At 45.6% G+C, this 103765-nt stretch overlaps 1 protein-coding gene across 1 annotated transcript; it reads left to right on the top strand.

Moving 5' to 3' along the window:
- Window positions 1–2804: 2804 nt before the first annotated feature.
- Window positions 2805–103146, top strand: DCPS (decapping enzyme, scavenger). Its single transcript, XM_060250441.1, has 6 exons — window positions 2805–3096; window positions 10441–10609; window positions 66767–66912; window positions 76638–76751; window positions 90783–90893; window positions 102706–103146. Exons 1-6 carry the CDS (start codon window positions 2923–2925, stop codon window positions 102970–102972), a joined length of 981 nt encoding a protein of 326 aa, XP_060106424.1. The 5' UTR covers window positions 2805–2922; the 3' UTR covers window positions 102973–103146.
- The last annotated feature ends 619 nt before the right edge of the window (window positions 103147–103765 follow it).

The raw sequence follows: 103765 nt of genomic DNA, 5'->3' as shown, positions 1-103765 counted from the left end.
TGTAACCAGATTGTTCCTCCCTCCCTACTCTAAGTAAGGAGCATCAGGCATGGCACATCGCAGTGCATGTCTATATCTTCTAGTGGTGACTGGACCCTAAGCCACCAGGACCAGGTCATATACCCTATGTTTTTACCCTTGTGTTACCCCTCTATTAATTTCATATCTGTTTTCTTAGGCCTGTATGTATGTTGTATGATTTTATACCCTTGTATGTTTGCCCTTATTCCTTAAATAAAACACCCCATTATTATTAGACCATCTTGTCTCGTTACTTGGAGGTTAACTCTCAAAGCAGACACCTTCCGTATAATAGGTTCTCAAGATCTCACTAAAAGGCTGATTGCCCACCACGCTAAATTCCTCAGAACCCTATTTTTAGGGCAATTGGCTTAACACTCTCCCCACAGGAGATGTTAACTGTTAACATTTCAAAATACAATAAATGCAAATAAAAATGTTAAATAGAACAATAAAACCAAAATAAAACAATACAATAAACTGCTATTAGAATTAAAATGACTAGCCATTTCCCCAATTTGCAACATTACCCAAAGACTGCATGAAACAAACCAGCTTTGCCAGCTCTGTAGAATGATGGAAGACCCAGCAGGGCACAAACTTCCCCAGGAAGCGGATTCCAGAGAGAAGGGGCGAGCACTTAAAATGTCTGTGCCTTGGTGGTTGACAAGCAAGCTATTAATGGGCCAGGTACCTATAGAAGACCCTTTGATCTTGACTGAAGGAGGTGAGGGGGAGTCATACTGGGCGGGATGGTCCCAAACTGTTTAGTTCAGCATCCTTAAGGGCTGTTTTGCAGCTCTTCCTCACTTGTCCAGTTTATGTTCCTGTGTCACAGTGACAGCAGCAAAGCATGAAATTAAGACCCCAGCTTGTTAATGTTTCTGAATCAAAGGCTGGTGCCGTGTTTAGGACAGAAGCAGCATTTTCTTTTCTTTTTTGCATCTGGTTTCTGTAGGGTGGGCTTCATAGCTGGAAATAAAAGTCAGGCTTCATCGTTCCTGCAGCCTGTGTGTAGTGGAACCATATAACACTAAATGCCAAAGAGGTAGTATATTGCCCTCCAAAAGATATACATTATATATCAGGATTCCATATCCATGCATAAGAAGTATTCCCTTAAAGCCAAATGTCCTCAATCACAGAGAGTATCCAAAAACATCCAATTAGCAGTGGTCCATATTGCAAATTCCAAAGATGATACTCCACAGGACTTTCACTCATTATCAGAAGGCTCATTAATTGGTGGAAGAGTGAGAAAGATTATCTGTCCTCTGTGTTGAATGACGCAAGTGTTTGGCTTTGGAAGTCCAGTTTGTGCCTGATGTACAGCGATGCTTCTCCACTGAGAAAGCTTGACTAGAAAACATTGAAGCACCGCCAAGATCTTGTTTGGAACTCTGGAGTATCATCTTTGGAATTTGCAATATGGACTGTTGTTAAATGCATGTTCTTGGACACTTTGTGATTCAGGACTTTGGGCTTTAAGGGAATACTTATGTACGGATATGGAATTCTGATATATTATGTATATGCTTCGGCGTGCATTAGTGTTCTATGGTTTGACTATACGCAGTGTTTTGTTCTGATTTGGCTCTGTTTACTTGATCCAGTGTGACAGGATTGATGGTTGAATTGTGTTAAAATGTGTCTGGCCTCCCTTTGTGGGCTTTGGTCCTACATATGTTTCTTCTGCTATGACTTGGGTGGCCAAGGCTAGCCCATTCTTGTCAGATCTTAGAAGCTAAGCAAGGTAACGCCTGGTTAATACTTGGATGGGAGACCACCAAGGAAATACAGTGTTGCATTGCTAAACCCACCTCTGTTCATCTCTTGCCTTGGAAACCCTATAGGGTCACCCTAAGTCAGCTGCGACTTGATGGCCCTTTACAAACGTGCTGTTTCTTTTCTAGTTGCCTCTTTTTATGCTTATACTAGACTACCTCATAATATGCTTCTGTTTAGGAATATCAATGCAATCTTCCAACAGGCTTAGAAGGCTATAACTCAATTTAGGATTGCACTGTATATGAGTCTTCAGTCTTTTTTTCAAATCTGCCATATGAAGATTAATAATAAATGCCAATCTTGTTCTTACTCCTACCATTTCTTTCCCTCCCCTTTTCATAATTTGGGTTGCCAAGGTTGTATTAGCTTTGCTTCAGTTGCAAGGACTGGAAACAGCAGTTGAAATTAGTCCACAATCGAATACTTGACAAAACTTTGAAGGCTACTTTGAAGCTACCAACTTTGGCCTGCAACAGTTACTCACAAACAATTGTAGTTTGGACTGTAAATATTCCTCTTCAGCTAGAGTTACCAACCTCAAGGTGGATCCTGGAATTATCTTGGAACTGAGATTGATCTCCAGACTACAGATCAGTTCCCCTGAAACAAACGGCAGCTTTGAATGGTGGGCTTTATGGTTTCACAGTGTTGCCAATTGCAATTTTGCCTTTCCCAAATTCTGCCAAATCTCCAGGAATTCTCCAAGTTGTAGTTGGTAACCCTACTTGCTGCAGGTTGAATGGCAGACTTCAGCCCACTATACCTGATCCCCTCATCTGAAGAAGTGTGTTTTTAGCACACGAACGCTTACGTCCTGAATAAAACTCAGTTGGTCTTAAAGGTGCCACTTGACTCCTGCTTTGTTCAACTGCTCCAGACCGACACAGCTGCCCACTTGGATCTAGCATTGCCTGTTTAGCGTTTGTATCAAGATCGCATTCCCGGGGAAAATAACTGCGCATGTGTAAAAGCCATAGCTAGGCTCGCCTTAGTAGCCTCCTACCAGCAGAGGGCGTCATTCGGCAACCTTAAGCCGGTGCGTGCCGAGGCGACAGTTTGAGGGTGACGACGCATGCGCGCGATTTCCCGCTTTCCCACCCCCTCCACAACGCCATGGCGGAATCCCCTACGCTGAAAAGGAAACGGGAGGAGAAGGAGGGTGAGAATGGGACGGTTGAGTCCCAAAAGGAAGGTACTACCGCCGCTGGGTTCCCTTTGGCGGACCTCTCTGTGCGGAAGGTGCTCAGGGAGTCTGCGCGGGACAAGACCATCTTCCTACACGGCCAGGTACCAGCGGTTTAGTATAAGCGCTTTGGGAGCCGGCACGGATCAGTCCGCTTCGAGGGGCGGGGTAGCAGACGCATCAGCATTTGGCCCCGCCTGTTTTGGTGACGTCAGCATAAAGGAGGGGAAAGGAGAGGCGAAGGCTTCATGAGGCGTGTGTGTAAGAATGGCAACATTTTGTGTTTTGGCAATTCGGTGCCCCGCCGTAACGCAAACATTTTTTAAAAAGGAGCTAGTGTCAGATTGTTTAAAACAACGTCTGTGTCCAGTGGTACCTTCAAGACCTTCTGGGTATAAACTTTCATGTGAGAATGCACACATACCCAAAATAAAACTTTGTTGGTCTTATGTCTTGTGAGCCGCCCTGAGCCTGCTTCGGCGGGGAGGGCGGGGTATAAATAAAAATTTATTATTATTATTAAACAGGGGTGGCTGAACTGTGGCTTGGGAGCCACATGTGGTGCTTTCACACATCTTGTGGGGACAGGGTAAAAGCCGGAACAGCCCGGAACGGGCATAAAGCAACGTAGACTGTCACAAAAAACACTGGGATGCATCACAGACACTCGAGAACAATATTCTAGAACAGAAAAAGCGGAAATCACGCATCCTTATTACCCCATTCCGGGCCAAAATGCCCCTGGAACGGGCATCAAACAACCTGGGCTGCCACAAAAAACACTTGGATGCATCACAGACACTCGAGAACTATATTCTAGAATGGAAAAAGCGGAAATCACACATCCTTATTACCCCGTTCTGGGACAAAAGGCCTCCGGAACACTGCAGAACAGGCTGGAACGGGCATCAAACAATCTGGGCTGCCACAAAAAACACTGGCATGCATCACAGACACTGGAAAACAATATTCTAGGATGGAAAAAGTGGAACTCACATGTCCTTATTACCCCGTTCCGGGCCAAAATGCCTCCAGAACACCCCGGAACTGGCTGGAACGGGCATCAAACAACCTGGGCTGCCACAAACAACACTAGCTTCCATCATAGACACTCAAGAACTATATTCTAGAACGGATAAAGCAGAACTCACACGTTCTTATTACCCCGTTCTTATTACCTGCCTCATGGTCCAATAAGCGGTTCTTGTGCCAGCTGCTCCAAAACAAGGTGCCCTCAGGACACTCAAAGAGGCAGGCACTGGGGACTGGCTGTACCCCAAAACAATATCTGGACCACCCCAAGTGACACATTCCCTCCCTCGGGACACTGTCCCCTGCAAGAAGACATGCAGTGCTGCCTGGTCCAAACAATGGTTCCGGTGCCAGAAGCTTCCATTGCAAGTGCCACCTAGAAGCCTGTGTTCCAAAGGAGATTTGAATAAGAAACTGTTTTGACTGCTTGTCCTCTGCACCCGAAAAAGCAATATGGACCACCACATCCCATACACCCCCTTGTTCAGGGGATTATACCCTTCGAGAGGACATGTTCTGCCTCATGGTCCAGAGAGCTCAGGCCAGCTTCTAAAAAGTATGGCACTACACGCTTTGTTTTGGGGGACCACCATAAAGGCCTGTCTTTCAAAGTACATTAGATAAAGGAACCTCTCCCAGTGATGTGCCAGCTTGCAGACCCCCTTAGGGTCAAAGTCATTTTGGTTCTGAATAGGTATTAACGGTCTTCCAAGCTTCAATTCATGGTAACAAACTGAAATTTCTAAATTTGAATTCATTCTCAAGTTCACTGTGATGGACCCATCAGGGCTCAATGGATTCTTTACCTCATCTTTGATGCTAATGTACCACACCCAAGTCCCAAATATCATTCTAGTTTGCCATTATTTTGACGGCAAAATAGTGAAATTAACAAATTGAAAGAGCAAACTAGAATGATGTTTGGGACTTGGGTGTGGTACATTAGCACTTTGAAGACAGGCGTTTACAGTGGTCTTTGCAGTAGTTTCTTATTCAAATCTCCTTTGGAATAGAGGCTTCTAGGCAGAAGCTTGTGGTGCAGGACTGGGCGTGTTTGGACCGGTATGACTGCATGTCTTCTTGCAGGGGATAGTGTCCCGAGCAAGGGAATGTGTCACTTGGGGTGGTCCAGATATTGTTTTGGGGTACAACCTGGCCCCAGTATCTGCCTCTTTGAGTGTCCTGGGGGCATCTTGTTTTGGATAAGCTGACACAAGACCGCTCTTTGGACCATGAAGCAGCACATGTCCTCTCAAAGGGCAGAGATCCCTTAACGTGGGGGTGTATGGAATACAGTGGTCCATATTTCCTTTTGGGGTGCAGAGGGCAAACAGTTAAAATAGTTACTTATTCAAATCTCCTTTGGAATAGAGGCCTCTAGGTGGCCCTCCAAATGGAAGCTTGTGGCGCAGGAACCAGTGTTTGGACCAGCAACCACTGCATGTCTTCTTGCAGGGGACAGTGTCACTTGGGGCGGTCCAAATATTGTTTTGGGGTCAGCCAGTCCTCAGTGTCTGCCTCTTTGAGTGTCCTGAGGGCACCTTGTTTTGGAGCAGCTGGCACAAGAACCGCTTATTGGACCATGAGGCAGCACTTGTCTTCTCGAAGGGCAAAGTCCCCTGAACAAGTGAGCGTTTGATATATGGGGGTCCAGACCTTATTTTGTGGTTCAAAGCTTTCAAACTCTTCATTGTTTTTGGTTGAATTCACAAATAAGGAACTCACACATCCTTAAATAAGGAACTCACACGTTGTTTGATGCCCATTCCGGCCTGTTCCGGAGGCATTTTGGCCCAGAACGGAGTAGTAAGGACATGTGAGTTCTGCTTTTTCTGTTCTAGAATATTATTCTCGAGTGTCTGTGATTCATTCCAGTGTTTTTTGTGGCAGCCCAGGTTGCTTGATGCTTGTTCCAGGGTGTTCTGGAGGCCTTTTGTGAGTTCCACTTTTTCTGTTCTAGAATATTGTTCTCAAGTGTCTGTGATGTATCCAAGTGTTTTTTGTGGCAGCCCAGGTTGCTTGATGTCCATTCTGGCCTGTTCCGGGGTGTTCCAGAGGCATTTTGGCCAGGAACGGGGTCATAAGGACGTATGAGTTCCGCTTTTTCCATTCTAGAATATAGTTCTTGAGTGTCTATGATGGAAGCTAGTGTTGTTTGTGGCAGCCCAGGTTGTTTGATGCCCGTTCCAGCCAGTTCCAGGGTGTTCTGGAGGCATTTTGACCCGGAACGCGGTAATAAGGACATGTGAGTTCCACTTTTTCCATTCTAGAATATTGTTTTCCAGTGTCTGTGATACATGCCAGTGTTTTTTGTGGCAGCCCAAGTTGTTTGATGCCCGTTCTGGCCTGTTCCAGGGTGTTCTGGAGGCATTTTGGCCCGGAAGGGGGTTATAAGGACGTGTGAGTTCCGCTTTTTCCATTCTAGAATATTGTTCTCGAGTGTCTGTGATGCATGCCAGTGTTTTTTATGGCAGCCCAGGTTCTTTGATGCCCGTTCCGGCCTGTTCCGGAGGCATTTTGACACAGAACGGGGTAATAAGGACATGTGAGTTTCACTTTTTTTGTTATAGAATATTATTCTCGAGTGTCTGTGATGCATGCCAGTGTTTTTGTGGCAGCCCAGGTTGCTTGATGCCCGTTCCGGGGTGTTCCGGAGGCCTTTTGGCCCGGAACGGGGTAATAAGAACGTGTGAGTTCTGCTTTTTCTGTTCTAGAATATTGTTCTCAAGTGTCCATGATGCATCCAAGTGTTTTTTTGTAGCAGGCCAGGTTGCTTGAAAAAAAAAAGCGGAACTCACACATCCTTATTACCCCGTTCCGGGCCAAAATGCTTCCAGAACAGCCCGGAACGGGGTAATATGGATGTGCGAGTTCCACCTTTTCTATTCTAGAATATAGTTCTCGAGTGTCTGTGATGCATGCCAGTGTTTTTTGTGGCAGCCCAGGTTCTTTGATGCCCGTTCCGGCCTGTTCCGTGGTGTTCTGGAGGCATTCTGGCCCGGAACGGGGTAATAAGGATGTGTGAGTTCCGCTTTTTCTGTTCTAGAATATTGTTCTGGAGTGTCTGTGATGCATGCCAGTGTTTTTTGTGACAGTCTATGTTGTTTTATGCCTGTTCCAGGCTGTTCCAGCCCGTTGGGCTTTTACCCTGCCCCCATATTGTGTGGCTTTCCCCCACCACCCCATTAGAATACTTGGGAAAGGCATTTTTAATCACTTCTCCAAGCCAACCAGCCGGTAACTTGGAGAATGCATTTAAAGTTAAAGTTTCTTTCTCTCCCCCTCCCGCTCTATTTTCTTTCCATCCATCCATTATCTGATGTTCATGTCATGCAACTCTCAGACGTCTGACATGTGGCACTTACATTAAGTGAGTTTGGCCACCCCTAGTCTTAAAGGTGCCACTGGACTCAGATTTTCTTCTGCTGCTTCAGACCAATACAGAAGAAAACAACTGCAACTGTGTATATAAACAATAAAGAATTTAGAAACCAATATAGAAAAAGTCTCGTATTTGTTTTCCATAGCTACTCCATACACAAATAACAAATAAAAGACTTTTCTATATTGGCTTATAAATTCTTTATTGTTTATATACACCGTTGCTGTTGTTTTCTTTTGTAATATACTGTGTTGCTACTTTGCTTGTTGCTGCTTCAGATCAATACTTACCCACCTGAGTCAAGATTTTAGTTTTGTAGGGGATTTTCCTGTTGATGTTTTGCTTGCTTCCTGGCCGCATTACGTTCTTCATGCACAGCTATTCGGACCCACACCAAAATGGTATGTTTGGCTAGGCATTGGGATTTGGTGCTTCATCAGATCCTTGATCTGAGGTAGAGGCTTATCATGTGTCAGGCAGGTAGCCTTCTAGTCAAGTGTTGTAAGGATCATAACCAGCAAGAATATTGGCTATTCCAATCTGAGTGGAAAGTTTCTTGCTAGCCCTCAAATGAGGCTCAGATGTGGTTTTTTGCTTCCTGTCAGAGAGAAAAGCCCACTCATTAGGTAGCCATCCCAAGGCAAGCCAGGTGGAAGGTTTCCTGCCATTTTCAAACCTCTTTTTCTCTTGCTGTGGCAGATTTTGAGGTTCAGCATTGGAGATGTGAGCAGATGAGCTGCAAGACTCAGCAGCTGGGAATAACTGAAAGATGTCGAGAGTGCGCTTCTGGTGCCGAACGGGAGAGGAAACGCAGCAAAGGGCACAAGTTGCAGTTGTTCCCTCTGACAAAGCACCGTCTGCCCATCTCGAGGCTTAGATTATTTTTCTTATTAGCATATCTATTGCTTTTAGCCTGGAGATCAGTTTTTCATGTTTAGTGTTTAAAGTGGAATTGAATTGCAAACTAGCAGTTAACTCAAATGCTGTAAATAAGATGGATGGACTTGTCACTCAGGGGCCATAAAAATAGGAAATTTGCAAGTACTCTTTTAATTCAACATTTACAGCTGTACAGTGATCAGAAAGAAGGTTCTCCCCAAGTGCGAGGATACAGTTCGGTCAGCTCTTTTACTGCCCCCTGTAAATCCACCTCTGAGATAACCGAGCCCCATGATGAAGTGTCGGGAAATGGAAAGGCAACCCTGTAATTTCAAAGTAGCAGGTAAATTCCAGATGGGAAGGTTTTTGAGAAGACTTGAAGGTGAATAAAACTCTAGGTCGCATGTGGGGTTTGTGCATGAAGATAAAATTGTTATGGGGCAGGCGGATAGTAAACTGGAATAACAGGGTGCTTGAATCACCAAGGTTAGATGTGATGGGTTTATTTATTGAACCGTACCAGAGCTTGGTTCTGTACTGAACTGGGTGACACTTTAGGCTGTCAGTTCTGTATGGAGCTGAATCTGGTGGTGGGAATTGCTGTCAAGTTGTAGCCAGCTTATGGTGGGTCCTCAGAGGGTTTTCAAGGCTAGAGATGAATATGGGTGGTTTGCCATTGCCTGCCTCTGCAGAGCAGCCCTAGACTTCCTTAGTGGTCTCCCATCCAAGTACAGACCTGTACTTAGTACTGACCAGCAGCTGATGCTGCTTAGCTTCTGGAATCTGATGAGATTGAGCCAACCTAGGCCATCCATCAGGACTCATGTCTGTGTTCATAAACCATGCCTTCTTCCTTTCTGGGACTGGCACATGCAAAATAGCTGTGCACGAAAGCTCGCCTAACCATAAGACCCATCTGTCATTCTACTGTGTCCCTCCTTCTCTGAAGGTCTTCTAATGCAGTGGTTTTCCGTCCATCTCAGGTTTCTCAGTTGGGTTAGAGACTTGCTGGATTGGCAGTCGCTATAGAACTGCTATCTTTTTGGAGGGACCTGCTGCTATTGTAGAAACTTAGAGAGCTACAGTGCTGTGCTTCCAGCCTCTCTTTGCATTCATTGAGGAGCAGTACAGTTGTGAAGTCACTCAGTGGTGAAAAAGATTTCTCCATAGACTGACTTTTGGCTTATTGCTCACCAGAGTATAACACCTGATGCTCATCTTTTCTGTGGCTTCTTGGTCAGCTGACTGTGATCCTGGCCTTGATGTTCATGGCTCATAATTCTCACTCCACCTCTTCCTGTCATGTGGCTTTGTAGTCATATGGCTTCCTGTCGCTTGCTTGTGTTCACTGGGTCCTGGATCCAGAAGAGTTGAAGGCTTCTGTGTGAATGGCACAGTGATGGAAGTAGTGTTCAATGGTAAGGGATTGGTGTGGGAAATTGAATTTTCCAACACAGGATCACACCTCATGGATTGCAGCAAGGTCTGCCTTAAATCTTCATCAAACTGTTTTCTGTTTCAGGTGTTGCCAGGCGAGACCACCAAGGGTAGGCTTTGGAGTCTCTAGTACCCCCAAGCACACAGATGTTGCCTTTCCCCAGATTGCTGAGTTGCAGAACTACAGGGTGACCTAGAAGCCACAGTGATGCCTCTGTCCTGTATGATACAATGCAGAGGTTTACCGTGTGGACATGCTGTACTCATATGTTACTGCAACTCCACCTACTTGGGCTCCGGGCATAACGTGAGCACACAATGCTTTTCAGTTTCTAGGTCCTGCCCCTACTGTGTACCTTGACATTATCTTGTGTCAGTAGAACATGGTCTAGCATAGGTTTTGCCACTGTCTGGGTTCCACCTACTGATAACAGGTCTTGCACATTCCGAACAAGGAAGAGATGCCCAGCAAGGGGCTTTTAAAAAGGGGGATGAGACACATATATAGCGAGAGCATCTATCAACAATGGTTAGCTATGAATACCTTATCTCATTGTTTTCCTTACTTCAGTGTGCCGTTGTGTTGGGGCTAGAGAAGGGATACCCTCCTTGTGAGCTTACGGAGCCATTTGGCTGCTTGTTGTAGGATACAGAATATCAGCATAGGCAGGTCTTGGTTCAATCCAGCAAGATAATCCTTACATTCTTATTTCTCTAGGTGAATAGTGCTTCTGGGGATGGGACTGATGCCGTGGTGATTTTGGAAAAGACTCCCTTCCAGAAAGAGAGCATTTCCGAGCTCCTTAAGAAACACACAGAGCTACAGCTTCAAATGTCCAATGACATCTACAGCACCTACCACCTGTACCTTCCGCCAGAGCTCAATGGTAGGTGGTCAACATGGGAAATCAAACACTTCCATCACTGGCTTGTTTGGATCGCAGCGAGGTCTCCCCAGATTTGTGTGGATGCATTTCAGCTGTTGCCCCTCCTATTAAGGATTTGTCAGGGAAGAGCACCCTGAGCCTACCTGGTGACTTTTAAAAAACTCATTGTAGTTTGTGTTTTTCTGTATTTCTGGTGGCTTGGTAGCAGCCAAGGTATCCCATGTTCATTACTGGTTTAGAGCTGTGATTACGGGTATGAGTTGGGTAGTCCTTGGTTCAGATTTTTAAAATTATTATTATTTTTAGCTTGTTAGATAGCCTTAGGCAAGCTATTCTCTCTGTACTTCAGCCTTTCCCTGTTGGCAGCTTGAAAGGACTTTTTAGTTTTTACTGCCTTCCTTTGTTTTAGTCTACCTTCCGGACTCTGGCAGAAAGGTGAGGTTTAAAAATGGAAAGAGGTCATATGAAGACAGTGACATGAATCTGCTTTCCAGGGTTGCTGTAAGGATTATTCAAGCAAGTATGAATGCTGTGCTTTGAACATTTGGGGGAAAACGATATTAAAATGCTAAGCTTTGCCTTCAATATATACATTAAAGCAGTAGGTGATTCATTTTCTCAGGCCATTGTATTTCTTTTCTCCAGTCCTATTGTGATTGTTCAGTGGTCCGTTCCTACTTGAAATAACTTGGCAAAATTGCTTAATCTTCCTACAAGGTAAAATAGGAATGGACCCTCTAGGATCCTTCAGGGAAAATCGAGCTGTAAAGCAAGAGGCTAAGGAAGCACCTTGTAACATTTGGCATTGGGGTGTTTCAGCACAGTTGCAAATCGAGAAGATCTTTGTCAGCTCCCCAGAAGTGTGTACAGTGCCAGCCAGGGTCCTAGTTGATGCAGTGGATTAGAGTTGCATCAGACGCACAAAGAGAGGGTTTGGCTGTGGAGGGGCAGCAAACCTGTTCCTTGTGGTTTCATCCCTTACTCATTTGATCAGAGCATGCAATTCCCATTAATAGACTGCCATTGATAACTCAGTGCCAGGGCCCTCCCACATGAGCGTGCTTTCTGTTTCTGGCTACATCAGAACCATTGCTACTGCAGATAATACTTAGGTCCAGCCTGGTTCTTGTCCTTCTCCCCAAAAACCACCGTTAAAGAAACAGGTTCAGTTCACACATACCAGCAAATGGTTAGTTCACTGTCTGTGCCTGGGCCTTATGCTCCTGCACTTTCTGCTTTTTGCCCAGGTTGCAGGTGATGGGAAACTGTGGTGCAAAGGGAGAAGGATGCACGAAAACCTACAGCACAGTTCCAGTCTTCCAAACCATGGGTTGGACCCAGATTACGCTTTCCAGTGGCAGAATGGAACTTTCCTGGCTAGTCTAAAAACCCATTCCTTGACACGTTAAGTTTTCTATATATGAAGAAGTTTTCTTTTAACAGAATGAACATTTTAGACCATGAAGTTTCCTCCTTACCTGTATGTTCTCCTGCTACCATCTTGGGATGGTATATCCAACATACATACATTGATAATGATAACTATAAAAGTATTTGCCAATTGCCAGAATTTTTAAATTTTATTTTATTGGACATGTAAGTGGCTTTTGAAAATACATAGCATACTCATTTTTCGCTGTATGTTCTTCTGCAGTTTGTTCTGCTGTAATCCCTTTGTTGTCAGTTTCTTCTAATTCTCTGACATAGGTCTTATCCAGAGTGTAGCTATTTGAGCTTTTCTGCTGGATCAGTTGGGCATCATTGCAGACAGCAGCACCACACAGGCACCTTTTCGTGTGCTGGAATGGAATCGCTCTGTGCAAAATGCAGTCCTTGGTCTGGTCCTATGCCTGTTCACTGGCAATGATGAGCGCATTCCAGTCTGCATGCACCGTGACCGCCACAAGGTGGAGCCCTTAGACTAGGAATCCAGGAAATGTTTCAACTGGTTACTTAAGCATGTTAAAAAGTAAATTAGGTGGACAAGAACATCACTATCCAATGTATTTCTCTTTTAGCTGTGTTGACACACTCAAACAGGGACTTTGGTTGCTTATCCCATTACATATATTAAACCTATCTCCCATTGTTATTGACGGACTATCTCACATTTTGACGTACTACCGTTTTGTTGCTTTCGCATGCTCATGCTACTCAGATCAAAGGTTTGCTCAGTTTGTTGATTTTACTATTCCGTCATTGTGCCATTTTACATTCTAAACCACTGCCTACCAGTTAATTTTACTTCACTGTTATTGGTTCTTAAATCTGTACCATGTTGCATTCTGGGCCACGGCCTACCAGCTACGTATGGCTCTGCTCAGCTATGTATGGCTTTGCTCACTGTGCTGGATTCCTCGTCTGATGAAGTGTGCTTAAGAGCACATGAAAGCTTACGTTCTAAATAAAAATTGGTTGGTCTTAGAGGTGCAGCTTGACTCCTGCTTTGTTCAACTGCTTCAGACCAACACGGCTGCCCGCTTGGATTAAGCAAGAGAGTTATGGTTTTGTTGATGTGACACAAAACTATTGCATCGGCCTGACTTGAAGTAGGTTACGTTGTACCTCAGACCTCTTATTTACAAGGCTTAATCAAAGGCATAAACCAGCAGCCTCCTTAGTGAGCTGCCTGCCACTCTTGCACACCTGCTTACAGGATTGAGTGATTATGCCCAATTCTGGGCCCATTTGCTCTAAAGAATGCCTTGCAGAGTTCAGTGGGATTATGTTTGCTGAATGTAGAGGCAGCATAAATTACAGGGAGAGAAATCAAGCAGACAGTCTAAACCTGCTAAAAGGTGTATCTCTCTGGTTTGCTGAGGCTGAACTATCTAAAATCTTCCATTTGGACTAATACGTTGGGCACAGGAACTGCCCAGATGGTGCAGAGCACTTTATTCATGGCTTTACACATCTATTTTCCAGTGTCAGGGTTCATGCTGAATAAGCGAAGTGAGTGTCTCTGAGCATATACAAAGTGATGTTCCCTCATCACAGTGTGTTAGCCAGCTTTGAGGCTTCTGCAGTTAGCAGGAAGGGATTTTGTTGCTAGGGATGTAACTTTAACATGCCTAGCCACCACTGGGAACAGGACTCTGCTTGGCTAGATGAAACCCAGGTCTGATCCAGTGGTTCAGTTCTTAACTGAAATCTGGGGCCATCACAGCATGATAGAATTGGGAAGCACAAAGTGAAGTTTTGAAAACTTCCAGCATGCCCTCCAAATTGCTTCTGCTGTCTCTTTGCTTAGAAACAGGAATGTTGCTCATAATGTATTTCTGTATCTTTTAATTCAGTGATTAACATTTCATCTTTTTAAATATGTGCATGTATGTGTACACCTGGAAGTCATGGTGACCTCTGGTGACTGACCCCTACTGGGGGCCTGGAAGGTGTTTGAGAAGTGGCTGAATAAGGTGTGTCCCCACTTCCTGACTCCAGGTATTTGAAGGAGGTCTCCCATCCAAGTGCTTGCCAGAGTCGACCCAGCTTAGCTTTCAAGATTTCTTTTAAAAAGGTAAAGGTAGTCCACTGTGCAAGCACTGGGCCGTTACCAACCCATGGGGTGACATCACATCATGACATTTTCTTGGCAGACTTTTTATGAGGTGGTTTGCCGTTGCCTACCACAGTCATCTACTCTTTACCCCCAGCAAGCCAGATACCCATTTTACCAACCTCAGAAGGATGGAAGGCTGAGTCAACCTTGAGTCAGCTACCTGAACCCAGCTTCAGCTGGGGTTGAACTCAGGTCATGAGCAGAGCTGGGGACTGCAATACTGCAGCTTACTGCTCTGCGCCACGGGGCTTACTTAAAATGATATGAGACCCAGAGTGAAATTTTAAGAGAGATTTTGGTGCAGGCTGTTTTGGCCATGCTCAAGGACCCTGATAATATTTGTTAAGACTTAACCCAGTTGCAAATGTTGTTTGCCAGTTCTTTCTGCATTTCCTCCAAGGTTTAGCCCTCTGACATCGTCATCATGAGCAGTCAGCTGTTTGGTATAGTCACTTTTAGAAATATTCTTTATAAAGAGAGAGCAAGGATGAAATCCTCTGTTACTTGTTGAACTGCTTTCTTGATAAGATATTGGCCCTGACTTGGATGGCCCAGACTAGCCTGATCTCATCAGATCTTGGAAGCTAAGCATAAAAACATAAAATAAGCCATGTTGGATCAGGCCAGTGGCCCATCCACTCCAACAGTCCGTGTCACACACTGGCCAAAAAAACTAGGTGCCATCAGGAGGTCGATCAGTGGAGCCAGGACACTAGAAGTCTTCACACTGTTGCCCCTCTCAAGCACCAAGAATACAGAGCATCACTGCCCCAGAGAATTCCAACAATATGCTGTGGCTAATAGCCACTGATGGACCTCTGCTCCATATGTTTATCCAAACAGGTTTGCCTCTGGTTAAGCGCTTGGATGGGAGACCGTCAAGGAAGCCCCGGGTTGCTATGCAGAGGCAGGCAATGGCAAAAAACCATCTCTGAACATCTCTTGCCTTGGAAACCTTATGGGCTTGCGCTAAATCAGCTGCCTCCAATCAGTTGATGGCACATTCCACCATCACCACTGGACATCTGAAGCTTTTTCTCCTGAAAACAGGGTCAGAGCAGCCGGAAAGTAAACCCATGCTTGCCTAGGAGGGGAACATTACCACAAAGTGCCTTTGCTGTGGTCTCCGGGCATCAACACTTCTTACCAACACAAGCAGCAAACACTTTAATAATAGGCAGTCCATTGTGCAATCATTCAGTTTGTTATGACTTGTGGTATAAATAGAGAAGCAGCTTGCTGAATTAATGGGGGAGGTTTCTTTCTTTTTCCCCCAAGCAGGCTTAAGTTCTGGCATTTCTTATGGGAGGAGCTCTAGGTCAGTGAGAATGTACTGAGCATACCTAAAACACCGGTTCAGTTTCCAGTAAATCCAATTAAAGGACCTCACGTTGCCAGACTGGGAAGGAGTTACATCTTGTTCGTCATGACTTGTCCCCAAGCTGCAAAAGAACCACACAGGGCTAGGGTTGCAGCTCAGAGCATCTGCTTTGCATGCAGAGAGTCCCAGGCTCCAGCCGCAGCATTTCCAGTTTAAAGGATTAGGTAGGAACAGAACAGGTGATGTGCAAAAGAGCTGCTGCCAGTCAAAGGCCAAGGCAGCTTAGTAGGTGTTCTCATGAATTCTCTATGCATTGCAGCACATTAGGAAGATTTTTAAGAAGCTGGAGTAGCAGAGGAGAGTCAGCATTTCTGGGCACTGTCAAGTGCCTCCCTCCTAGGGCAACATTCAGCTTATTCCATTATGTTGAGCTGCGCCAGACTGATTTTTTTGTAGGCTTATGCTGGCCTAAGCCAGAACAACTTCGGTCCTGTCTGAGCCAGAAATAGTTTGGCTCCCCAAGTTTTAAATTGGTTCGGAAGGTGGTCACGGCCAAGCCGTTGACCCCTTCTCTCCCCCTCTCCCACAACAACAGAGACATAAAACCTCTTACATCCTTGGGTGGCATTTAAGAATTACAAGTCCTAACAACCTCTCTCCCCTTCTGCCTCACCACTTCTCTGCCAGTGTTCCTTAAAGGCATGTCAGGAATACTTTATTGTCTAGTGTTAAGTTCCTTCCCAGGCTTGTCTCCTGTAAACTTACATAAGCTAATACATCTAGACTAAGCCATTATAAGATTATTTTTAAAATCGTGCTTTAATTGCTAGTTGCTTCAGTGTGTGTCTGTGTGTGTGTGTTGTTTTGTGGAGACCTGTGTCACATGCCAGTGGAGCTGTTGCTAGATCAAACTTGTTCTGTAAACTTGAGAAAGTTCTTTCTTTTTGTTAGGAGGAATAGCAGTTCATCTCCTCTCCATTTAGATGCCCCTTTTTGTTCTATGAGTCAGTATGATCGAAGGCATATAGAAGCTGCAGGGGACTGAATTCGAGTCCCTCCTCTGCTCTGAGCTCAGTTGAATGGCCACTGGGTATCCCACAGAAGTATTTTTTATTCTTTAAATTTCATTATATTTACTGTATATCCCGCCCTCCCCTATCGAGCTCAGGGCAGCTAACAACAGTTACAATACATAGTGTTAAAATAAAAGACAATAAAATCATTAAAAATTCATTGTACACATATACCGTATTTTTCACTCCATAAGATGCACTTCCCCCCCCCATAAAAGTGGGGGGGGGGAGTGTGTGTGTCTTATGGAGCGAATACCACAAAAAAGAGTGCACGTTGGGGACCTTAATGATGCCGTGGGGAAGCCTGCAGCCAGATCAGAAAGCAAGGACTACATGGAAGGAGAGTGGGTCCAGGCAGGAAACTTACAATTCCATGGTAGCAGCATGGAGAAGCGGGTCCTGGCCAAGAAGGAGGAGATCGTACAGAGGAGGAGGGAAGGCTGCAAGCGAGGAGTGAGTGCTGTTGCTGGCTGTGTTATTGCCACGCTGATTGGAGAAGGGTTTGTAGTAGGTGGCGTTTCCTAGTAGACAGCGGGGACAGCAGTGCGCATGCGCATTACTCTCCATTCAGCGGCTGGGCTTGTCTGAGGTACTATGAATGCTGGCTGCAGGGGGCACAATTCATTAAAAAAAATAAACTATCACTCATTAAATCTTGATTTATGATGTTCCACTTTGAGCATTAAATATATGATAAAACACCTGCCATATTAAACTTTAGTGGTCAGTATTACCGTAATTATGATGTACAAAGTCAGGTCACTGGAATCAATTATTAATTTATACTGCACACATGATGCACAAAGTCCATTTTTGTGTTTGTTTTTAGGTCTTAAATATGTTATAAATTTTAATATGGCTGATTGTCCTCATTGATTTAAGACAATGCTCAGTGCAGGTTATTGGTCAGTGATAATGCACAGGCCAGCGGTAAGTGACAATGCAAATGGTCAGCGCTCAGTGGTAACACAAATAGTCAGCGCTCAATGGTAATGCTAATGTTCAGCGTTTAGTGACAACGCATATGAACATATGAAGCTGCCTTATACTGAATCAGACCCTTGGTCCATCAAAGTCAGTATTGTCTTCTCAGACTGGCAGCGGCTCTCCAGGGTCTCAAGCTGAGGTTTTCCACACCTATTTGCCTGGACCCTTTTTTGGAGATGTCAGGGATTGTTAGTTCTCAATGGTAAACATTGAAGAAATGATACTGAGAGTTCCTTCATTTCTTGCAGAAAAATACTACAGTACCTCATTCTACCCGTGCAAGGATGATAAAGCAGAAAAGGCTAGCATATAAAATTCCTTTTAAACTAGAGGTAGTAAAATATGCTAAGGAGCATAGAAACAGAGCAGTGGAGAGACATTTTGGGCCTCCTCCAACTGAAAAAATGATTAGAGAGTGGAGGAAACAGGAGGATCAGCTGCAAAAAGCAGATAAAAGTAAGCACACTATCTTCTTCGTGGTCTCTGTGCTTCACACTCATGGGATAGTGCGCCTGCGCCGATCCCCGAATCGGTACCTAAAAAAGCCCGGGATTTTTTCGCGCTCGGCGCCAATGGGCATGCGCAGGCGTCCCAATGCGCATGCCCACCAGCACCAGCACGGGGATCCCGCCAGTTCCTTTCTGACCGCCGCGCTAGAGAGGTTCCCTTTCTGCTTCTCCAGTCGGTGAGAGTATTTTTTTCTCTCGTTCTAGCCCGTTGGCCTTTGTAAATAGTTAGTTAGTTAGTTATTAGTATAGTTAGTAAAAAAAAAAAAAAGCGTTTCGTTGTCCGGCGGACTACCCCTTGGGGTATTCCGCTTTCGCTTTCCGCCGCCTTTCTCTCAGGCGTTTCTGAGCAGAAAGAAATTGTTTTTTCGTGCGACTGCCTATGGAAAGTCGCTGGGGGTTTTTCAAGCGCTGCCGTGCTTGCGGGAAGAAGATTGCCCCTCCGGACGGCCATTCTCTGTGCCTCTTGTGCTTGGGAGAGTCGCACAGAGTAGAGTCGTGCCCGCATTGCCTTCGGTTCTCGAAACAGACCAGGAAGAACCGTGCGGCTCGATTATCGGCGGCGTTAACCGAATCGGCGCTTCGACCTCATCGACCGATGGAGGGATCGGCACCGAAATCGACTGACACCCCGGCACAGGAGCTCGCATCGGCCGATGCCGCTCCGATCCCGACTTTAGAACTGCCAAAAGAGCGTGGCTCCACAAAACGTTCCCGCGAGGGCTCGGTGGATACGCCCGCTAAGAAACGCCGTGAGGACTCGGGGACCCGAGCTCTGAAAAAGGCGAAATCGAAGGAGAAGCGTAAGCGACCCCGCACTCCTTCCCCGTCGGGTGGCGCATCGACATCGGCAAACCCGCCGAAAACGATTCGGGTTTCCCCGCGCCGAAGCCCAGCAGCCCAACAACGCCTGTCGGCGTCAGAGCAGGAGCCGGAGATTGACCTCACCCAACGGTCTTCGTCTTCGGGCTCACGTCGTCGGTCGATCAGCGATTCGGCGTCGGAAGTGGATGCTTCGGCACCGGTCATAGACCCGCCATTCAAGCCCCGACCCAGGCGGGATCCACACTATACCCCGCACCGCTTCCCGATACCACCATGGGAGCAGCGTCGGTGGCAGCCTCCCTACTCCCGGTATGAATCCTGCCGTTGGTACCCGGAGGACTACCAAGACTGGGAGCAAGCTTCGGAGTTCTCTTCGGTGTCGAGGGTCTCGCATCGTTCCCGGAAGGCGTCGGCGTCGGTTCCCCCGGATCGACAGCTAGTTCCGGTCGAAGCCCCTCGTAGGCTACAGCCGCTTCAACCTCCACCGAGAGAGTCGACCCCGATCCTGTCAGAGCATTCCACTCATCAGGATTCTTCATCGGAGTCGGACGGTGAAGTCCACGACTTAGACCCTTCACCGGTCTCCCAGACGGCTGAGGATCTTCCGATTTCACCTTCGGAGGATCTGAAGTCTTATGGGGACCTTGTGAAACGCATCACTGCCACCCTTCGATTACCCGTGACCCAGCCTGAACCCGTAGTGGACGACAACGTGTTCGACATAATGCAGAAGAACATGTCCACTGCGGTCGCTCTACCAGTTACCAAGGTGATCCTTCAAGTGGTCAAGGAACCTTGGAGCAAACCATCTTCGACGCCGGTGTCATCCAAACGGCTGGACCACATGTACAGGGTCCAGGAGACGGGGGCTGAATTCTTATTCACCCATCCACGCCCTAACTCGGTGGTAGTCTCCTCCTCCTCGAAGGCCAGGAAGGTTCACTCCGCTCCACCGGACAAAGAAGGGAGGAAGATCGATGGAATGGGCCGCAAGGTCTACTCAGCTGGGGCACTCGGTATAAAAATATCTAACTATGCAGCCTGCATGGCTAGGTATCAGTATGCCGTGCTGGAACAACTTGCCCCGTTCCTCTCTTCTCTAAGTGAGGACAAAAAGGCCGCTGCAACCAAGCTGCAGAAAGAAGGTCTCGCTGTGGCCAGACAACAACTGGCTGCAGCGAAACACATGGTGGAAGCTTCAGCCAAACAGATCACCTCTGCAGTCTGCATTAGGCGTCACTTCTGGCTTCGGTCTACGGCACTCCACCAAGATACCTGCCTTTTGAGGGTGATCGAGGACCTGCCTTTTGAGGGTGACGGGCTCTTCAACACCACAACTGACACGGCGCTGCAAGAGTTCGACAAGAGCGTCAAGACCTCCAAGAACTTGGGCGTCCAATCCACCCCCAAAACTTCTAGGTCCAAGCAGTGGCCTAAGCCCTGGACCAAGAAGCCCTATCAAAGGTTCTCCCCTGATCAATGGCGTCCCCGGCCTGCACAGCCTGAACGACCCTCCTTCTCTGGTAACGGCAGGAACCGTTACGGGGCCCAGCCCTCCAGCAAGTCTAAGGGGGCTCGTCCTCAGAAGCAGGGGGGTTGACTTCCTGCAAGCACGCGTCATCGTTCCCACTGTTGGCTCTTCCATCCGCCTACGCCCTTTCCTGCCTGCCTGGGAGTTGATCTCCACAGACAGGTGGGCACTGTCCATCGTAAAAGAGGGCTACAAAATAGAGTTTGTTCAGACCCCAAACCAGTCCGTGGTAGTTACCACTCCCCCTTCCCCACCTCTGCTGGCGGAGGTGAACAACCTCCTACAGAAACAAGCCATAGAGGTGGTTCCGCCGGAGGCCAGGACAGGAGGCTTCTACTCCCGTTACTTCCTGGTCCCCAAACGGGACGGGGGTTTGAGGCCTATCATGGACCTTCGGAGTCTGAACAAATTCATTCTGTACCAGAAGTTCAGAATGGCTACCCTGCAAACTATCCTGCCCCTCGTCAATCAGGGAGACTGGATGGCGACCCTGGACCTCAAAGATGCCTACTTTCATGTCAGCATCCACCCTGCGTTCAGGCGTTTCCTAAGGTTTGCAGTGGGTGCTCGGCACTTCCAGTTCAGGGCCCTGCCGTTTGGACTGTCTACCGCTCCTTGGGTGTTCACGAAGCTGATGAGTGTGGTGGCTGCCCGCCTTCATCTTCAGGGAGTTGTTGTCTTCCCATACATCGACGACTGGCTTCTTGTGGCAAAGTCGAAGGAGAGTTTGACAACGCACATTGCCATCACTCTGCGTCTTCTCGGCACCCTGGGATTGCAGGTCAACCTGGAGAAGTCCCATCTGACTCCATCAAGGACAGTTCAATTCATAGGGGCTCTGCTGGACACAGATCAACACCGAGCATTCCTTCCTTCGCAGAGAGCAAAGGACATCATCAATCTGGTACAGCTTCTCCAAAGGCGGCAGTGGGGCACGGCTCAGCAGCTCCAGCGGATGCTGGGGCTGATGGCTGCGACGACAAGCGTGCTACGTTTCGCAAGACTGCGAATGAGGGGACTGCAACTGTGGTTCTTACGCCATTTTCGTCCGCTCAGAGATTCGCCCCGAAAGAGGTTTTCCATCCCACCCGGGACTATCCAATCTCTGCAATGGTGGGGATTGGAGAGCAACATCTGTCAAGGGGCTCCCTTTCATCTACCAACCCCCACTGTGACTATTGCCACCGACGCTTCCATGTGGGGGTGGGGAGCTCACCTGGAAGACCTATGTGTGGGGGGCCAGTGGCCTCCGAAACTGAGTCGGTGCCATATAAATTACTTGGAACTGCTGGCGGTTCACTTCGCCCCTCGCTCCTTTCGCCCTCTGTTAGCAGGGAAGACTGTGGCACTTCTTACGGACAACACCACTGCCCTGTGTTATATAAACAGACAGGGGGGGACAGTGTCCCGCAGACTGTGCTCGCTGGCGATGGACCTCTGGATGGAGTGCCTCCAGTGGGACATTTTTCTGAAGGCAACACACCTGCCGGGGGTCCTCAACATTCAGGCGGACTCTCTCAGCAGGGGTGGAGCTCTCCCACACGAATGGGAACTGCAATGGCGGTTCCTGGAGCCGGTGTTCCAGCGTTGGGGGTACCCACAGCTAGATGTCTTCGCCACAGCGGAGAACAAAAAGTGCCCCTTGTTCTGTGCCAGGGGAGGTGCGGATCCAGCCTCGCTGGGAGACGGACTCCTTCTTCAGTGGGGGGGCTGGTTCCTTTACATGTTCCCGCCCTTGCCTCTTCTGACAAGGGTAGTCCACAAGTTAGTTCAGGAGAAGCCACGTTGCATCCTGGTGACTCCTTGGTGGCCCCGTCAGAGTTGGTTCTCGATCCTGCTCCAGCAGTCGAGGGGGGTATTTTATCAGTTCCCGACAGATCCGGACCTGTTGTCGGCCCAGGGCGGGCACGTACTCCACCACAACGTGCCCCACCTGAAGCTGACGGCGTGGTTCATCGATCAGTAGGGTTTTCCACCAGGGTCCAGCAAGTCCTCCAAAGCAGCAGGAAGCCTTCCACTCGTGCCTCTTACAAGAGGAAGTGGAAGAAGTTCAGTAACTTTGTGGCTGACTCCCCTACGTCGCCTGACTCAGTTAGGCTTTCGGCAATTTTTGAGTTTCTTTTAGCCTTGGTGGATGAGGGGCTGGTATTCTGCTCCATCAAGGTTTATTTGGCGGCTATCTCTGCTTTCCATGTTTCAGTAGAGGGCTACTCTGTTTTTGCTCACCCTCACTCTAAGAGGTTCATGAAGGGACTGTTCCGCCTTCATCCCCCTTCTAGATCCCCTCCACAGTTGTGGGATTTGACTCTGGTTCTGGACAGGTCGACTCGTCGTCCTTTTGAGCCCATGGCAACGTGTTCCTTACAACTTTTGTCCTGGAAGACTGCATTTTTGGTTGCCATCACCTCAGCACGTCGTGCGGGGGAGCTCACGGCGATGCGCTGTGATTACCCCTACCTTGCCTTCAGGGAAGCGGGGGTCTCCCTAGCTCCAGACATTACTTTTCTTCCCAAGGTGGTTTCCCAATTTCATCTTAACTTAGAAGTTTGGTTACCCACGTTTTACCCTATGTCACGGCTGGGGCCGGGTCAGGCAAAGTCCAGAGGCAGTCCGAGGTCTGTAGCCAGTAAGCAGGAGGGTCCGAGGCGCCAAATCCGAATCACTGTAGAAGTATCGCAGGTCTGAGGTCCAGAAGCCGAGGTCAGGGAGTCCAGAAGTCCAAAGCCAAAGTCAGGGAGTCAGGAACCAAAGTCAAGCCGGAGTGGATGCTAGAATGTCAGGGAGATGACTAGTTGCTTCCACAAAGCTTCCTCCCAAAGCCCACAGCTATATAGCCCTCTGCTGGCTGTTGCCCGTTTGGGCTAATTGCTGGCTCAGGGAGGCAGCCAGGATCCTGTTACCACTCAAGCATCCTTGCTCTTAGAAGGGCCAGGATCCTCTCAGAACTCAGGGCTCAGGGAGCGTCTTGCTTGTGAGCGTGCCGCCCTCCTCCGATCCCTGAGGTCCTGCCGGAGGCGGTCACGCACACGAGCCACCCGAGAGGGCGAGGCAGGGGGGCTGGGATCTTCTCCAGCAGGAGGCAGGGGCACTGGTGCAGGTGGCAGGGGCACAGTTTCCTCATCAGACTCAACTTCCTCTGAAGGGTCCCCAGCACCCATGACACTATCCCCCCCCCCAGGGCCCCCCTCCGTCGAGGGACCTGGAAGGTCGGGGTGGTCGTTGTGGAACTGGTGCACCAAGTCCGGGGCATGAAGATTGTCCTCGGGCTCCCAAGACCGGTCTTCTGGGCCGTATCCCTCCCAGTCCACCAGGTACTGGAGGCCTCCACGATGGTACCGGGAGTCCAGGATCTGGCGCACCTCATATTCTTCCTCGTCATCCACCAACACTGGTGGTGGCGGCGGTGGGGAAGGAGTCCGAGCTGGGTCAGGGGGTGCAGCCGGAACAAGGAGGGAGCGATGAAACACGGGGTGAATGCGGAGGTGGGGTGGCAACTGGAGCCTGAAGGCGACGGGGTTTATTTGTTCAACGACGGGGTAGGGTCCAATGAACCGTGCATCCAGCTTGTGAGACCGACCAGGCCGGCGCAGGTAGCGAGTTGAGAGCCACACCTGATCCCCCGGCTGCACTGGAGGGCCTTCTTGCCTCTTTCGGTCCGCAGCCCGTTTATATGCCTCCTTGGCTTGCTGTAGCTGCTCTCGGAGCAAGTCTTGGCTGGCACGGAGTTCTTGCAGGTAGGCATCGACGGCGGGGACATTCGTGGGTGGTAGGATCGCTGGGAAGAACCGAGGGTGGTACCCGTAGGTTGCAGCAAACGGGGTCATTTGGGTGGATGAATGGACCGCGTTGTTGTATGCAAACTCCGCTAGGGGCAATAGAGTGGTCCAGTCATCCTGCTGGTAACAGGTGTAACAGCGGAGATATTGCTCTAGCGTGGCATTGGTGTGCTCTGTCTGGCCATCTGTCTGTGGGTGGTAGGCCGAGGACAGGTGCACTCGAGTACCCAGGCTGGAATGGAGGGCTTGCCAGAACCGAGAGGAGAACTGAGGGCCCCGATCGGAGATCAGATGGGCTGGGAGTCCATGCAGACGAAAGATGTGTTGCAGGTAAAGCTGGGCCGTCTCCTGAGCTGTGGGGAGTTTCGGGCACGGAACAAAGTGGGCCATCTTGGTAAATAGGTCGACGACCACCCAGATACAAGTCTGACCCTTGGAGCGTGGAAGTTCCGTGATGAAGTCCATCGAGATGGTATCCCAGGGTCCTGAAGATGTGGGCAAGGGCTGCAGCAACCCTGAGGGTTTGGCTGGGATGTCTTTGGCCCGTCGGCAGACGTCACAGGAGCTGACATAGCGGGCAACATCAGCGCGAACTCATGGCCACCAGAATTCCCTTGTCAGCAAGTGGGTGGTCTTATGCTGTCCAAAGTGCCCGGCGGGTAACGAGTCGTGGGTCAGGCGTAGCACTTCTGCCCGCAAGGGCCCGGGCGGCACATAGAGGCGTTCGCGGTGTAGCAAGAGGCCGCCTCGAGTCGTGAACTCCCCTGTTGGGTCATCTTGGAGAGCCTGGAGGTGTTGCTGGACCCAGGGATCATTGGCCTGGCTAGCCCAAATGTCCTCCACGAGTGCTGGTGAAGTGGAGGTGGCTGCAAATACTGAGGGCGGCAGGATTGGAGCAGCGGGCGCGGTCTCAGTTGAGGCAGGGGCGTATTCCGGTTTCCGGGAGAGCGCGTCTGCTTTCCGGTTCTGGGTATGGGGGATGTAGGAGATCCGGAAGTCGAAGCGAGAGAAGAATAGGGACCACCGGATCTGGCGCTGGTTGAGACTGCGGGTGGTCTGGAGGTGTTCCAAGTTCCGGTGATCGGTGAGCACTTGAACAGGGTGGCGAGCCCCTTCGAGGTAATGTCGCCAAACCTCAAACGCCGCCTTGATCGCGAGCAACTCCCTCTCCCAGATGGTATAGTTCCTCTCTGCAGCAGTGAGCTGCCGCGAGTAATAGGCGCAGGGCTGTAGTGGCTGGGACGGCTCCTCGCGCTGGGACAGCACTGCTCCCAGGGCCACGTTGGAGGCATCAGCTTCCACCGTAAAGGGAAGCTGGGGGTCGGGGTATCTCAGGAGTGGCCCGGTGGCAAAGCGAGTCTTCAGGGTGGAGAAGGCGTTATCGGCCTCTGGGGACCAGTGGAAGGGTTCTTTGGGGCGGAGTAGTTGAGTCAGGGGTGTGGTCAGGGATGCGTAGGCCGGGATGAATTGCCGATAGTAGTTGGCAAAACCGAGGAACCGCTGCAGGTCTTTGCGATTCTGAGGAGCCTGCCAGGTCAGGACCGCTTCTACTTTTTTCGGGTCCATGAGGATCCCCTGCGGTGACACGATGTGCCCAAGGAACTCGACGGAGCGCAGGTCGAAGTCGCACTTCTCCAGCTTGGCGTAGAGACCATGGGCTCGTAGGCGCTGCAGGACCTGGCGGACGTGCTCGGCGTGCTGGGCAGGATTGCGGGAGTAAATTAGGATGTCATCCAGGTATATGATCGCGAAGCGGTCGAGCAGGTCCCGGAATATGTCATTCATGAACCTCTGGAAGACAGCGGGGGCATTGGTCAGTCCGAAGGGCATTACCAGGTGCTCGTACTGCCCGTATCGGGTCCCAAACGTGGTCTTCCATTCGTCTCCGGGCCGTATGCGCACCAAATTGTACGCTCCACGGAGGTCCAGCTTGGTGTAGATTTGGGCCCCCTTTAGGCGATCCAAGAGTTCAGGGATCAGTGGTAGAGGGTACCGGTTGCGGATGGTGATCTTGTTCAGGGCCCGGTAGTCATTGCACAGCCGGAGCTCCCCACTTTTCTTCTTCACGAAGAGCACTGGAGCAGATAGGGGAGAGGTTGAGGGTCGGATGAATCCGCGTTTCAGGTTCTTGTCCAGGAAGTCTCGCAGAGCTGCCAACTCCGGCTCCGACATTGGGTACAGACGCCCCACCGGGAGTGGTGCCCCAGGTACCAAATCAATGGCACAGTCGTAGGGCCGGTGAGGGGGAAGCTGATCAGCTCCTGTCTCTTCGAAGACATCAGCAAAGTCCACATACTTCTGAGGGAGCTGAGGACCACCACTCGGGATGCCAGCTGCTAGAGTGGTGGGAGGAGTCAGATGGGGGCATGGGTCTCGGAAGCGTAGTTCCTGCTGGGCCCAGTCCACGATGGGGTTGTGCAGCTTCAGCCAGGAAAGGCCTAGAATCAGCGGGAAGCGAGGCATGCGGGCGACATCAAACCGCAGCTGTTCTTGGTGCTGCTTCACAAAGGCGGCATCTATAAAACAGTGGGCCGCTCCCGAGTCCAGCATGGCATACACGAACAGCCAGCGTTCGTCAGGCAGACGGAGTTTGACTGGTAGCAGGAATGGCCCTGGGGTATCAGCCCGCTGTTCGGAGGACCCAGCTAGTCGCCCCAGGCTGGGGGGTCCACTTACACCTGGGGCTGCCCTTTTGGCGGCGGTGGCAGCGAAGGTCCAGGTATCTGATGCTTAGCAGGGCAGCCAGAGGCATAGTGGCCTGCCGTGCCGCAGTAGAGGCACAGATTCTGCGTGCGGCGTCTGGTCTTTTCCTCTGGGGTCAGGCGGGGTCGAGCAGCTCCAAGCTGCATAGGCTCATCCTTGGTGCTGGTACTAGCTGGGGACGGGCGAGGAGCCAGGTAGCACGGCGCAGGGAGCTGGCGCCCTCTGGTCTTGGCTTGGCGGCGACTTTCCAGGCGGCCATCGATGCGGAGGCAGAGGGTGATAAGTTCTTGGAGCGTGGGTGGCTGCTCCACCCTGGCCAGTTCATCCAGGACCTCCTCTGCCAACCCCTCAGTAAACTGGTCCATCTGGGCAGCCTCATTCCACGCCAAGTCCTGGGTCAGGAGCTTGAATTCAGTGGCATATTGAGCCACCGAGGAGTTGCCTTGTTTCAGTGCCCTGATCTTCCGGTTGGCTGTGGCTGCTTGGACTGGGTTTGAGAAAGCAGCAGACAGGTGGGCCTCAAACCCCTGGTAATCAGTCAGTAGGGGAGAGGACGCGACCAGTAAGGGTGTGGCCCATTTGGCCGCCTGCCCCTTTAACAGACTGATGACGAAACACACCTTGGTTTTGTCATTGAGGAAGTCCCGTGCTCTCAGTTCAAAGTACAGCCTACACTGTGCTAGGAAGGCAGGAAATTCTTCCACGGCACCCCCAAATCTGTCAGGTGGGGGAACTGGGCACTTGGCTGGAGCACTGGCCGCAGGTTGTTGCTGCAAGTGCACTACTGCCTGTGTTAGCTGCTGTACCTGGGCTTGGAGCGCAGCCAGTAGCTCTGTGGTTTCACTTGCTTCAGCATCCATCCTGTGGAGTGGGTGTTTGTCGGTGGAAGCAATCTGTCACGGCTGGGGCCGGGTCAGGCAAAGTCCAGAGGCAGTCCGAGGTCTGTAGCCAGTAAGCAGGAGGGTCCGAGGCGCCAAATCCGAATCACTGTAGAAGTATCGCAGGTCTGAGGTCCAGAAGCCGAGGTCAGGGAGTCCAGAAGTCCAAAGCCAAAGTCAGGGAGTCAGGAACCAAAGTCAAGCCGGAGTGGATGCTAGAATGTCAGGGAGATGACTAGTTGCTTCCACAAAGCTTCCTCCCAAAGCCCACAGCTATATAGCCCTCTGCTGGCTGTTGCCCGTTTGGGCTAATTGCTGGCTCAGGGAGGCAGCCAGGATCCTGTTACCACTCAAGCATCCTTGCTCTTAGAAGGGCCAGGATCCTCTCAGAACTCAGGGCTCAGGGAGCGTCTTGCTTGTGAGCGTGCCGCCCTCCTCCGATCCCTGAGGTCCTGCCGGAGGCGGTCACGCACACGAGCCACCCGAGAGGGCGAGGCAGGGGGGCTGGGATCTTCTCCAGCAGGAGGCAGGGGCACTGGTGCAGGTGGCAGGGGCACAGTTTCCTCATCAGACTCAACTTCCTCTGAAGGGTCCCCAGCACCCATGACACCCTAGCCCTTCCTCGGATGAGGAGCGCAGGCTGCATGCCTTAGACGTTAAGCGTGCCCTCTTGTTTTATTTGAATCGTTCACGGGGTTTTCGTGAGGACAACCAACTTTTTGTCTCCTACTCTGCCCCCAAGTTAGGGTCCAAGATTTCGTCTCAAAGGCTTTCCAAGTGGCTCACTGAGACAATTAAACTTTGTTATTTGTTGGCGAAGAAGCCTTTACCTGGACTTGTTCGTGGACACTCCACAAGGGCGATGGCCACGTCGGTGGCATTCCTGAAAGGTGTGTCCCTTTCCGATGTCTGCAAGGCGGCTACCTGGTCTTCTCCGCATGCCTTCATGAAGCACTACGCGCTGGACGTGCATGCTCAGCAGAGGACTCGGTTGGGAGCTGCGGTGCTGCAAGCTGTTTCTTCAGGTTGACCGTCTTCCCACCTCCAGGTATGCTTTGCTTGCTAGTCTCCCATGAGTGTGAAGCACAGAGACCACGAAGAAGATAGACAGGTTGCTTACCTGTAACTGTAGATCTTCGAGTGGTCATCTGTGCATTCACACTACCCGCCCTCCTTCCCCGCTGCTGACGGTCTCCCTCCAGTAAGAGGCTTTCGGCGGTCAGGAAGGAACTGGCGGGATCCCCGCGCTGGCGCTGGTGGGCATGCGCATTGGGACGCCTGCGCATGCCCATTGGCGCCAAGCGTGAAAAAATCCCGGGCTTTTTCAGGTACCGATTCGGGGATCGGCGCAGGCGCACTATCCCATGAGTGTGAATGCACAGATGACCACTCGAAGATCTACAGTTACAGGTAAGCAACCTGTCTTTCTGTGGGCATGCTGCAAAGTGGCCACAGTTGGAGGTGGACATGAAAGAATGGATCATACATCACCGGAATAATGGCTTCTCTGCCTCGACAAAAATGATCATATTTGAAGCGAAACGCATTTCTATAGAGAAAGGCATTCAGGATTTTACAGGATCGCCATCATGGTGCTACAGATTTATGAGGCGATGTGGTCTTGCTATGCAGACCAAAACTAGAATTGCGCAAAAAATGCCAAAAGAATATGAATCTAAAATTCTGTCCTTTCATAAATTTGTTATTGATGCTAGGAAGAAAAATGGCTTTGAAATTGGCCAGATTGGGAATATGGATGAAGTCCTGCTAACCTTTGATGTGCCATCTAATAGGACTGTAGATCTGAAGGGTGCCAAAACCATCACTGTGAAAACTTCAGGGCATGAGAAGACCCATTACACAGCTGTGTTGTCCTGCTGTGCCGATGGCACCAAATTGCCACCCATGTTGATTTTCAAAAGGAAAACATTTCCAAAAGAAGTGATTCCGCGAGGAGTTGTTGTACATGTACATGAGAAAGGATAAATGGATGAAAATGGAATGAGAATATGGGTTGAAAAGGTGTGGTCCAAACGTCCTGGAGGACTTCTGAAAAAACCTGCCTTATTAGTGCTTGACCAGTTTGGAGCACATATTAGCGAACCAACAAAAAAGTGCTTCAAAGAAGTGAAGACTCATCTAGCTGTAATTCCCGGAGGTCTTACCAGCCAGTTGCAACCTCTTGATGTTTCCATCAACAAGCCATTTAAGGTCTTAATAAGAGAAGAGTGGAACAAATGGATGGCTGCTGGTAATCATGATCTGACGTGGACGAATGAAGAGGCCCACCATCACTCAAGTTTGTGAATGGGTGAAAACATCATGGGACTCAGTAAAGGAGATCGTTGTGCAGTCATTCAAAAAATGTGGCATTAGCAGTGCCTTAGATGGAAGTGAAGACGGTATCTTATATGAAGACAGCGAAGAAAGTGAATTGTGAGCAAATGAGCTTCATAAATTCTGACTCTAGCGATGATGAGTTCTTGGGGTTTCCAGAAAACTAGAGTACTCAAACCTTTAAGTCTCTCCATTTGTTAATGACAGTGATAATGGTTCTTAATGCCACTGTTGACTGCTGTTCACTTTACATGGTTCAAATGTTATTCTGTTATAGTTTATTAAATATTTTATTACACTATTTGGTTCAGAATATTTTTTTCCTGTTTTCCTTCTCTAAAAACTAGTTGCGTCTTATGGAGCGAAAAATACAGTAATATATTTGCAGGTTCAGTCCTAAAATCCAAGATGGCATCAATATTATTAATTCGTATTTGGCGCTGCATATGATAATGTTAAATGTTTTTTAACACTCTATATTTATACTGGGATAGTGGTCCTCCGAGCTCCACCTCACCTCACTTGCTTTGTGAATTAGAATGTATCTGTGTGTGTTTTTTTTTTAAAAATGGTTGTTAGCTGCACTGTAATATGAATGTAGGATGATATGAATGTAGGAGATTGAGGAAGAATCGTACTGCTACAGCACCAACCCCAAATCAGACTTTTCCCTGCAGCCACTGTGGCCAGACCTGCCTGTCCCGCATTGGTCTTGTCAGCCATTAGCGAGCCTGCAGCAGACGTGGACTACTGCACCTTTCTTAAATCTTCGTTCGCGAAGTCAAGCCGAGAGAATATGAATGTGGACATCTTAGACAAAACCACCATCTAACTATACACAAGTGAATCTACAGAGAAGAGTCACTGTATTAATATCTACCTGTACAAAGCTTCTGCCAGATTGGGCTTTGCTGCTTCTCAGAAAATGTGTAGAAATGTTAAAAGGCCCCAGTCACTGACACTTTTGCATGCTCATCCAGTCAAAAAAGGTTAAAACGCTTGGGGCTCTTTAGCTTGGAGAAATGTCGGCTGCAGGGTGACATGATAGAGGTTTACAAGATTATTCATGGGATAGAGAAGGTAGAAAAAGAAGTTCTTTTCTCCCTTTCTCACAATACGAGAACTTGTGGACATTCAATGAAATTGCTGAGCAGTCATGCTAGAACTGATAAAAGGAAGTACTTCTTCACCCAAAGGGTGATTAACAGATGGAATTCACTGCTACAGGAGGTGGTGGTGGCTACAAGCATAGACAGCTTCAAGAGGGGATTGGATAAGCATATGGAATAGAGGTCCATCAGTGGCTACTAGCCACAGCGTATTGTTGGAACTCTCTGTCTGGGGCAGTGATGCTCTGTATTCTTGGTGCTTGTGGGGGGGCACAGTGGGAGGGCTTCTAGCCCCACTAGTGGACCTCTTGATGGCACTTGGTTTTTTTGGCCACTATGTGACACAGAATATTAGACTGGATGTGTCATTGGCCTGATCCAACATGGCTTCTCATGTTCTTAAATAGGAGCGGGGGTTTTTTGGTGCAGTTTCGCAGAACTGGACAACATAAGAATATTGCAATCTCTGGGTTTTACATATCCAGTCTTGGCAGGGCATGAGTTGGTTTAAAAAATGTGTCGTTTCCCCCTTCCCCCATGGCTGTTTGATATTTTCAGTCCTCAACCCCATGGGATTGCACTGAGGGAAAGCAATCCTAACAGCTCTCCTGGAATTAAAAGCCACTTGTCCTTTCTATTCACAGCGAGCAAGTAGACTTCTATGCTAGTGAGTCGCTTATAATATTGCTAAATTCATCCTGTAACTGTCATATAAAGTATGGTCCAGTAAGCTGATGACACCTTCACTGGGGTAAGGAGCTGGGGAGGGAGGTTGGTATTTAGCATGTATCCACAAGGCTGTTCTAACGGCATTTCCATTTATCCAAATATTTGATGATCGCGACGCTTTAGATTTCTCCCAGGCCTCTTGAACAGATGAGGTTGTTTTGCATATAGAGCTTTGTGCGCATATATTACTGCATGCACAGCAGTGAAACAGGGAACTGGCAGCTGCCTGCTGTGCCACCAGCGTCAGACCAGCAAGCTGCAGTTTGCGAAGGAGCCGTGGGTGAGCTCTTTGCTTTTTTGTCTGCCAGCCATCCTTGGTGTCTCATTCCAGAGCTGTTGTTTTGACACAGCTTCAGGCTCCAGGAAGCCTCTCTTCAAAAAAAGGAAAATGGAATATGGATAACTTATGGGATGGCCCGTTATCCCTTTCACTCTTGACGCCCAGAGCTGCTCGTTAAAATTTCAAGGAGGAAAATGTGCAGGCTGAGTAAGTAATGAACTCATCCAGGCTGAGACTCTTCCAAGCCTTCAGCCATTTTTAACTGTCCAGGGCTCATTCCAGTGATGACATTCCATTTTTTAAAAAAAGAAAGTGTCCTTTTCTGGTCCTCGAGGTGGTGGCTGCTCAGCTCCCTTTAGACTAGGGGCGGCCAACCTTGCTTAACGAAAGAGCCACACAGAATCATCATCAGATGTTTGAGAGCCACAAGACAAGGAGGGAGGGAGGGGGGAAGGAAGGGAGGGACGGGGGGAAGGAGGGAGGGGGGAGGAAGAGGTGGAAAGAAAGCAGCTTTAATTTTAAATGCCTTCTCCAAGTCAGCTGATGGAGTGATGGGGGCTTCAAGAGTCACACAGTTTGTGTGAAAGAACCACAGTTTGGCCACCCCTGCTTTAGACCCTCTAAGGCTGTAGCACATATTTCTCCTTGTCTGGGCTCTTGCAGCAATCTTTCTTGATACCTCCTCCCCAAGATTTATTGCAGATGGATGCTGGCTTCAGCAGTCAATGAAGTTAAATCACTTGACTCTTTCTCTCTCCGCAGGATAAAAGAGTAATGGGGGGTAGAGCTTTTTGACACTTGGAAATGTACACAAAGGCATGTTGGGTTTTCCTTTGCCCGGATCTAATTACCTGCAGACCACCGAACAGGAAATGTTCCAAACATCAGTTTGTTTTTCTGATCCAGCAGGGCTCTTTTTATATTCTGACTAGCTGGCATTAGAATTAAGCATGCACGGAAGAACAGAAAACAAAAACGTACCCCCTTTTGCCATACTTGAATCTGCTGAGGGATGTTTGAAGGTGTTTTAAGCTAAAAGGTGTTTGAAGTGTTTTAAGAAATTACTTAAGAGAGGTCCACCAAAGTTACCTTGTCATTCAAGTAAATAAACATCTCTACCCACACCTGCTTATATTAAAGGGGGCCTAAAGGATAAGAATGGCAGTTTTTTAATAAAAGCTTTTCTTGGTTTCCTGGAGTCATGACTTAGGTGAATGGTTGCCTATCAGGCTACGTTAAACTATCACCAAACTCAAACAGCTCACCAAACCATGTAATGTAGTGGTACTTTTTGTGCAACCCCCCCCCCCCCCTGGTTCACAGCCCAAAACTTCTCCCCTGTCATTTTGCACTACCTGTTCCTTACTTATACCCCTAGGAATTTCCCAACCCATCCATTGATGATGCCACTCCTTGTTTTCAGCCTTGCGACAACCTAGCCCCATGACCATATTTCAGAAGAAGCATTTCAGACTTGGGGTTGCCAACTCCAGCTTGGGAAATTCCTAGAGATTTGGGGGCGATGCCCATGGAAGGTGGAATGGGGGAGATTGAGAGAACTCAGCATGAATGTGACATTATACCGCTTCTCTCATATTTTAAACCATTGGCAAATTATTGTAAATATGCCGAGGAACAAGTGATGGAAGTTTTTATTGGCTGACAATTATGAATCCGTCTCACGCAAGGTTGCTAGGTATTGTTATCTGGTAATTAAAAAGCGTAGATTGTACTGTAAGTTGAGTTATTAGTGAAGGATTAGTTTGGTCCGGAATTTTAGGAATTATGGCTGTAACTGTCTATTGCCATGTTCTTATACTGTATTATCTTATATTATTTTGTATGCTGGTCTTATGGCTGTTTTTAATAAACTTTGCTTTGTGACATTATACAGTTTGCCCTCTGAAAGCTCTCCAAGGCAACTGATCTCTGTCGTTTGGAGAACAGTTGTAATTCTGGGACAACTCCAGGCTGCACCAGGAGGTTGGCAATCCTAGTTTGGTGAAGTTTAGCTGCCATAAACCCCCCTACCTCCTTATTCTCTTCCACACTTGCACAGACTACCAAGAGTGATGGAGAGCAAAATATGTCGGCGTTCATGATTTATACCACTCAATATGGAAATTCTCAGCAAGACTGGCGTGTGGATGAGAAGCCTGTCAGTAGGAGTTATAGAGATGGCGCCCTTACTCTGTAGGCAGTCATTGCCTTTGCTTCGTGGAGCCAGCTTACCAACTTAGTAGGTACTCTTTTTCCTCTTGAAATCCAAAAAAGAAAAGAAAAGCAAGCACAAATATTTCTGCCAGGGCTTTGCATCAGCAAGGACTTTGTAAAAGCTGGGCACCTTGCTGTTAAATCAATTACCCCAAAGAGATAAATGTATGACAACAGGGAAGAGTTCACGCGCTCGGTTTCTTGCCTCCGGTAGCTGACTTCAGACATTAGCTGAATAGCAAACATGCCTTTAAAAAAAAAAAAACCCAGCAGCTTATTGTTATCTGTTAGGACTGTGGCTACATCTTGTCTTTCTCTTATAGACAGAACAGCATAAGTGAGGCCGGATTACTTCAGGGAGAGGCGTGTAGGCTTCTTTGCACAGAGGCATTTTCCAAAAGGGAATCGCACTCTTTGTGCTGAGCGTTTGCACATTTATTTTTAGTAGTGGTTGCATTTGCATCCTGCCTCTCTTTCCTCATTGCAGATTATGCAGGTTTTCCAGGAGGTCTTCTGTCCAAGCATGAACAGGACCTGGGCCTGCTTTGCTGCAGAGAGGTTGCTGTGTTGTGTGTTTTCCAGCTTGAACGCTATGTCTAGATAGTGAAGACATGCCTTGCACTGAATCAGACCATCAGTCCATCAAAGTCACTATTGTCCACTGAATTCCCAGGGTCTCAGGCAGAGGGTTTTCATATTACCTACTACTGGATCCTTTACCTGGAGATGCTGGGGATACAACTAGGAATCTTCTGCTCTGCCATGGAGCCACGTCCCTCCCTGGAGAAGGCCACGAAGCCAGACAGATAAAGGGGACTGACTAGCACAACATATATAGTACCAGCAATGTCTGGCCCTAAAGAGGAGGAGCCAGGAGCCCTCCAAGTCAGACACCAATTTGCTGCTCTGTGTACTACAAGTGCAGTTGGCCAAAGGAGGCAAGCTCAGGCCGTTCAAGTCAGGGTATTTAAAAGCAGTGAAATCAGTCCACCCCACAGATGTGACTGAGGATTTGGTGTACATGGGGGACTCGCCAGATGTGTAGTAAAATGTAAATTAAAGGACTGAATATGCTACAGTGGGCACAGAACATAGAGCAGATGAGAATAAGTTAAAAGAGAAAAACCACAGTTTAAAAACAACAACAGAGGGAGATGGGGAACTTAACCTGCTCAGTCTTAGGTAGTCCTGGAGAGGGACATGTGTGCGATGGTGGGCTCTAAATTGTGCTCTCCCTCCACCCATCCCCACCCCAAAATAATCCTAAGTCCCCAACTGGCAGTTTAATTTCCCCCCAAAAACATTTTAAAAAATTAAAACCCACCACCTCCCGAGGTGGAACCGCTTTCACTGTCAGGAAGTTCTTCCTAATATTTAGCCAGAAAGTTTTGATTATTTTCAACCCGTTGGTTCTGGTCCATCCCTTCACGTGATCTGGACACTAAAGTTCTGTTGATACAGCCCAGAATTTCATTTGCCTTTTTAGCCACCGCATTGTACTGCTAACTCAAGTTCAGTGTATGGTCCATTAAGACCCCTAGATCTTTTTTGCACATACTACTGCTGAGACAAGTCTTCCCCATCCTATAATTATGCATTGGATTTTTCCTACCCAAATGAACATTACATTTATCCCTGTTAAAATTCATTTGATTAGTTTTAGCCCAGTTTTCCAGCCTGGCAAGATCATCGTGTTTTCTGTCTCTTACTGTATTTGCAACCCCTCCCAATTTAGTGTCATCTGCATATTTAATAAAGCATTCTCTCTATTTCTTCATCCAAATCATTTATAAAGATGTTAAAACAGGTCCCAGGACAAATCCTTGAGGCGCTCCACTTGTCACTCCTCTCCAAGTGGATGAGGAACCACTCACAAGAACTCTTTGGGTGTAATTTGGCAACCAGTTACCGATCCACCTAACAGTAATAGGATCTAAACCACATTTTACCAACTTGTCAACAAGAATAGTATGTGGAACCCTATCAAAAGCCTTGCTGAAATCAAGATAAACTGTCTACAGCAGGGGTGACCAACGGTAGCTCTCCAGATATTTTTTTGCCTACAATTCCCATCAGCCCCAGCCAGCATGGCCAATGGCTGGGGCTGATGGGAGTTGTAGGCAAAAAACATCTGGAGAGCTACTGTTGGCCATCCCTGTTCTACTTCATTCCCCTGATCCAGCAAAAAAAAGAGATCAGATTAGTCTGGCTTGTTACTGAGAAACCCATGCTGGTTCTTAGTAATCACAGCCATCTTTTTTAAATGTTCAAGGACTGACTGACTGTCACTGATGATTTGTTCTAAAACTTTTCCAGGTATAGACGTCAAACTGACAAGCCAGTAGTTACCCAGATCTTCCTTTTTCCCCTTCTTGAAGATGTGGACGGTATTTGCCCACCCCCATTTTTCCAGCACCTCACTTGTTCTCCAAAAATTCTCAAAAATTCTCAGAAATTATGTTGCAGAAATTTACTTTCTTTATACACTGCCTTTCTCCCCATGGGGACCCAAATCAGTTTATGAGCCATCAGTAAAAAGTAGTTATGCATCATTTGGTTTATAATTAAACCAGAAATGCGTGAGGGGGGGAAAAGGTTAATTTCTGTACATCAGGCCGTTTTTTTAGAGATTTAATTGCCTCTGATAATATATATAAAAAAATCTGGAGATCTATTGGATGTGAGCAGTTTTCTACCAAGCTGAGTTGCTAACAAAATAACAGAATTCCCACATAGATTTTCTGTCTCCCGATGACCACAGCGGTGTGCCGACTTGCATGTTTGAAGCCAGCCAGCACGAATGAAAGCCCACGAGCTTTCCTAGTTCCCAGTGTTGTTTCAGACGAGCTGCTTTTCTGCTGGGCCTACTGTAAACCATCCAGCATCAAGTTATTGGGTATCACACATGCGTGTCTGAATCAGACCAAGGAGCTGCTGCCACACAATCCTGTCCATCCAGACAAATGGTTCTTTGAAGAAGATCTTGAATATTATTCAACTCGCAAGCCGTTCAACACCACAGACTGTAGACAAGAGAGAGATTCCCCAGCCAATTCTGGAAGCCTCTCCAGTGCAGTGGAGCAGCTTCCAAGGATGCTTCCTGACTCATATAAAAGCTTCTGGGTCAGATGTTCTCAGCGGGTCGCAGCTTCACTTTTATGGCTGGCTGTAGGTGCCAGTTGCCTGGCTTAATTCCACCTCACTCTGTCCCTGACTTAACAGGAACCGGTTCCCAGACCTATAAAATATGGCTTAAGTAATTCAGCAAAAAATAAATAAATAAATAAAAAATCACTGCTTAAACTTTTACAAGGGTGTGCTGTTTTAATTATGGCTATTGATTTTTGGCCGGCATCAGCCGCTGCAGTCTTTACGGGGCTCAACTATCGCAATCCATATGTATGGATTCGTGGAGGCGAATGTCAAATATTCTCTTAGCCCATTGAGAAAATTGGTATGAATTGATTTTCTAGGAGCTGCCGCATGGCAGCAGTTGCTGTCCTAAACAGGCTTCCTGCCACACCACGATGCGGGTAGAGAAATATTTTACTTGATGGGTAGTTCAGGGTAGCTTGAAATGCTGACTGGACGCCTGCTGTAGGCCGGCCGTTTGCTTTGCTGACTAAGAGACGGGCGAAGTTTGCCGCCAGCAATAGAATTATTAAAAAAGAAAACCTGATGCCACACAAACCATCAGTAAATGTCGACTCCATTAAGCAACGTTGTTCTTAATAATATTTGAGTTACGCTGGTCCATTTATTCTAACATCTGGTTTCTTTTAGGCCAGTTTCCAGGATCCATCACGCTGACTTGTTATGACAGAGGAGGGGTTTTTTTTGTGTGCAAAGAATAGATGCTTTCCAGCAAGAAGCCATTTAATCCAGTTTAGCCGTAGAGCGGGACTGCACATCCAGGAAGACGCTGGGTGGTTAATGCTCTCTTTTTAAAATAAATAAATAAATAATAAGGCGCAGGCTTATGTTCGAATCCCATTAGAAAAAGTTTATGTAACCAGCTGTACACCGTTGCATGCAGTTGTTATATACCACTGTGTACTTAAAGGGTGTTGACTTAGAGAGAGTCTTAAATATTCTTACGCAAGGCACAAGGGACCATACATGATTCCAAACTCGCTTCCATCTGAGCCACACCAACTGCAGGTTTTTTTTTAAAGGACAGTAGAAAGATGAAGGGAGTTATAGGTTGTTCCAGAATCCTTCCTACCACTGTTGTTTATTTTGTACAGTACAGACACCAAGTTGTAAGGCAAAGACCAGCACAGAGAGTGGGGGCAATTTAACCTTTCCCCTGTTTTCCTGCTGACCTCCCAGACTACTTTCTGCAGCTGGGAAAACGTATAAAGTACTTGGTAACTGTGATGGTGTTTTTGGATACACCCATGATGCAACAGAATTGCCTGACCATGGGGAATGCTTCCACTTGAGCCTCTGCACGAGGCAGTGCTCTGAGACTATCACCTTCCAACCAAGAAGCATACTCAGAATGTTAATTTATACAGAATCACAATGGGCAGACTTCTGCCAGTGCAAATATTTCTAAAAGCGACACTGGAGAAATGTGCCTCCAATTTCAATTTGGACATGAGTGCTTGTTGGTGACTAGAAATGTGGGAAATTTCAGCCATAGGGTCCTTAGAGAATACAGTTTCTTTCCCCCAGAAGTTTCAGCAGAATTTGAGAATTTTGCACTGGATGCCAAAGCAGTGTTTGGAGCTGTAGATGATTAAGCACTGAGAGCCAATGACCATCGCCAGCTGGAAGGGGCAGCCATGCAGTAAGGCCAGCTCTTTTGCAATTCACACAGCCCCCTTGGCCAGTGGGGTAGAAACGGCTACATCAGCTCATGATTCATTTTTCTTTTGTCAAATGCCTAATTAGCCAATTCTCCCCAACGTTCTCCTATCTCAGGCTTTTTGTCCTGACTGTTACTGTCCCCCCCTACAGTTACCTCTCCAGTCCCTGTGCAGTATATCATCTACGCTGTGCCAGAAGGGCTTGTGATGCCTGCATCCCTCTACTTAGCTGTCTTATTGGTGCATTTCTTCCGGCCTTGGAATGCATTGGGGGAGGGACCAAGGGTCAGTGGCAGTCCAGCTGCTTGGCATGTAGAAGATCCCTGGGCCAGTCCCTGGTGTTTCTGGTTAAAAGGATCTGGGATGTGAAAGACCTTGATTGGGGACCTTGGAGAGGAGCTGAAAAGATGGTGCTGACCCGGATGGATCAGTGGTCTGATTTAGCTTCTTGTATCCATCCCTTCATTCCTACTGGATCAGTAGCCCAGCTATCACTACTGAAGCTTCAGTTGGCTCCTGTGTGATGCTAGCATTTTTCACTGTAATCTCACAGCTGGTTTTGTTCCTGGGCAGATCCATCTTTGGAACTGTCTGAAACTTCAGATGAGAAGCCTCTGCTCTTGCCTTTCCTCTTGGAAGATGGTGGATGTGTTTATGCATCAAAGGTGTGGGGTCATTGCAGATTGTCTCTTCCTCCTCCTGATGATGATGGTTAGAGCACCTGGGGCAGGAGAGATGTTTGGATCACACAGAACTGAAAATGAATCCATTGTTGCCTATTGAACTGGCCATCAGTGCTTAAATAATGTCAAAATATCTATGCCCTGCTAATCAGTTTCTTATCACTCCTTGTATTTTGTGACCCGTATGAACTATAGGAAACCACGCAAAATATTTCTTTTCTTGGGTCTCTCATTCTGCTTTTGCTTGTCGCACTGACTATGGAATCACAACATAGTGGCTGTTCTGTTCTTCAGACCATTCCAAGTATTTGAAATCACTGTGACCTTTTCGAGCTTGTTGTGCTACAGAAACCACTGTTCTCCTGCAGGGACTTGTGTAGCCTTCGTCCAGCTGAGGCTCTTTCTTTGGCAGTAAAATCTCCTTGGATTTATGTACATCTCATGGACTTTTTTGCCATGTAAGCATAAGTAATCAGGTGCGGTGTTGTAGCCTGAACAAATGATCTTGATTCTTGCCAACATTAGCTTGCGTGGTACTTACTTTGGGAAATCTAATCAAGAAATCAATTGTGTGATCAATTACAATTATCTTGACTAAGTATAGTTTTTGACTATGTTTCTTCTTAGCTAGGTGAATAGAGGGTCAGGTACAAGCCTTAATGTACATACACATGAATCAGTTTAAACGAATAGTGGTTATTATTTATTGTTTATATTCCACTTTTCTGACTGATTGGGGACCCAAAGGAGCCCTTCATAATTTTTTCCCCTTAATCCTCATGACACCTGCCTTGTGAGGTTGTTGTGATGGGCCCAGTGTCAATTGGCAGGCGTCTATGGTTGAACAAACCTGATCATCCCTGGTCCTAGTCCTGTAGTCTACCATTACATCATACCAGCCCTTTTTATACTGTTAGGAGCCCAACAAGCCCTCTCAACATTTTTTTTAAAAGCCAAAAAGTTTGTCATTGGTTTTCATGCATTCTGCTGCCTGATAATTCTTTCCTTATCAGTTTCTGCAAAGAACTCTGTGTACAGCATGCATTGTAGATAAGTCATCTAAGCAAGTAGTCATGGGCACATCTTATGGCAGTGAATGCCACAAGTTCTCTGTTCTGAAGGAATACCTCCTTTTGTCTGTTTTCTGACTGCCTATCACTTTCATGCAGGGACACCCCCTCTCCTAATTCTACTAGTATGATTTATTTATTATTTCTTTGATACAGGCAGTAGAACATCTCTTCATCTGTTCTTGCATTGTTTACAATTTTATACACCTCCCTCATGTGCCTTAAGAGCTCCAGACTCTTTAGCCTTTCTTTATAAGGAGAGATCTGCAGACCCTCTATATAGTGTTTTGACAATTGTTATTACACTTTGATATTGCCTCTCATGGATTGCTGCCTTGATGTGGTGAGAAGGCTTGTGCGGTTCAGTGAGGTTGTGGGCTATGTCATGCAGGGCCACCCAAGATGGACAGGCCACAGCTGAGAACCCAGACAAAATGTGATCCACTGGAGAAGGAAATGGCAACCCACTCCAGTATCCTTGCCAAGAAAACCCCATGGACAGTAACAGAAGGCTAAAAGATATGGCGCTGAAATATGAGCCCCTCAGGTTAGAAGGTGCTAAATATGCTACTGGGGGGCAAGTCCAAGAAAGAGTGAAGCAGCTGGGCCAAAGCTGAAAGGATGCTCAGCTGTGGATGTGTCTGATGGTGAAAGAACAGTCCGATGCTGCAAAGAACAATACTGCATTGGAATGTGGAATGTAAGATCTGTGAATCAAGGTAAGATCCTGATGCTGGGAAAGACAGAAGGCAAAAGAAGAAGGGGACGGCAAAAGATGAGATGGCTGGTCAGTGTTACTGATGTAACAAACACAAATTTGAACAGACTTCGAAGGATGGTGGAAGACAGGAGGGCCTGGTGTGACTTTGTCCATGGGGTCGCAAAGAGTCGGACTTGACTGCGACTGAAAAACAAAAATTGCCATTGAGCTGAGTCAACCATTTGGTGTAGAGAACGGCCGATGGATATTTTTAAGAGGTAATAAGCACATATATGGCAATGTTTTAAAGCAAGGTGTCAACATACTGGGACACTGCTGAATAGTCCTGTTGGTGGTTAGAAAAGTCTACTCTAGTGGATTTCTGTAATTAGTCTATGTCTGTGGGTTAGGTTTGGCTGAGAGTGAAAATTCTGCTTGAGCATACTGCCTGAGTCATGTACGTTAACGTTAGTCTTGGGGTGTTCTTGTGGCTGATGATGATAAGTCTGAGAAAAGCCATAATCAAACAAGCTAGTTTGTCTTCCTTGGTGCATGGTGTTCCAGCACAGCTCTTTGATCTCTGGTTTGAGGTTGTTCCCCCAAAACACCATGATCCAAAATACGTAGCGAAGTACGTGAGGTTGCAGCCTCTGCTGAGATGAGCTGCCCAGCAATGGCAGACTTCATGGTGCCACTCTTCCTTATGGTTTGTTGTCAATTAAACAGTTGAAACAGTGAGTCATATAGATGGTTGTTTGCCATAGCTGCTGCTTTGGCTGGTCTAGTAGACAACTCATTTTGCTCCCTCAGTACTTTGAATCTTCTGCCTCCAAGGCTAGAGACAGACAATAATTTTTCAGAGAGTTAAAGGTAATGTGATAAATAACATTTCCCACTTCTTCCTTCAGTTAGCAGTAATCAAAGCGGTTTTGCAGGATTTTGAAGTGCTACAAAAACCTGCAAATAGAGGGTGACACTAGGCCAGGAGTTCCCATACCTTGTTGAACCTATGCATAGTTTTGGAATGATGATGACAGATAGCAGAAGCCACAACAAAATGGCTGCCATAGAGGTGGGCAGGATCCAGTCACAAATATCCAGAAGTTTCTCAAGTATTAGGAGAGTCCAACCCAAGAATCCTCCTTTGATGGACATTGCTGTCTCCAAATGGGTGCTCTCTACAACTATAACAGTGGTGCACCTGGGCTTTTCTCCTGTACCTCATAATCCAGTGAAGTGGAAGAACACCAAAACTGGATCAGTGCTTTGGGCAAGAAACAAGTGGATGCCAGAAAAACATCTGTGGGCACCACACTGAAGATCATAGTGCTAGACTTTAAGGATCACAGAGGGCTGCCACCAAAAATGGTAGCCTGGTGTTCAGTTGCAACACTTTATCCAACAAAATAAGGTGTAATACAGCTGCATCATGCCCTTGGTTGTTAGCTAGGGCAAAGAAGCTTGCAGCGTGATAATGTCATATAATGTGATATGTTTCATTAGATGAGTACTCAGCTTGCTGGGGGGAAAGTGTAAAAGACTGGGGAAGGCAATGGCAAACCACCCCGTAAAAAGTCTGCTGTGAAAACGTGAAAGCAACATCACCCCAGAGTCGGAAACGACTGGCACTTGCACAGGGGACCTTTCCTTTCCCTCATTAGATGTTATGGGATCCCAGAGAACTAGACACAGGGTTTCATTTTCTGTATCTTCCATAACATCTAATTCTGCCTAGAGACAATAGTTGAGTGGATATGCACACCACATCCAATAGTATCCCTGTCATCTCTCTTTTTTTAAAGAAAGAAACCCAACTACTTTGCCTTGGTCAAGGTCTGTTTTATCAGAAGGAATAAAATTATATATTCTTTCATTTCCTTTTTCTCAGCAGCGCAACTGGAAATTGAGATGAGCCAGATTCTGCAGCACCTAAGCCAAACCAGAGTTTGCAACAAGAGCTCTCCTTAATGTTTGCCAGATCTCAGCTCTGGAACTTGTTTTGAGAACCAGGGGGTCAGCCCTTGAATCATATAATGTAATTTTTTAAAATGTAGATCCTGTACACCTGTAGCTCTGCAAATTGGAGTACGTGGCATTCAACTTGAATCCCAGTACTTAGCTTTTCTTTTCTTTTTTTTTACTTTTGACAAATTAATCCCCTGATCCTCAGCAATATGTTATGCAGTCCTCGACTTGCATATCATTTCTGATTAGAACTTTCCCCCCAAAAGCTCAGGTCTAAAAAAGCAGGGATTTGGAATGGCACAGATGAGCTTCCGTGCTGGATCAGATCAGGGTCTGTATAGTCCAGTAGTCAGTTCCCAGCAACAACTGTTACGTAGCTATGGAAGTTTTCCTACCCAGCATGAGCCTCCCACCCCTTGCAAAAGACTTTTAACAGAAAGAGCTACCTCATTAAAATTAGCTTCCCCGCCCCTCCCAGCTGCCCCCTTGAGATGATACAGCTTGTAGCTAGTGCTGCAATGTGCTTTCTGGGAACAACAAGAAAACTGACAAAGTTCCCATACCAAGATGGCTCCAATAATTGAGAGAAATCAAGGTTTGTGATAACCCAATGCCCTGGTTCCCCAAACATCCAGTTGCAAACCTAAATAAAATAAATGAGTTATGAAACTGTCTGTAGGGCTGTATTTCTCTTGCTGAGAACACGAGAAGCAACTTTAGAGAGCTAGTCCAGTAAAACTTTTTATTCAAGTTTTTTTTCTTTAATGGCACTTTGAGAGCCAAGGTACTGCCAATATGCTGTCTTTGCCTGATGACAGCCCCGTTCACTTTCCTCACTCTGAGGCAAGATTTTTCCTCCATTTTTCTTTCCCTTCTGTGACTGAGCCACCCTGGTTCTGTTTTCTTCTTTCCTGAAGAATTGTCTGCCCTGTCACAGTATAATATTTTGGATGTTTGCTCAGCCCAGGAGCCTAAGGGAAGGAATGAGGAAACCCCCCCCCTTTAACTTACGGTATATGACTTAAATGGCATAAGAACATAAGAGAAGCCATGTTGGATCAGGCCAATGGCCCATCCAGTCCAACACTCTGTGTCACACAGTGGCCAACATATACACACACACACACACACACACACACACACTGTGGCTAATAGTCACTGATGGACCTCTGCTCCGTATTTTTATCTAACTCTAGTTGATGCTAACCAATCAGAGGAGTTTTTATATTTCAAATTAACAAACTATTTAATTCAACCTAGAAGGGAAAGGTCAAGTGAAATCAAGGGTTGAAATTTCTGAGGTACCTCAATATAGATAATTCTGAGGTGAAATCAGTAGATGCACAGACTTTAGTTCTTTTGTTTCTGGCTAATGAGAGTGACTTGAATCTTCATATTGAGAAGCTTTTGTTCCAGTGTTTTCCAAACTTTCCAGCACCCTTTCTTTGAGTATTCTCCTCTTTTGGTTTCCAGAAGGCTGTGCACTCTTCCCAGTACCCAAACTCCTTCTCTTGAATCACACCAGTATTCATCCTGAGTTTTTAACTGGCTCTTAAGGTCTCTAAAGACAGTTCTCTAAGCACACAAGACCAAGGATCTCTTCATTCTTCAGAACTAATTCCTTGTTTAGACTGAGTAGGGAAATTCCTTCTCTCTCTAGAAGACCTATCCCCTTTTCATGGCCCAAATGGGAGTTTCTCCTGCTTCCTAAACTTCCTTGCCAACTGCCTCTCCTGGGTTCTCCTGTCTTTGTTAAACTGCTCTCAGTCAGGGCTAAATCCTGAAACTGTCAGTCTTCTGAAACTGAATCCTGAAACTGTCAGAATTAACCCTTCATAGTCCTTTACCTGTTTACACAGCATTTCTAAGTTGTTAAAAGTGCAGTCCATCACACCTGGTCTTACAAGGAAAATCTCAATCAACTTCAATGCCATATGGTAAACTCCTTCAATAATTTAGTTTCCTTGTTTTATCAGTACATTCTGTTTTCATGTTGGTGTGAATACTGCTCTCCTTCACCCTCCCGTTGACAGCAGCTTGCAAACAGGGCATGAAAGCTTTACCCGCATCTGATATTCAAAGCGATAATGCTTCAGAGCCACTGAGCTATCATCTCCTCTAATAGAAAATGTAATGGTTGAGTGCCTGTCAGCAGGGCAGTGAAACAGATCCACCCACAGATGAGGTTGGTTTTTTTGCACCATTGGGGGAGATACTTCAGGGTGTTTTTTTTTAAGTTAGTTTTTAAATTTTTAAATTTAAGAAGAGAGACACAGATGCACACACACCCCTCCTGTAACTTAAGGAGGACTAAAAATGCTCATTGTCCTTGGTATTGTTTCATCAATTAAAGGGGGAAGCATCCAAAGGGAGATGAGATCAGAACAGTGCCATACTTAAGATCTTATTGTATCTTAGAGGAAGAGATTTGGGTTGAAGGGAGGATTTCTCAGTTGTTTACTTCCTCCCTTTTCATAATTCCATACCAGCCTTTAGTAGCCCTCCTTAGATTGATCTGTCATGATTTTGTCAGATTTTTTAAAACGTCTCATGGTACATCCTTTTAGCAAACCGAGTTGAACCAGTATAAATACTGCTTTTGACTGGGGTGGTGGGCTCAAAGGATGGTCAAAGGCAAGGTTTCTGAGAGGAAGGGGGAGCTCTCTGATTCCTGATTAACACTGGCAGTAAAGAAGATTGATTCTTATCAATGTGTGGATGTAAGGGCAACTGGGAAGAAGTTATACACAAAATCACAGTGTGCCACTCTGCCGCTTGCGTAAAAATGAGCAGAGGTCCCTCTGATAACTGAGGGCCCTTAGAATTGCCAGTGCTGGCATCCCTTTGCCATGGCCTTTCTTGCCTTTGTAGATGATTGCTTCCATTGTGATTGCAGCAGCTTCTGCTCTTGCCGGGTCCTGGCCTCTGCATGCTATTTTAAAACTGAGAGCGGAAGCCTGGTTCTGTCTTCTAGACTGACTTCATCCAAAGGAATCCTTAGCCAGTGGGTAGGAAACTCTGATCCAAAGCACACACGTACGGTGGGAACTGGACAAAAATGTCTATGCGATTTGGTTTTCTGTGTATGTGTGTGTGTTTTATTCTACCAAGATTTCCCTACAAATTCTATTGAGCTGAATGAAAAGCACAGTTTTGCCAGCCTCTGTAGTACTGGGTGGGGGAATTCTGGTTTTGAAACAAATAGGTATTTAGGCTAACAGGGCTGTAGATGCATGTATTTGCATCTGACTGCCATGCAGAACATTCTTCAAGTTGAGTTGTTATTCCTCAAACCCTCCATTTTATATTTATCAGTAGCATTTCAATCTTGGTTTTGTCGATTAAGGAGAAAAGAGGGGAGGGGGGGAACCCCTCATACAGGGCCTTAGGGCAGGAGTGACTGGGGCTGCCAATCAGTGGTACCCAGAGACCAGATGAATGGGGACCTATGAGCTGGGGGTCAGGTAAGGAGGAGGGATTGAGGAAAACCTCACACAGAGCCTGGGGCAGGGATCTCCACCATGGCACCTTTCCTGGCACCCACCAAGTATTTTCAGGAAGTGGGTGGGGTTAGATGGGGCGTTAGTCCAGCAGAATTTCTGAGTGGCAATTTGAGATCTTGATTGGCTGAACGGTTTGTTTTTTTAAGACATTGCTTTTGGTAGTAAAGAGCCCCGTGGCGCAGAGTGTTAAAGCTGCAGTACTGCAGTCCTAAGCTCTGCTCATCACGACCTGAGTTCGATCCCCAGCGGTAGCTGGGTTTTCAGGTAGCTGGCTCAAGGTTGACTCAGCCTTCCATCCTTCTGAGGTCGATAAAATGAGTACCCAGCTTGCTGGGGGGAAAGTGTAGATGGCTGGGGAAGACAATGGCAAACCACCCCGTAAAAGGTCTGCTGTGAAAATGTTATGAAAGCAACGTCACCCCAGAGTCGGAAACGACTGGTGCTTGCACAGGGGACCTTTCCTTTCCTTTTTCTTTTGGTAGCAGCTGCCTCCCCAGCACAAGAATCTTCACTGAAGGTAAGTTGCTTGTATGCCAGAAAATATTTTAAAACAATATGTTCATTTTTAAAAGGCATCCTGTTAAGTAGAACTTCTGCATGAAATGGTGAAGTGTTACTGTTGGAGTTTTGCATAACCTACAGCGTTGCCAGTTGAGGCCAACAAGCAGGCGGGAGAGTTACCAGGAAACTCTGGGAGAGGGAACTCCAAATCAAATTTCGGGTGAGCTGCTGTCACATTTAAAGGGACCATCTTCTTTTTAAATGCTATCCCTCTATTGAAAATAATGGAGGATGGGGCAACTTCTTTTGGCGCTCATAGAATTGGACCTCCTGGCCAATATTTTTGAAACTTGGGGAGTTTTTTGAGGAAAGGCACCAGCAGCTATTCTGATAATTTAGTTCCTCTGCCTCAAAAAAAAGCCCCTCCCCCAAAGCCCCAGATATCTACAGATCAATTCTCCATTATACCTTATGCGAACCGGTCTCCATAAGGTATTATGGAGCACCCAGCAGCTGTCCCCCCACCCCTGCTCTCTGATAGCCCTGAAGCAGATGGAAGGGGTCCAAAACAAGGGATCCTCTGCCCCAACTTGGGATTGGCAATGCTATCTTCCTGATGTTTTGTGTTTGGCTCCACCTACTGTGGCAGCCATTTTGTGTTTGGTTCCATCTTTTGAGGCAACCATTTTGTGGTTCTGCCCACCACTCTGTATCATAATTCCAAAGGTGCCCACAGACTCAAATACTTTGGGGACTCTAGCCTAGGAAAAGGAGAAGCAATTTATTGGGAAAGGATTGAGAATTGATGAAGATTGAGGGAGGGAATCCAGTACCTTTGGAATGGAACAATTTATATCCAGTGTCATTTAAAGTATGTGAATGCATATTCACCAATAAATGCATGTATGGATCCATTTGGAGCAAAGACAGACAATTTTATTTAGCAACCGTCTTTTCTTGCTGAGGCACAAAGCAGATTACAATATAAATACTAAACAATCGGACTGTCTACCCCATCCAGTGAGCAGTGTGGTAAAATTAGGATTACAGAATTAGCAACAATGCAAATAGATTATCTAAAGTAACATATATCATAAACAATGCAAAAAGTGGATTAAAAAGGTAGTACAGCTCTCATCCCTTTATAAAAATGCTCTCTCAAACATTTCCTATTTTGCACTTCCTGCATCCTGGCCTCCTCAGGCAATTTGTGCCACAAAGCGGGGGCCACCACAGAGAATGCATGTGTATGCACAGTTGCCAGTCTTACCCGTTTGCAGGTTGCCTCTTTGGAAGGCTTTGCTGAGATGCAGGATGCTGTTGAGGTGGGGGCATGTCAGGAGAGATAATCCTGCAGGTGTGTGTGTCAAAGGCTTTGTAGGTGATAATCAGAACCTCAAACTGAACCAGGTAACTGATGAATAACCAGTGGAGAGTAACTACAGAATGAGTACGGTATGCATGATAGGCCAAGGTTGTAAAATCCCTACACATTTGGTGTTTTAGTTTGGTTTCAGTTGTATTTAAGGTATTTGGCTTTCATTTTCTAAACCACAGTTCTTACAGGCTTCACGGTGGAGCTGTCAGCGAAAGGAAATATCCCACTGAGAACACCATTCTAGCAGCAAGGCCCTTTAGACCTGATTCCATTTTGGGTCTGAATGCACAGTAGCTGTCTTGTTTTAAATAGGAATAAGAAACCTAAAAGGTTAATATGCAATTAAAGGGCCGAACATTAAAAACAAAGTGTAAAAAAAATCAGCATACATGTATTTATTGTTGAAAGCTAAAACCATTTAAGAACAAGAACATTCAAGCCATTCAAGCACAAGAGGCCTCAAGAATATCTCTAAGCCTTTGCCGCTTCATTAAATTTCCTTGTGGTCCAGCATTGTTCTATTATTTTATTCTGTTCTGTATTATGAGCCAATATGTGTACTTACTTTTCTGACCTCTGAAGAAGACCGATTTAGGTCAAAACGCGTCAGGTCAAGTTGAGTGGGTTCCCATTGAGGTTTTATGATTTTGCATAGGATAGAAGCTTATGATGGGCCCTTAAATGGTTTTCGCTTTCAACAATAAATACATGTATGTTGATTTATGATTTTTTTTACACTTTGTTTTTAATGTTCGCCCTTTAATTGCATATTAACCTTTTAGGTTTCTTACTCCAGTTTTTGGATTAAGTTTCTTTCGCTTCTTTGTTTTTCTTTGTTTTAAATAGGGTCATCTCCTTGCATTCTGAGTACCAGATTGCAAGCTTTGTAGTGGGAGACGAGTGACTTCTCTCACCTGTCTCTTCTCCAATCCTGTGAAAATGGAAGGCCCTCAAGGAATACAAAAACAAAATACATTAAGTACAAAAACTTGTCTGAAAAATAGAGGTGTATTGTAAACTATAAAATAAAAATACTACCTGAACCCACAATTGGAAAAGCATACAGTTGCAAACTGTATTCGATATACAGTTAACAAGTGTATGCACACAGAAAAATGAACAGTATAAATGTAGAAATTTAAGAAACATTAAAAAGGAATTAACACATAGGATAAACTGTGGCTTGCCAAGCCATATTCTCTTTTGAGTAGATCTTCATCCAATCATTTCTGCGTTGTCTTGTTTCTATTTTAAACAGCCACCAGTATCATTTACCACTATATGCCTGTCACATTTTTTTTTTCATCTTGTGGGTTCAGGTGGTGTTTTCCTTTTGTAGTTTACAATACATCTTCTCCAGTCCTGTCATCTGACCCTCCACCTGTTCTGCAGCACACCTGCTTTGGCGCAGCAGGTGTGTATGGTGGTGAGTACAGGAGGGAAGGAAGGAGCTGGGTTGTCCTGGATGCCTTGCCCCATTTCAGCATCGAGGACATTCAAGGAAATTTCATGGTCTCCATCCAGCATTCAAGTTCCACATTGGCAACTCTGTTTTTAACATGGCTTTGAGTTAACATTACTAAACTTTCTATCTGTATCTAGTGGTGAAGGAAGATGCTTATGAGTTTTCAGTATGCATGCAAATGAGTTTCATTTAAATTCCCTGATCACTTTCCCAGAATGATTTAAATCATCCTTTGCTTTTTTGTGGTATATCATTCCTCACCACCCTACATGTACCGCATTTAAATTTTGTAGCATTCGGCTCCCCAGTAATGCAAATGTCATTCCCCAAGGCTGCCGGAGTCATAGTCTTTTGTGGATAATAATGCATCTCCAGCTTAAGAGAGCTTAAAAATTGATCTCCGGATGTTGTCTCTTTGTTGTTTTAATATTTTAGTTGGCTTACTCTTCCTGGGTCAGCATAATCCAACTTCAAGGTTTTAGTGTCTACTTTTCCTTTCCATGGAAAGTATATGCCAACTATTTTAATCCAAAGTTAAACAGACACTGGTTTTATACTGCCTACTGTAAACTCACTACAAACACTTTATGCGTGTTCTGGAAACATTCATCCGCATGCTGTAACTGAGTCCCCAGAGTTCTCTTTCACTCCATTAATCATGGAGAGCTTTTATAGACGGCCTTCCTCTTTGTTCAAGAAATCATCTCTTTGACACCACATTTACCACAAGTGGTTATGAACAGGGCTACGTGTGTTCTGTGATCGCACTGCACAAGTGCACCACGCAGCATCCAGAGAATCTTGAGCTTTCATTTTAAAAAATAAAGGAACTCTGAAGGTAGATTTGAAAGTGTGTTGACAATAGGTGAATATGGACAACCAGCTTACCATGTTGGGGAAATTTGCTTGCTTTTATGAGTGTTGCCCATGGCTGGTTTTGTAATATTCCATATTTGTAATGTTTCTTCTGCTCTGCCCTTACTTATTTAAACCTGATGCTTGGTGGTATGAAAGCACTTGTTTTTGTGAATGTGCATGTGGCTAGAATGGGGGCCCTGTGGCACAGTGGTAAGCTGCAGTACTGCAGTCCAAGTTCTGCTCACGATCTGAGTTCAATCCCTGCGGAACTGGGTTCAGGTAGTCAGCTCAAGGTTCGCTCAGCCTTCCAAGGTCTGTAAAATGAGTGTTCAGCTTGCTGGAGATAAAGTATAGATGATTGGAGAAGGCACCCAGTAAAAGGTCTGCCAAGAAAACCTCCTGATGTGACATCACCCCATGGGCCGGTCATGATCCAGTACCTTTACCTTTAAAGCCCTATATGGCTGAGGATCTGTCTACTTGAGGGACCGTCTTTCCCCGTATGAACCCCAGAAAGCGCTGAGGTCAGCTGGAAAGAACCAGCTGAATATCCCTGGGCCAAGGGAGGCCAGATTGAAGTCCACCCAGGATCGGGCCTTCTCCATAGCGGCTCCCCTACTGTGGAACCAACTCCCGGAGGAGGTACGGGCCCTGCGATGTTTAGACCAATTCCGCAGGGCCTGCAAGTCCCACCTCTTTAAAATAGCCTTCACTTAATACCAAGCCAAGAAAGTCCTGCTGGATATGTTTTAGTCACTGGATTTTATGGAAGATCTTAACTATAGCACCACAATCTTAATGTAATTTTTTAATGATTTTAAGGATGATTTTATAACTGAAATTGTAATTATTGTATATGGTTTTATTGTACACTGTATTTACGTGTTGTGAGCCGCCCTGAGCCTGCTTGCGGGGAGGGCGGGATACAAATAAAAAGTAGTAGTATTATTATTATACTTGCACAGGGGACTACCTTTACCTTTTTTAGAATCCTAGCAAACTGGGCTGCTAGCCTGCTACCCTTGCAAAGCATCTACTCATGCTCACAAAGCCAGGCTGTGGTTCTCTGGTATGCTAACATGGCTTGTGGGAGCCATGGTGCCCACCAATGTGTTACTGACACCTACTTGCTGTTCTCCAAAACATCTTTCTCGAAAGCAAAGACCAATTTTGGCTTTCATCAGTCTGAGGGACCTCCTACTCTCTTATGAAACTACCCGGCTGCTATGGTCATCTTTCAGAGGGCCTGCTTCAGGTGTCCCCTCTTTCTGAGATTAGGAGGTGACAACACAGGACAGGGCCGTCTCAGTTCTGGCACTAAAACTCTAGAACTCTCTCCTGAGGGAGACTTTATCTGTCCTCTTCTGTTGCTGTCTTCTGCAGATGAGTGAAGACTTTATGTTTTGCATGGTATTCCCATAGTGATCCCTCCTTCCTCTCCAGTGTTTTTAACTGTTTATTATTTTTTGTGCTCATTTTAAGGTTTTGTTTTAACTTGTTTTAATTATGTATTTGCATATTGGTTTTAATGGCTATTGAGATATTTTAATTTGGATGTTTTAATTTGTTAACTGCCTTGGTGGCAGGAAGGCAGGGGAAAAATCTTGTAAGTGAATAAAATAAATAAACTTCAATGCAGCAAGAGGAGGTGCTTCAGAAAACATCATCTTGAGCACCTATTTGGAAATATCTGCTGTCATCATAGGAGGACACTTAACTTGAAACATACTAACATTTTGCAGCTGCCTTCCACGGCAGCCATTTTATAGTTGATCATGTCTCTCATAGCAGCCATTTATGGTGGCACCCTTGCTTCTCATTATTCTGAAAGGACTCAAGAAGGCTGGAGACCCTAGCGCTAACTTAACATGCATGGGTAGCAACTCAGTTTAAGAAAAGACACCATATACATGCAAAGTCTCATGGGTAAGTTGTTTTTCTTTAGAAACATCGTATTTAAAATCCGGCCTCATTCAATCACTGTATAGTAAAGATGGTCTTCTTACCCCATGTAGGTGTACATGCTGGTACAGGTGAACAGTATCCTAATACTCTGCCAATGGTCTAACTCCATGTGTTGCTGCTGTGTTTTAGTCATTGCTTTGTGACTTGTTATTTATAGATGTAGATAGTTGAATGAGAGGTTGAAATAAGTCCCTTATCTGTTGTGTGTCATTTAAACAATCCACCACACATTCACCGCCACTACATGTTTCTTTATTCAGTGTCACTTGAAACATTACAATCCATATGTTGTCGAAGGCTTTCATGGCCAGAGTTCATTCGTTGTAGGTTTTCTGGGCTGTATGGTTCTGGTCTTGGCATAGTAGTACCTGATATTTTGCCAGCTAGTCACAGCTGCTGGCGAAACATCAGGTACTACTGTGCCAAGACCACGGCCATACAGCCCAGAAAATCTACAACGAATTAAAATCCATGTTAGCATGTGTGTACATCACACCTACCTCGTTCATCACCCCCAGTAGACAAACAATCACATATTCAGTTACTTGAAAGGACTTTTTAAAAATCCTTAAGAAAATTATTTTATTATTTAATTTCTCATGGCTCAGTTAGTTCCTTCCAAAACTGTGTTGGGAAGGTCCGTTGGACAATTCATACAACAGTCCCAGGTCCTGAAGAGATGTTTCAGTCCCTAATGGAAAACATTGGCAAATCAGGAAGGAACAAAATTATTGCACTATCAGGAGGGTTTGCTGTGTTGGCTGGTGCCTCTTCCCTCTCTCCTCAAATGCAGCTGCTTCTTGATCTGAAGTCTTTCTGGACCCAATACAAAACACGCTGCCTAAGCATGGAACTTGATCACCAGAGATTAATGGTGTGCATGCTGGTACAGGTGAACAGTATCCTAATAGTCAGCTGATTGTTGTCTTTTTGGATGACAAATTGTGCTTGAACTACACAATATGTTTAGATACAAGTATAGATAAGCAACATATAAACACAGGATCCTAGACCCAGTGATAATTGGCTCGCAGGTTTTACATATATTTCATATGCCAAAGTCTGGTGCTGTAGTAGATGGCGAATAGAGAGAGATGGTGTTGGTGGGAAATGCTGTCAAGTTTTCATAGGGTTTTCAAGACCAGAGATGTTCAGAGGTGCTTTGCCATTGCCTGTCTCTGCAGTATGACCCTGGACTTCTTTAACGGTCTCGCATCCAAATACTAACCAGGGACGACCCTGCTTAACTTCCGAGGTATGACCAGGCTAGCCTGGACCACCCAGGTCGGGCTCAGAGAGAGGGTGAAGGGCTCAGAATTCTTCCTGACTCTTCTCTGTGTAGAGCTGCAATTTGCTTTCTGGAGTTTTTCTGTGTGCAGTTGCCTTCTGCATCCAAAGTGCTTAACCCCAAACAATTTAGCCTGAACAGTTCATTTTGCTTCAAAATGTAATGCCCAGAATTTTGTGCATTGCTGTGTAGACTGCAGAAAGCTTGAGGCCTTGTAAAGATGCTCAGATGGACTCTGTGAATGGACTTGTGACCCAGAGACCCAGATTCCTGTTTCTTCTTAGTCATGGAGCTTACTAGGTAGTCTTGGCAGGGTCACAGCCTTCACCTAATCTGCTGCAACATAGTGGTTTAGAGCCTGAGCTACAAATTGAGAAGTCTCACTCCAGTTCAAGGGTGGCCAAATTTGCTTAACGTAAGAGCCACATAGAATAAATGTCAGATGTTCGAGAGCCACAAGACATGAATGTAAGATGTTTGAGAGCCGCAAGACATGAATGAAGGAAAGAAAGAAAGAAGGAAGGCAGAAAGGCAGGCAAATAGGTGGGGAATGGAGAGGTGGAAAGAAAGCAGCTTTAAGCTTGAATGCATTTTTCAACCTGCCTGACTTGGCTTGGAGAAGTGATTTAAAGAGACAAATGCCTTCTCTAAGCCAGCGGACAGGGTGGTGGGGGCTTTGAGAGCCACACAATATATGTGAAAGAGCAGATGTGGCTCCCGAGTTGTAGTTTGGCCACCCCTGCTCCAGTTCAACACTCACCTCTGCTGCACAATTACTAGGGGGCTATAACCAAACCATTATCTCTCAGCCTCACCACTGCCACCTTTCTGCAACACTGAGCTAATGATACCAATCTACTTTACAGGACTGCTGTACAGATTACAGCAAGATAATGTATGCAAAGCACTTTGAACTCACAAAAGTGTCACAAAATATATTATTGTTAGTCTCTCTGAGAATGAATCGGGATGGAGCCTGTATTCTTTGGAGGAAGGGCAGGGTACAGATACAATAAATAAAAGAATTATGGGCTAGATCTGCCCCACAGAGTCGCTTCTGAACATACTTTCCCCCAAGAATGACCAACATTCCCACTTTTCCTTGTACTAAAGATCTATTCCTTTCCTATCTCATGAAGAACTGCCTTATACCAAATCAAGATCAGTGGCCCTTATAGCTTTTTACTGTTTACAGTCCCTTGCAAAGGCTCTCCAGTGTCTCAGGAGAAGAATGGTTTTGCACATCAGCTTCTTTCTGAGAGCCAGTGTGGTGTAGTGGTTAAGAGCAGTGGACTCTAAACTGGGAGAACTGGGTCTGATTCCCCACTCCTCTACATGCACCTGCTGAGTGACCTTGGGTCAATCACAGTTCTAGAAAGAGCTGCTCTCTCAAGAGCAGTTCTTGAAAGAGCTCTCTCAGCCCCACCTACCTCATAGGGTGTCTGTTGTGGAGAGAGGAAGGGAATGGAGATTGGAAACAGCTCCGAGACTCCGAGTGAAGGACGGTGTAAAAATCCAATCTCTTTTTCTCCTACAGTCCTTTTAACGAGCAACTGGATGTGTAACCTTCTGCATGCAAAGCAAGTGCTCTTCTGCTGAACCACATCCTCTCCACAAAGTAATATTAATAATCCTGGTGTGGGTCTTCTTTCTTTCTGCTGAAAGCGATGAAGAATAAGCAGCACTTCTGATCTACAACCGTAGCGCCTCTGTTCAGCCAGGACATTTGTTTCTCCTTTTGCAGTCCTTCCTGTTCATTCTGGGGTAAAAACAATGAGAGAGAAAGAGTGGCTCCATTCGGGCATCGTGCTAAACCATAGTTAAGAAAACTTAATATGATGGGCAACCCAGTCCAGACATAAGTGGCGGCTGGCCATGGCATAACTGCCACGCCGCTAGTAGACTTCCTGAGGATTTCGGCATGCTGGAGCATGGGGAGCGGAGAGGTGTAGCTTGCCGTGAAGGAGACAGTCGCCATGGGAATGCCACTGGCATAGGCACGCAAGGGAGGCGAAGGCAGCCGGAGGGGAGGGCCAGCCCACCCACCCCCCATTGGCTAGTCCTGGCGCATGCGCAGCGGCTCATGACAGTCAGGGATGGGGAGAGGCGGCCCCGGAGAGGCTGATAGTCATCCCCATCCCGCCCCCAAACAGAGAATGGAGCCAAGGATGGGCAGACCGTCAAAGGCAAAGGAGAGACGTCCCACCAACACAGGGAGGGAACAGGAGTGAGGCTGGGCACGAGAAGCCTGGCTTGGTGGTGAGGCGGGGGTGCGTGCGGGACAGGCCTGCACAGGACCATGGAGAGGCCATCAATCCCCTCACACCCTCCCACTGTCAGAAACTCTGCCAATGGCAGGCAGACGGGCAGAGGCACGCGCAGACAAGCAGGAAGTACCAAGTGCAGGAGTTTGCTGTCATAGACAGTGGCTGGAATGTGTGTCTGGGAATGAGCAGCCCACCAGCAGGCGCCCACCCACCCAGAGACCCCCTGTGTTGCCCTTACGCCCCCTGCCAAGTGCACGGAACACCTCCCCCGGGGCCCGCAGAACTCAGAGTGCGAGTTCAACAGCTTCAGAACTCAGAGTCCACTTCAGCAGCCCCCCCTTTGTGCTCTGCGTACAACAGCCCTATGGAGTTGGGTAGGCCGCCAGCCTGGGCAGGCTGAGGGGTGGCACTCCCCCTCCCCTATCCAGCCATGCGGGGGCAGCATGGCAGCTCAGCCCACTCCCTCCCCAAGAACCAAGTCTGCCCATCCTCCCAGGCATTCCCTTGAAGAGGCCACTGACAGAGGGGGGGGGGGGGGCTGACCAGAGAACATGCAGCAGATGTGAAGCAGGAGAGACAACAGAGGGCACAGCTCAGACTTTATTTTTCCAGACCAGGGTGCAACAGTTTCCCTGGTGCATGCTGGACAATCTCGTCGTGGGCGGGGCTCCATTCAGAGCGGTGGCCAGAAACAGCTGCAGGAGTGGCGGGGGTGGGGGTGGAGCAACACACGCGGAAGCCTCTGTGTTGGAGTCCCACCTGCAAAAACAGAGATCAAGAGCACACGTAGGGGCGCCAGCTGGAGCAGCAGGGTGTGTTTCAGCCGGGCGCTCTCTTAAAGGGACAGTCTCTGATGCACCTCCCCACATCAGGGCAGCTGCCAAACACACCTCCGTGCCTTGCCCTGTCAGGGGTTGGGAACACAGCAGAGGGCAGACCAAGGGAAGGGCGCAGGCAGCAGCACCGGGGAGCGGGGCCAGCAAATGCCCCCTGCCGGAGCCCACTACCTGGTTCAAGTGCAAGAGGTGCTCGCACACCACCCAGTCTAGAGTGAGGGGTGGGGGAGGACAATGGGGGTGCACAGTTGAACTTACCCAGCCATGGTAGACAGTCCTCGCATACAGAGCCTCCGGGAGCTGGGAACCTGTGGAGACCTGGAAACAAGAGCAGTTAGCCCCAGGGGAGACACCTCACTCTCCCCCTAGCAAGTCAAAGATACTGTTAAAGCAACCACGCAGTGAAAACCAATGTGCCTGCCTGCCTGCCTCTCGCTCTAAGTCCGTATGTCAGGGAGCTCACTGGCAGATTTCCTCGCTATGGGCATCTGTCCCTAACAACTGAGTTGCGGGAGGTCAGAGCGGAAGTATTTCTAGGAGGGGGGCTCGCCAGCCCGGGGCGCAAGGGGACTGGTGAGGCAATCACACCGCTCCCTAAGAGGTTTGCGAGTTCCCACAGCGGCGGCAGCCTTTGTTTTCGGTTTCAATGAGTGCCTCTGGGGCACGCCGCCATTTTTGCAGACGTAACTTTGCGCCTCTTGGGGGTGGCGTGTCATGGCCCAAACTACTCAGGGAGCCGCCTAAGCCTGGCCGCGCCCCCAACTCCACCCCCTCCTGCTCCTGAGTGCTGCGCTCCGCCTCACCTCCGCCAACGCACGGGCACAGCCCTCAGGTGTCGCTGCTCTCGGGCAGAGCAGCGCTGGGGCGGCCCCAGGTGCACGTAACTCCCCTCCACTGTGGTGGTGCTGGCCGTACGTGGGCGCAGCTGGTACTTGCGCCTGCGTAGCAGATCGTCTGCTCCCAAAGGACTTTCGGCCCCCCTCCCCTTTAGGATTGTGCTGTTAGTATTCAGTTTGAATTGGGGTGAGAATTCTAAATCATGGTTTTGAAGTGGGTTTTGCAAAGCACAGTTTCTGCTTACCTTGAGTGGGCACGGCATATGAGTTAACTCACCATGGCTCTGGCCACTGCTCTACTTTGTGGCCACCTTACGTAGATACAAGAGTTCTGTGTGGATGGAAGTGGAAAACAGGCAAGCAAATCCAAACCATTTGGTTTGCACGTACAGCTCAAATCTCAAGCCAGTGTAGAGGGGTTCTAAATAAGGGGTAGCCCCAGGGCTTTTTCTCTGGGGGAACGCAGTGGAACAGAGTTCCAGAACCTCTGTGGAAACAAAATTCTTTTAAAAAAAAAAAGTGTAAAAGTTCCTGAGGGGCCCCGTGTGTTTCTCCTTTGTTTCCCTCTTGAGAGTTCTGGCTGCTCTTTTTCCAGAAAAAAAAGCCCTGGGTAGCCCAAACCATGACTTGATGTTACTTCTGAATGAAGCCACTGCATCTGATTGCTCACAATTCTTCAGAATTTACTGACGTTTTGCAGTGGTGATTACTTTTGCCAGTTCCATCATTGGCGCAGCGTAAGCGATAGCCTTATTCCTTTTTGGCAGCCAGCTGCATGCCAAGAAATGGCCAGCCTGCCATCTTTGCATGGTTTTTGTTCCTCTCAGCTGCCTTCCATCTGGGGTGTGTCTTTTGATGGATTCACTTTTAATCCCAGCCTGATGAAGTGCAGCTGTGGCAGTTAAGATGCTTTGTGATTTATAAAGGGTTGATTTGGGTAAGCGTGGTGCTTTGGTAGCTTGGAACATTAGCTGTGTTTCATTAAGCACAAGGCAACCTTATGAAGTCCATTAAATCACTCAGCATGCTTCTTAACAATGCCAAAGTTCAAACAGACTGAAGGGGAAGTGGCAGGGTGCTACAGCATTACAAGTAATTACATATCACAAAGCCCCAGTAGATGTGTATGTGTTGAGGTATGTAGGATCCTGTGTTCATCACCGGGTTGTTTTTTTAAAAAACATAGACCCAAGAGGCTAGTCCTCATTGTTAGGGGACAAAGCTTGAAACTGTATAAGCAGAATTTACATATTTTAAAAGTTAGAAAGATTCCTTTTCCTTGCTGTTCCATATTGTTGCCATTCTAGTGGTTTTCTGCATCTTTCCCCTTCCGTCACTGCCAAAAATAAAACTCAACTTTGTTCTTCTTTAATTAACTTCTTAACAATGCCAAAGTTCAAACAGACTGAAGGGGAAGTGGCAGGGTGCTACAGCATTACAAGTAATTACATATCACAAAGCCCCAGTAGATGTGTATGTGTTGAGGTATGTAGGATCCTGTGTTCATCACCGGGTTGTTTTTTTAAAAAACATAGACCCAAGAGGCTAGTCCTCATTGTTAGGGGACAAAGCTTGAAACTGTATAAGCAGAATTTACATATTTTAAAAGTTAGAAAGATTCCTTTTCCTTGCTGTTCCATATTGTTGCCATTCTAGTGGTTTTCTGCATCTTTCCCCTTCCGTCACTGCCAAAAATAAAACTCAACTTTGTTCTTCTTTAATTAACTTAAAATACTACTCTATACTTTGTCAGTTCTTCTGACCCCCACAGTGCCTTATTATTATTATTTAGTTTATTAAAAGCATTCCTATCCTGCCCTTTCATCCTACCATAACATGTTTTAAACAGTATAAATATAAAATAGTATGCCATGCGATAAAAAACAACAATACGTAACAAGAGGCAGCCAGCTAAAATCCATTTAAGAATAAAAGAAAAGTCAAACATGTCCAATCAAAGCAATACGTGTGCCAGTAAAAACAGGTTAACTATTATAATTAGCCAGCAACAGATTAGTGTGTTTGTCTGCGTCTGAGGAGACCTGGGCTTGAATCCCTGCTCAGCCAGGAAGCAGGCTTCCTTGGGCCAGTCGCATTCTCTTGATTTAGACTACCACACAGGTTGCTTGTGAAGATAAAACGGAGGAGGAGAAAATGCTGCCCTACACTCCTACATGGCGGAAAAGCAGTATTTAAAAAATCTTAACAGATTATTAGTGACAGTGCAAAGAAGAGTAGTTGGTTGCTATATCTCGCTCTCCACTACCCAGAGTCTCCGAGTGGCTTGCAGTTGCCTTCCCTTCCTCTCCCCACAACAGACACCCTGTGAGGTAGGGCCAGTTGAGTGTAGTGGTTAAGTGAGCAGACGCTTATCTGGGAGAAACAGGTTTGATTCCTCAGTCCTCCAAATGCCACCGCTGGAGGGACCTTGGGTCAGTCATAACTCTCTCAGAGCTGTTCTGCTCAAGAGCAGTTCTCTGAGAGCTCTCTCAGCCCCAACTTCCTCACAAGGTGTCTGTTGTGGGGAGGGGAAGGGAGAGGAGATGGTAAGCAGCTCTGAGACTCCAAGTGAAGAGTGGGGTATAAATCCAGTCTCCTTCTGCTCCTTTTTCTTCTTCAGGCTGAGACAGCTCTAAGAGACTGTGACTGTCCCAAGGTCACCTAGCTGGCTTTATGTGGAGGACTGAGGAATCTAACCCAGTCCTCCAGATTAGAATCCACTGCTCTTAACCCCTGCACCACAGTGGCTCTTGAAGGATCTTGATGTTCTCTGCCCCAGTTTTATTTTTCTTGTTACCAGTGTAGAGTACAAGAAAAGGAAAGGAAGAAAAAGAACAGATTCTCTTCCACTTTACAAAAGCTTCCCTGCCTTATTGCCTCTAGCGATCTAGAATTGCCCCTGGGCAACCATGCCTGTTTGCAAGCTTCCCTTATTTGCTCACCGTTTTTGTTGCATTTTCCAGCAAGCCACAAATAGCAACTTCCAATAAGTTACACAAGATACCTGTGGCCTGGATGCATTCTGGCCAGGATTTCTTTAAAATTGGTCCCCTATTACCACCACTTTGTCTCCTCCATGTATTCTTATAATGTTAATCCACACGAGTGAAAAAATCCAGACCCACCACAGCTAATTCCTCTTGAGGAAGCACTGTGATAAGCAAGATGCTCTAGAATAGCGTAGCCAATTAGACTGAGTGTGTCTAGGAATCCCCATTTCTTGCACAGAATTCTCTCATCAGCTGCCAGTACCAGCTGTTGCATACCTGCACACGGGTCATGTGTAGGGGGAAGCTTATAAAAGGAATGTTCAAGGTGTCCTATCTATTGCTGTCATGGCCTTTTTTTGTAGAAAAAGCCCAGCAGGAACTCATTTTCATATTAGGCTACACACTCTGACATCACCATTGTTTAGCTAATTTGCATATCAGGCCACGCCCTCTGATGCCAAGCCAGCTGGAACTGTGTTCCTGCAAAAAAAAAAAAAGCCCTGATTGCTGTGTTTCTAGATAGTAGGCTTTGCCTATTATGTTCTTCAGTGGGGGAGTAAGGGGACTTTTCTTCTACCGAAGACCAGACCTGTGGAGTTTTGAGAGGGGAGGGGCTTCAACGAAGTAGAATGCCACAGAGTCCACCCTTTAGAACAGCCCCGTAGCTAGGGGCCATGGGGGGGAGGGGGCTTTTAAATCATGCAGGAGGCTGGTGACTGCTTCTGCCACCCCTCCTGTGTGATTTGGACACCACCAATCAGCTGATTTGTGGACCCTTTGAATGGCATGGGAGGGGCAGTGGCTGCTCCTGGGTACCCCTCCCATGCAATTAAAATCATGCAGGAGGGAGAGGGGCAGTCTGGGGGTGAGGGGCCCTGCAAAACTGTGGACCCCTGGTTAGCTACGGGTCTGCTTTAGAACAACCATTTCCTCTAGGAACTGATCTCCAAACTGTATCACCAGTTAGGCTTAGCAACCCCAAGTAGAACAGTGAGGAATAAAGAAGGAACAGAATTTTAGGTGCCTGAGATATGTGCCTGTAAGGAGAATAGGATTCATCAGTGAGAGGTGCAGAAGGATATAAAGATAACTGTCTGTTTGCCCCTCCCATCCCACATCGATCTCCTTTATATTTCCAGAGGTTCTCCCGCCACCTGCAATAGCTTGGGATTTGCCCTTTTTCTTTAAGGACAAAGGAAGAAAAATGATGGTTCTGTCTTTTAAAAGCACACACCAGATTCTATCTTAGGAAAATAATGGTTGTGTTCTTTGCCGTGCAGTTGGATGCTCTGCAGACTCTCGGCATTGGGACTGAGCAAAAAGCCAAATGTCATTCAGAGTCTGGTGCTCGAATTGGTTGGTTTCAGGGGGTCGAGGTGCAAGGCTGCCTCTTGTCAAATGGGAGGGGGTGGAAACGGGTCCTGCTGTCTTGTGCAAGTAGCAGCTTCCCACTTCTAACGGTTTTCTGCCCAAAATATTCCCTCGAATATCGTTAAGTTCATTAGCACCCCGGTCACCGTGCAAGTTCATTGTCGAGGAGAGGTGAAACAAACAGATTCTGCCTTGGAATGGAAGCAGGTCAGGGGTTGCTGTCTACGCAGTGTTGCTGTAGCCCAAGAACAGCAACCAAAGGGATGTTCTAGCCTGTGCTGCCATGATTATGCCTCATTAATGTAATAAACAGGATGTGTCAGGAAACTGACCAGCAGTTGGTAACCCAACCAGCTGGGAGCTGGAGGCTGGCAATTGGCTCAGACCAATGAGGCGGAAGCATAGAGAGAAAATGAGATAAATGAAGAGCCAAGGTTTTTATAACGCTTGAGTGGGAAAAGGAAACCAGCCAATGCTTTTGAAGTTGCTTTGTTTTTGTTATATTTTGTTAATGCCATCTCAGACATAGGACTGCGATGCCCCCAGAATCTCAAGCCCTGGGGTTTATGGGGCAGGGCTTGGTGATGTCATGGGGCGGGGCCTGGGGACATCACATTGGATGGCCATGTGAATAGTAGCGCTTGCACCCACCACTAGGAATTGAACCATATGGTTTTTGTGAGTGTGTATTGTTGCAGTTATGTGGCTTCAAAGAAATGGACTGTTCACCCCACACTTTTAAATGACATGGAGGTTAACTGCATGTTAAACGTGAGACGTCGTTGAGCTGTCAGTGTCAGATTATCGCCCTCGATTTCCAGTTTGTGTTTCATAAATTATCACAAACAGGCAAGCTTAGAAGTCTTAAGAGATGCTGTTAAGTGTGTGACTATTTTGAGATTTCAGTCTGCTACCTTGAGATTTAAATCAGCTATCCTGAGGAGGATTCCAAAAGTCTGATCCTCTATATCCAGTTGTGAGGACTGGCAACACACCATGGAAATGGATCAGGCAATTATCAGAATTGTATCATAGTGACCCTGACATGGATGGTCCAGGCTAGCCTGATCTCATCAGATCTTGGAAGCTAAGCAGGGTCAGCCCTCATTAGCATTTGGATGGGAGACCACCAAAGGGATTCCAGGGTCCCTACGCAGAGGCAGCCAACAGCAGACCACTTCTGAACATCTCTTGCCTTGGAAACTCTATGGAGTCGCCATAAGTTAGCTGTGACTTGACGGCACTTCCCACCATCATCATGGCCCAGGAAGGCCATGTTCTTGTGGTTCAGAGCTGATCCAACCACTACTTTAGGTAGCCTGTCACAGTACAATTTTTTTTTAAATTGATCACGTTATTTAATCTTGTTTTTCTCCCAAGGTTTGTTTATCAGTACATGGTGGTATATGCACATTGACAATTATCAATTTTTTTTGCTGGTCCTTTCACACAAGGCCCCCCCTCCCCAATCTGTCTTCCCAGCTAACCTCTCGAGTAGGCAAGGCTGTGAGAGGCAACAGTGTCCAAGGGGTACCCACTGAACTTTATGGCTGACTGGGAATTTAAACATGAGTCTCCTCTAGTCCTAATCCAGTGCCCTAACCACTACTCCACACCAGTTCTGAATTATGAAAAAACAGCCAACAGCACAATTCTGCAAAGGAAGATTGAAGAAACAGTGGCATGTAGCCCACCTCAGAAGCACTCCTTCAATTTAAATGGCTCTTCTGTTGGAGGAAGTACCTTGTAAAGACATCAGCTTTGCTGCATCAGTGTTCTTTAAAAAAACGTTGACACCCTTTCCCTTTGCCTTCTGAGGGATTCTTCCTTTAATTTCTTTTCTGTTTTTCTCCTTTTTCCTTGCTAAACAACAACATTTTATTTATATCCCGCCCTCACTGCTAAAGCAGGCTCACGGCAGCTAACAGCATCAAATACAGTAAATTATACAATAAATATTTAAAAACAGTAATTAATTTAAACATTTTAATTTAAAATTTCTAAAATTAACATTCTGGTGCTATTCCATCATGATGGTGAAAGTCATTTAGTCGAGTCCCTCTGTCATTTTAATTGATGAAGGCCATCCCAAAAAGGATGGTCTTGCAAGCCCTGCGAAACTGTTCAAAGTCCTGCAGGGCCCGCATGGTCAAAGCTTTCATGTATTTACTAGATGTTGTTAATAAGTGGCACTGAATTTGTTTTTGTACTTGACCCTGAACCTAAGGTTAATGGGAGGAAATCCAACTAACAAGCTGTTGGCCAACCATTGGTAAAGAGACACAGTGACAGACCCAAGATATTGTACCTTGCATGTGAGAAAGCAAAGAATTTTGGGAATCATGTCAAAGCATATTAAGAGGTTGCTGTAGACAGACGCACATAGGCCAACAAGGGCATGAGCAGAAGCTGAAGGTGTTGTGTAGCACTGCCAAAACTGCATCTCCTTCCCTAAGGGCCAGGCTGATGCACATCTGAGGTCTCACAACGGCCCAGCTGTGGAGGCCACTCTCAGGTCATGAAGAATGCTCTTATTGTATGCTGCTGGCTTTGCAATGTGACAGCAATCAGTCTTAAAAGGAGCACATGGCCAGCTTCCTCCTGTTGCTGCCTTCTTTGTCGTTATAGACACCTGGCTTCTTGAGCGGTGAGCTTGGATTTCCACTGGAAAACACTGACCACATGAATAGAGTTCAGCACACACACACCACCACCAACAACAACAACTGGAACTTTTGGAACCCCAAGTCAGCCACCTGCTTGATGCATCCCATCCCCATGTACTCTGAAACCATTAGGGGTTTGAGTTGGTTTTTCTTTGGGCCAGTTGTTCTCTCTGTGGACAACTGTTGTTTGTATGAATTTTATACAATTCATGTTTGCAAACTTCAACCTTGGAGTTGGTTCTGTCCATTCAGATTTCTCATGGTGTTGTACTCCACTGTCACTCAAAGAAAAAGCAACACAAAACAAATTTTCACCAGGTTGTCCCTTCCCTCCTAATCCTTCACTGAGAACTTCTGGACAAAATATTGTTTAGCAATTTGTATTCTCGACAACCTAACATAAAGAGAGCTTCTCTCTGAGTATTTTGGACTTTATGCTCTTGAATTTACCTTTGTGGCAAGCATGAATTAATTCTGTCAGCCCGTACGCTTGCAACATCCATCTCCGTGTGCTTACCCTCAGCTTAAAAACATATCTTTAAAAACCACGTGCAAACTTCCATGTGCATTTTTGGCTATACATTACCAATGTCCTTAACTAATGTGGTGCAGTACATTCTTAAACATGACACGTTAATGACAATGCACACCTTAACAAACAGCTAGTTGTTCCCAGCCCTTGAAAGGAAGATCATACCCGTCTGTCACAGTGGGAGAAGGGATCAAACCGGATTTGGGTGGCAGAGGGTAAGCAAAGAAGTCTTTATAGAAGTTATTTTTATACAGGGAGCGAAAGCATTTGGGGGAGTTCCGGCTTTTATGAGACTAGCTGTTTCTGTTCATGCATGGGCTTCTACGCCCATAGCTTCATCAGTAAACCAGTTGCAACAAAGATTCTTTGTTGTGGCTGATCTGATTGTAGTTCTCTCCTTTGACCAGGGCTGGATGGTGGTGCATAGGCTCAGGTTCTCAGTTTCAGGATCCTTGGGGGTGGGCTGGGATTGAGTACTGGTAGGAAGTGGGTTTTGGTGGCAACCACACTGTCCACTTCTCAGAAAAAGCAGTCCTTAGCAAATCCCTTAGGGACGGCTCTTGAAATGAACGAAGGCCGCAGAAGGAATCACTTAGACTGCAATGATAATGATACTGTGTAAACATATTTTCACATTCCAGAGATAAAGACAACCGTGGTGTACCCAGCAACGGAGAAACATCTTCAGAAATACCTGCGCCGAGAAGTGTATCTTATCCAGGAGACTGGGGCTGATTACGAGAACATTACGCTGCCTTTTATTGAATCACAGAGCTTCAGCATTCAGGTATGGGATGCAATTCACCAGTACAATCTATGCCTTTACAGGGACTAATTGCAGAAGACAGGCTTCTATGACTCAGGCTCTTAGAAGGATAATTATGAGCACTTATATGATTTGGAAATTCACTTGGCCTTTTTGTTGGATGTAATTGCATCAGGCTTTTGGTGGTATTCAGCATTCATTCGGTTTATTTATTTATGATTATGCCAGAAGCCATGCTGCTATCATCTCTATGACCATCCTGGAGGTGCCAGCAGCAGCAACTCTGGCTTGGGAAATTCCTGGAGATCTGGAAACAGTGCCTAGGGAGGTTGGAGTTTGATGAGGGGAGGGAGAAGGTTCGTCAGGGATGCTTGCTGGCACCTTTCTTGCTTAATTTGTATTTAAAAATGGCCTAGCATCAATTTTTCATGATTATTGCCGCCCACCAAATTACCTGAGATCGGTGTATCTATTTTGTTTTATGCTGATGATGCCGTGATTTTGTCTTGAACCAGGGCTGAACTAAAAAGGGCCTTTGCAGTCTTTCTACAGTTATTGTTGTTGAGAAACCCTTTTGATTAACTACCCAAAATCTAAGGTCCTGGTTTTCACCAAGACCAGAAAATGGAACCTATTTCAATGGTCTGTCAGTGATTCCAATACTGAGGAAGTCAAAGCTTTCTCCTATTTGGGGATTCTGTTCTCAACCAATTGTCCCCCCCACACTCTGGAAACCCTAGCTCTTTTGCTTAGTGATAAGGATCCTAAGATCACTCTAGCAATTGCAAAATTTGTCTCAGTCCTTCTAGCCCTTGCAGCAAAAAAACCCACATGAGCACCCCAGTGTTCCCTGACAATCCAGATAAGCCACGCCCCTCAGGGGGCATCTAGAAGACCTCTGTGTACTGCATGCAGGAGGTGAGCTCCTTTCTCAGCTGCCCAGGATTGAGAGTAAGAGCAACAGGGGTAGCCATGTTAGTCTGTCTGTAGCAGCAGAAAAGAGCCAGAGTCCAGCAGCACCTTAAAGACTAACAAAATTTAGAATCTCGGAGTCTCAGAGTGGCTTACAATCTCCTTTACCTTCCTCCGTCACAACAGACACCCTGTGAGGTAGGTGGGACTGAGAGTGCTCTCCCAGAAGCTGCCCTTTCAAGGACAGCTCTGCGATAACTATGGCTGACCCAAGGCCATTTCAGCAGCTGCAGGTAGAGGAGTGGGGAATCAAACCTGGTTCTTCCAGATAAGAGTCCGCAAAGTTAACCACTACACCAAATTGGCTCTCCAGTTTGGGGCTGAGGTAGGTAGGTGGGGCTGAGAGAGCTCTCCCAGAAGCTGCCCTTTCAAGGACAACTCCTGAAAGCTATGGCTGACCCAAGGCCATTCCAGCAGCTGCAAGTGGAGGAGTGGGGAATCAAACCTGGTTCTTCCAGATAAGAGTCTGCACACTTAACCATTACACCAGACTAGGGGCTAAGGGGGAAGGGAGTGGTCAAAGTCAGGAATGGGAGAAGCCAGAACTAAGGGGGCCAAGCTGGGGGAAATGGTTTTGGATGCTCAGCATGTTTTTTGTTTGTTTGTTTGTTCAGTCACAGCTGCTGGGAGAAAGCAGGGGGAGGCCAGTTAGGCTCAGGGCTGCAGCACGGTGGGTGTTTTAATTTTCCTTCCTCGGTCCTGTGCTTTTTCTTAACCTCTGACAGCTTCTGGGAAATGCTTTCTGCCCTTTGGAAGGTAGGTAGGTAGGTAGGTAATTTTATTTATATCCCGCCCTCCCCGCCGGAGCAGGCTCAGGGCGGCTAACAACATCATTCAGTTTCCCTTATACAAAAGACAAGGTTACATTAACATTAAACATTAAAAATTCTGATAGGTTTAAAATCACTTAATTAAGTTAATAAAAGTGCTAATGCTAGTTGTGCTTTTATAATGGCGGTAGTCATTAGCAATTTCTTTCTTCGTCAGCGAAAGCCAGTCGGAAGGAGACATGTAAGCAGCAAGCAGGTAATCTGTCTCCAGCAGGGAGTTGTTGGAAACCAGAACAACAGTCTGGTGGGGGGAAAGTTAAGCCCTCCCACCCCTAGAGCAGCCTGATGCAAATTGTACCCCCTCTAGCCATGGCTTAGCAGGAGAAATGAAACCGGAGATCTTCTGCTATCTCACCTCCTTCGGCCTGTTAGGTGTCATTTCAGTGAAGATGAGGACTAAGTCGGACAAAGTTGATGTTGGGTGGCGTAGGAAGAGGGGAGGGTTCAAGGCAGGAGAAAGAATTGTGCAAGGAAATGGGGATCATTTTAGAGCAGGGAACTGAACTTGGATCTAGGCTCAGATCACATGCTGGTTGCGTGTGGCCTCAGGCAGTGATGTAGACAGCCAGCGTGGCATGGAGGTTAGAGCGTCGGACCAGGATCTTTTGTATCCCCATCCTGCCATGGAAGCCTGGGTGACCTTGGGCCAGTCACACACTCTCAGCCTAACCTACATCGCAGGGGTTGTTTTTAGGATAAAATGGAGGAGAGGAAAATGAAATTGAGGTGTTCTGGGTCCGCATATGGGTCTAAGGTGGGGTATTCATGAAGTAAATAAATAACATTAGGTGGGACCACCTTGTAAAGCTTTGTTGATGTTTTTTCTGGGGCTCTTTGTGGTCAGAAAAGTGCATTACAAGGGTGAGCACTTTGTCGCTTTCATGAGAGCAATGCTGGCTGATTGCACAATGTGGAGCATAATTATTTCGGAAATACCACAGCACTTTGGCATTGTGATTAATTCATTGCTTAATATTTGCAGTTTTAAGGAAGACACGTTTGAAGTTACAGTAGTGATAATATTTGGACTGCTTAGAAACTCTGTGCAAAAGAGATCAGCCCAGACTCCTATGTGCTCTTTTGTTGTCCTAGGCTGATCATTGCTATTTTGGTGATTTGTGCCCCCTCTCCCCCCCCCCCCCCAAAAAAAAAAAAGTTCTGTCCTTGGAGGTAATCTTCTATGGGCCAGCATTTTTCAGCACAATGAATGTACAGTGGTTTCTCCTTTGGGCAGTGAACTCGAATGTTTTTGTTTGGATTTCTCTCATGGAAATCTATTCTCTCAGCATATGCACCACAGTATTTTGTCACTGTGAAAATGTGGTTTCCCACAAGCACATCGCTAGCATGTCCATTGTGATAATCAGTGTAAGGTGGAACACGTGCACTTATTGGCTAGCACCTGTGTTGTCATGGTTAATGACAATGTGCTGCCCTTTAAGGACCTTGCAATTTTATTTAAATGTAAAGGCTTTATGGTTATACTCTTTACTAATTCTGACTCAGGACAGCGGGTTAAAACGTATAAAAATTATATAAGTTTCCTGTTGGCCTTGGATGATGTTAAGGTCAGAACGTCTTTTTGTGGACAGAAGATGAAGATAAGACTGCCTTAGAACATGTAGAGAGCAGCCTTTTCACTCACTAATGGTATCCACTCTCATATACCTGACCTATGGAGAAGGAACTCCTAGTTTAAGGGCATCTATACCTTTCTTAAAGGCTGAAGCATTAGACCTCTTAAAAACAACAACAAATGTTTAGAAATTAAAATTGAGGAACACAGTGTCTGCTTTGGCCTATCAGTTTCAGCAGCTGGAGCAAACCCCCTTTCCTGTTGGCTCATAAGGCCTGTTAGCTACACATAACGTTCTTAAATGCTACAAGTGAAGCCAAAGAGCTCCCACTGAGGCCAGCCCAACATAATCACAAGCTTTGTCCTCCAAGCTTAAAATGGGGGATTTCATTGTTGTGGTGTTTGCCTAATCATTTACAGCGCAGAAAAGCAAAGATGGCTTTGCAGACTCCAAGTACGCTCTCAGATGTGTTTTCACCACTTTTTTTTTTTAATAGAAGTCTGTCCTGCCAGTATAAACAGCACCTACTAGTGATCATGCACAGCAATCTGTTAGACTCCAGTAAAGGAGAGAGGATGCATGTTCATCTAAGCCAGCTTTCCGCAGCATGGCTCTCATTGGCACTTCTAGTGGTGCACTCCATATGTTTCAGGGAAGTGAGTGGGATCAGTGAGAAGGCAGGACCTGCCTTCATACAAATAAAATGGTCCCTATGTTGACCTTTGGGAGGTTATTCCCACTGTTGCCTTCTTTCTCTGTGTTTTTCCCAACCGGTGGTGGTGGTGGTGGTCTTCTTCTTCCTCTTCTTCCTCCTCCTCTCCCTCCTTCTCTCTGTGTTATTCCACACACCCCTTCTCTGCTGTGTTTGTGTGCCATAGGCTGAAAAAGGTTGGAGACTCCAGATATACATGATGTTGGTTTGCCCGAGGAAGAGAGCCTATGATCATATTAAGGTTCTCCTACACCCTGACCTGGGTGGCTCAAGCTAGCCAGATCTCAAATCTTGGAAGTTAAGCAGGATTGGCCTGGTTAGTACTAAGCTGGGAGACCACTAAGGGAGTTAAGCAGGGTTGCCCTAGTTAGTACCAAGACGGGAGACCACCAAGGAAGGCAAGGTTGTTCCACAGTGGCAGGCAATGGCTAACCATCTCTCTCTCTTGCCTTGAAAACTCATAAGTTGCTGGCAGTTTGACATTGTGCACACATACATCAATACTACAGTGCTGCTACGCCAAGGGGACAGAGAAGCCTGTATGCGCGTGTGTGTTTTATTTGTGTGCATATGTAGAAATATTTCATACAGTAGTCTGAGGATGATTTGCTAGGAGAATTACCGTGGCAGAAAATCATCCTGCAGACAGCCGGTTTAATTGGTTGTAAGTTGGCAGCTTTTAACATTTGCCTCCAAACGTGAAGGGAATAGAATCATAGTTAATGACCATGATATTTTAGGTAGTCTTCCTTGCTTTGTTCATTGTATACGCTGTTCCGTTGTACCGTTCCTCTAATTCTGCAATCCAGTTTTACTTACTTTAATTATACTGCAAAAGCCACAGGGGCTACAACAGAGCAATGATACAATCAGTATAAAAGTTGCAAAAGAATAATAATAATAATAATTTTTATTTCTATCCTGCCCTCCCCGCCGGAGCAGGCTCAGGGCGGCTCACAACATAAAACACACATTACATCAATTATACTTATAAAACATGGTTAAAACAATTACAGAGTATTAAAATTAACATAACAGTATGGCGTTATAAACAGGTTTCAATAAATTTCAGAAGTAAAAACGTTTCAAGAATAAAAGCATTTCTAGCAGCATATCTAGTTTTGTCACAAGTTTTTTCGCTAGTTGAAGGCCATCTTGAAAAGGTGGGTCTTACAGGCCCTACGGAATCCCTCTAAACATTGTAGGGCCCTCACCTCCTCAGGGAGTTGGTTCCACAGTAGTGGAGCAGTAATAGAGAAGGCCCGGTCCCGGGTGGCTTTCAGTCTGGCCTCCCTTGGCCCAGGGATATTCAGCTGGTTTTTCCCAGATGACCTCAGTGCCCTCTGGGGCTCATATGGGGAGAGACGGTCCCTTAGGTAGGTAGGTCCTCGGCCATATAGGGCTTTAAAGGTAATAACCAGCACCTTGTAGCGAACTCGGTATGCCACTGGCAACCAGTGCAGTCCGCGCAGCCCCGGCTGTATGTGCTCCCACCTTGGGAGCCCCAGCAACAGCCTAGCCGCCGCGTTCTGCACCAGCTGCAGCCGCCGAATTCGGCACAAGGGCAGCCCCATGTAGAGGGCGTTGCAGTAGTCCAGTCTCGAGGTGACCGTAGCATGGATCACTGTTGCTAGGTCGCGGCGCTCTAGGAAGGGGGCCAACTGCTTCGCCCGACGAAGATGAAAGAACGCGGACTTGGCAGCGGCCGCTATCTGTGCCTCCATTGATAATGAAGGCTCCAGAAGAACCCCCAGGCTCTTGACCTTGTGTGCCGCTTTAAGCTGCACACCGTCAAGGACTGGCAAGGGGATTTCCCCTCCCAGGGCACCGCGACCCAAGCACAGGACCTCTGTCTTCGTTGGATTCAACTTCAGCCCACTCAGTCTGAGCCAGCCTGCCACGGCTTGCAATGCTAGGTCCAGGCTTTCTGGGACGGAGCCAGGCCGGCCATCCATTAGCAGGTAGAGTTGGGTGTCATCAGCATATTGATGGCACCCAAGTCCAAACCTCCGGGCAATCTGGGCAAGGGGGCGCATATAGATGTTAAATAACATCGGGGAGAGAACTGCCCCTTGTGGGACCCCACATACTAGTGGGTGCCTCCGGGACCGTTCCCCCCCAATGGCCACCCTTTGTCCCCGTCCTTCGAGGAAGGAGGAAAGCCACTGTAAGGCTTCACTATACCAAAGGTAACGCTGAAATCAGAATGCAAAAGCCAACTAACCGTGGATTTGATAGTCAGAGAGAAAATAAAGGCAAAAGAAACTTCTTCCTAGCTTCAGCTCTTAACAGGCAAACAAAATACATGCTATAGTCTCAGTTCTTCCCGCAGAGCATGAGCAAGTTCTGTTGGAAGAGGAAATTTTTGAATATCATCCAACTAACACTGCTGATGGTAAAGAGTCCATTTGGGCCATCATAAAAGCTCATTGTAACTTGGGGACCGTTGATGCATATAAATATTTTAGTATTTTATGTTGAAAAGGTAGTCCTAGTGCAATCAGAAAGCAAACTTGTGGGCACAAAAACATTTCCTTTTATATTCCAGTTTTAAAATATGGTCCTTGATTATTTTATAGAGCTCATGAGCAGGTGAACTGGCAATCACATCCATTAACAAATCCCATGATGATGTAAACCAGGCTTTACAAATAAGTGGCAAGAACCCTGCATTGGCCTGAGTGACTCCATCTTTGCTACATGCTGGGGCTTAGTTCCCTGAGTCTTGGAAGAGGACAGTGTTAGCTGCTCTCAGGGGAACTTTCTGTCTCGCATGCTTGTTAGCAGGGCTTATCGTCAAGGCCTGGGTTGTTTCTCCCCCCACCCCGAAGCCAGTTGCAAGATGGCCTGGCTCGTCTAAGTAGGATGGTCCTGCAGGGGACTTTGGAGGGGTGTTCCTGAGGGGATGGGGACATCCCCAATGAAATGACATCATGCAGAAGTGACATCATTCATGTTAGGGATACAGCCCCATGGAAGGCATAATTGGTGCTGGCTTGTAAGAACCATTTAAAGGGAATCTTTTAAAATGGTTTTTGCAGGTGGGTGCCCTGGTGCCCTGCATACCTGAACTCCAAGCAGCCCCTGCTTGCCAAAAGCATTTAAAGGGACCCTTTAAATGCTTTTTGCAGGCAGGGCCACATGGTGGTCACTGTAAGGGGTGAGGCTTCCCCCCACCGGCCAGCTGGCTGATGGTGAGCAAAAGCCTGCAAAATCACAGAAATCTACACCCCTACCTGGGGACTGGCATCCCTATATCCAGGTGTTTTGGATAGTTTAATTAATCATTCTTTGACTCATGACCAGCATTTTGGGTATAAGGTGCCTAATTTTAGTTATGCTTTTGGTCTCAAAGTTTGGCTAAGCTTAAGCTGTGTTTTTGTGCACTCTCAAGGCCAGCTGACTGAAGCTTAGCCTGCATCTTCTTTGATAACTTTGATGGGTTATCAAAGATCTCCTTATAAGTAAAGCCAGATCTCTCATGTTTGTTCTTTGGAAACTCCTGCAAACCTATGGAGCCCCTGGCCAGGGTCCATAACAAACTTAACCCTTTTCAAATTTAGCAGTCCTGACATGATACTTTAAGGCTCTAATACAAGGTATCAAATGTCCGGCCTGCGGGCCAGAAATGGCCTGCCCAGGGCTTTAATCAGGTCTCTGAGGCTCTTTTCTTCCCCCTCCCCCCTCCTGTCCTCACTGTTGAAGCTCCAAGGCTGCTAAAGTTCCCAGTTCTTTCTGTTCCCTGCCTTTTCTGCCTTGTCTTTGCAGGTTACAACAGGAAGCAATGCCGCAAGGAAAACATGGAATGGATTTTCCATTAAGATCTCTGTGCCCAGACAGATAGGGCCCAGAGACCTGAATGGAAAATCCATTTCACATTTTCCTTGCAATGTTGTCTCTACTGCAATGTGTTTCAATGGAGTGGAGATTATTTCACTTTCAGTGTTCCTATATAGAGAGCTGAAAGTCATGCTTCCTGGAGTTTTGTCCTTGCAAATAGAAGCCTGATGCTTTGAGCCAACTTGTCTCTGCTCAATGAACTTGACCTAGTGAATACGCTAACCTGGGAACCCACAGCCAGAGGGGGATATTACACTGGAAAACCATTGCCGGTCTGAGTAGACCCTGGGGCGGGGGGTGGAATAAGCTTGCAATGCCATTTCATTGTTTTTCCAGGCTCAGAGCATTTTATATTTTTAGTTTCTGCGGTGATCCTTGTGCTTTTTCATGATGTTTTATTTTTAAAATTGTGCTGCCAAATCCCACTATTCCCCACCTTTCCATTTTAAACAAAATATCGCAAGAGTTTCAACCATGTATGTATTGTATATTAAAACATAATATCTTTAATTGTCTGTGTCCTTTGTAAAGTTTATATCTCCACTACCTCACATTACATTTTATGACACACATGGCCTGTGTGTCCCATTTGTGTCAGATCCAGCTCTCCTAAACAATGAGTTCGACACCTGTGCTCTAATACATACCAGTACTTCCAAGGAGTTTTCTTTCATTGCATGTTATATACAGGGTACTGTTTCACTGTAGGCAATTGACTGTAGTATGCCACTCTTAATTTTGTAGTTCCATTTTTTTGTATTGTTGATTGTCATGTATTCTATTGCTCTGATTGCAGTGTTTTTTATTGCATGATCCACCTTGAGTCTCAGTGACAAGGCTGGACTATAAATGAAGAAATAAATCACTTCAGATTTGGGGTTTTGGAACTGGGTCCTCAACTGCTCACAGAAGGTGGTGACAGAATTGGCCAGTGGATCACACTGATGGCTCCCCAAAAAAGTTGGCAGTTCTGTCATGTATCTGCATTTGGAGTGATTTAACGATCCACTCAGATCCTGTGCAGAGTCATAGTGGAATAACATGTCCCCAGCAAAGGCTAATTAAGTTGAGGGCAAGCAGAGAAGCAGCAGGCAGCCTCATCTATAGGTGGGTATTTTAGGCACATAGGAGCCCAGGTTTCTAATTAAAACAGCATGCTTGCGAGCCTTGGTGTGTGTTACGGAATTTCCTGTCCTGAAATCCCCATTTGTCATCATTGCCCTCCTTTGTTAATTTCTGTATCAGGCCTTGCAGTCTCTTTTATTTCACAAAGTACATCTTGTTCTTTTGTCTGTCCCCCCCCTCCCCTTCCAAACCTCCCCCCCAACCCAACAACATTAAGTTACTTCCTGTCAGCAAAGCTGATTTCAAGGATAATGATCTGTAGATTCACTTACCTAGGAATACACCACTTCTTCAGAATCAAGCCATCTAAAAGTCTATTAAGTTGAATGTTCTTCTTTCAGACATGCAAGATGCATAATGCTTTGGAGACAAAACAGATACACCTCCTAATTCATCTGGGCTGGGAGGGTAATGGAGTACCAAAGAGAATGATTCCCCTTTGCCCCCCAGAGGGATTTGCCAAGGCCATTTGCTTGTTTTATGGGTAATTAACTGCAAAGCTTATCAGCTGTGGGATCATTTGGCTCTTTCCATGAGCCCAAATGCAGCTTTTTATATCTTGAAAACTTCAATGGTATTTCCACTTGCAGAGAGCAGAACACAGTTAACAAGATGCTGAGCAAGACAGCTGCCCTGTTTGCCGTTGATGTAGATTTACGTTTTTAAAATTGTCATTATCATCTCTTCTAGTGGGTGTACAACATCCTGGAGAAGAAGGCTGAGGCCGACCGAATAATCTACGAAAACCCAGATCCCACTGACGGTTTTGTTCTCATTCCTGATTTAAAATGGGATCAAAAGCAGGTTAGTTTTTTTTTAAAAAAATCCTCTGAAGGGATAGTTGACATTTCCAAAGTAATTGAGAGGAAGACAATAGACCTGTAGGTTTTTTTTAAAAAACAGCTGGGCCCTGGAAGGGGGATGCTCTAGAGCACTCTGATACTCTCCTTTGTTGGATCCTTTGGATGTTCACATACTCTTCGCGCACACTTATTTTTTACTATGTCTGTATATCACCCTTCAACACAAGTGTTCTCAAAGTGGTTCCTGTAAAAACAGAGAAGCAAGTTAAAAGCATCAAATGAAGATGCTCCATGAATGGAGCCAGGTCTCACAATGACTGGGGGTGTGTGCCTGACTGCTGCCTCCCTCCTACTGATGGAAGCCAAAGGGGAGGGGGAGTGGCCCTTAACTAAACCTGAATCCTGGCACGAAGGAGTTGTTGGGTGGCTGATGCAACCCCCCCTTCCGCCCTGACCCCAGCCACAGGCTTCTACATAAATCTTTCATGTAACAAAATACTAAAAGGTGTCTCTAGTACAGAAGAAGAGGAGAAAAGATTGGATTTATACCCTGCCCTTTGCTACCCAATGGAGTCCGAGAATGGCTTACAATCCCCTTTCCCATCCCCTCCCCACAACAGACAACCTGTGAGGTAGGTGGAGCTGAGAGAGCTGTGACAGAAACTGCTCTTGAGAGGAATAGCCCTGCAAGAACTTGTGACTGACTCAGGGTCACATCTGCAGGTGCATGTGGAGGAGTGGGGAATTACATGATTCATTTTATCCTTTAAAGGAACTCTGCTCATTTCTCTTAAAGCTATCAGTGAAACCAGTTCTCCCAGATAAGAGTCCACATACTTAACCACTACACCAAACTGACTCTCCTTAGCCCAGATAATTTTCCACTTATGGATCTGACCCACCAGTGGAAAAGACCTACATGAGCCACAGTTTAAGGCTTTTCATTTCCAGAATCTGCAAAGCTGCTTTCGTCAGATCCACACTAATACCACAGTGTCTTTTATCATTATAATTGTTTTTTTGTTTCCAAAAGGGGCCCAATGTAGTACAGCTTATGCAGAGAGCCAGATTTTTTTTGCATTTCCTTTATGTGCTACTGTATATGCTGCTTTCAATGTGAGATGAAACCTGACAGTGGTTAAGAGGTTTTGGAGGTGGTTGTCAGGAAGATCTCAGTTTAAATTGCCTGTGGTCAAAACGAAACCCGTTTAAGCTGCCTACAGTTAAGAACGAAGCCAGTTAAAGCTGTCTACGGTAAAAATGAAAATTTCCGCTTTGAAACTTGACATTCAAGATGCTTGCTTGTCCTGAAAAATGAAGCTAAATCGTTGTTTCGTTCATCTTGGGAACAAGTTCTCTCAGCGTTTACTTTTGCAAAGCCGCTTTTTTATTAGTCGCCAAATTTGGGTTCCCTGTGACTTGCCCATGTTCCTTTAAAGGATAGAATGAATCATGTAATTCCCCAGGAAGCTTGTCAGTTGCATTAAGATTTTATACAATAAGGCAAAGGACACCTCCCTAAAAGAAAACGGTACAAGACAGGAAATATCAGCTTCCTGTTTCTAGCCCAGTGATGTGATACTCTCAAGAGGGTCTTTCAGTTACACTTTTTTTGGCCGAACAAGTCGGAATTAGTCTCTGTGCCAAATCATGCCTGTTTTTCACCCCTACTGTGAACCAGCAAACAATCATGAATAAGGAGCCCGTGAACTTCAGAGATTGTCTCCTGGCAATGTCCCCCTCAAATCACAATCACTTTATTATAATTATGTCCCTCTGCTGTTCATTCAAAGTGACTTAAAAAACAAGAACAAAGTCAAGAGACAAAGCAACTAAATAACTCTGTTAATTTCTCTTAAAGCTATCAGTGAAACCAATCACAACCATTTGCCATAGGAAAAGGCTCAAAGATTTAACCGGAAGCTTGTTGAAATATACTCTGCCTACGACAGTTTGCCAGATTTAATGCAAAAGGCACTCTCCTCTCCTCTTTGGGGAGGGCATTCCAAAGGTTGGGTCCTACACTGAAAAGGCTGCACGTACCTCCCAATGGGAAAGGACTGTTTTCTTCCATATGTTCCTGCATAGGAATTGAGATCAAAAGGAGAGGCCCTTTTAGTTGTCCCATTGGCCAAAGAAGCTCACCTAGTAGGTTCATGAGAGAGGACCTTTTCAGTGGCAGCCCCATTATTATAGAAAGATCTCCCCCAGGACGTTTGCCTGGTACTCTCACTTTTGATCTTTAGGAGGCAGTTGAAGGCAGTTTTATTTAGGCCTGCATTTGGTTATGTTTACTTGCACTCCTGAATTGCAGTTTTAATTTTTAAAAAAAAATGTTTTTAATGTGTTTTATGTATTTTATCTATGTTGTAAGCTGCCTTGAGCTCTGTAAGGAAGAAAAGCAGCTAACAAATGTTTTAAATAAAGCTGATATAAGTTAGCAAGTATCTCTATGGAAGGAGGTGTAGATCTTCAGAGATGCTGAGATGTGGTCTTGGTGTGTCCTTCCTGAGTTAGGATCCTGATCCCTCTGAGGCATTCTGCAAAAGCAAGAGCTGCTGCTGCTGAGTTTTTGAAGGCTTTTTTGTACTTGGGGAGAAGCATGGAAATACTTTGAGTAATTGGCTGGAATTTGTATATGTTTTGACTGTGCGTTTTTAAATAATGATTGTTTTCTGGACAGAAAAATAAATCTTTTTTTAAAAACCCAAATAATTGCATTGCATCAGCATCAAAAAATGGCAGCAAGATGCAGAAGGCTGTGGAGGGGCTAAAAACTGACATGATCCATCAAACAAATAACCCAAACGAACAATTATTTGTAAGAAAACTTGGTTTTGATGAGATTCTCACTGGACTGTGTCAGTTTCAGCCCCCATTTAGCAGGAAAAGTGGGCCTGTACAAACTGAGCAGCAGGTAGGGGCAGGTTCAACAGAAGCCAAGCACCACAGCCTCAGTCTAGCTCTAGCAGATTGTGAACATGCAGAGCTTCGTAGTTTTGGCTGTGCAAGGGCAAAACTCCATAGAGGAAGTTGTGTGAGAGCAGTGATCCATAACGAGATAAAGTTGTATTCAGGTGGGTAGCCATATTGGTCTGAAGCAGCAGAACAAAGTTTGAGTTAAGACCAACAAGGTTTTATTCAAGGTATCAGGTTTTGTATGTAAGCACACTTCTTTAGATACACTAAAGAAGACTGCAGATTTATACCTCATCCTTCTCTCTGAATCAGAGACTCAGAGCGGCTTACAATCTCTTCTATCTTCTCCCTCCACAACAGACACCCTGTGAGGTGGGTGGAGTTGAGAAGACTCTCACAGCAGCTGCCCTTTCAAGGACAGCTCCTACGAGAGCTGTGACTAACCCAAGGCCATTCCAGCGGCTGTAAGTGGAGGAGTGAGAAATCAAACCCAGTTCTCCCAGATAAGAGTGTTCACATTTAACCACTACACCAGACTGGCTCTGGAAGTTACCAGTCCATACATATAAGTAAGAGGGTAAGCAGCAAATTAGCATAAGCATAATAATTTGCAAACTTGCTTTTAACGGTTAAGGGAGGTGGCTATTATTCCACAGTACTGACAATCTCACTGAACTAACATAACTGAAACAAGAAACATCAGAATAACTAGAACATTAACGTGCATCTTGGACTTTTAATGACTATATAATGGAAATGATTTTATTATATATTTGTTTTTAATATTTGATGTTGTTTTTTATTTGTTGTTAGCCGCCCTGAGCTGTCAGGGGAGGGCGGGATATAAATTTGATTAAATAAATAAGTAAATAAAATAAAAGCATAATAAAAGCCAGTAGTGATTCATGCAATTCCATAACCAGCAATGCAGGATGTTGTTGTTGTTGTTGTTGTTTTATGGCTGCTGGGCTTGTGGCCAAGAAGTCAACAAACGAGCGAGGTAATGGGCTAAATACCTGCGGGTGCAACCCTATTCCAAACCGGGTCTGCACACTTGCATGGCTCCCCTTTGGCAGATGGCTACAGATCTGTGATCATTATCACATCTGTTTAGGATGGTTGTTCATACACAAAACTTTTTGCGATCCCGTGTTCTACTGGGAAGCAAAGCTTTTACAAAAAACTGGAAGGGAGGTTTGTAAAACCTGAGATCAGCCTCTGCCTTGGTTAGAACTGAAAAAGCTTTCCAGCTGCTGTAGCTACCATTTCAGCAGTCTGTCTTCCAGCCACACAGCTCTCGGAGACTTAGCCCTCCAGTGATGCAGAGAGGGGCAGCTGATTCCAAGCGTTGAAGGGCCAGCAGATTATCAATGGGGAGGGGGGTGGGTAGAGAGAAGGGTCAGTCCCTCCACACTGTATGTGCTGTTTGATTCAGGGAGGTGCTGGGAGGGTAACAAGAAGTGCACATTAGACAAAAGGATTATAAATTTTTATGGAACAAGCAATTGGGACTAGAATTTTGTACATTGGCTGAACAGAAGAGAGGAGTAATTTTTTATATTAAAAAAGAATTAGACCCGAAATTGGTTTTTAAAGATAATGATGGAAGATATATAGCGGTGGAAATTACATTGAATGCTAAAAAAACTTTATTGTTGGGACTTTATGCTCCAAATGGTGCAAAGGACATTTTTTAAAAAAATATTACACATTTGGATGAAGTGACTTATGAGCAAATTTTGTTGATGGGGGATTTTAATGGAACAATTCAGAATACAATTGATAGATCTGGGGAGAAAAAAATTGATAAAGAAGAAAAGTTGCCAAAATATTTTTTTGAGCTGGTCAAGCAAGAAAATTTGGAGGATATATGGAGAAAGTTCAACCCTGAAGTAAGGGACTATACCTTTTTTTCAGCCAGACATAACTCTTTTTCTAGAATTTACATGTTGTGGGGTACCAAAGATTTGGGACTTATAACAAAGAAGATAGAGATTTTACCCAAAATAGGAGCTGATCATAACCCAATAATGTGGATTACAAAATTGTCTAAAAAGTTGAGAAGATGGAGATTAAATGAAGATTTACTGCAAAATAAAGAAATAGTGGCATCTCTAGAAAAGGAAACTAAAGCTTACTTCCAACTTAATGACAAAGATATAGAATTTCAGACGGTATGGGATGCCTACAAGGCAGTAATGAGAAGAATATTAATAACATTGAATAACAAGGATAAGAGAGCAAAAGATAAACAAATGTTGGACATTCAAAATGAAATTAAGAAAAAAGAAGGTGAATTAAGAAAAAGGCCAGGAAAAAAAATTATAAAGGAGATTACAATATTACAAACACAAATGAGACACTTGTTAAATAAGGAAATGGAATGGAATTTGAAAAAATTACAACAGAAACCTTTTGAGGGAGCAAATACACCTGGAAAGTATTTGGCCTGGCAATTGAAGAAAAAGAAAGAAAGTAAAATTATTAATAAAATTGTGGCTGATGGAAAAGAGATGGTAGATCAGGAAGGAATAAAGAGAGAATTTTTTAAGTATTATGCTAAACTATTTAAGGGTATTAAAGTAAAGAAGGAAGAGATTGAAGCATATTTGCAAAAGATCAAAATAGCACCCTTAACTGAATATATGGAGAAAGTTTTGAATGATCCAATTGAATTAATAGAAATAGAAGCAGGGATTAATGCGATGAAAGTCGGAAAGGCACTTGGACCAGATGGATATACAGCAAAAAATTTTAAATTTTTTAAAGAAGAATTAGTACCGAAACTTCAAAAACTAATGAATACGATAAGAATAAATGGGAAAATACCTAATTCATGGAAAGAAGCTGTAATTTCGTTGATTCCAAAGGAAGATAGAGATGTCACGAATGTAGAGAATTATAGACCAATTTCATTAAACAATATTTAATAAATTTTATAAAGGAAGACCAAGCGGGTTTTCTCCCCAAAAGGCAAATAAGAGACAATATTAGAACTGTTGTAAATATTGTAGAATGTTATGAAAGACATCCAGAGAAGGAAGTTGCATTATTCTTTGCGGATACAGAGAAAGCTTTTGATAATTTGAACTGGGACTTTATGTTTGCAGTAATGGAAAAAATAAAGTTGGGGGAAAACTTTATAAGAATGATAAAGGCGATATATACTGAACAATGTGCAAGGTTATGTATAAATGCAGATCTTACAGATGAAATGATAATCAGCAAAGGGACAAGGTTGTCCGCTTTCACCTTTGTTGTTTATAATGACTCTTGAAATCTTATTGATGCAAATACAAGATGATGAAGAAATTGAAGGAACGAGAATTAAAGGATTTGCTTTTAAATACAGAACATTTGCAGATGATATAATGTTTATAAATGAAAATCCTACACAAGTAACACCTTTGTTGTTGGCTAAAATACAAAATTTTGGAGAATTGGGATTTTATGTGAATAAAGAAAAATCAAAACTTTTATGTAAAAATATGCAAGTAAATAAACAAAAGGAGCTGCAGAGACTAACAGGATGTTAAGTTACTTCTAAAGTAAAATATTTGGGTGTGGAAATAACAATGAAGAATATTGACTTGTTTAAGAATAATTATGAAAAGTTATGGCGTAAAATGGATGAAGATATGATAAAGTGGAACAAGTTTAATTTGTCATTGCTTGGAAGAATAGCTGCAATTAAGATGAACATTTTGCCGAGAATAATATACTTATTCCAAACTATTCCGATTGTGAAAGACAGCAAACAGTTTAATAAATGGCAAAGGAAGATTTCAGAATTTGTATGGGCTGGAAAGAAACCAAGGATCAAAATGAAAGTTTTAATAGACGCTAAAGAAAGAGGAGGATTCCAGTTACCAGATCTAAGACTATATCATGAAGCAGTTTGTTTAGTGTGGATAAAGGATTGGGTGACGTTATTGAATAAAAAACTTTTAATGTTGGAAGGTTATGGAAATAAATTCAGCTGGCACGCTTATATGTACTATGGGAAGAAAAAGATGGATGGTCTTTTCTCTCACCTTACATTAGAAATAATTTGCTAAGTATCTGGATGAAATATATGAAATATGGTGATGAGAGAAAACCACTATGGATAGCGCCAGCAGAAGTAATTAGAATAACAGCTATTTCAGGAGAGGGAAAATAGATGTCATACAATCAACTATTAAAAATACAAAGCGGTAAAATAGAATTGAAATCTGCTGAGGAATTGAACTATAAATATGATTGGTTTCAAATGCAACAAATAAAGAGTTTGGTGGAAAGTGATCTCAAAACTGATGGAATAAAATGAGAACAAACAGAAATGGAAAAAGTTCTGCTTGGAGATAATGAAAAATTAATCTCAAAAATTTATGTTACTTTTAAAATGGTTTACGGAAGATGAAGTAGTGAAATCACAACTGATTAAGTGGGCAATTAATGTAAATAAAGAAATACAGATGGATACATGGGAATATTTGTGGAAGAACTCTATGAAACTCTCAACATGTCAGAGTATCAAAGAGAACTGTTTTAAGATGATGTACAGATGGTATATGATTCCTAAAAAGTTGGCAAAGATGAACAATAAGATGCCAGATAGATGTTGGAAATGTAAAAAACATGAAGGTTCTTTCTACCATATGTGGTAGACTTGTGAAAGAACGAAAAAGTATTGGCAGATGATTCAACAAGAGATTTCTAAGATCTTGGGATACGAATTTAACAAAGTTGCAGAGACTTTTCTGTTGGGATTACAAATGGAAAAATTTCCAAAAGAAGATAGAACTTTAATCTGGTACTTGCTCTCAGCTGCTAGGACATTGTATGCGCAGTTGTGGAAGCAAGAAAAAATACCAGAGAAATGGGATTGGATTGTAAAAGTTATGACATGGAGTGAAATGGACAAGTTAACAAGAACCTTAAGAGATTATGATATGGAAGTATTTAAGATGGAGTGGAAAAAGTTCAGAAGTTACGTAGAAAAAGAGTGGAAAATAAAAGGACACTGGACAATTTTTGATAATGATTAAGTATAAGAGGGAGGAGGATTTTAATTTTGGTTTTTAATAATTAAGGGTACCTTTAGTATTAATATTTTAAGTTCAGTACACCAGCGGGGGTCAAGTGACAGGGGGAGGGGGGGTAGAAAGTAATATATGGGATAGAGGGGAAAAGTAGTTATTAATGAAGTAAGAAATTGACCATGCTACCATATGTTATTAATAAATTGTTTGAAACTAAGGCTGTCTGATGATGATGATGATGACTCAGTGAATCAAAGAAGGTGCAAGTTTGCTTAAGAAGAAGAGATTGGATTGATACCCCACCCTTCGCTAAGCAAAGGAGTCTCAGAGCGGCTTACCAATCTCCTTTCCCTTCCCCTCCCCATGACAGACACCCCCTGTGAGGTAGGTGTGGCTGAGAGAGTTCTCCCAGAACTGCTCTTGAGCAGAACAGCCTTGAGAGAATTTATGGCTGACCCAAGATCACATCAGCAGGTGTATGCAGAGGAGTGGGGAATCAGACCCGGTTCTCCCAGATAAGACTTAACCACTACACCAAACCTTTACAGCTTTTTTAACATTATAGCCTTTGTCCATGTTTTATCTGTATGTTTTATCTGCTGAAGTTGTGATGATCTTTGGCCACAGGCAATAAACTTTTGACTGACGGACTGACAATTTAAGTTGGAAAGATGAGGCTAAGGACTTCTGGTAATCACAGTCAGACCATTGAAGGGCATCACGAACTCTGGTATCTGTATGTTTGTCAGCTCGTTTAAATTTTCTGGCGGACCAGTGACCTCAATAAGAAGGAGCAAATTGGAGCTGAGATGTAGCTCAGTCTGTCCAGCAATCTGTGTGCGCAAGCTGCTTGTCGGGGAATTGTTTGCTAAATAAAGCAACAGATGTTGCTGGATAGAATTAGGAGACATCTTGTCCAGCCAGTGTACCGAGGTGGGATCCTCCAAAACATGGATTCCATACAGGGATTAAGCTGCAGCTGCATTATCCAGATTATGGTTTTCAGGTGCAAAGAAGGTGCCTAGAGGTCAAACGTCCCCCGTTCTGCCGGTTCTGGCAAGGACGGGCACAGCTGGCAAACATGCAGAAAAAGAGCAGCAAGATGATCGCATGTTTTTCCATGCAAGGATAAGTTAAAGAATTCAAGCAGCTCTTTTATACATCAATCCTATGCATAATTACTCAGATGTAAGTCCCACTATGTTCAGCGGTACTTACCGCCAGATAAGGATGCATATGGTGCACCCTTAATTTAAAAAAAATATTAAGGGGAAGGACATGATAGATGTTAATAAAGTTATGAACTGTGTGGAGGAAATGAGTTTGAGAGTGTTTTCTTCTTCCATAACACAAGAACTCAAGGTCACCTTGAGAAACTGAAAGCCGGCAGATGCAGGGCAGAAAACACTCTTTGTAGCACAGAACTGATTTATGAAATGCACTGCCACAAGATGCGGTGCCAGCTATCAGCTTGTAATAGGTTTAAAAGGAAATTATTCCTCAAGGACAGGACTATGACACATGAATGGAGCCTCCATGTTCAGAATTGGTGTACTTCTGAATGCTAGGGGCTGAGGGAGCAATCAGTAGCGGAGGGCTGTTGTCCTCATCCTCGATTGCTGGCTTCCTAGAGGCAGTTGACTGGCCACTGTGAGAAAAAGAATGTCAAAGTGGACAGACGGTTGGTCTGATCAAGCTGAGCTTCTCAATGCCAAAATCCAGATGAACCCACAAATGTATATTCTGGACCCTCTCCAGCATCTTGTCTGGTTTGATGCTTGGATTTCAGAAGGCACTGCCCATGTTCTTTGAAGTCTTTCTCCTCACAGTCATAAGGGCTAGAAACTTGCTTGTAGCCTTGTTTGAGTATTTTTTGGTGGAAACGGAGATGCTGAATTCCATGCACAGTAGCATAATCCACTAGTTTCCCACACTGCCAGGCGTTTGCACAGCCTTGCACCTTGCAATAAGGGACCTGGGTGTTCATTTCACACTCTTCTTCGTCTTCTTCTTTCTTCTTCTTATATCGTCGTCTTCTTTCTTCAACGTTCGTTGTAGACCCTGCTGTGGTATGCAGTGTTGTATATCTGACTCTGTGCAGTTTACAGACTAGTCTCCAGGTCATGGCAGTACAATAGGATCCCAGCGGTTTCTGAACTCGAGAGTGGCTATGTGGAGAGCACGTGGGCTAGATTTGGACATTTCAGGTTCATATCTGGGTTTGTCTGCAGAACTGAATAGAAAATTGAGATTAAAAGTGAGAGATGAGGCTTCTGTGCCTGAAATCCCAGCAGCTTAAATAGGATATAGAGGGAACTTCCTGTTCTTGCTCAGACATTTGAGTTCTCAGAAAGGGTTGGCACTAGAAAAAGATTCCTCCCACCACTTCGAGTTTTGAAATGGCAGGAACTCAGAGGTTTTTGACACTGGCTATGTGCTGCTTTTCACAGGGTCCAAGGTGAAAAATGGTCAGGCAGTTGAAGCAGTGAACCAACAGCTAAGTTAAGAGAGTGGGGGAGACTCTTCTTCACAGCGACCGTGTGGCTTCATAGTTTGAGTCTCAGATCAGAACAGTAGATTTTAGGGTTCAAATTCCCACACAGCCACAAAGCTCACTGGGTAAACTTGGAACAAAGTTTGATTCCAGTGGCATCTTTAAGATCGACAAAGTTGTATTCAAGGTATATGCTTTTGTGTGCACGCACACTTCCTCAGATACTAAAGAAGTGTGCTTGCACATGAAAGTTCATACCTTGAATAAAACTTTGTTTGTCTTAAAGATGCCACTGGACTCAAACTTTGTTCTGGGGAGGGACGGTGGCTCAGTGGTAGAGCATCTGCTTGGGAAGCAGAAGGTCCCAGGTTCAATCCCTGGCATCTCCAAAAAAGGGTCCAGGCAAATAGGTGTGAAAAACCTCAGCTTGAGACCCTGGAGAGCTGCTGCCAGTCTGAGAAGACAATACTGACTTTGATGGACCAAGGGTCTGATTCAGTATAAGGCAGCTTCATATGTTCATATGTACTTCTTCAAACCAACACGGCTGCCCACCTAAGTAAACTCCGATCAGTCTTTCACTCTCTCAGGTCTAATCTATCTCATGTAGGGTTGCCAATACCTAATTGGGGGGCGAGGTCCCCTTGTTTGGAGGCCCTCCCCTCACTTCAGGGTTATCAGAAAGGGGAGGGTATTAAATGTCTGCTGGGCACTCCATTATACCCTGTGGAGACTGGTCTCCATAGGATATAACAGAAAATCAATCCATGGGTATCTGGGGCTCTGGCAGGGGCTGTTTTCTGAGGTAGAAGCACCAAATTTTCAGCATAGCATCTGGTGCCTCTCCTCAAAACACTCCCCTCCAAGTTTCAAAAAAGATTGGATCAGGAGGCACAATTCTATGAGCCCCAAAACAAGGTCTCATTCTCCATTGTTTCCAATGGAGGGGATGCATTTAAAAGGAAAGTGATAGCCAGCACTCCCTTCAGAGTTGAATCGTGGTTGTCACAGCCTTGCTCTTGGCTCCACCTCCAAAGTCGCCAGATTATTTCCTGAGTTGGGCCTGGCAACCCTAGCCTCATAGGATTGTCATGAGGGTGAAATAGAGGAAGGGAGAACCCTGTTCACTGCCCTGAGTTTCTTGAGTGGGATAAAAATGTGACCAAAATACTGCATTTTCAAATGCTTCTCCCGATGACCCCTCCCCCCCCAATCCTGCATTATGTATTATGCATGATGCCATAGACTTCAAGGATAGCGATCTATTTTGTGCACGTTGCAGAATTTAATTGCCTGGGTCCAGAATTTTATTGGTGGGGTGGGGGATTAGAGCAGAGTATGCATGATAGAGTTGCCAGCTCTGGGTTGGGAAGTACCTGGAGGTTTGAGGGGTGAAGCCTGAGGAAGGTGTGTCTTACGGAGGGGAGGGACTTCATTGGGGTATAATGCCAGAGTCCATCTTCCAAAGCAGCCATTTTCTCCAGGGGAATGAATCTCTGTTGTTTGGATATCAGTTGTAATCTTGAAATCTCCAGCCACCATCTGGAGGTGGGCAACCATATGGATTTAGTTGAATATGAATACTCACATTTTATAGGTGGGGATTTAAGCCCGGAAGAAGGCCCTTTACCCAAAGCTATCTTTTTCATCCAAACGTGAGCTGGGATTTCCAAACTAAATTTTCCAGGATTCACATCTAACCAGCTAACCACTGGGCCATGCTCTCCCTTTTTTATTGTTTATCTGAGATATATTTTTTTAAACCTTTGCCTCTCTTCTAAAATAGCTCTCAAGCAAAAGTTAAAAAGGAGAATACGGTAACCTTGCACAAAAGATTGAAACAGTGTATAACACTGTACGTGGCACCTATCTTAGTAATTAATACCACCATCTCTTCTGGGTGTGGGTATGTGTTTCTGTTATTTGCCAGAGGTTTTCCAGCTTTCCTTGGGATCTAAAACAACTTTTGCATTCAGATGTTTGATCTAATGTTTAATCTAGAAAGTATTCTAGGAGATGCTAGAAGTCTAGCCAAGATATCTTTCCCAACAACATTTTTAACAATGATGATATTGTCCAATGACTCATTCATTCGAGAGAGGAGTTATTTAGAGAACCACAGCGACTGGAACTCGGCCCAGGGCATTGGTAATGCTATCTTGAAACTTATCGGACGTTTTCAGTTATAGAACTCAAAGCATTGTTTGTGCTTTTCCCGAACTGTCAGAGAAGCTGTTTGAAAATACCATCGCTGGGAAACAAGGCTTTTCTTTATCCTTCCAGAAAGTAGTGTTATCCAGCACGTGGGATGATTCTGTAATGCAGCCTCCTGCTGTAAAATAGCAGAGCCTCCGTCAAAAATACTCTGCCCTCGGTGCAAGTACTTTTGGGCAGAATCTCCTTAGGCAGCTCAGGTCTCATCTCCTCAGCACAAACAGTGGGTGATGGGCTGGCATATGGAGGATGGTGGGGAGTTGTTTTCTGTGGCCCCAGAAGGTCAGACCAGAACCAACGGGTTGAAATTAAAAGAGGTTTTGACTAAAAATTAGGAAGAACTTCCTGATAGCTGGAGCAGTTCCTCAATGGAACAAGCTTCCTTGGGAGGTGGTGGGCTCTCCTTTGGAGGTTTTTAGATGGCCATCTGACAGCAATGCTGATTCTGCGAACTTAGGCAGATCATGAGGAGGAGGGCAAGGTAGGGTTACATCAGTGCTTAGTTTTCGTGGTCCTTTCTTAAGCACCCAGGGAAATGTTGTTCTCCATTTTGGGGTCAGGCAGCAATTTTTCTTCAGGCCAGTTTCACCAGGGATCCTGGAGAGTTTTCTTTTTCTTTTTGCCATCTTCCGGGCTTGGAGCAGGGGTCACTGGGTGTGTTTGTAGAGTGGAAGTGCTTGTGAATTTCCTGCATTGTGCAGGGGGTTGGACTAGATGACACTGGAGGTCCCTTCTAATTCTGTGATTCTATGTGGGGCAAATATTCCCAGATCTTACCACTTCAGAAGACTACTGAGCAGCTGAATGCTCCCCCATACACACACATCTCTCTCTGCACATTTGAAAAAAAAACCTGTCATCAACAACACAATTTCAGTTTAGCTTTCTCTACGATGTGCTAGTTTTCTAAGTGCGAGGTTTTCTGTTTCTCATTTTCATGAGGATTGTTTCGAAATCAGTCATGCATATCTACATCTGTAACGGCATGAGCCCCAAACAGGTTTTCCCCGCGTTAACTTGCTGCATGTGCAGACCAGCACATAATCTGAAGTATATCTGCTATTATATAGCATGTGCCAGTGTGGTAGTGTGTCAAGAGTCAGAGTTCCCTTCTGAAGAATATGTATCTGAAAAAGGAAGCTTTGACTGTTGAAAGCTGATACCCCAAGAATCTTGTTGGTCTCCAAGTGCAAATGCACTTGAATCTAGCTGTTCTACTGCAAACCAACATGGCTACCCTCTTGAATTACTGTTTTAATAGTTGTTGACCTTGCCTGTCTTGCCTTGTCCTTGGTGTCTTTCTTTAAAAAACAAAATCATAACTAGGAATGGCAAAATAAGAGAATCTCCATCATTTCAACAGCCCATTCTGTCTCTACAGCTGGACGACTTGTACTTAATTGCTATCTGCCACTGCCGGGGAATAAAGTCTCTGAGGGACCTCACTGCTGAGCATCTTCCTTTGCTGAAGAATATCTCAAAAGAAGGGAAGGTGAGTACTGTCGTCTAGTTAATTCAGATTTTTCCTCTGGCCTGTTTCTGAGCAGTTTTGTTCCTCCTTTCTTTCCATTTTGCTTTCCTTTCTTCAAGTTTGATGTAGTGGGTAAGTGCGCGAACTCTTATCTGGGAGAACCAGGTTTGATTCCCCACTCCTTCACATGCACCTGGGTCAGCTGCAAGTTCTCTCAGAACTGTTCTGCTCAAGAGCAATTATGGGTGAGCTCTCTCAGCCCCACCTACCTCACAGAGTGTTGTGGGGAGGGGAAGGAAAAGGAGATTGTAAGCTGCTCTGAGACTCCTTCGGGTAGTGAAGAGCAGGGTATAAATCCAATATCTTCTTATTATATTTTTGTACTGCTTTTTTGATGAAAAACTGTCTCCCAGTCACAGAAATCAAAATCTAGTATGCCTTGGGGAAAGTTCCTTGGTGATCACTGGCAGTCTTTAAGCAGCTGCTGGACAAACAACTTAAAAACTAATAAGTCAGTGGGTCCGGATGGCATACATCCGAGAGTTCTGAAAGAACTCAAAGTTGAACTTGTGGATCTTCTAACAAAAATCTGTAATCTTTCATTGAAATCTGCCTCCGTTCCTGAGGAATGGAAGGTAGCAAATGTCACCCCCATCTTTAAAAAGGGTTCCAGAGGAGATCCGGGAAATTACAGGCCAGCCAGTCTGACTTCAGTACCGGGAAAGTTGGTAGAAACCATTATCAAGGACAGAATGAGTAGGCATATTGATGAACACGGGTTATTGAGGAAGACTCAGCATGGGTTCTGTAAGGGAAGATATTGCCTCACTAACCTGTTACATTTCTTTGAGGGGGTGAACAAACATGTGGACAAAGGAGACCCGATAGATGTTGTTTACCTTGACTTCCAGAAAGCTTTTGATAAAGTTCCTCATCAAAGGCTCCTTAGAAAGCTTGAGAGTCATGGAGTAAAAGGACAGGTCCACTTGTGGATCAAAAACTGGCTGAGTAATAGGAAGCAGAGAGTGAGTATAAATGGGCAGTCTTCACAGTGGAGGACGGTAAGCAGTGGGGTGCCGCAGGGCTCGGTACTGGGTCCCATGCTCTTTAACTTGTTCATAAATGATTTAGAGTTGGGAGTGAGCAGTGAATTAGCCAAGTTTGCAGATGACACTAAATTGTTCAGGGTGGTGAGAACCAGAGAGGATTGTGAGGAACTCGAAAGGGATCTGTTGAGGCTGGGTGAGTGGGCATCAACGTGGCAGATGCGGTTCAATGTGGCCAAGTGCAAAGTAATGCACATTGGGGCCAAGAATCCCAGCTACAAATACAAGTTGATGGGGTGTGAACTGGCAGAGACTGACCAAGAAAGAGATCTTGGGGTCGTGGTAGATAACTCACTGAAAATGTCAAGACAGTGTGCGTTTGCAATAAAAAAGGCCAAAGCCATGCTGGGAATTATTAGGAAGGGAATTGAAAACAAATCCGCCAGTATCATAATGCCCCTGTATAAATCGATGGTGCGGTCTCATTTGGAGTACTGTGTGCAGTTCTGGTCACCGCACCTCAAAAAGGATATTATAGCATTGGAGAAAGTCCAGAAAAGGGCAACTAGAATGATTAAAGGGCTGGAACACTTTCCCTATGAAGAAAGGTTGAAACGCTTGGGACTCTTTAGCTTGGAGAAACGTCGACTGCGGGGTGACATGATAGAGGTTTACAAGATAATGCATGGTATGGAGAAAGTAGAGAAAGAAGTACTTTTCTCCCTTTCTCACAATACAAGAACTCGTGGGCATTCGATGAAATTGCTGAGCAGACAGGTTAAAACGGATAAAAGGAAGTACTTCTTCACCCAAAGGGTGATTAACATGTGGAATTCACTGCCACAGGAGGTGGTGGTGGCCACAAGCATAGCCACCTTCAAGAGGGGTTTAGATAAAAATATGGAGCAGAGGTCCATCAGTGGCTATTAGCCACAGTGTGTGTGTATATATAAATTTTTTTGCCACTGTGTGACACAGAGTGTTGGACTGGATGGGCCATTGGCCTGATCTAACATGGCTTCTCTTATGTTCTTAGGGATGCCCTAGGCTGAATGTGCCTTGAGCTGGGGGTTGGACTAGATGGTCCGTATGGCTCCTTCCAACTCTGTGATTCTGCAATTCTGTATTTTTCTGGTGTCACGTCTGTTGGCTTTTTGGCACTAGGTAAAGATACCCCTTCCCAAATTTCATGAATGCTCACAACAATTCAGAATGCTGGCAAAGACCATAGTCTTGAAGACTTTCTTTGTCAGAAGAGAACCATGACTTATGATTAGTGTCTCCGAACTCTGTTTATCTGATAAGTGTTTTCCAAATGGAGGGGGCCATGGATTCATTGTCAACAGCAAAGGTTGTCATTGTGTCATTGTCAACAGCAAAGGTTGTCATTGTGTCATTGTCAACAGCAAAGGTTGCAACTACTGCAGCGGAGTAGAGGCAGAACCTCAGGCCTGGCAGAGAAGAAAAGACAGAAGAGTTACCCACATTCCAGTCTTATCTATAACAGAAACATAACTTGCACTTTTCCTTAACGGCATTTCTACTGTGTTTCTAAGCAACAATAGACGTAGGGGGCTCTTAGAGCTCAAACTGGATTTATCTGGTCCAGATGCATATGAAGTAGAATTTCTTTCTGTGACTTAGATCCTGTCCAATGAGCTCTTGCCAACCTGGCAAGATGTATCAGTTGTGTGCAGCTGGCTTTCGTGATGAAATTATTCTGGATGTTGCAGCCAGTTAGTATGTGCATAAGCTAACATGTGCCAGTGCATCATCAAGGGTATATAAGATTGTGACCATCTTGAAAGAAGGTAGAGCAACTTGATACTGCAGGCTTTGGCCTACTGCTACTCTCAGTTCATTGCAATAAACTTTTTTTTCTTCCTCCTTCACCTGGACTTCAGCTGAATGTCTTTTATTGGCCAAAGACACTCAGATTTGTACAACAAGTACCACAGGATTCTCTTATCAGTTGGCTCACAAACTGTTCTGGGAGTCTTTATGTGCAGATTCTATAAGAACCATAGGTTTTAGCAAAGAAATTCCTCTTCTAGAGCTCCATAGCGTGGCCTGTCAACCTTTCACCTTGTCAGATGCTGTGCCCTGGATATCACAGCACATAAAGATGCCTCCTTTGCCAGAGCCATGCTCTACATTTTTTTTGTATGACTGCACTTGTACACTCACCCTCAGATAGGTCAGCTTGCCAGTCTGTTCCTGTTTGTGTGATGCAAAGAGACTACCATGAAGAAAACCAGGTTCTTTACACATATTCAGATATTCTTTGAGTGGTTACTGGTGCAGTCATGCAACCCACCTGGCATCCCCTGAATGGGTGCCCTTTAACCTTTTGCAGTGCAGTTTCAGATGAAATAAAGAGAAAGTTGTGACACCTTCCCCTTGGTCGTGTCCAGGCTTGGAGGTCAGGGAATTTCATTCACACCTAAAGACTTGGTACTAGAAAGTTTCAGCTTCAGGCTCTGCTCAGGCACATATGACCATTCAAAGAACACCAGTTAGAGGTAAGCAAACTGTTTTGATTGGCTGATGATACCGTCTGGGGAGTGCTGTCTGGAGAATTCTTGATTGAGAGAGTGGGATTTTTAAAAAGGCACATTTACACAATAATAAATAAATTGCACGAAGCCAAAACATCTAGGCTTGTGGTATCTTACTAGCCTCCCAGACATTCTCCATTTCTCAGAAGCCACTCACTTATTTCCAGTGAGGTCTTGAGGAACTTTTCTGCACCAGCTTCCAAGCCATTTTGCTTACCAACCAGGCCATTGTGGTTGTGGCTGGAAGAACTCAAGCCTTCGCTTCATAATTTAGTGTGGAATTTTTTTTCAGTCCAAAATATGTATTTTTTTTGCCCAGTGGCTTTGCTCGGTAGTGTAGATTTACAGCTTCTCCTGTCCAAAGCCCAACCACCTCTTTTCTCTTCTCCTGCCTCCTATCACCAACACTTTGTCTTCCAGGGACAATTATATTCCCCAGTGATGAATTGCCTGCTGCACTGACAAAATGAAATGCGTCTCTCTGGAGCAAATGCGGTGCAGAGCTTTTCAGAATCAAGTGGCACAGAGCCCAGCAGCTGGCACCCAAATGGCATTTCTGGAGGAATCGGCTTAAAGGGCTACGCCAACTATGATCTCGCACAAGTCCCCGTTGACATTGGGTGGGATTTATTTTCAGGGGAACATGATTAGACTGCACAGCTCAAGTTTGTCCAACCTGAACCGCTTCAGATATTGCAAGCCAGTGGTTTCCATGGCTGATTTAAGTCACATGCTGTCAGTAGGACCTGCATGTTATGTTCACGGAACAGTGGCTGCCCAGTGGCAGCTGGTAGCATTGGGCTGGATCCAGATTTAACCTGTGATTTCCACTGATTCCCTCTTCTCACTGTGGATGCCCTTGTGGTCATTCCTCAGGGTCCTCCAGGAGTTCCGTTTCGTGGAACTCAGTGGGCTGCAGTGGGAGGGGAGGAGTCAGCAAAGTTCTCTTCTACCACTGGAAAATTTAGTCAGGATTGAATCCATTCTATTGTTCTGAAACTGCCAGCTACAATTGTTTGTTTGCTGGCCCTTAGAGTGTTTGAACACCCCAAGCAAGTACTATACTTAAGTACCAGTGAATTCCCAGGGATTCAGCTACTAGACACTTGACTGGGCAGCAGGGCCAGCGCTGGGGGTTCTGCCACTTGAGGCAGCCCCTTGCCCCTCGCCAAGCTCCCTCTACCGAGCTAATATCACGCGCATGGCGTGATGACATCACCAAAAGTGACGCCATTGTGCAGGGTGGCAGGGACAAGAGAGTGACGGGCGGCGTACAGCAGTGCTGCCACGCAACCGCTTTCCCCCTGCAGTAAGCTCAGCACGCTGTTTTAGCGTCGCTGGTCGCTTTCAGGTTGAAAGCGACCGGCGCCACTAAAGCAGCGCGCTGAGCTTATTTCAGGGGGAAAGTGTTCCTCCGATCTTGCCTTCAAGGCAGAGTTGGAGGAGTGCTCTGTGTGGGTAAGGGGGCTCCTGGTGGTGCCCCCAGGTGGGGTAGCACCCCAGGCCGCCACCTTCCCCACCTATTCCCATGCGCCGGCCCTGCTGGGAAGTTAAACCTCACTAATGTCAATGGGACAAAGGCTTGGAGAATTTTCTCTGTATCGTTTCCATAAGGCATCTTCTGCAGATGTCTTTAAGATTCCAAACCGCATTTCACATCCAAACGTGTATGTTCTAATATTCACTGGTCCCCTTCTGTTCCTAGGAGGGAATGTGTTTTATCGCATAGGGTTGTCTTTGTTCTGTGTATGTTCCGTGTACCTAGTTCCAGCAGACAAAGCCGTATGTAGAGACGGCCTTCACTGAAAAACAGCATGGATCTTTGCTTGTTTGTTGTTTCTCTCTTTTTCCCCCTTTCTGCCCTGTTATATTTTTCAGAGCTGCCTTTGTAACCCAGATGGGGAGGCACGTCAGTCTGTAGTAGCGGAATAAAAAGGAGTCCAGCGGCACCTTAGGGATTAACAGAATTTATTCCATCATAAGCTTTTGTGAGCCAGAACTCACTTCCTCAGACGCATGTAGCATTAAGTATAAATGCATTTGCCTAGTGGGACACTTCAGTGCAACTGACAAAGTGGGTTTACCCTGGAATAAATCCTGCTAGTCTCTAATGTGCCACTGGGCTCTCATTTTATTTTGGCTTTTAAACTATGTTAGCTAAAACCTTGGAGCCATCAATGAAACTAGTGTAGCCAGGGACGACCCCCACCCCCGAAAAAACCCCTGCTCTGGTGAGTGTTCTCTTTGCACAAGCACAGAAAAGCAAGTTGCAGAGATTGTGCCTTCTCTTCCTGGGACTATCAGAGGTTATTAGAAGAGGATCCCCCTGTACAGACTCTTCTTTGTTCTGATGATGAGGGAAAAGCATAAGAGAGATGCTGGCAGCCTGATGATTGACAAGCAGGGGTTTTTTTGTAGAAAGAACTCCTGTGTATATTAGGCCATACCCCTCTATGTAGCCAATCCTTCAAGAGTTTACAGGGCTCTTATTACAGGCCCTACTGTAAGCTATTGGAGGATTGGCTACATCAGGGAAGTGTAGCCTAATATGCAAATGAGTTCCTGCTACAAAAAAAGCCCTGTTAACAAGAGCATGCTGGGAGTTGTAGTACTCCTCCAGAATATCAAGGAGGTCTGAAACAAGAGTCTGGGAAGCTGGTCGAGTGTCCAATTGGCAAACTTCCACTCAATCTTGGGACATGAGTCTATTCTGTAATCATCACAAACTAGTTAAATTCTTGGTTGTTAATAGTTTTCCCCAAAAAACTACAGGCAAAGTTTACATGTATCAAGCCTGGAGGATCCAGAGATGTGACCATTGTCAACTGAAGGTGCAACAGCCTTTTTGTCTCCATCCTTCCTTTCATCTTTTGCATTTTAGGCATATGCAGCTCAATCCCTTTGATGTTCAGTTCCATTGATTTCAGTGAGACTTGTTCCTAAGAGCTCATAGGACTGTAGCTTCAAAGCAGGCCAGGATCTCTCAGCTATTCCCTTGATCTGTTTTTCATCACTATAGGTTGGTTGTACCATTTTCATAATTCCCTGGAAACTAGATGCATGCATTCATTTCAGGTTTCTTCAAATACAAGGGTTTTTGTTGTTGTTCTTACTTTATAATACTATTGTTTTGAACAGGGATAACCAGGTCAAATGCAGTATCATCAGGCTAGGAAGTTGGAATCCTCAGTCCACAGTGAAACTCATTGGGTGACTTTGGACCAAGCACTCTGTCTCGGCCTAACCTATTTTGCATGGTTGTTATCATTAAAAATGGAGGCAGGAGAACCATATGTGTCATCTTGAACTGCCTGAAGGAAGGATAGGACAGGGCAAAATGGCAGGGAGGGGGCATGGTAGAGCATCTTCACATGCTGAATATCCATGTTTCAATCCTGGCCAATAGAATCGGGTAATTGGTGGTGTGCAAGTCCTTTGCTTGAAACCTTGGGAAACTGCGGCCATTTAGAGGAGACAGATAATACTGACCTCGAGAAACCAGTCGTTTGACTTGGTATAAGGAAGTTTCATGTGTTCTTGGAAAACAATCACCCATTTCCTATGAACTCTCAGGCTATTTCTGGACTCTTCAACTGGAATTGTGAACTTCAGCAGGAGCCAAATGCATGCCTTCGCCCATTCCTCCCAGAATCGGAGATGTAATTCCCAGAGAGTTTATTTTTGGCACATGTAGCTTTTAGGACTCTCTTCTGTGCCTTTCCAAGGCTGTAATTGAGATTACTCCTAACTCAATTACTGACACTTCAGACTGAGCTTATTTGGGCTGGTTTATTGTCATATTGGTGCCACAGTACATCAAGGCTTCGCAGGAGGCCATTTTTATCTGGTCAGCCATTGGTGGGTGCTTGATATCCTTCTGGGCCTCCCCAAGTCTGTCTTTTGTGATTTCCACAGAAAGCTCTGTTAAAACATTCAGGGTGCCCACTCTATTGCCACCCAAAGTAGTTCAGAATCTGATGATTGCATCATTTTCAAGAGCCCTAGTGACCAAAGGGCCCTGTCAGGGCCAGTGTTGCTGTTGTCAGCTTCAGTTACCCTCACTGGCAATGGTGGCTGGTGAGCTGCTTAAGCGATGAAGTTGAAGAGGAAACCGTACGAGCCAACAGAGTTCCTCATTGATGGAAGCCCACCTCCCTAGTGCCACCCTTTCAGTCCAACAAGAACCAGAACTGAAAGCAACGTGTGATGCAATGGTTCTCTCCCATGTGGTAGATTTTGTATTGTAGATGGAGGCTGAAGGTCTGAAACCTTCTCTTGCCTATGCTATTTCCTACACATACAAAATTAGTGAGGAAGAATGTTCTGAATTGTCTTTTCCCCCTTACAAGTGGAGGAAACTGTGTGTGTATTGCTGTGTGGAAAGAATTCAGACAAGCAGATGTCTCTCCCTCCCAAGAAGTGGAACGGTAATGCTCAGCAGCTCACACAGGCTGTCCACTCAGTGTTTAGCTCTGAGGTAACTGTTAATTCCAATTGTTAAACCACTGAGGTTGTCATGCCTCCCCTCCCCACAACTCTTAGAATTGTAATTTGGGGAGGATATTGGTTTTTGAAATCTCTTGTAGTGAGGTGATAGTCCTTTAAGTCACTCCATCCAATTTACATTTGTTGACAATCAAAAGGGAGAGGTCATGAAGAGCTTTTTGGCCGCCTCACCATTTCTCTCAAGATAAGTGATTATATTAATCAGTCACAGGCTGGCTGCCTCCAAGTAGAGTTCACAGTTCCCTCAGAAAAAAATTCCCAAAGAATTTCCCCCCAAGAGCAGTTGGAAAGAGCAGCAAGAGGTACCTCAGGACAGCAACTCTGAAAGAACCCCCTAAAGCTCAGTTCCAGGGATGGGAGTGTCACAAGTTGTGTGTTGCTCAAATGTGAGCCACCGTTAAAAATGGAGTGACAGTTGAAGCTGATGTGCACTAGAAGTTGAGAAGCACTTTCTTGAGGGAACATCAGACTGTTGCTGTCCTCTATTGGGTCAGGAGGCAACAATTCACCTCCATGTCAAATTGAATATAACAAGAGGAGGGTTGCCATGAAGAGGGGATGGGGTTGGGGCTTGACTGTCCGCAGACCACAATGATAGCCCGACCAGATACGAGCTCAAGGCTAGGAGCCGGCCCAGTCACTGTGGTGTAAGGATTAGAGTCAGTGTCTGGAAAATCAGGGCGAGGGCTGAAATAAGCAAGGCAGACCTGAGTTGCTTGCTGGGGGTTGCAAGCAGATGTTTCAGGAGTGCGCCTTATCCAACAGAAGAAGTTTATGTAAAACTCCCAACCATAGATTTGTTTCCTAGCACATAGTTCTAGTTGCTGCTCAGATCTTCAGAAATCTTCTGCAGAGTCTGGAGATTCTTACTATAAGCACGTTTGCTCACCGGGGTCGGTTTGTATAGGCTGGTTCTTGATATGTACACTGCACGGTATGTCTGAACATGAAACAATTTGCAGATTTGTACCAATAAGCTAGATCAGCTGATTGGTTTAGGGCAAAGTTTTGCGGAGTGACAGTTTATCCCAGCGGGTGCTTCCTACCTCTTTCTCCCTTTTTTTTTTTTCTCTTGTAAATGTTGAGTATGCAACAAGCTCTCCTGTTCTGGCCTCCACCTTTCCCCCTTCCTTCTATCATTCCTTCCTTTGATCTTCTGGCTGTACTCTTTGTGTTGTGACTGTGGGCTGTAAATGGGAAGAGCAAGCTGAACAAGGGAAAGGCACTCGGCTCCATGGATGCTGATACACATCTGTACTACAAGCACAAACCTGTTTTAAACCACTGAGGCTGCCATGCCCCGCCCCCCTGAACCCTGAGAATTGTAATTTGGGGAGGATATTGAAACTGGTAAAGAGTTCTCATCCTGTCTTAGGGTTCCCCGAGGCTTTGCAGTATAGTTATGACCTGTTTTATACAAGTACACGGGCAGGGAAGGGAGTAAGAAAAGAGCTGAGTAATTGCAACGAATATAGTATAGCAGTAGTTTGAGTGTTGGACTACAACTAGTGTGGCCCAGGTTCAAATCTTCACTAGGGATGTGCATTTTTTTTGAACCTGATATTTTTTGGTATGGGTCTGTCAGACACCCCCCCCCCCACACACACACACATACACAAAAGTTGGTATTTCCAGAAAATTCTGGGTCCTGGTACCAGTACAGTATTCTGATCTTAGATTTCTTGGAAATCCCAAGGGGTTTTTTGGTCCAGTAGACCCAAGACGAAAAATGTCATTAAAAACATCCCCCAGTCTTGGGGCTGGTTTCGCTTCTGCAGCCTGGTTTAAACTGCACTGCAGGAGAACCAGACTCAGGATTTATGTGCCGCTTGGAGCAATATCCCCATGGTTTGCAGATCCTGGCTGGGCTGGCTTCTCCCACAGCCCAGTTTAAACCACACTACAGGAGAACCAGACACAGGGTCTGTGTGCTGTCAGAAGCAATCTTCCCATGGTGTGCAGGTCCCAGCTGGGCTGCCTTCTTGTGCAGCCTGGTTTAAACCAGGCTACAGGAGAAGCTAGACCCAGGATCTTCATGTCACCAGGAGCAATCTCCCTGTGGTGCGCAGATCCTGACTGGGATGGCTTATCATGCCTGGTTTTAACCAATAAGGCATTTTTCAGGTATATTTTCGTTTCAGGTAGAGCAGAATGCATGCCCCTGATCCTTATTCTGCTGCCAAGCTCGCTGATTGACCTTGGGTCAATCGTACTGTCTCAGCCTGTCCTGCCTCACACAGACGTTGTGAGGTTATAACAGGAAGGAGGAGAGCCGCACACACCACTCTGTATCTCATGGAAGAAAGGGTGGCATAAAAACGGCTAGATAGTTAGTTGAGGGGGAAGGCAGTATGGTATAGTCCTGTCTCTTTGGATCTCAGGTTAAGCAGGGTTAATACCTCAGATGGGGGACCGCCAAGAGAGACTCTATAGAGGAAGGCAACGGCAAACCACCCCTGCATCTTGCCTTGAAAGTCCCTTGTTGTAAAAAGGTAAAGGTAGTCCCCTGTGGAAGCACCAGTCATTTCCGACTGTGGGGTGACGTCACATCACAATGTTTTCACGGCAGACTTTTTACAGGGTGGTTTGCCTGAGAGAATAGTAGTCATCTACGCTTTACCCCCCAGCAAGCTTTGCCGCTTGAGGGAACGTTACACACAGAGTCAGATAGATGGTAATTTAGCAGTTAAGGTGTCATTTAAAAAAAAATCTCCAAGATATTCTCTAAACAATTAAAAAATAAAATAAGAGTCCATTGGCACTTTTAAGACCAAGAAAGTTCTATTCAGGGTATAAGCTTTCATGTGTTACACGCAATTCTTCAGATACAATGACATTTGTCTCAAGAGCCAGTTTGGTGTAGTGGTTAAGTGTGCGGACTCTTATCTGGGAGAACCGGGTTTGATTCCCCACTCCTCCACTTGCACCTGCTGGCATGGCCTTGGGTCAGCCATAGCTCTGGCAGAGGTTGTCCTTGAAAGGGCAGCTGCTGTGAGAGCCCTCTCCAGCCCCACCCACCTCACAGGGTGTCTGTTGTGGGGGAGGAAGGGAAAGGAGATTGTGAGCCGCTCTGAGACTCTTTGGAGTGGAGGGCGGGATATAAATCCAATATCTTCTTCTTCTTCAAAATGTGTACATCATGTTATATGCAAATTCATTTTTCTCAAGCTTTTCTCCCGTTTCATTGTCTCTGAAGAAGTGTGTGTGTAGCACATGAAAGCGTATACCTCGAATAAAACTTTGTTGGTCTTAAAGGTGCTACTGGACTCTTTATTCTGTTGCTTCAGACCAACACGGCTGCCCACCTGGATCTATACAATTAAAAAGTAATTCAGCAGTCTGAATTGGTCAGCCTGAAATACCTGTTGGTCAGCCTGTAACATCAAGAGCTGAAAGCAGCCAGTACCAAATAATGAGGATTCGGGGCATCCCTAGGTCAGGAACCAAAGATCCAAGTGCTTTGCTGTGCCCCAGAACAAGCCAATACCATTGCCCACCTCTCTTGAACTACACTGCTTCTTAGTCTCTAGCTCAACACACTCAGGGCATTAGAACACTAAGCACTGTGAGGGACAACTGTGCCTGCAATATGGGTGCCTTCTAAGGTGGAGCCTCTTCCTACTTTTGACTTGTAATGTAAGCATAAGCTTATGGAGGGTTTGCATGGTCAGCCTCCAATGGTTTAAAGCATTGAATGTACAACTTTTTGGTTTTTTTAACTAGGAGGCCATAATGAAGCGCTTCGGGGTTGCTGGGGCCCAGTTGCGAGTCTACCTGCATTACCAGCCATCTTATTATCACCTCCACGTACATTTCACTGCCCTGAGCTATGATGCACCCGGAACCTCCGTGGAGCGAGCCCATCTCCTTTCGGACGTGATCGACAACCTGGAACTCGACTCCAGCTACTACCGGAAGCGCACCCTGACCTTTGCCCTCCGAGCTGATGAACCCCTGCTGAAGAAATTCCAGGGAGCTGGTCGAGTCTGAACGCTTTGCTGAGGACTGCTGGATGAAGCGTATCAACATTTCCTAGGGATAATTTTATATGTTGTCTTTTAAGATATTTTCTTTATGGTTTTTATAAAGCTCCAGTTGCATTTCCCATCTGTTATGGTTGTATCGTTTTTCTATTAATAAATGGCTATGTCCAGCTGCATTATTCATTTGGGTTTTCTTTTCTTCTCTGTCTGTGCCTCTGTCTCTCTGTCATTTAACTCATTTGTACTCCACCTTTCTCTCCAAAGGGTATCCAAAGCAGCTCACATAGTCAATCCTCCTCTCCTCCTTTTTACTCTCCTAACAACCCTGAGAGGTAGGCTAGGCTGAGAGAATGTGCCTGGCACAAGGTCACCCAACGAGCTTCCATAGGATGAGTGAGGATCTGAACCCAGGTCTCCCAAATACTACATCACACTGTCTCTCTTCAGGGGCGGGGTGGCGGGGGAGAGCCTGTTTTGATATCATTGACATGTTCAGCTGAACTGTTAGATATGACTCCCAAAGCACCTTAGGGACCAGCAGGATTTTGGGGGTGTAAGCTTTAGAGAGTCAAAAGCTCTCTTCATCAGACCAGCACAGCTACACTCTGAAACGATATTCAGTTAAAGAATCTCCAGAAACTGAGCTAAATCTCAGCCTGAGAACCTGGAGAACTGCAGCCAGTCAGGGTTCAGAATCCTGGTCTAGACAGACTATGACTCATGCCTATTGATTAATGTCAGGAGTGTTTTAAAATTCAGAGTATCAAATCCAGATCTGCCTCTGTGACCACCCAGTGCTC

This window comes from Heteronotia binoei, chromosome 12, assembly GCF_032191835.1.
Source record: "Heteronotia binoei isolate CCM8104 ecotype False Entrance Well chromosome 12, APGP_CSIRO_Hbin_v1, whole genome shotgun sequence".
In the NCBI taxonomy this organism is placed as follows: domain Eukaryota; kingdom Metazoa; phylum Chordata; class Lepidosauria; order Squamata; family Gekkonidae; genus Heteronotia; species Heteronotia binoei.
The sequence above is the reverse complement of the archived record's forward strand: the minus strand, read 5'-3'. Positions and strand labels throughout refer to the sequence as shown.

What these genes read in the sequence shown, in the direction of transcription:
- DCPS (XM_060250441.1), top strand. Translation starts at nt 2,923, where the DNA reads ATGGCGGAATCCCCTACGCTGAAAAGGAAACGGGAGGAGAAGGAGGGT. An exon ending in CCTTCCGCCAGAGCTCAATG is followed by an intron (nt 10,610 to 66,766) that starts GTAGGTGGTCAA and finishes TTCACATTCCAG; the next exon opens with AGATAAAGACAACCGTGGTG. An exon ending in TAAAATGGGATCAAAAGCAG is followed by an intron (nt 76,752 to 90,782) that starts GTTAGTTTTTTT and finishes CTGTCTCTACAG; the next exon opens with CTGGACGACTTGTACTTAAT.